This window comes from Xenopus laevis, chromosome 1L, assembly GCF_017654675.1.
Source record: "Xenopus laevis strain J_2021 chromosome 1L, Xenopus_laevis_v10.1, whole genome shotgun sequence".
NCBI classification, from domain to species: Eukaryota; Metazoa; Chordata; class Amphibia; order Anura; family Pipidae; genus Xenopus; species Xenopus laevis.
The window spans coordinates 49878085-50022263 of NC_054371.1; the positions used below are offsets into that span (position 1 = coordinate 49878085).

A 144179-nucleotide genomic window follows, 5' to 3' on the forward strand; every position below is an offset into this window, starting at 1 on the left:
TGCATTCTGGATAGCAGGTGCCATACCTGTATTTGGTTATCAAATTGCTGTGCAACCTAGTTCAAAAGTAATGATGTCTCTAACAAAGACTGATCCTTCTCGAACGGGAGTATACACAGCTTAATTGCAAGCAATTTTTGACCAATTAAAAAGCTTTGTTTGTAAATGTGGTTAGGGTTACACCTATTGATATAATCCAAAATAACAACATACAAATATTTTAAATATGGCATGGACTCATAGTATAGATCACAGTGAATATTTATTATCTTGCTTTCTACTACTGCACATTCTACTGAAATTCACAGACTGCTTTTCTGTTAGATTTGAATTCTAATGCAGGAGCACGATGCAGTGAAATATTATGCAACTAAGGTTACAAACAGCTGATACCAGTATCTATCACAATAGAGAGGAATGCCTTTGGAACTCTTTCACTATATGAATATGGAATGAAATAAACAACCTTGGGGCAGCTAATTTGGAAGTCGGTTTAGAATTTGTTTTGCTGATGTGACATTTTTTAAGAAAGTTTACATTTTATACCTCTAATTACCACTGAGTTTTGAGTTTTAAATAGAGGGCAATTACTGGATCATAAGTAGTTCAGATTTGCCAATATATTAGTCCCATTGTATGAAACTAATTCGGAAACAGATGGCAGTATACAGTTTTGATAGCCCTTAAGTTTCTTTATTGCAAATAAAATGTTAAGTAGGTTAAGAAAAAATATACCACATCTGTCTTGTTTTTTTTCTCCTTCATATTGAGATAACATTCATTGTTTTCAGAATCTAAATTCTGTAGCAAAATACATACATTAAAGTAACAGTTCATTTGTCATTCAAATTAAGTTAAAAGCATATGGGTTGGAAGAATTCTTTATTCAGAAGGTGAAGCTAAAAGGCAAATGACATGTAAACACATAATACTTAACCTTCACTTAAGTGTACCTTCCATTCATTGCAAATGACAATGAATTGAGCTAAACCCAAAAGAAGGAAAATACTATGTAAAGCAAATCACGATGTTGCCTGTTGCAAAACAATGAAAAACCCATGAGTGAAAATAGCATATAAAGTGCCCAGCCCCTAAACGCTCATATTTTCTGAAAACATTCATACATTTACTGATATACAGGTATGGGACCAATTATCCAGAATGCTAAGGACCTGGGGTTTTCCGGGATCTATCCATAACTTGGATCTTCACACCTGGGGGCGAAATGACAAACGCTAGCGAAAATTTGTCAGTGTGGCGTCATTTAGGCGCTTCGCAGATTTCCTAACGGGCACAGGCGTAACTTTGCTAGCAAAAAGAGACAGATGCTAGCGAGAATTCGCACTCTATCTCCAGGCGAATTTTCTATCTGGCGAATGGACGTAACTCCACAAATTCACTAAAATGCAGATTTTACTGAATGTTACCTCTTTCGGTAGACTTGCCTTCGCCACCTCCGACTACTGGAGTGCAATTTTTAGTGCAAAATTTTTGCACTAAAAAAAGTCCCCAAAAACCCTGGCGTATTTTCCTTTTTTCAGAGTGGCCTGCAAAGTTCCGTAAATTTTTTTTTTTGGGTAACAGGGTTTCCCACTCCATTTTCTAACATATGGAACATAAACTATACACTGGGCTCATGTGTAGGGCATTATAACAACTCTATTTCATTTATTAAGGTTCCCTGGACTTGTGTAATGTAATGTATTTGCTGCAACATATACGTCCATGTAACTTTATCATTTCCTGCAGTATGCAAATTAGTCAACGCTAGCACATCTTCGCTTTGGTTGCCAAAGTACCGCTAGTGAAAATTCACCGGTGTTCGGCACCCTGGACACAACTTCGCATTTGAATTAGGGTTGTCCTGGCGAAGTGTTTCGATGGCTGCGAAGCTGCCGATGTTGAATTTTTGCCGGTTAGGGGATTTGCCCCCTTAAGTCTACTAGAAAGTCATGTAAATATTAAATAAACCCAATAATCTGATTTTGCTTCCAATAAGGATTAATTATATCTTAGTTTGGATCATGTACAAGGTACTGTTTTATTATCACAGAAAAAAAGAATATATATATATTTTAAAAATTTGGATTATTTTATTATAATGGAGTCTACAGGAGATGGCCTTTCCATAATTTGGAGCTTTCTGGATAATGGTTTTCCAGATAACCAATCCCATACCTGTATTAACTTGAAATCAAAGTGACAAATACAGCAGTGTGACATTTCTTGTGCAAAAAGTTGCTTTCTTATAGCCAAACCTGTTCAACTATGTGATGCCAAGTGCATTTCTAAAAAAAAACAACTACAAATGCTGGCAAGGTGGGCTTTGGTGTGCTTTAAGGCCACTCGGAGTGCTATTACATATGCTAACAGTGGGAACTTGTGTAAACTTTGAAACACTCTACAGAACTCAGTTTAGGAAGCATGTGTCACATCAATGATCTTCATAGTAGCTAAGAGAACAGCACTTACCAAATAGTGGTATGCAGGTCAAATATTTTTCAACCTCTACCCTACCCTGACCTGCAGTGCCCCATCCCGTCTTTGGCCCACCTCTTGCCAGCCACCCGCCTTCAGGGTCAGTTGGGTTTAGGCCAACCCAGGCATCATTATTCTTAGCTGCCTTTACATCCCCATCTATGGGGCAAATTCACTAACCTCCGAAAATTCGCCAGCGACGGCTTCACTCACAGTGCAACACTTCGCCAGGAGTAGATTCACCAGGACAACGCTAATTCACTTAAATCCACAGGTGCGTCCAGGGCGCTGAACGCTGGCAAAGTTGCGCTAGTGTTACTGTGCCAAGCGAATTGAAGTACTAGCGTTGCCTAATTTGCATACGGTGGGAAGTTAAAGTACAATCGACGTATATGTTGCAGCAAATACATTACACTACACAAGCCTGGGAAACCTTAATAAAAGAAAATATAGTTTTTATAAAGCCCTACACATGAGCCCAGTGTATAGTTTATGTGCCATATGTTAGGAAATGTAGGGGGGAAGCCGGTTACCCCCAAAAAAAATGTACGCTCTTTTGCAGCCTATCATCCTGAAAAAAGACGCCAGCATTTTTGGGACTTAGAAAACATTTCATGATTATTTTAGGAACTCCTATCTATTCTATTGCACTTTACCTGGTCTGAGGTGGCGAAGGCAAGTCTGGCGCAAGAGGTAACGTTCAGTAAAATCTTAGTGAATTTGCGTAGTTACGTCCATTCGCCAGAGCGCAAATTTGCCTGGTGTTAGGGAGTGTAGTACCACTAGAGTCTATCTCCTTCGCTAGCGAAGTTACGCCAGTGACCATTAGTAAATCGGCGAAGTTCCAAAATGACGTCACGCTGGCGAATTTTTGCCAGCGTTAGCCACTTTGCCCTTAAGTAAATTTGCCCCTAAAAGGGAAGGGAGTCATCCCTCATGCTAGTAGGTTTAAATACCAAAATCAACTCTGATATTTATATAAACATTTTTGGGCACAGTCAGGTATTAAAGGGGCAGTTCAACATAAAATTAACTTTAATTTCAAAGCAGACAACTGGTATTGATTTTTGCTTATTGTAATATTTTAACAACTTTGAAGTTTTTGCCTCTTACGAGTCTAAATTAAAATAATCTCTTGCTGCTGGATTTTTACTGGTACTTGTTTCTTTTTATCACTGATTTCCCTTATATCCATACCAGTTCCTGTTCATTCTCCAGTTTGCTTTTCAAACTATTAAAACTTGGAGAGCAGCAGAACAAAATGTTTAATAATTTGAAAACCACAAACAATAGAAAATAAAGACTACATATTGGGGCAAATGTATTAAATTTCAAGTTCACCTTTTTTGCCATGTGATGAAAAAACTGCTATATCTGGTTTAAAACGCGAAATATTTGAAATTTTTGAAAAATTGCTCAGTGATTTTTTTTTCACTTTAATTATTTATTCAGTTCAAGGTCTCAAGATTGAAAACAATGTATTGTTTGCCATCTGAGGATCCTTGAGCTAAGTGTAGTGGTGGAAAATCACCATCCAAAGATCTTGCCAAAATGCTAGAAACATAGTAATTCCATGAAAAAACAAAAAAATATGAAATTGCGAAAGTTAATCGGTAAGCTTCAGCAATTACAATTAACGCAAATCTGGGTGCTATAGTTTAAACTGTATTGAATACAAGTCATACCTGACTTGTACATTTCCTCACAGTGAACCTGTTCACAACCTGTATCCACTGCCAAAGACACCTATCACATTAAAACTTTTAGTTGTTAGCTCTTTGATCTATGCTGTGTGTTTTCAAGCAAACAAATGTATGTCAAATGCAGGCCACAAGGTCACCCATTCTGATTAGAAGAAAAGAGGTTCCGCCTAAATATTCAGAAGGGGTTTTTTACAGTGAGAGCTGTGAAGATGTGGAATTCTCTCCCGGAATCAGTCAGGCTGATACATTAGATAGCTTTAAGAAGGGGTTGGATGGCTTTTTAGCAAGTGAGGGAAAACAGGGTTATGGGAGATAGCTCATAGTACAAGTTGATCCAGGGATTAGTCCGATTGCCATTTTCGAGTCAGGAAATAATTTTTTTCCCCCTCTGAGGCAAATTGGAGAGGCTTCAGATGGGTTTTTTTTGCCTTCCTCTAGATCAACTAGCAGGTAGGCAGGTTAAAAAATAAAAATAAAAATTGGAGAGGCTTCAGATGGGTTTTTTGCCTTCCTCTGGATCAACTAGCAGGTAGGCAGTTTAAAAAATAAAAATTGGAGAGGCTTCAGATGGGTTTTTTGCCTTCCTCTGGATCAACTGTCAGTTAGGCAGGTTAAAAAATAATAAAAAAGAATTTAAAAAAAACGGTTGAATTTGATGGACGTGGGTCTTTTTTCAACCTTACTTACTAAGTTACTATGTCACTACATGTAATAGCACTTAAAGGGTTAACTGTCTCTTCTTTGAAATATATGTTATGTTATATAGTCCTAATGTGCTGATGGTAGGGTTTATGATAGTTATACTGCAGCGCTTTATTGAATATGCAGTTCTGCCTCAAAAAGTTTTCCCCAAACAATTTCCTTCACATTCATTTAAAATTTATATATATATATTGAAAACCTCCAAACACCAACATAAACTAATACTGTGCACCTAGTGCATTATAAAAAATTATTTAAGCTTCATTGTGGTGTTTTTTTAATAATAACCCATAATCTTGTTTATACTGATTACCTGTAAGTTGTCAGAAAAACTACACATATTCTCTTTTAAAATAAATAAAAAGGTACTCGGAGATAACCAAATTAATTGCAATAACAAAGTGCAGACCTGGCATTATGCTCCTTGTAATGTGTGCCATCAGGCTTTGATCTACATTTAAAATTAATCTTCACTGTATTTCAGAAAAATTACAGTGTAATACCATTACATATACAGATAGTAAAGCCATTAATATGACACTCTGTAATGCGGCACAGTTGTAGAAACAGACAATATAGTATTTCTAAATTAAGCTGATGGTGATATATTTCTGGATGGATTTCATTTTAACTTCATTTTCAGCAATTGGCACTGTTCAACCTACAGATGGAGCAACAACAGAGAAAATTATAAACAGCTGCATATATCTGGAACTGATCTAACATTAGTGAATTCACAGAGGAGTATATAAAAAGCAGTTAAGCCTTATGATATGAAAATGTAACATTTATCTTAACCTATGTCACTCAGTATTCACAGAAATGCACCTTCCATTTCTATCTGCAAACACATTATCTGTTCTTCTAACTGTTGAGTAACCATATTGCTCTCTGCCTCTGTTGTCTTTTTTTTGTATTCTTCTGATTTTTTTAAACTCATACTGTAAATTCAAAAAAACTTGATCATAATGAAAAATGCATTGCTTCGTTAATCTTTACAAATTTGACTGCTCAAAAAAACCCCTCAAAAAATAGCTTGAATTTTAAAACCATATCCCACTTCCACAAACTGAAACGCAGCCACACCCTTTGAAAACGTAGCTATCGCAGATTTCCCCAGGGGGCCCCCTTGACTTGGATGAATTCAGTTCTCCAACTAGCCTTGGTCACCAATACCCTGGCCTTGAGAACAGAGCCAACTTCTTGGCTGTAAGAGCATTTCTTTCTTTTTCTGTGATATCTCTATGCTCTCCCACCACTAACTCCCTTTTATTCCTGTAAGTTCTATTGTTGTACGTTCCCAAGTGTATAAAACTCTGTGATTCCTTTGTTAGGGGTTCTGACTGTTTATCAGTTCAGAATCCAAGGATCTCATGTCAAATAAACTTTTGTCTTGTACCTCAAGTGATCTCTGGCCTTCTGCCAAAAAGGCTTGTCTTTGAAATCTATAAAATCCTTACTAAGCCCACAAATGGCACAGGCTGTTGACTAAATGGGACAGGCTGTTGTAGCATCCCTTATCTTCTGCTTACAGGACATTTGAAAAATACTAGGAAAATAGTTACATGAATAACACAAAAAAAGAACATACTTCTCAAATATTGATGTTCTGATATTATACCCCTGACTGACTCCATAAGATCTAACTAGACCACTCTCCGTTATGTTGGAGAAACTGCAGAATGTCAAAATCATTACTGCATATTTTTTGGGACTGCCCAATTCTTCAATCACTTTGGACTGAGATAAGTAATCTTCTAGATCAGATGCTAGCACTTCATGTCCCAAAGGCCATCTTTACCATCTTACTGGTTAAACCAGATATTGACGTCACATGCCTATGGATAATAGACAAAAGCCTCTCAACTAGAACCTTCTAATTTTCAAGACTATGTTTAACAGGCACCTGCTTTCTCTTTGTTTTCTTTCTATTCTTCCTATTCTTTCTTGTTTATGTGTTGTGTGTAGGCCTCTTATGCTACTGCACAAGATCTAGCATGCATTTTCTTGCATGTGGCGCAACAGGAGTCCTGTGCCTCTGATATATGGGAGAGCAGGTACATTATAAAATGGCATGCCTCCACCCAAGGTTAGGACAAACTGAGCTGTAAAAATGCCCTGGGAAACGTCTTTTGATCTACAATCACACACAGAGGAAAGATTGAAAGGTTTATTTGCAGAACATTGTAACTTTAAATAACTTCCAGACATGGATTTTATCATTTCTCTTAGGTGGGTGTTGTTTGTAGTTACACAAATGATTACCAATTTCTTCCAACAGTCATCCAGTATATACTCACAACTCTCAGAGTTATTGTTCCCAGCACACCAGAGGTAGAATTGCCTGCATTTGGAGCACAATCCCCACTGAAGGCGAATTTCTCTGGGGTCCCATGCTCCAAGGATCTCTCTATCCCTGAGACTAACCACTTGAGTCCCTACCCTAACCCTGTTCTCTGGGGTCCCATGCTCCAAGGATCTCTCTATCCCTGAGCCTAACCACTTGAGTCCCTACCCTAACCCTGTTCTCCTTGTCCAAGCCTCTGACTGCTCTATAAATAACTCCTGATCCTGTCTTTCATTCCTAGAGTGACTATAACAGAACTGCCCTTGCACTTATTTCACCTATTCTGGAACCTTCCTTTGTCCCAAGTCCTATGCAGCACCACTGTGCTTTACCCAACAATGGTGCAGCCCAAAGAGACTGAGCACATGGGATCTTCCCCTTTTATAAAATATAATAGTGACATCTACGTGCCAGTCACTAAACTGCCAGCACAATACTTTCACACAGGAATAGGAAACAGCTCCCCTTCTATACTGAGGACCCAATCTAGCTGACTAAGTTATGCCCAGGGAACTACATTTTTTTATGTTTCCATCAAAGTTTGGAAACCTCGAATTCAAAAACAAGTTGTGCTTTTTCACCACACTTTTTCTTAAATCAGAAAAATGTGATCTCAAATTTTAATAAATAGGCCCCTTAAATTTATAAAATAAACAGTTTCACTATGCTCTGTATATTAATTTATAGTGCATTTATAGTGCAGAAGTGCAGAAACCTAACATATCTTTATTGAAGCTTGTGTAGTAAAATAAATAATGTGTTCCCTACTTTAAAGTATGAGGACTCTTGATGGCATACAATATCCTAATATTTTACAATGGAGGAGTATATAATTATATTACTATTAAAATAGCTACATATATAACAACAATCTGAGTAGGTTTCTTGTTAACCCATGAGCTTACACTTTTCCAAAGAGCTATGTTTTTGTTATGAGAATACTGGTATGATATAAAACTTCTTTTTCTGTGATCTGTGATTGCTATATATATTTATCTCAAGTCATCCCAAGTATTTTAACCTGCTTGTACTCTCCTACCTGTGCATGTGTTCTACTTCTCTCTCACTTCTTTCATTCATGTGTCTGCAAATTGTATAGGGAGCTGTAGGGCACAGAAATTATTCCTGGCTTTACTTTCAAATACACTTCCGCAGAAAATAAATAAAGTTCTCCAAATACTGCTGTTGGCAATATTGTAATGTGTAGCATACATTAGTGCAGGGTGTCCTTAAATTAAATTAAAAAAGACAATTTTGTCTTCAAGCCCTTGTGCAAAGTTGCCTGCACCAATGGGGATACTATTACAGTATATATTATATATATACTTTAAAAGATCTGCAGGACAAGATCATTGTTCCGTGTATTTTTCACCAGTGTTGAACTGGTTAAACTGGTACACAGTTAACTCTAAAGAAAATGTCTGGTGTTGCAGCAAGCTTGGCGGCGTTTGTTTTCTGGCTTAGATGGGTTCCTGGAGTGAATGGAGGAGAGCAGGGTGGGCCCTCCATTCTGTACTCCATTTAATGTTTTCAGCTGCCCAGCTATAGGTAGCTGCCTGATTAGGCTGCAGATGAGCAGCAAATAAAAGAGGAATGGGATTACACATCAGAGCTCTCTGAACACTTCCTTATGTTGGAGGTAGTTGTAGTGCTGTCAGAAGGTGAGTAAGGCCAGAGGCTGGTGAGCTGGCATCCCTGGAGGAGAGAATCAGCCAAACGAGCGGATCTTTCCCCGATATGCCACTAAACTGCGTGGCTATATTGGGGGTAATTCGAGCGTTCGGCCGTACGGCCGAACGATCGAATTACAATGCGCCAAGCGGCTCCGACGGGTCGGTCGGGTAAAAATCCAACCTTCCCGATCGATATCGTGGCCAGATATCGATCGGGATGACCCGTTGGAAGCCCTCATACAAGGGCAGATAATCTGTCAAATCGGTCCAAACGACCGATATCGGCAGCTTTATCTACCTGTGTATGGCCACCTTTAGTGAGAAGCCTAGACTGTTCCAGAGTGTAGAAGTCACTCTGAATGATCCTACACTTACCTGCGTACCATAGCTAATTTGGGTGTGGGTCGACAAGTTGGATCTGGTAAAATATAAAACCTATGCAAATAGTAAATGTCCCAGAAACTAATCTCAATGGATTTATTTCTGTGCATATTAAAATTAATATAATATGAAAGTAAAATGCTCATCCATACAATGTTTGTGACACCTGCATATAGCATCCCAAAAGACTCAGAGGTCACTGTATACAGTATTCTAGGAACCTTCCTAAAAAGTTTGTGTTTGCTGGTGTGGCTTAAAATTAACATAGTGGTTTCCAAACTGTGGGGCTGGCCCCCCGTGGGGGGGGGTAGGCTTAGAAAATGTGCAGGTGGACGATGGCCATTTGCTCTCCTTCATACACTTGAAAGTCAGATAGGATCGAATTTGGGGGAAATATGTATTTTATGATCCCAGATATATAGATATTTTCTTATATCACTACCCATTTTATGAACCCAGTGGGGCCCTGACCAAGGCCTGGACCTGGACAACCACTGCTCTAACACATAATTAAGCTACTGTTATCAATGTAATAATTACACTTAAAATTATAATAAAATTATAATAACCAGCCAGAAATAAAATATACCTTACAACTGAGCTCAGTTTCTGATTGAGGTGTTTCTGTGTGAATCTTAGAAAAGAAATAAAGAAGAAACAGTTCTTTACTGCATACTGGTAGTATTCACCTATATTATTTTCTTCCTTTGTTTGCACAGGTTCTCTCCTTTGATGTTTGGAAGTACCTCTTGCTAGGCAGTATATGGAAGGAAATATGCATTTCTACATGATATTTAAAACAGGTTTTGCTGTTAAGGGTTATTGCAAATCCTTGAGCATTGCAGAAAAGTACTATGGAGATCCAGCGTTTGGTGCACCTTTGGCTTCAGCGCAGCACTGTCTATCTGTATGTTTGTACCAGTCTGGCTTAAAAAATAAAATAATTACAACAATATTTTTTACAGCTTGACCTAATGTGAATACTATTGGGATTATGCTATTAAAACTAGAAGCAGTTCCCCATGCTGCTTATTTTTCCAGCATCCAATTCAGTTGACTGTTCATTATATACACATAGTGAAACCTTTAGGGAGTCATTTGCTACTATAAAATGCTGTAGAGCCTCAAGAGAGACCCATTTTGTCTTCCACTACTCTTTCAGCAAAAGCTTTCAATAGCAAGAAAAATGCTTCGTTTTCCACTGTTCTACTGAGAACAATATTACAATATTGCAATGTAAGAGAGAAAGATAAAACAGATAAGCATATGCACATTTTTTTTGTAATCCATGGTCTGCACCTATAATTCAAATATTCTCAGCATGAATCTGAATATGACAAAGAATACATTTGCAATGGATAATAAGCACAATATATAATATATTCATCTTAAGTAAAGTTACATTTTGGCTGTGCACAGTGTACACATATTCTTTATAGCTGATTAATATTTTATATCTAATTTAAACTGAAAATATATATCACGGTACATCTAATCAGCTTTCTTGAAGGGGATCTAACCCCAAAAAATTTAGAGTGCTCTTCTGTGAGCACCTTTATGATTTTCATAAATTTCCTATTTTAGTGGGTTAGTGGATATATTTGGCATTTTGAAAAACCAGCTCAGAAGCTTTCTTTCGGAGTCAGCGTGTCAGTGACCCTAACTTTGTGACATCTGGCGCTCTGCTTGTTGGCACTTTTGGGCAGATTTATCAAAATGTGAAATCACACCTCACTACTGTAAAGTGACATAATTCTGTTATCATGCCCATAGGATGTTTAGATGTGTGTTTATCAACTTTCACTCATTCATAAATAAGCCTCTAAAAATCCCATAGGATGAACTGTGTTGAGCTCTGATTTTAATCTTTAAATATGCTCTTTTGACTCCAAGACAAATAATGAGTATTGTGTTAAAATATAATTATAATTATTTATTTAATTAGCAAAATGAATGCCCATTGGGTTAATTGTGGTTTTTGTTTGTTTGTTTGTCAGCTCTAACATATAAATACATTTACCAAAAATGAATGAGCATATTCGCCCATGACATGCCAGTAAGATCACTTCAGAAATGGTCACATTAACCCCAGACATGTCACTACAGACAATGGATAACAGGCAAGTTAACTCCTGGCATGCCAGTAAGATCACTGCATAAAATAAATAATGAGCCCTCAATTAACGCCAGGCATATCATCAAGATCACCACAGAGTGGTGTCAAGAGAAGATATTAAAGGGATACTGTCATGGGAAAAAATTTTTTTTCAAAACGCATCAGTTAATAATGCTGCTCCAGCAGAATTCTGCACTGAAATCCATTTCTCAAAAGAGCAAACAGATTTTTTTATATTCAATTTTGAAATTTGACATGGGTCTAGACATATTGTCAATTTCCCAGCTGCCCCAAGTCATGTGACTTGTGCTCTGATAAACTTCAATCACTCTTTACTGCTGTACTGCAAGTTGGAGTGATATCACCCCCCTCCCTCCCCCCCAGAAGCCAAACAAAAGAACAATGGGAAGGTAACCTAAGAACAGCACTTAATAGTAAAAACCCATGTCCCACTGAGACACATTCAGTTATATTGAGAAGGAAAAACAGCAGCCTGCCAGAAAGCATTTCTCTCCTAAAGTGCAGGCACAAGTCACATGACTGGAGGCAGCTGGGAAATTGACAAAATGTCTAGCCCCATGTCAGATTACAAAATTGAATATAAATTGAATAAGAAAATCTGTTTTCTCTTTTGAGAAATGGATTTCAGTGCAGAATTCTGCTGGAACAGCACTATTAACTGATTTATTTTGAAAAAAATGTTTCTTCCCATGACAGTATCCCTTTAAGCATATTAGTCACAGACATGTAGCCCTTTAACATGTCTCAATGTTAAGGTGGCTTTTGATACCTTTTAACATTTAGTATGGTATACACAGTGACACTCTAATGGGCATGCAGTTGGGCAGTTGGTTCCTTTCTTCATATGATTGTAGAATTATTGTCATTTCTGTTTTGCAATGTTATAATTAATAGGAACATAGAATGAAGCCTACCCCCTGAATCTACAAATTTTTATAAAGGTCCTCCAACATGTATGAATCATGAATTACTCGCTTCTGCATGCCAGGTCCCTCAGCCATGACTGCAGTCGCAGGGTCTCTATAGGTATGATACTTATCTTGAATATTATCTGAATTTTCCTTTAGATGACTGCAGCATAGAGCCAGCTATAAGCAGGGACAAAAATATATATTTGCCCAAGAAGAGTACACAATCCATTTAAACTTTAAAATGCAAAAATACATTTCAAAATATTGAAACAAGACAGGGAAATAACACTGTCTTAAGTATATAACGTGGGGTCATCGGAATACAACTCCCATAATGCATCAAGCCACCACTGCACCTGTTTCTGCCCACTGAGAGTAGTTTGTGCTTGACTGAATGTGATGACTGTACCTCAGCTGCTGCATTATTGTAAAGTGGTGCACAACAGGCTCACAATAACATTCTGCTCAACAGAAAGTTAGTATGCAGGTTTTTATTGCTGGTAAACGGGTGACCGTTAAAGGAACAGTAACATAAAAAAATGAAAGTGTTTTAAAGTAATAAAAATATAATGCAGTGTTGCCCTACACTGGTAAAACTGTTGTGTTTGCTTCAGAAACACTACTATTGTTTATTTGTGAAGATTCTCATTCGTCCAGGTCTTGGTATATCTGTAGAAAAAAATCAAATCAGCTGGACTTGCTCTTTCTGAATAGAGATATCCGGTTGGATGACTGGTGAAATGTCTACAAAGAAAAAACACAGCAAGTCCAGTTGATTTGACTTATTTCTACAGATATACTATTGTTTTATAAAATAGCTGCTCTGTAGCAATGGGGCAGCCATTCAAAGGAGAAAGGCTCAGGTTACACAGCAGATAAGCTCTGTAGAACATAATGGTGTTATCTGTTATTCACTATTTAACCTGTGCCATATAGCTTTTTTTTGATTTCCGCCATTGCTACACACCAGCTTGTTTATATGAACTATAGTAGTGTTTCTGAAGCAAACACACCTGTTTTACCAGTGCAGGGCAACACTACATTATATTTTCATTACTTTAAAACACTTTTGGTGTTACTGTTCCTTTAAATTCTACTTGCTCATTGGTTGCTATGGGTTATTAAACCAGGTTAATAACCTGGTTATAGAGCCTTATTTATAAACTAGATACAAAATGATCTTTGATGCTATTCAGTAAGTTTCTTGACTCATAAATACTCTTTTAAACTTGTGGCTCTTTTAAATATGTCATTTCTAGTCTGGCAGTCCTACACTCACTTTCAAGTTGCAGTTAAAACTTAGTCCCTATAGAAATGCCTAAAGAAACACTAGAATTCTTAATGAATCAGATGAAAGTGTAGAACTGGGCAATTTTGTCGCACTTAGTCAGTTTTAATATATTTGTTTTGTTTAAAGGGGAAGGCAATTTTGCAGCTTTATGCAAGAAAAGAATCTTTGGGGGTTATTTATTTAGGGGTTGAGTTGTGTTTTTCAGAAAAATGTCAAGGGTTTTTCATGGGTAGTTTCACGATAAAAAAAAACTTTTTTTTGAGATTTATTATGCCCCTAAGCTGCAAAATGCCAAAAACTGAGAATATTCTAGCTAAAACCTATCAAGGTCATATAGAAGTCAATGGCAGAGGTCCCTTGAACCATCTGAAGATGTTTTTAGCCTTCATGGTTTCCGGGTTTATTTTCAGTGGTTTGCACTTGAAAAACTCAATCAATTTGAGATATTTAAGTTTTTTTTCGCTGACAACTCAATCAATTAGGGCAGGACTCCACAGACGATTCCGGCGCGATCCGACACTCTGCGCAAAAATGCAGACATCATGAAATAAGGTAAGTAATTCTAAGGTCGGATCATGTCACAGCATTGATGCGATGTGACACGACTGTTGGATGCAGGCGCTGCACGCTGCGTTTATGCGAAGCACGTCGGAATCGTCTGTGGAGTCCTGCCCTTAGAGTTTTTCAGTTTCCCCCCCCCAGATTGTATTCAATTGAGTTTTTTATATTAACTTTCGAGTTGTAATTTTATTTGAGGTAGAAAAAACCTCACAAACTCGACCTCTGATAAATAACCCCCTAAATGCCCTGAATATAGGTGAGTGCAGAGGATATCACCTGTATGCATTTTTTGGTCAGCACTTAATGCTATTAAATGGTTTAGTGGGGAGCATGACTTTTCCAATTGCTATAGTTCAACAGCAAATAAGACCTGTCTATTAAACTGCAGGTGCTGTAAAGTTAACACTAGATTCTTATCTTTGATTCTTACAGACAACATGCTTATCTTAACTTGTATGGCAGCCATTGTGTAACACTGCAAATGTCACATTTAAAAAAATTGCACACATTCATCATTCTAATGTGTATGACTTGCCATTACCATCTATTAATGGCACCCCGTTGGTGCATTTACAGCACATGTGACACCTGTCCAAATGCAGAAGGCATGAAGATAATGCAAATGTATAAATGTGCAGCTGGTGCAAATTGTGTAGAAGAAGAATGAAGAAAGGGGCTTGATCATCCCAAATAGTCACTGAAATCAATGCTGACGATAATGTGGTTTCACAAAACGTAACACATGGTTTAACCCATTCATTGCACAAATCATCGACAGCCCCTCCATTCATTAGATTATTATTGAGGGGCAGGGTTTTGAAAATTATAACTTGGTAATGACTGTGAATACCCAGCATTTTAAATGGTATTACATTTGTAACATTTTTTTTTTAAAATGATTACAATGTTCCAGTTCATAAGAAGTTAAAGCGATACTGACACAAAAAATTGTTTCAAAATATTAATCTACATCAAAAGTTAACTATAGGTCATGTTGATCTTTTTTCACTGATAGTTCTGCTTTTGTAAGTAATTATCACTTGAAGTTCCTAAACCTGACTGTTTTGCCAACCTGACTGTCCCTTCTCAACCTGTCAGTTAGAGTTTCTAGTGCTAACGGACTCCTGCTGCACAAATATGGCTGCCCCCTCATACAGGAACATGGGGGTAAGAAAGGTAATGTAAAAGCAACAGACAAATACTTTTATGGCAAAATTATAAATAGCATTCAAAGACAATGTTATGATAGATCTCTTTAATCAACTGCTTTAAAGGAAAACTAAAGCCTAACTAGAGAAGTAGGGTAGAAGTGTTGATCATTATGTTTTGGGCCTTTAGCTGGGAAGATATGTGCCTTCAAAAATGCCCCAGTTGCTCCACATCTTCACTTCTCTTGATTCAGTGAGCATACTCTGTGCTGCTGTCACTTACTGAACTTAAGGAATGACACACAATATACAAATCTTTATAATATAAAAAGTTACAATATAAAGCTGATTAGTAAATTATTCAGATTATTGGTACATGGCAGCACAGAAACCAGCACAATTTGCTTCAGAAAGTAATAATCAGCCTTGTAGCATCAGCTTATAATATAGGCCAACCTCATTTTCTGATTGATAATTTGTCACAACCCCTAAGTTAAGCTTCTCAACAGCTGCTCAGAGCCCACTGAGCATGTGAGTGTCACAGACACTTCCCAAGATGGTGACCCCCTGTGACAAGTTTAAAGTCCTGGATCATTGCTGCTATTGAAAAGCTGAAACTTTAGGCAAGTGCAATACATTCAGTATATAAAATATGGCATTTTTAACAACATTCATTGTTAGGGTTTAATTCTCCTTTAAACAGTCAATTCAACTCTTTCCTGTGGTGTGTTACAGTTCAGCACTGGACAATAAAAGCCCAATGAATTCAAAGATTGGCAGAAAAACAAGCACTGTGTTTACTTCTTGCTTCTAATTCAGTAGACTTTGTTTTCCTACTATTTCAGTTGGAAATAAGGTGGAAAAGATGTTCATACATTTTAATTGTTTACCGCTGCGTAAATGTAAGTATGAACCACTAACGGTGCCATGTCTTCCATTAGAAAACAGGAGAAGCTGAAACAGAATCTACCAAATTAACACAAATTAAAAAAGAATATTGAACAGTAAATAAAGCATGCATATGTTAAACGAATAAAAAACAGAGAAAAAAATATGTATCTTTCTGAAATGTCTCTGTGGATTATGGGAAATAAAACAGCATCACTATAGTGCAATGATTCTGGTGGATCTTGCAAATGAATACAAGCAGGATAATATATCAATGAGCATGTGTGGCTGCTACAAAGCTCTACTTTTTTCTTTTTCACCATTGATACTAGGTGCAGTTTTAGAAAAGCATATTGTCTCTGTACATGTTGCAGCCCTTGACCTTGAGCTTTATGGATAAGGCTGATGCCACCCTCCCCTGTGCCATTCCATCCCCAGTACAGGAAAATGATTGGGAAAAATATGGAGTCCTGGAAAAAGCATAGCATGCAGTAGTACATGATTTATCATCCAGTGTTGCTGCTGACAGAACACATAACCACCAGCTGGATAAACCCCAATAAAAACATAGAAATGCAATTACCGTTCATGGACGCATTATTTATTGGAATTACAATACTATATTTTCATTTGAACCTTAAAAAGAACGACAACTGGGTATTTTATCATTTGCTCCATGAAAATGTTTAATCTGTATTCCACATTCTCATCGAAGGGATGCATCACTGATGTATCAAACAAATGCATTAACTAAAATCATCACCGAAAAAAAAAAAGACATGCAGAAGAATATTTAGTAATTCAGATATTCTAATGTCATTTTGGAGAACATCGGTTAGAGGAAATCAGCATGTTCAAATGAGATTTGGAAAAGGTCATCAGAAATGCAGTGGTGGAATTGTAAACTTCATTTTAATTTAGTGAAATCAATTCCAATTGATTTTGTCCAACATGGTAGCTTTTAAGCTATAATTCTAAAAAAAAAAAGAAAAAAAAAAAGATGTTTTTAATGCTATTAAATGTGTGGTTTTCTTAGCTTGTGAATTTATTTTCATATGATTCTGCTGAAGTTCACAGCTCCGGCGCCTATTAAGTATCTACATTTCATGACCTTTTGTTGATAACCTGAGTAAATTTAAAATAGTTAAAATGTATTTGATAAAATGGTGATACAAAAAGTTAAACCCAGCAAAGGGTTTCATTAAAATTAAAAGGGGTCATTTACAAACACATGAAATGGATGAAATGAAGAGCTTTTATTAACACAAGGTACCTGTACTTGTGTCTAACAAACTCCTGCAATTTTATATAGTTCTTCTGTGCCTACTACTGATGCTTGGGAACCTTACAGATAATGCCACTGAGGACCTGGCAGTAGCTTTAGGATTCCCACAGTGGGTTTTAAATGTCATTTTGAATGAACGCACAAGAAATAACACAGACTCTGCTCTGAAATCATGGGTCCAACTTGGAGAGTAACTTACATAACCCTTAAAGGAGAATTCAACCCTTACTGAAAAAAAAACCCTACCCTCCTTCCCTACGTTAGACCCCCTCCCTCCCCCCCCCAGCCCAGCTGCCCCTCGGTGAAGCTTCAGGGATCACAGTTCACGGCAGCCATCTTCCGGGTCTTCGTGTATTCTTTCAGCGCTTCTGCACCAACTGGGAATTGCTCCCACTGCGCATGCACCGTTTCGCAGGTCTCAGTCGAAGATTACCAAAGACCCAGAAATTGGCTGCTGGGAACTACGATCCCTGAATCTGCACTGAGGGGAAAGTAAAAAGTTAGGGGCATTTACCGGGGGGGGGCAGCTAGGCTGGGGGGGAGAAGGGAGGGGGGGTCTACGTAGGGTAGGGGAGTAGGATTTTTTTCAGTAAGGGTTGAATTCTCCTTTAAACTGTTAGGAGAAATCTCCATTACAGGTTAAAAAACATGGCAAATTGCTTTCGAAATTGTACTTTGAACTCTGCTCTTATAAATGATCCCTCAATTCTTGTGTTATAACTTGGGAATGTAGGGTTTTCTTATTGCATTTTCACTACATCTGTAAATATAAAAGCAAAAACCAGTTAAAGGTACATGTATGGGAAAGCTCTGAAATTACAGAAAGGCCGACTCCCATAGACTCCATTCTGTCCAAATAATCGAAATTTTTTAAATTGATTTCCCCTTTCTCTGTAATGATAAAACTGTAGCTTATACTTGATCCAAACTGAGATTAATCCTTATTGGAAGCAAAACCAGCCTATTGGGTTTATTTAATGTTTACATGATGTTCTATTAGACTCAAAGGAGAAAAACCCTTTACCAAAAAACCCTACCTCCTACCCCACGTAGAACCCCCTCCCTCCTCCCCCACAGCCTAGTTGCCCCTCCCCCTAACTTTTTACTTACCCGTTGGAGTCACAGCATCAACGTTCACCACAGCCATCTTCTGGGTCTTTGTGTCTTCTTCCGGTGCTCCGGCAATTTCCATCCATTTCAGCGCGTTCGCCGTTGTCGCAAGCCGGAAAATTGCTCCAACTGCTTATGCGCCTATTCGCAGGTCTCAACTTACTGAAGCCCAGGAAGACGGCTGTGGTGAACTCCAATGTTGTGACTCTGCTACGAGGGGTAAGTAAAAAGTTAAGGGCATTTCCCCGGGGGCAGCTAGGTTGGGGGGGAGGAGGGAAGGGGGGTCTACGTGGGGTGGGAGGTAGGGTTTTTTTGGTAAAGGGTTTATTTCTCGTTTAAGGTGTGAAGAGACAAATTAAGGAAAGAGATGTTACCGGGAAAGCCCCAGGTCCTGTGCATTCTGGAAAACAGGTTCCATACCTGTATACTGTATTCCCAGTGGATGAATATAAAGGTTTAAAAGGTGAGTGGCCAGTTATGTGGCTTAATGTGAGCATTGAGTTAATATGACTTAATTAACATGTACTCATTACGCAAATACAATTCATAAACTATAACATATTTACCTTAGAACCTTTACGTTGGGTGTATTTACATTTTAAGCCACTTATGTAAAGTGTAATAGTTCTGAACCAAACTGAGGCTTGTTTTATTTCCAACTGTAGAAACTAAGAAAAAAATGGCAATTATAGACCATATGTGAATTTTAGATGTTTTCTCTCTGCTTACATACAATACGCCTGTAACTGCAATAGGCCATTTATAGCCAAACTCCCTACCAATACAAACGAATGAAATATCTCAGACTGGCACAAAGAAAGGCTCTGACTGCCAGCACACAGCGCCTGCTATTCACAATGGAATAAGTTAATTTTCATAAAATGTTCAGAAAGGAACTAAAACTGCCAGGGGCAGAAACAGCATATGTAATCATTTTGTTGCTGAGCTAACATACTTGTGGACTTCAATGATATCTGACAAGTACTTTAAAAGTAATAATTATAACAGTGACTCTAACAGTATATTAAGATCCATTTAAAAGTTAGTCGTAAGTTGGGGATGGGAGGGGGATAAAGTATCCTTGTTCATTTATAACACACTCTTCAGAGATTAAATTTAATTTTCATAAACTGGTTTAATAGATTCAAAACAACTGTTTCATTTCAAGTACAAGGGCTACTAAGTTTAAACATTAGTGTCATTACTGGACCAACTGATTGAATGTGCCTCCTAATCAAAGTGGATACTCTGTGGCTACATTAATCATAAAGGAAACAGTAAATGAATGCAAACTGTCGCCAGTGGATATAAAAATCAGAATAAATGCCAAGCCTTTTGCTGGCTTTCTTCCTCATTAAGCTGTTAAAGTTTTATTGTTGTTGGAAACACATTTGTATTTGCGATTCCATTTCAATATTTGAAGAACAGGGGGTGGCAAAGAATAAAGATGAAAAATCCTGACTGGACTCGAAATCCCCAAATTAATATTCGGTTTCTGTGACCTATGACTAGCTTTCTCCATAAATATCAGTATTATGCATACTAGAAGGTATTTAGAAGCTTAAATAAAGAGCAGTCAGCAAAACTGACGTGATAAAACCTATGTCATATTTAGGATTAATAACAGCATTGCAAATTATATATCTTCTCCAAAACAATCATCTGTCTGTACGCTAAAATATATCCGTTAATGAAACAAGAATTGTTTTATAAATGTGAAGTGGTGAAAACCTGCTGCAGATGTGCTGAGTTCATTTAAAGAATTATTTAATACATTATAAATGGCATCTTGAATAATGAATTGCCCTATGATATCTGCAGTTTTATAACGGACAACCATTGTTGTCCTCCTCTATCAGTGTCCATACGACATTATAATTTGAAGTAATGAAAGCTCTGACTAATGTATAAAATAAAATTATATATATATATATATATATATATATATATATATATATATATATATATATATATATATATATATATATATATATATATATATATTATCAGAGTACTAAATAGATTATAGAGGTCATTTACAAAGGCAGATGGCAAGTTCCCCTTTAGTTATATACTGTATGCAAGTTCTCCATTGCAAAAATGCATTTTCTCCACATTTCCGCACAAATACCCAGGATCATATAGTGTTTTACACCATTTCAGTGGGCACCCAGTCACCAGTGGGAGAGGAGATTTTCAGTGGACCGTCATCCCCCTAAGATAGGTTAGACCTTTGTTTTGCTCCCTAGCAAACAAAATGTAAGCGTTACATTATCTTCTAAACTTTTTAGATAATTCATCATGGTTTAGATTATCCTGTCACAGGCTCAGTTGTCCCTTGAATAGGAAAATCAGCAATCAAGTACAAAGCTCAAGTGTCTAAAGCATATAGAAATGAATGTGACGGGGGACCAAACCAAGAACACCCCTGCAAGATGGAAGCTGCCAAGAGAAGGATTCGTAACGATCATAAACCCTCTGCATTTTGGAATAAATCTGCACCCATACAAAGGATAAAGGCACTGAGGCTAAATTAGAATTCTTGTACTGTGCATATACTGTACATTTATATTTAGAAATTAGATCAGAATATAATGTTGACTTGTTTTTATCTAATTGTGGTTAATGTGCTAAGGCTCATTGAGAAATTCCCAAAATGTACATCTGACAAACCTAAATGATATGCCTCATTACCAAATAGTATATATTGTTCCCAAAAGCATTACATTAAACAGCTTTGGCCAGAAACACTGCATGGACAACCAAACGTAATGCATAATTATTAGCTAAATATAAAAAGATGATTAAATGAAGAATGCTTTTATTAAGCACTAGTGAGAACTTCTCTACCTCATTGATAAGAACTATATGGGTACATGGATTATTTTGCAGTGGTTTACAAACTGTGGGGCTCAAAAGGGGGGGGGCATCATGAAAGTTTATTAGAGTAAAATGTGAAGCAGAATAGTCCCGCATAACACTGAAACTACAGAGTGACCATTAATACCATTCTTTCATATGTATGTAATTTTGTTACATATGTATATACAGGTATGGGACCTTTTCTCCAATATCCTTGGGGCCTGGGGTTTTCCAGATAACAGATCTTCCTGTGATTTGGATCTTCATACCTTAAGTCTACTAGAAAATCATTTAAACATTAAATAAACCGGATAGGCTGGTTTTGCTGCCAATAAGGATTCGTTATAGCTTAGTTTGGATCAAGTACAATGTACTGTTTTATTACAGAGAAAAGGGAAATCATTTTTTAAAATTTGGATTATTTGGATAAAATAAAATAGATTCTATGGGAGATTCTATGGGCATTCTGTAATTCAGAGCTTTCTGGATAATGGGTTCTGGATCCCATACCTGTATATTTATGTATATATTTATGTGATTCTGTTAACCAGGGCCCGATAAAATGTCACCCTGGACATGAGCCCACCCTAAAACAAACGTGGCATGAGTTTCCAATTGTTAAAAAAAGTGTAAATAGCATATATATGCTTGAACATTCATTAATCGGCCCATTGAAGTATGGCGATCTAAACTACATAAAAATCTCTTATCCATTAAACCCCAGGTCCTGGGCATTCTGGATAACAGGTCCCATCCCAGGTTTTTTTGTTGTACAAAGCATATGGAGGATTTGCATGTGAATCAATCCATGTTATGGTGGACAAAACTGTTCCACCATGGATTGTAAGTGCAGGTATGCGACCTGTTATCTAGAATGTTAGGGACCTGGGATTTCCAGATAATGGATCTTTCCATAATTTGGAATGTAATACCTTAAGTGAAGTCTACTAGAAAATAATTTAAATATTAAATAAACCCAATAGGCTGGTTTTGCCTCCAATAAGGATTAATTATATCGTAGCTTGGATTAATTACAAGCTACGGTTTTATAATTACAGAGAAAAAGGAAATAATTTTTAAAGATTTAAATTATTTGGATAAAAGGGAGTCTATGTGAGTCTTCCAGTAATTCAGAGCTTTGTGGATAACGGGTTTCCCTATCATGGATCCCATACCTGTACATGACTGTGCCACTTTTAATAAACACAGTGCTAACTGTAATCATTAATGCATCCACACAAAGCCATGTAACCAATTCAAGGATTGACCTGTTCCAGCAGAATGGATGCAGATGGATGCTTGAACTTTATGCAAAAGGTTCAGAGCAGCTGTACAAGCCAATTACCCCTTCAAAACTCCAGCAAGGAACTTGGTTCTGTCCAATATGTCCACATACTCATTCCACTGTGTACCTGCTGAGAGATAAAATGCCAATTTCAATAGGATTACAAGCCGGGTACTCAGTGCTCAGCTTGTATGTCGGGCCAATATTGGAATAAATAAGTGGTAAGAATAGGTGGATTAAAAAGCTTCTTTTGCATTTGTTTAATTAGTGATTACTGAAAATACTAGGTATATTTTGTTTTGCATAATGATGCCCTTTGGTATTTGTTAGGTAATTAAATATACTGAATCAATGAATGTGACTGATTATATTCAAGAAAGATCTTGTTAGAACAGATGATATTTTACATTTAATAAAACAGAGATCTTGATTATAATCTCTTTCCACAAAATCGTTTTTTTTTGCTGAGATGCATTTAATATAAAAATGACATTTTGGTGTAGATTACACATTATAATAAACACACCAAATTAGTTTTTTGTCTGCTTTACCATTGCAGACTGATATAGTTTGATAAAAGAGCATAAGCTGAGCTAAAGTGACTTTTGGCAGCGATATCAAAAAGCTTCAGGTCCTTCTCTTTCCAACTGGTTCTGCAGACATTCCAAAGCTATAAATTCCTTGCATATGCAGCAGAAATATATCCTAGTTCGGAAATCATTTGAGATATATTTGAAATCGCTCACCATTTTCCTTTTCTTATTTGTTTTAATCTTGCAGGAAATCTTTGTATTAATCACAAATGAGGAACTATTTCAAATGCACTGCAAATGTACACACTGCCACCATGTGGAATCCTTAATATATTAACTTGGTATACACGTCCTGTTCAAAACGTTAAAAGCAGGTTAAATGTCATTTTCAATAAGTCTGTTTGTAGAAGAATATGAATAAAATTAGAGTTATAAAGTACAGTGGAAGCATCGCACTTTAACACTGAGCTTGTAACCACATCACTTATTTATGCAAGTCATGCAGCACCTGTAGTTGATGCACATTTTATTGGATGCCACAAATTCCATAAAGGGTGTGAAATAATATCTATCAATTCCAAAACCAATTAGCTGATTACTAGTGACCAAGGTTGCTCCAACAAAACTAAGTCGATTAGGTGGGAATAGAATTATTCATATACAAGATATAGTGAAATAAATAATATCTATCACTCAAGGAGCTACTCAGTACATTCTACAATTATCTCAAATAATAAAAAAAAATGTCATGTTACTGGTAAAGCAGCATTTTTATAAACCTGAGGCCTACTTAGTAAGATAAAATAGAAAAATAGGTTATTTCAATTAAAATGACTTTTTTCTATTTCAACAACAAATAAGCTTTAGCTAAATATTTAGCTGACATGCACCTTAAGGCTTTATTGCAGGCAAAAAAAAAAGTGCTCACCTGCATGCAGATGGAATTAACTGGTTCCACTCTTGCAGCATTAAGAAAACGTTAGCTTTTAACAGACTGCACTCAATTAAAAGGATCAAATGTATTATATATAAAATACATGTATAGGATCTATTATCCAGAATGCTCAAGACCTGGGTTTTTCCTGATAAGATATCGTTCCATAATTTGGATCACCATTAGTGATGGGCGCATCTGAACAGTTTCGCTTTGCCAAAAATTTGCAAAATGGCAAAAATTCACCAAAATGCATTGAAGTCTATGGTTGACAACTAGTGATGTGCGTGTAGAGAATTTCTCGACCCACACCCAACCCCACCCAATCCGCACCCAGCCCAGGCCTGCTGCTGCCCTCTATTTATAGACCCGCAACAGCCCCGGCCTGCAGTGACGTCACAAAAGGGGCGGGGACCAGAAGTCTATAAATTCCATGACCCGAACCCGGAAGGCGGAACTGCCGGATTTTGTGTAGGAGTCAGCCCGAACCCGCCCGACCTGCGGGCTCTGCGAGTTTCGGGCTGGCCCGCACATCATTAGTGACAACATTTTTTTAATGTGCAACAATTTTTTTCTGTCCTTGTAGTAAATGGGCATAATTTTTGAAGTGAAACTTGGTGAAAAATGTGCTCATCACTAATCACCATATCTGAGGGTAGAACGCCGCAAGCGTTTTTCGTCACATCGACGCCCACCAACAAAACGCACGTGACAAGTCGAGTGGAGATGCAGGCGTCAAGATTCTAATTGGACTGAATGAAAAGTCACAGGTAAAAACTACATTTGTCGGATATGGACACAGAAAGCAGCGTCTTCATCAGACAGTTGGACCGTGTAGCTGTTACATCCGACTTTTCATTCAGTCCAATTATATCTTGACGCGTGCGACTCCATCTGACTTGTCGCATGCGTTTTGTCAGCGGGTGTTGATGCGACAAAAAACACTTGTGGAGTTCTACCCTTAAGTCTACTAAAAATCATTTAGACTTAAAACCAATAGGATTGTTTTGCCACCAGTATGGATTCAAGCTTAAAATCGAGTACAAGGTACTATTTTATTATTCCAAAGAAAAAGGAAATTACTTTGAAAAATTTAAATTACTTGCTTGGACTCTAAGGGGCAAATTTACTTACCTTCCAAGTTGCGCCAGCGTTGGCTTCATCACACTTTGCCAGGGCTCACTAAAATCCGAAGTTGTTCTCAGGGAGGCGAAAGGTAGCGAAGTTGCGCTTGCGTTAATTCGTCAAGCAAAGCGAAGTTACGCTAGCGATGCCTAATTTGCAAGTTAAAGTACAATGGAGGTATATGTAGCAGCAAATACGTTACTATCTATTTATCTATTGCACTTCGCCTGGTCTGAGGTGGCGAAGGCAAGTCTGGCGCAAGGTGGCGAAGGCAAGTCTGGCGCAAGGTGGCGAAGGCAAGTCTGGCTCAAGATGTAACCTTCAGTAAAATGTGCAAGTTAGTGAATTAGCTTAGTTATGTCCCTTCACCATAGCGCAACTTCGCCTGGCGTAAGGGTTCAAAGTAGTGCTAGAGTAGCTCCACTTCGCTAGCGAATTTACGCCAGCACCTGTTAGTAAATCTGCAAAGTAACGAAATTACATCACGCTGGCGAATTTTCTGATTAAGTGATCCCACACCAGTATTTTTCATTTTAGCAAAGTTGAAAAACAAATATAGCAGTGCTTGATATATTTTGCAAACACTGGGTTACATCAATTAGGTGACATCACATGAAACGGGACATGTAATGTTACATACTGTATATAAAAGGTACAAATAAATGTACAATCACCTAAGAGGTATAATTCTCTCTGGGATGGTTTATTTAGTGGGTGTTTCTGCTTAGGCCCTGACATGTTAAGAAGTGCATGCAGTTATTTATTAAACTTTCATTCTGCAAGGAAGCAACGTATGTACAAATAATTAAATCACAATATATTGTTTCAGAAGAACAATACAGCAGCTCAATCAGGTTGATGAGCTGTCCCCAAGGAAAGCTGTACAAACCCTCCTATCCCTGCTCTGTATGTTTGCTAATAAAAACTATTGCGTGGAGGTGGAATACTCCCGGGGGCCCGACACTGGCACCATGGAAGACCTCATCCGTCAATATACAAATTGACATTCATGAGCAGAGGCTGTCCAAAAAAAATGTGAAAAGATCTGGGGTCCACAGGTGGACGGTGATTGAGGGTCTCCCATACCTCCTTCTCACACACCCCCATCCCACACACCCCCATCCCACACTAGGCGTTAAAGTATTTAATATAACCATAGTTCCCTATGTCGTAAACTACACAATGCACACTGTACAACTCAGGTACTCTATGTTTATTTTCCTGTTTTTGGATTTTGTTTCACTATGCATATACCCAAAACATATAATAATAATGTTCAGCTATACTGTATTTGAGATTTCTTTAATAAAATAATTATTTAAAAAAAGAGTTCTTAGGAGCTTTTGGTAAATCAATTCATTAAAATCTCTTATACTGAAAATATATTTCCATTATCAAAATTGGTCTGTGAATAAAAATGGAATATGTGCGGTATTTCTTAACTCTGTCATAAAATATGCAAATAGAATGTAATGTCACAGATGGAAGAAATCTCATAAGCTAGCATGGTACTTTGACCACAAAAGCAGAGCATCCATGGTGACTTGGTACAATATATGATACTTGGGGAGAGCATTGTGAGAGGATAAAAAAGTTGCAGTTAACAGCTGTGCTTGAGACAATGGCTGCTTACATGATATAACTAACTGCTGAGTCTGAGACTCCTTCGAAGTATCGTTAGAAAAAAAAACAAGATTAAAAAATTAAAAAAGTGAAATGCAAATATAGTAGTACTTTAAGGGCTTGCAATACAGAAATATGCATTCCAGGAAAAATAAGCTATGGAATAAATGTTTAATGTTATTCCACAGTTAACTATAAAGGAAGGCATTTTGTGCAACAGAATCTGTGAGTCAGTGATGGAAGGTGGAAAAAATACTGATAGGCCGTAAAAAGTAAAAGAGTTCAAATGGGGAGACAAGAGGGATAAATATATTTACATTTTTTTAAAGATTTTGTTCAATGCAGTTGGAATGATATTCAAATATGAACTGGACTAATTTGGACTAGTTTGTAAAGAATGTGTAGTATATTAATTACATTAAATAATATGGTGACTATTCCATTTTGCATTACAATTGTATTGCAAAATCTCCATTATAAATTGAGGTGCTGGCAGGTCTAAAATGGTTTATAAAGAAAATGTGAAACATATGCAGTAAGTAAGGATAGCAGCATAGTGCAGAGACAAGGCTGGAAGTAATGATTTGGTATAAAATCTTTTAATTACCAAACCAATTTTCCAATGTATCTGGGTACGAGGATATTTGATTCTCATAGTTAAATTTAAAGTGGACCTGTCACCCAGACACAAAAATCTGTATAATAAAAGTCCTTTTCAAATTAAACATGAAATCCAATTTCTATTTTTTATTAAAGCATTCATAGCTGTTGTAAGCTCATTTAAAAATCTCAGATGTCAATCAAATATTGTCTGCCCCTCCTCTATGCCATGGGCATAGAGGCGGGGCAGACAATTACTTTCACTTTCCATTTAGCACTTCCTACATGTCACTGCTCTCCCCACATTCTCCCGTTCTTTTTACCATTTAATTGTGTAGCCAGGGCATGGGAATGGACATCGGGTCCCCCATTCTGGTGCACAAACAAGATTCTGAGATGATGCAAGGCTTTCCTTAAAAACAGTATCCACAAAATGGCTGCTGCCTGCTTGCTATCATTTTAAATTCCCAGACTGAAGGAAACAAGATTCAAATAATTTAAACAGTGTAATTAAAGTTCATTTTGCTGTAATAATGTGATAAAATAGGATTTTGAATATTTTTTTTGGGTGACGGGTCCCCTTTAAGTGGGATAAAATATTCCTAGACTATGATGAAAAAGAAAAAAAGGGAGGCTTACTGTATTTATAGAAATTCGAAATTTGCAAGTTTCTGTTTCCTTTTGAAATAAAAGCTTACCAAACTGAAATGTGTGCTTATTTAAGAAAAAACTTAAAAATAAAAATCTTGATCAAATAAAAATGTGAAAAACTGTAATGCAGCAAATTCATATTCAACTCATCATTTTCAATGGGTCTCCCAACTCAAAAATTCAATGTAAAGTTGCTTAAATTGCTTACATTTTGCCTAAGACAGCTCCTATTGACTTCTACGTGAATTTGCCAGCTTTTACATGCCAATATTTTACATTCACTACATCCACATGCACTACTATGTACTAAATCAATTCTAGTTTGAGAAATATGTGCTCATGTTTTCTCTACTACAAGGCATACATACTAAACTACTGAGCATGCTGGTAAGTAACTACATATGACAGACGTTTCCATTTAATTTATGGTACAATCATTACACTATTCCAAATTTGGAATTTATTTAGTTTATTCTCCCTTTAAGGGCACCTGAAATAAGTGCAGGGCTGGAGGTATCAGCAGTCCCAGAAGCACCCCTGGCCCTTGCAGTATATATAACTGCTAAGCAGATTTTGGAATCAATAATAGGTTAATAGTTAAAGTATGTACAGAGATTGTTATATTGAGTTAGGTAACTAATTCTAATTATCTACTTATTTTTTTAACATGCATTTATACAAAAATGCATTATTTGTGCATAAAAATAACTAATGACACAACTAAAAGGAATTGTTCAGTATAAAAATAAAAACTGGATAAATAGACTGTGCAAAATAAAAAATGTTTCTAATATAGTTAGTTAGCCAAAATGTAATGTATAAAGGCTGGAGTGACTGGATGTGTAACATAATAGCCAGAACACTACTTCCTGCTTTGCAGCTCTCTTGGTTTCTTACCAGATAGTAACCAATCAACAACTTGAGGGTCATAATTGTTGGACATGGGTCATAACTGTTTGCTTTTGAATCTGAGCTGCATGCTAAGGATCAATTGCAAACTCACTGACCAGTTATGTCCCATGTGCCCCCCCCCCTTAAAGTCGCTGACTAACTCAGAGTTAGAGAGCTGAAAACAGAAAGTTTAGTTCTGGCTATTATATTAGACATCTGCTCACTCCAGCCTTTATACATTACATTTTTGACTAACTATATCAGAAACATTTTTTATTTTGTTCTGTTTACAGCTTTTATTTTTACACTGAACTGTTCCTTTAAGCTTTAGTAAGAAAAAACATCTTTATCTTAACCAAAACTGGGGATAGATATGGATCACAGAAACCTCTTAGGCTAAGGCCACACTAGGCGATAGCGCCGCGATTTGACTCGCAGCGACTTTTCGCCGCGACTTTTAAGCCGCAATCGCTGGGGAAACTTTTGCGCTGGCGTCTATGGGGAATCGCGTAAAATCGCCAGCGTAAAAACACACGCGGCGATCTTTTTTCTATTGTCGCTCGAAATCGCCTAGCGAGGCGACTTCGAGCGACAATAGAAAAAAGATCGCCGCGTGTGTTTTTACGCTGGCGATTCCCCATAGACGCCAGCGCAAAAGTTTCCACAGCGATTGCGGCTTAAAAGTCGCGGCGAAAAGTCGCCGCGAGTCAAATCGCCGCGCTATCGCCTAGTGTGGCCTTAGCCTTAAGATTGTTTCCTACTGCATTTTCTAAGTTGAGATAATCAAATATCTAACTATTCCTGAGTCCAGTCAACATTATAAGATAAGTTCCAGGAATACATAAACTTTTTATCCTTGAATTTTGAACTCAGTCTACCCAGAAGTGGTCAAGATATACCTTTTGTTTCAATATCAATGTCATCTTTCAACAGTGATGGATGGTTTGGAAAAACACAATCTGATTACTTAATGCCAGGTGAGATATGATGGATAGCTGCATTTAATGGAAACTACTATGATACTTTGTCATAAAGTTGGTGCATCAGCTGTCTGGTGGAGGATTTTTCAATTGCCATGTGGACTTTCAGAAAACAAGGACTGTGATATCACAATCATGTGTTTGCCTTTGCAGGCTGTTCCTCCTTCTGAAATACAAATTCTGACTTGTACTATAGAATAGGTCTATTCTGGAAGGAGTTAAAATACATGGCAGTAATATATTTTCATCAGCTTGTGTCAGTTAATACCTTCAACATCATGTTTCATCTTCAAAAAACATAAAATGCAATGCTCTGTTACTCAGGATGCAATAGTCTTCCATCATTAACTAGACACACAGAGGAGTAATAGAAAATCACAACAAACAGCATAAAACTGAATGGTACTAGTTTAATTACAAAGCCAAGTTAATAAAAGCATTATCCTTGCATGTTTATAAACTGTGATATCTAATACCGCTGATTTGTTTTTACCACATAAAATATAAGGTTTCATGTTACATTTTTCTCATTTTACTGACACGTGAAACCGTCTAATTTAAGGTGAAACACATAAGAGCTCAAAATATATTTTCTGCTATTGAATTTGCATTTATAATGAACCGTTTTTTTCTGTTTTTTTGGAGCTCCAAATTGGAGACAGCTGGGAAAGAGCATTTAGAATAGCTCAACTGTAAACAGTTATCTTTCTGCATTCTTTTCAATGCAGTATAAGAAAAAAAAAATGATTGATAGCAAAACATACGGATTGTTATACCTGGGTTATCAGATTCCCAAAAGAAAATCAAATTGTACAAACTAAAAAAGAAATAAATGTGTAAACAAATGTTCTTTTCTTTCTTTGTAGTAATGAGAACAGGACTCTTACATTTAAGCAGTCTAGATTTCTAAAGCTGTCGCTGTATATGGGAAATTTCTCTAGAATGTTGAATGGATGTGGCACAAGCCAATATGTTTCATCTATTAGTATATTTTATATCTAGCAAACTTTTAGCATTATTTCCCTTTTCTTTGTTTTAATAAAGCAGTACCTTGTTCTTGATGGCAACTAAGCTACATAAACCCATGTTGATATTAGGTTTTTTATAGGGATGCCCCGAATCCAGGATTCGGTTTGGGATTCGGCCAGGATTTACAAGAAAGTAAAAAATGTTTTCCCCTTCGAACCACTAATTTGCATAGGCAAATTTGGATTTGGTTCGGTATTCTGCCGAATCTTTTGCGAAGGATTCCAAAAGATTCGGTGCATCCCTAGTTTTTCAATGTTTATTTTTTTTAATAGTCTTAAGGTATGGTGCTCCAAAACTACAGAAAGATTTGGAAAATCCCATGCCCCAAGCATTCCAGATAATAGCTGTATGAAAGCTGGTACTTTTCCTACATTTTAGTATTTTTCACCATACTTGGGCACCTATTTTGGCTATAATAAAAGATAAGCTTTGTATCTGTCCATGAAAACAAAATATTGTATTACTGGTAGGTTTTGGGGCAAAAGGGTACACATTGACTATTTGCTGTTGCTCTTCTGCTCTTGTATAGGTTCAGTAGCTGTAATCAACTGTGTGAATGAAGTGGGCTAGCAAATATTTTGAGAAAAATTTAAAACCTAACATGGTAACCAGTTCGAATTTCCAGCTAATAAGTGATGAACTTTGTTTTACTAAAAGCATTTTGGTACAGGTATGGGGCCTGTTATACAGAATGCTCGGGACCTGGGGTTTTCCGGATAATGGATCTTTCTGTAATTTGGATCTTCATACCTTAAGTCTACTACAAAACCGTGTAATCATTAAATAAACCCAATAGGCTGTTTTTGCCTCCAATAAGGATTAATTATATCTTAGTTTGGGTCAAGTACAAGCTAATATTTTATAATTACAGAGAAAAAGGAAAACATTTTAAAAAAATTGGATTATTTTATTATAATGGAGTCTATGGGCGACAGCCTTTCCGTAATTTGGAGATTTCTGGATAATGGGTTTTTTAGATAACGGATATGCCTGTATAATCAGAAGGACTTTACCATTAAAGTCTGCATAAAGGTTTAATTTCTTTAATTTAATTTAATTATTTTAGATATAAAAAAAAGCTTGAAACAATCCTTGTACCCTAAAATAATAAGTGCATTTGAGATGATTGCAATAGTCTTACAATATATATTACTTTAGGGAACAGATCCTTGCAATGAATATGTATTTATTATAGATTTTCAAAGGTTATTATTTCAGTAAGAACATAATTGCACTTTCTTGAGCAAATTTAGTAGCAATTGCTGAATTGCTTATCAAAAAGAAAAGTATTATGTGACCATCAAAATACAATACTGTGTTGTCACAAGTAACAAGTTCATACTGTTAAGCTACTGGAAAAATAACTGGGACACGCTCTGTAAATTTACAAAAAAATATATATAAATGATATAATCAGAATTTTTCAATACAGCACCAAAAATCTAAAAATCAGCAGTCAATCTTGTTGGAAACATGTTTTGAACTAATGATGCTTTGTCGCATCTTATAAAAGGCATATACTCTTGTTAGCTTTACAAAATGTCAGTATTTTGTTAGAAGCAAGACGTTCCAATTCGTTTTTCTAAATATAGTGAAACTACTTGGAAACTTACTTGGAAACAGTGAGATAGGGTTCATAGTTATAAAGATTCTTGGGACATGGACACATTTCCTGCATTTAAGACTATAAGGGCTTGTGCCTCTATTGAGTGACAGGAATAAATATTTAGGGGCAACTATACTAAGAGTAGAATTTCAAAGTGAAAAAAATTTGTAGTAATTGTAGTAGTTCGATATTCGAAGTCAAAGTTTTTTTTGATCTAATATGGCCATATTAGATCGAAGTAAAATCATTTGATCGATTAAATCCTTTGATTCGAACGATTTATTCGATCAATCGAACGTTTTTGAAAAAAAAAACTTTGACTTCTAAAAACTTAGCCAAATGTTGGCTATAGGTTCTAGGAGGTCCCCATAGGCTAACATAGAGATGCAGTATATAGTTATATGAATGGTGGTCCAAGGGAATTGGTTAAAGGACCAGTAACATAAAAAAATTCGTTAGTCTACATCGAAAAAAAAACATCAAGACAAATTAGACTTTAAAATCGCAAAGTCTTTCTTAATAAAGACTTTGAGATTTAAAGTTTAATTTGTCTTGGTGTTTTTTTTACCCGATGTATACTAACAAATCTTTAAAAATAAATTTTTTGTTACTGGTCCTTTAAGCCAGTTTCATCCAGGAACAAAGAAAAAGTAGTATGACATCAGACAAAAAAGAAAGTTGTACCCTCCATACAAGGGGCCACCAACCTATTTTACCCTTGACCCACATTCCAATTTAAAAAGATTTGGAGAGCAACACAAGCATGAAAGAAATTTCTTGGGGTGCCAAATAAGGGCTGTGATTGGCTATTTGGTAGACTATTGGCAGACTACAGGAGGCTCTGCTTAGCAGTTCATTGGGTATTTATGCAAAAAAACTTGCCTCCAAGTTAGGATTTTAAAAATAAGCACCTGCTTTGAGGCCACTGGGAGCAACATCCAAGAGGTAGGTGAGCAAAATATTAATTGTGAGCCACTGGTTGGGAATCACTGCTCTATTGAATTTACAGGGTCAAAAATTAAAGCAAGTTTGATATGGCAATGTCTTTAGCAGACACATTAAAGAGATACTGTCATGAAAAAACATTTTTTTTTTCAAAATGCATCAGTTAATAGTGCTGCTCCAGTAGACTTCTGCACTGAAATCCTTTTTTCAAAAGAGCAATGGATTTTTCAATATTGAATTTTGAAATTTGACACAGGGCTAGACATATTGCTTCTTTCCCAGGTGCCCCCAGTCATGTGACATGTGCCCTAATAAACTTCATTCACTCTTTACTGCTGCACTGCAAGTTGGAGTGATATCAACCCCTTCACCACCCCAGCAGCCCATAAGCAGAACAGTAGGAAGATAACCTCATAATAGCTCACTGATAGATATCAGAACAGCACTCAATAGTAAAAATCCAATCCCACTGTGACTCATTCAGTTACATTGAGTAGGAGAAGCAATAGACTGTCAGAAAGCAGTCCCATAGTGCAGCACTGGCTCATTCTAAAAGCACATGACTAGGCAAAATGACCTGAAATAATTGCCATCACACCAATATTACAGCTAAAAAAATACACTTGGGTTAGACATCATGGGGCAGATTTATCAAGGGTCGAATTTTGAGGGTTAAAAAACCCTCGAAATCCATCCCTCAAAGTAAAATCCTTCTAATTCGAATATCGAATTCGAAGGATTTTAGCTCAAAAGGTTCGATTGAATGATCGAATAAAAATCTATGAATTCGATCGAACAATTTGAATTATTTTAAGCGATCGATCGAATGATTTTTATTCGATCATAAAAAGTGCCCAAAACCTACCTGCAATTTCCCCATAGGCTAACATTCAACTCGGTAGCTTTTATTTGGCAAAGTATTGAGTCGAAGGATTTTTTAAAGAGACAGTACTTCGATTATCGAATGGTTGAACGATTTTTACTTTGAATTGTTCGAATCATTGATTCGATCGAATTCGATCGAATTTGACCAATTCGATGGTCGAAGTCCCCATAAAAATACTTTTTGCATCAGAACTATTCACTCGAGCTTAGTAAATCTGCCCCTAAATGTTACATGGTAGAGTGAATTATTTAAATATATCAGGTTGTATCCAAGGACAAGCTTTGGTTTCCCCACAGTTCAGCACTTGCAGGTCCTCCTCCACCTGTTTGAGACGATCTCCAAGTACAGAAAATAAAGTGCTAAATTCCTCAAAAATTCATTGAGGAGGGGGATTTAACAGAAAGAATAAAATATAGTATAGTATTTTTTTAAAGATTTTTGTTTTTTTTATATAAAATTATTAACACCCACCGTGATTATTGACAGTGATAATAGTGTTCTTTTATTTAACTTAGAAGAAGAGAGCCCAAAAAGTGAAGTTGTGAAATTTGAAAATATAAATAAAAAATAAAAAATAAAGAAATAATAAAAAAAATTGAAAAAGTGAAAAAAAGTGAATTATTCGGTGAATTAATAAATGCAAACGATTTATCTCCAAGTGATAGTGAATGTAGTATTATTCATTACTTAAACACATTGAATTATTTGCAGTTTAAACCGTGTAATTTAGAAATAGAAACTGCATCAAAAAATCATGACAGAATCCCTTTAAAGACTTCATTTTTGGTTGAATATAAATGTTTAAAGTTATAAAACTATTTTTTTGTGGCAGTGAAGGTATGAGTGCTCAAGTGAGAACACATGTTAAAAAAAACAACATTTACGCATACTTTTCTATTTGCTGCAATAAATTAAAAATCTCAGATTTAAGACTGTACAGAGCAAACCATTGCTAGATATATATATATATAGATATAGATAGCTAAGTACTTAACTTTGTCTGTTGGCATGTTAAAACATTGAACAAAATGATTGCTGAATACAATTAAAACTATTATTGTCAAAAAATCTAAATTTGACCAGAATTTAATAGAAAACCATTGAAGAATGTAAACCCAATTATTTTACAGAATGTTTACTTATAACTAAACCAATCAGACTAAATTGCTTTTCCAATTAAACAAAATTAAATAGAATAAGTGTGTTAAACTTTTTCTGCTATTTAGCATAGTTTTGCTTAGCTTTAATTTTCTTATTTTTCTGATAATGGGTTATGACTCATAATCCAATTATTGCACTACAACGCATGAACAATGATTTTTTTGGCTGCCGTCAAGCTTTCCAAACACATTGTTTAAAGAGAGATATTTATGACCTATTTTAAGTAGTGTGAACGAGTGAATGTGTCTGCACGTGTGAGCCATTTATAACAAAAATGTCTTTAGAATTGAGTCTCTTGCGCTTAACCTGATCATTCAAACTGTTATATATGATAAGGCAGCAGAAAAAAAAAGCTACAACCAGTCAAACTAGATGCTCTCACATCTTTTCACTTTTGAATTACGATAATATTGGGCCCAGTTTTGTTCTGTCTAATCAAATCAAATCAATAAATGACAGTTTCAACAAATATTGGGACTTAATAAAGACAAGTGCTTTACTGAACATGCAATGACTCTGAAATGCAGAGCTGAAGTGCTGCTATCACTTTTAATTTAAAGGGAAAATCTGCAATATCTATGCCAGCACTTGGTTTTCTGGAGAGTGTACTATAGCAAAGGTAGAAGTGGAAGTGTGCTGCCCACTTCTCCAGATACGTAGAAGGATCACCGGCACACAGGAGTTTAGTTAAGCAGGGCAAGCCCTTGCAATTTTATTAAATGCGGTGCATTTAATAAAATTGCAAGGGCTTGCCCTGCTTAACTAAACTCCTGTGTGCCAGTGATCCTTCTACGTACCTTGGCTGGGCGGTTGCCGATTCCCCCACCACTGAGCACCAGGAAACTCTGCTTGCGTTTGTGAGGTGTGCGGTTTCTCCAAATTGGCTTGGCACTTCTCCAGATACACAAAGCAGAATGACTTTCCAATCCCAACTGCTTTTTCTGGAAAAAAATCCCATCCTGTTCGCTCACAACCTCACTTTCTGCCTCACTGCATCACAATCATATCTTCACTTCACCAAGCTACACACAATCAGCTTTGTTTTATTCATTTTCAATGAGATTATCAAATCTCTAATATTCTAATAAACTCAAAAAAACTTAAATTGGCATGAACTCTTGAGAGACACTTTCCACAGACTTTTAAAGAATCCCGGCAGCTTTCAGTTTTTGTTCTTAAATGAACCATGACTATTCAAATTTTCAAAAATTATACAAGTGTATATTTTTTGCTGTTTTTTTTTTTATTGCAGGAAAGCGAGATCTCAAATGTAATAAATTAGAAACGAGATATTGCAGAAACGCTGCATTATAGTAATAAAGTAAAAGGACCGTGAATAGTAAGTTACATTACTTTATTAACTCGTGGTAGAGCTGCATAAACAGCATAACTTTTTTAGCATGTTCTTTTTGACAGAAGAGAGTATGGGAGGTTAACTATTAATTGTTGCATCCCCACCTTTAATGAACATATACGGATTACCTACAAATTTATGAATGTTATCTGTGATCAAGACATTATGGGATGGATCCATGACCAAGTATTGTTATTATGTTAATTGCTTGTTGTCGAAGATAATTAAATCAAAGTGTTAAATAGTAGTTACCTCCAAACTTTAATCAGCTGTCTAAATACAATCAGCCAAAACTCATGTTAGCAAAGGAAAAATTCTGACATATGCCATGCTCAAAGAAAAATTCTGAAGGCCTCCACTGAAAGGTTTCTGAAACCTACCAGACTAGTCACAGAGTCACTTCTAAGGTTCTGGTTTAGGTTCTCAATCAAACCACACTCATCTACTGTATAAAGTTTGGAATACTATACTATACCAGTCTCATACAGCCAAAATATCTCCATGAACAAGCCATAGAATCATTAATGAACTCAAAAAGGATGATGTTGCAGCAGGTAGTTTCTATTGTGCCTAAACCATAACAGCAACTGTGATTTAGGCACAAGATGCTAAGCCCTGTGTTATTGGTGCAAGGGAACCCTGGATCTGTTCTAGACCCCCTTGTATATACAGAGTTCTCTTTGTACTGTTCGATAGCAAGCCAAATTGTACTGATTTGCAAATTTACAAATGTTCACACATTTTGCACCATTAATTGCTTATGGCTTGGTACATGTTCTTTGTAAGACATGTACCAAATGAATAGAATTTCCAGTTAAAGTGGGATGGCGGCTGGCATTTTAAAACACTTGCCTCTCAATCAAACTGCAAATCAACTATTCCGAGATACACAGATAAAGACAGATTATTTATGTTTAATTATAGTACTGTACAGAATTAAAAAGGAATTAAAGCATTACAGCATAATTCCCTACTAGCAGATGCATAAATAATCTAATTACTTTGTTCTCTTCGTTGATGGCTGCTGGAATCCTAATTGGCCTATTTAATCCGTTGAATATTACTGTTTCACCCAATGCACCATGTGGTTCTTTGTTCTCCAAAACCATCAACAATCAAGAATTTTCACCTACTGGTTGTAATTTGCCAGCGAGGTTGGTGGAACTAGTAGGAGATCAGAATTACTGTTTCAGATCAGTGGTTGACAGCAAAAAAAAAACACTCTGATTACTCTTAACAGGTTAATTATGTCTTCTTTGGAAGCTCTTCAAAGAGAGAGAGAAAACGGTATGATTTTCTACCAATCAAAGGTGAGGTAGGGGTAATTTTAATAAAAAAAATAAAACAGTTATGTTAAATTCATGAAATATAGTGATAATGTTAATGTAATCCATTTTGGCAAGATTTCATTCAATAAATATTTACTGTGAAAAACTGTGAAAACATGACTCAATCTTTTTTATACTAACACAGACTTGTATCCTCTTCAGGAAATGCTTGTGGTTTCTGAAGGTCCATATTGGGGTGTGTGTGTGTGTGTTTATCAGAATCTGAGAAATCTGAAATAATGTATTTTTGCTCATAACTAAAATACTCTCTTTGGTTTTCTATGCCCTAAGAAAGGGCACTCTTTGATATGTTCAGTCGTAAAAAGTGCCCCCTTTATTAAAAATAAAAACAAAAAAACAAGAATTTACATTCCAGGCTTATATGGGAAACTTTCAAGGCTGCAGAGTACTTCAGTTAGACTACATTTAGCTTGAACTTTGGTGTATTGCTGACGTTTCCGTAGTAGGAAAGTTTATTAATTATGCTCATTATTTGGATAGCCAGTTTTTCAAGGGGAATGCTTATTATAGTACAGGTATAAGGATAATGGCATATGTGGGGGTAGGTTAAAATGGTAGTTGGGGTAGAAGGTTGTTTGAAAAGGAATATCAATCTCTCACCTCCAACAGTCTTTTTAAATTAAACTTTTAGTGGCAATCTCAACACCTCAAATATCTGAATAATCTGAATAAATCAGAATAACCACACACCTGCGAGATCTTTACAAAACCAACTACCCCCCCTTTTGGCAACTAATTACAGAAATATTAGAGACATGGTCCAAATACGAAATATCATGGATAGGCCACATTCAATTCTACCTAAGATTCTCTATTATTTTACAATGCTGCCAATCCATGTATCCAGAACACATATTGAAAACGTACAATGACAAGTTATGAATTTTAAATGGAAAGCTGCGCCTCCTAGGGTCTCCAAGGCAACAATGACAGCATCTAGACTAAGGGGAGATTTGGGAGTACCAGACTTTGTTAAATATTTACAAGCCCCTGTAGGGACCCATAGGATTAATATGCCCCTATGGCTCTAAATCCCTAAACTTCCTGATTTCCCTAGTTGCTGGGCAGATGCCCATGTAGCTAGATGTAATTTGCATATCCAAGTTATTGGCCAGAAGGCACTGTGACCACACCCTGTCACACTTTGGTATAGTGAGAGAGAAGGGGTGGATCTTCCTCTTTGGCTTCTGGTTGCTGACCCAGCTGGATGTTCCAGGGAGCAATAGAGGGAGCAGTACCTTTAGAGAGATAAGTCGGGGCCCCCGTGAATGAGGCCAGCTAGAGACAGGATACTACCTGTAATAGTAATCTCTAGGAGAGTAAGATAGGTAGGTTAAGTAGCAAGAGCAACTTGGCTCCAACTAGGAGAGATAGCAAGGAGGTAGATCTCCCCTCAAGCAAGACTGGCCTGTAGTATAGGGACAAAGCCTAATAGGGAATTAGGGCTAGTGAGTTCCCTTATCCAACGTGTGGGATCCATGTCACAGTGCTGAGATCCTAAGGGTGTATCTATCCTGGTGTGACGCTATCGCCTCAGGGAGTTCCAATGTGCTATCTCTGAGGGACATGTAGTAACCATGTCATGATTGTCTGCTGAGCTTTTGTGGCTTTGTAAGTACAACCCCGTGGATCATTTGTTTTTGACAAATAAAAGTTTTATTCTGTTTGACTGCAAGAACCTCCTGGCGCCCATTCTTTCCCTATTTTATTGCACAGTAGCCTGTGGGAGTTGTAGCTACACTACACTACACACACCTTTAAGATTACATTTAGCCAAGGCCCTAGCCTGAATGTTAGAGTCATGTGTAACCATGCTCTAGTGCACTAGCTGGTGATTAACCCCGTTGGTCTGTATAGCCCAAAATAGTGTTACACCCCCAATTAACAAATATTCCTTTTTTATTTGTCAATCCACCTCCATAATGGGTAACTATCATTGACCCAACCAGTTAAACTAGCTGCAGTCCCATGGATTTCATACCTCACCAGACTTGAGAACTCTAAACAGGCTCTAAACGTCTGGGACAAAATAAAGTATAAAACAAAATTACTATCTCAGCACACCCCAGCAGCTCTTATCTTAGGCAAACCAGATTTCCTCCCAGGCTTAGAAGGGAATGCCTTCCAATGGTGGGAATCTAGAGGCCTCATGGCACTGAAACACTTTTATGGCTTATCAGGCCCACTACAATGGAATAGAATCCAGCAGCTCCACTCCCCTCCACTAGGGGAATTATTTCAATTCCTACAGATACTTCTAAATCGAAATCTAAATACAGTGGAACAGGTACACCCTCTTCATCATACCTAGAAACTATATGTACTACTTATTCATACTCTAGAGGGTTACTATCCCACTTAAACCAAATTTTGAAAGAAGCCTACTCCACACAAATGCTACCATATGTTTGAGCCTGGTAAGGAGACCTGGGCAGACCCCTGGATGAGAAAGAATAGCTCAAAATATGGGATTCAGCAGCTCACAGCTCAATCAACGCTTCTTTACTCAAAGTGGGTGACAAGGTCTTATTATACTGGTACCTGGTTCCAAGCAGGCTACAAAAAATAAATAACTACTATGATCCCCAATACTTCAGAGGCTGTAGAGCGGAGGGCATGGTGTACCACATATGGTGGCAATGTCCCAAAGTGCAAAGAGTGCAAAAAACAAGGATGTGTGTTTAGCCCATGTGACAGATCACTTCAACTGGCACTAGGGACTTGACAACAATATTAGTTGTGATAAGGCAAGCAAGTAAGATGTAGACATAAATACCTGTATTTTTGTTGATGTTCTTACTGGAACTGGGAGCTTGCCCTATCTACATTTGCATGAGTGAAAATTATAATGAATGCTTTAAAGCTCTGAATTTTAGCTCTACCCAATGCAAAACTGAAACACAGAAAAATGTAATCCAATACTACAATTATTTATTCTTTATCAATCATACAGCACGACAATCCCTCTTCAAAATGCTGACCTCCACATCTTAAGCATCCACAATGCATTTTATTCTAAACATATTTTTTGGAAATCTAATTTGAATGAAATAATTATTTATTTGATTTTGTGTTTTTTTTCATGTTAGAAAATAACATCTCAACTGTGGACTGAAGAATGACCTTTGAACAGTTTCTTCTGTAAAGTGTAAAAATGTTTAATTCATTAGACTCTATTAAAGATAGGTTTTCTGCTGTTAAAATGAGTTTGTTTAATGCTTCACAGTTTGAATTTTGTCTGCTTGGGAAGCTCAACAAGTTGCTCTACAGGCTTCTCTTAGGAGGGCTAAATAGAATGGATTGATCTATGTTTTATTCTGAGTTTCTCAGCATAATTGACACAGAGGATTTATGGTGCATTTGGTAACTCCCTAACTCACACAGTAACTTTTCTACAGAATAATATCAGAACACTCTGTCCTTGAAAACTTAAAATTTTATCTTAATATAGAATAGCAATGGCAATTTAAAGCCTCCCAGGTAAAATCTTCAAAGACCAAGTTGTTGCTGATAAAAATGGATAAAAGTCGATAGTTTAGACCACTCAATTGCTTTTAAGATTTCCATCAAATACATCTCAGCAGTTGAAACTGACTAGAGAGGCTTCCCAACAGAGTTAAAAATCATAAAACATTGACAAAAGTGCCTTTGTTTCTTTTCAGCAAACAGATTATGGACAAGCCTAGAAAATAAGGGCTGTATATTATTTTTACTTAAAGTGTGCAAAATTATATATAATATGATCTTATATACATGTATTTAATATGGGTTAAATAAAAAGAATTACATTTATTTTGTTAAATGGTATAGTAAGTATTTACTTTTTTTTATTTCAATACATTTTTATTGATTGCAGCAAAAAATTTGTACAGAACATTATTTTCAATAAACATCTTAAACATACATATGTTGATATAACATATCATAAGTAACAAATGTCATTACAGTCGGTGTTGAGATATTACCATGATAACAACAGCATTTTAATGTACCGTAATATACACAATAATGTACATATGTTAAAATAATAATAGAAACACTGACTCTAAATAAGAAACAGAATGTAATTATAGCGCAAAAAGGGATGCTAGGGACACCAGACCCATATCTATACTCAATCCAGGGACTCCAAGTTTTCTGATGAGTGTCTAATAAAATGCTGGTCATCTTCTCTTGGGACATAATCCAATCAATTCTGAATTGTACAGGATCAAATGGGATGCGCTTTTGTTTGCAAGCATGTGCTAGGGTCTTTTTAGCAGCGGATATGACAAATTTGAACAGTCGGAATTGGGCATGGTTTAATCCCTCAGGTTTAACACCTAATAAAACTAGTGCAGGGTCCCTAGGCAGAGAGACATCAAATATAGAGTAAACCATGTTGAAAACTCTGATCCAAAATCTACTCCACCAAGTGTGGTAAATTGTGCCTATTTCACCGCAACCCCTGAAGCAACCCGAGTCAGCTGAAGGAGAAAATTTAGGTATCCGTGCTGGGACAAGATACCAGTGAAAAATAGCTTTATAATTGGACTCCTGCAAGGACACATTATTCGATGATTAAGTCCATGCTCGGCCGCATTCTTTCAGATCTAATTCTCTCGAGAGATCCTTATGCCAAGCTAACATATATGGCAACATCAGGGGCTGCGGGGAATCAAAAAATAAATTGTGTATATACAAAACTACGTAATCTAGGAGACGATTGCACCAGTTCTCCAAGGCTGTTACTGATACTCATAACTTTAGACCATTGGGAGTGAACAAAATGGAGAATTTGTTGAAGCCTAAACCTTTCCCCCTGAGGGATAGAGAACTTATCTATCAACTGTTGAAGGGAAAAAGGACCTGAGGAAGTACCAAACTGACCCAATGCCCAAGTATTTACTTTTTATATGCTAATACTGTTAACATTTTTAATGAATTATTTGTTATAAACAAACCTTATCCTTATACCTTTGATGTAAAATACAAAATCAGTGAAGCACCATTTTAATATGCCTTAATATTCCAAATCAACAAGGCACTGGATATACAGGTATTGGATCTGACATCTGGAAACCCATTATTCAGAAAGCTACAAATTACATGAAAGTCATCTCCCACAGACTCCTCTTAATCAAATAATGTTTAAAATTTTGTAAAAATTATTTCCCTTTTCCCTGTAATAAGAAAACTTGTATTTGAGCCAAACTATGATATAATTAATCCTTATTGGAAGAAAAACAATCCTATTGGGTTTAATTAATGTTTAAATCCTTTTTTAGTTGTCATAGTGGCCCAATTATTAAACCTCGATTTTTTCTGGTGGAGGTTTTTAGGGGAAAAACTTTTTAGGGATTTATAATACACCAAAGCTGCTAAAAATCCGAAAATACTACATCTCATGTAGAAGTCTATGGCAGATATCCCTGAGGTTGTTTCTTGACATCGTGATCTGGATGGTTTTCGTCTGATAATCTAAAAAAGTAGAGTTTTCACGAAGAAAATTCGATAAAACCGAGTTTTCAGAGCGTCAATTGTACAATATGAATTACCGCTCGATTTTGTCACGCTGTTTTGTCACTATGATTTTTTGGAGAGAAATTATTCAATTTGTGGCAGGGAGTTTGGTCATCTTTGTTTTCATACAAAAATTGATTAATCAAATTTTAGTAAATAATCCACATAATGTATGGAGATCCAAATTACAAAAATACCCCTTATCTGGAAAACCCTAGGTCCCGAGCATTCTGGAAAACAGGTCCCATACTTGTATTTACAAAACCACTTTACTACTGTATACTCAGGGTCGGACTGGGGGGGGGCAGGGGCCCACCAGGACTGCTGTCCAGGGCCCCCCGCCCCCTACTCCGATGCGCTGCTTGCGCGCACGCATGGAGGCGCTTATGTGCGCACATCACCATACACATGTGCAGACGGTGCCGCTTGGCGCATATGAGCTGACAGCGCTGCACAGCACAGAGAGGGGTCATCCGGAGAAGGGGTCTGGCCCGGCGGGGGACAATGAAGGTCAGGCCCACCAGGTTTTTCACCGTGTCCCATGGGGCCAGTCCGACACTGTGTATACTTAACATTCTATTTTGCTACCTGGGCTATTTTGGAAGAACTGAATGAATGATATAATAAGTTGGTCTCTTCACAGAGTAATACGTTGGCCAGAATCAGAATGGCTGCGGCATTCCAAAATCCTCATGTGCTTTGAGATGAACACCAGTCAGTTTATTGATGAACTATGAGTACTTAAAATAAGTAAACCAACTAGGATGGTACAGGTTCAGTAGAGACTTAGGGGCAGATCTATCATATCATAAAAAAAAAAATTCAAATTCAGTGAATGGGATCTAGCCACAAACTCAAATTGAATTCAAATCTATTTGGATTTGAGTTTTTTCATCAAAAAAACCTTGACTCAACAACTCCAAATTGATTCCAGGACGTCCCCCATAGGCTAAAACAGCTATTCGGCAGGTTTAAGGTGGCGAATAGTCAAATTTGAATTCTTAAAGGGCCAGTACATGATAAATTTCAAAATTCCAATTCAATTTTTTTTTAAAAAAACTCTTCTAATCTAATTTTAACTTTTCCCTAGTTGAATTACACTAAAATAAACTCAAAAATTCTAATTTTTAAATCTGCCCCTTTATATATAGTAGACACAAGATCAACAGGTTTCAGGTAGGCTTTGTTTAGGGGTGTTGGAAAAATGGGGTTGGAAGGGGAAAAAAAACTTTGTGTAACTAGCATGGGTCACATAAACCACTATATATATATATAAATGGAGTTTTGATAATCTAATCAACAATGCTATGTTAATATTTTCAGGGGGAAAAAAGAATTCTGAATAAAATTCCAGTGGGGCCACTCCAGCTGAATATTATGCACCCATCCATTCCAACTGCGACTACTTGATAGGATTTCAAATACCCTAAAGGAGTTTAACAACATGGAACCAGCCACCATATGGTCATTTGCGCTACAGTCCTACAGCTGGGGCCCACACTGCACAGCTGGCCTCGCTGTCTGAATGATAATAATCTAGTTGCAACTATGTCATATGGAGAAATATGTGTGCACAGTGGGTAATGAAGACTTCACCAAGCAATCCTTTACAGTTACTGCACACAACATACACCGCTGATTCATAGTCTTAATATTTTTTCCAGGCAATTGATCTTGGCTGGCTTCGGTACTATACATAGTAAAACCAATGCCATGTAAATCTGACATCTCTCTGGGCTAATGGTCCTTCTGGGTAATTATCGTTGTCGGCTTGCTTTTCAAACAGAAAAATACAGTACACTTGAGCGTCTGTTTTGGAGCTTGATCATTTTTTAATTGGTCGTTATGAATACGTTTCAAACAAGGAAGGCAAGCTTGAAAAAAGTAATTTGATATAAAAGTTACAATTTAAAAAATTAAATGCGGTCATTTTGGATTTTTTTTTTTTTTAAAAAACTTCAAATAACACATTTTAAAGAAACAGTTCCGCTTTAGAGGTTCAGTAACGGGTTTCAGCACCTGATTCAAAATTCGAGAACATTTTGCATTTACAATAATGACTAGATGTATCACTAGCCAGTAAGCCCATCTAAAGATGGATCTAAAGGGAGTTATAAAGGAGGATAAGCATTATTGCATTCGGTAGATTACGGAATTGGGTTTATGGATGAATAAAATTAAAAGTGTATATCATTCCAAAATAAGTGGTTTCATTATTGTTGTAATTTTATTTATTTTTATATTTATTTATTTATGTGTGAATTTATTTGTTGGAGGGGGTGCTGTTGTAGTATGGAATAACAACTGAAAATGCAAAGTTTTCGCTTAATTTTATGTACACCTATTAACAGGTCTCATTGTTTGTTGGATGGTCAGTGACTTATCCCAATTCATGTAACAATGTAGCAATAAAAAACAGAAACCGCTCTGTGCAGTACTAATATTTTATTGATGGCCCTGGCAAAAACTGACTAGCTGCTGATTATTAGGCTGAAATGATTCCATTGGTTTTTGTATAGGCCCTGACCTATCAAAAACAAAGACATATATTTTGCTTGTTTCATGTAGTCAGCTGCAGGTCAATCACTGGTATAGAGCTAAATAGGGGACACATTTTTACTATAGGCTACAATGGAAACTTGGCAGGTGGTTAAAGTAATTAAATGGTAACTTTACAAATTCGAATTCAAATACAATACAGGTATGGGACCTGTAATTCAGAATGCTTGGGACCTGAGGTTTTCCATATAAGGGATCTTTCTGTAATTTGGAGCTCCCTACTTTAAGTCTACTAAAAAAGGATTGTTTTGCCTCCAACATGGATTACTTTTATCTTAGTTGGGATTAAGTACAGGCTACTGTTGTGTTATTACAGAAAAAAAAGAAAATATGTTATAACAAATTTAATTATTTGATTAAAATTGAGTCTATAGGAAATGATCTTCCCGTAATTCAAAACTTTCTAGATTACAGGTTTCCGGGTAATGGATCTCACAACTGTACAAATCAAATGCTGAATTCTGAAACAGTGCTGATTTACTGTAGCTAATATATGCATTGCATGGTACACAGAAACCAGTGTAATTAACCCACATTAGTAATAAATCTCTATACCTTTTGGCAAAAAATATGCTGGTGACACAAGTTGGGGGTGAAAGGGGAAGAGTGATCACGCAAAAGAGTAAGCCTGTTACTAATTGGGAGGAAATGTGGTGATTACTTGGGAGATGCAGGAGCAGCAAAGATGAAGGTGGGCTGGAATTGGGATTGAAACGGGGGAGGAACAACAGGTAATTTGACATTTACAATCAAATACATTGGCATTCATTTTGTAATACCAGTCCCAAGCTTGGCTGGTGTTTTACTGGCTAGGTGGGTCAAATAATGGTCAGGTACCAACCCTAAATGAGTCATATGTTACCGTGGGTGACACTGTGCCATATAAGTGCCAGTTCCCAATTCAGGTGTTATCCAGGTGCTCCCAGAGGTAGTCTTTGAGTTTAGTTCTGAAAACATTGAAGGAGGATTCTCCCAGAGAGATTCGGGAATGGTAAACCAAATATAAGGAGCCGCAAGCATGTCCGGATTGAGAATTAAAATATGCCCTGGCATTTCAGGTACACAGAGGCCCAATCAGCCCACACATAGGCACAAACAGCCCCCAACCAGCCCACTAAATACTGACTTTCTATGGCACCTTATAGCAGCCCCTCTGGCATTTGCCAGAACCCACAGATTGCCAGTCCGGGCCTGGCTGCAAGACAGGAGGGTTTGATGCGGGGAAACAGCAGTAGAAGTGAGGGCAGTGTCGGACTGGGACACCAAGGGCCCACCAACAAATCCGGCCCTGGGCGGAAATATGATTAGTTCAGTTTTTGTTAGATTGAGTTTGAGGTGGCACTGGTTCATCCAATTTGAGATAGCAAGGAGGCAGTTAGAGATTTGAGCCTCTGTTTCAGCTGTTATTGAAGGGGTGGATAAATATATTTGGGTATCATCAGCATATAGATGATAATTAAAGCCAAATGATCGAATGAGATCTCCCAAAGACAGAGTGTACATGGAGAACAACAACAGGGAGAAGTACAGAGCCTTGTGGCACCCCTACATTAAGTGGAACTGGAGATGAGGTCTCGTTAGCATAGGAGACAGTGAATGATCCGTTAGAAAGGTAAGAAGAAACCCAAGATGCAGCCTGGTTAAGACTTATTTGAATTAAAAGTTATATTTGAAGCATGTATATTTTGTTCTGTATATTTCGAGTTGCTCCCTAAGTTTAGCTGAATGAGTGTAGCCGAGAGTAAAGTGACTTTGCATCATGTTGTAGAATGTCTAGCTATTGGGGCATCTACAGAGACATGAAAACGATTGGTTAGCCAATAAGATCGTTCACAGGGTAGAGATAAACGCTGCCCGTGGCCAGCTTAAATCTGAAAGGAGACACATTTTGTGAAAAGGAAGAATGTGAATGTGCATTATACTCTTAGAAGGAATGCACTTTAAAAAGTTGTATTTCGGGTTGATTTATTGAAAATGTCTGCAAAAACCCTACTAGTCTTGCCCATCTATTCCACTTTCTGCTTCCTCCTTTCCCAGGTTTATGATTGGTTATCTTATATGTGTATTCGTTAATAAATGTCTGATGGATATTGCAGTGTCCAAGCATATGCGGAAGCAAACTGTACAACTGTCATTATAGTCGCCTTCCTTCAGGATTTAATACAGTGGGTGCGCGTGACATCGTTAGCTCCTCCCTCTTCACGCGGGTGCGCGCTTGCTGCAACTTCCTGAATGAGGGGAGTATGGAGAGCGCCGCTGGCAGCTGCCTGGTACTTTGCGTTTTGACGCTTGTTTGCGCTGCCGAGTTCAACTCTGAGCTGCCTCTGGTCATCAATACGTGGTCTTTTCGGAACGCGACCGAAGCAGGTGACAAGGCCGGCCATGACGTCAGGGGATAAGGGCAGAGAACACACACTGCTTCCCCATAACAATTCCTCCGATGACATAGAAAGTTGTTTTTGGCTGCAGGGCTGTCGTAGCGTTTAAAACGCAGGTTTCACGTGCGACATAAGTCATGTGCCAGTGTGTTCCCTCTATGGGGGATCCTTATAAAAGTGTGACAGCAGTGTAATGTATAGAGGAGGGTCGCAGGGTCTTGCCATGTCTCTCTATCTTAAATGATTCTTATAGTTAAAGGGATACTGTCATGGGAAAAAAAAAAAATCCAAAATGAATCAGTTAATAGTGCTGCTCCAGCAGAATTCTGCATTGAAATTCATTTCTCAAAAGAGCAAACAGATTTTTTATATTCAATTTTGAAATCTGACATGGGGCTAGGCATATTGTCAATTTCCCTGCTGCCCCGGTCATGTGACTTGTGCCTGCACTTTAGGAGAGAAATGCTTTCTGGCAGGCTGTTGTTTCCCCTACTCAACGTAACTGAATGTGTCTCAGTGGGACATGGGTTTTTACTATTGAGTGTTGTTCTTAGATCTGCCAGGCAGCTGTTATCATGTGTTAGGGAGCTGCTATCTGGTTACCTTCCCATTGGTCTTTTGTTTGGCTGCTGGGGGGGGGGAGGAAGGGGGTGATATCACTCCAACTTGCAGTACAGCAGTAAAGAGTTATTGAAGTTTATCAGAGCACAAGTCACATGACTTGGGGCAGCTGAGAAATTGACAATATGTCTAGCCCCATGTCAGATTTCAAAATTGAATATAAAAAAATCTGTTTGCTCTTTTGAGAAATGGATTTCAGGGCAGAATTCTGCTGGAGCAGCACTATTAACTGATTCATTTTGAAAAATTTTTTTTTCCCATGACAGTATCCCTTTAATTTATCCTCTAAAGTGCTTGAAGGCTTTGGAAATTGATCACCTCTTTTTACTTCTTTTTACTTCTACAGGCTACTGTCTCCTGCTAGCGTTAAAGGAACCGTCATACCAAAATATCAAAGTGTTTTAAAGGAGAAGGAAAGTCGTCTTGCACTTGCCGGTGCCAAATGTTAGGCACCCCAAGTGATTGTATTTACTAGGGATGCACCGAACCCACTTTTTTTTTGTATTCGGCCGAACCAGCGAATCCTTCGTGTAAGATTCGGCCGAATACTGAACCGAATCCGAACCCTGATTTGCATATGCAAATCAAGGGTGAGGGAAAAATAGTGGTGCGCAGCAAAGCCGGGCCAAGTTGGCCAGGCGCCCAAGGCAACCCGGCCGACTACATCGCCCCCTCCTGATGCGCATGTGTGCAAGCGCACCGTCACGAATAGAAGCCGAGCGTGCGTGTGCATGTATGTACAGTAGATTGCGCACATCCCACGGACAGGCACAAAAACCATGCGCAGAAGATTGCGCACGTCACGGAAGAAGAGATTGCAGCCACAGGTGGGGAAACAAGGTTCTGAACTAGATGCACCGAATCCAGGATTCAGTTCGGGATCTGGCCTTTTTCAGCAGGATTCGGCCAAATCATTCTGCCCGGTCGAAACAAATCGAATTTGAATCTTAATTTGCATGTAGAAATTAGGGGCAGAGAGGGAAATCACGTGATTTTTTGTCACAAAACAAGGAAGTAAAAAAGGTTTTCCCATTCCCACCGATAATTTGCATATGCAAATTAGGATTCAGTTCTGTGTTCAGCCAAATCTTTCACAAAGGATTCGGGGGTTCGGCCGAATCCAAAATAGTGGATTCAGTGCATCCCTAGTTTATATAAACAAACTGCCAATGGGGGCAGCCATTCAAGCACAGGATACACAGTAGATAACAGGGTCTGAAAAATACTGTAGAGCTGATCTGTTATCAGTTGTGTATCCTGTTTCTTTCAACTTTTAGCAGCTTTAAATGGCTGCCTCCATGGCTACACAGCAGCTTGTTCAAATAAACTATTTTAGCATCACACCAGTTTTATCAGTGCAGCACAACAATTCCAGTGCTTTATAATTTCCTAATACATAGTCACAGCTGTTGCTGTAAATATTTCTAGTATATTTCCCATTCTGGAAATTCTAACAAAATATCTGACTTCATTTTTGTTTTCACCCTATTCACCATTCATTCCATAACAGAAAATCAGTCTTCCTAGAGGCAGTTAAACAAAAGGGTAAACGTAACCCATCCATCCAGAGAACTAAAACCTTGTCAAAGGCATTTTCCAAGAGCGGCACCTCAAATTCAGTAATATTTACAGCCCTATACTTGTGCCCATGCATAAAAGTTGTTCTATTAGAACAGACAACAAATTGTAGTTACATGAGAGCCCGCAACATAATTGTTGAGAACACAAAATATGCAACATATGGAACAGAAGATCTGTATTGCAAGGGGATACTGTACAGTCTATATTAAGCACAAAAAGACTTTAAATTGTAATGTTGTTTTGTTGCCTTAAATAATCCTTCAAAAAGTATAAATGGTATTGTGTGTTCTGCCGATTTATATATTTCATGCAGCATGGAGAGTGCTGGAAGCAGGCGGTTCTGTTTTGGATGCAGTTGAGAAGGGAAGTGCTCAGTGTGAAATTGATCAGTGTGATGGCAGTGTTGGATACGGTGGAAGCCCTGATGAAAACGGAGAAACAACTTTAGATGCTATGATTATGAATGGGTATGTAAATCTCAAACTGAACTACATTCTGTGTTACCTTTGCAGCCGTATGTTATAGAAAGTAAACAAGTTAAAGCAAATTCACTAGGTGGAGGAAAATGTGTTAGGCACCCACCAGTGAATTAAATCTTTAAAGTGGACCTGTCACCCAGACACAAAAATCTGTATAATAAAAGTCCTTTTCAAATTAAACATGAAATCCAATTTCTATTTTTTATTCAAGCATTCATAGCAGTTGTAAGCTCATTTAAAAATCTCAGCTGTCACTCAAATATTGTCTGCCCCTCATCCATGCCTTAGGCCATAACCTGCTTGCTATAATTATGAATTCCCAGACCCAAGGAAACAAGATTCAAACAATTTATATTGTGTAATTAAAGTTAATTTTGCTTGACTAATGTGATAAAATAGGATTTTGAAATATTGTTTTTGGGAGACGGGTCCCCTTTAAAGGGGACCTGTCACCCTAAGAAGTAGTTCCAAATATAATTTTATGATGATAGCCAAGCAAAATAATCACCTACTCTATATTAATTATTTAAATATTGTTTCTTTCGGTCCTTGAATTCACAATAACATCCAGCGGGCAGGAGCTATTTTGTGGACGTTGTTATTAAGGCAAGCTTTGTACCATGCCAAAATCTTGTTTATTCCCCAGAATTGGGGCATCTGATGAGCATGCCCATGCACTGGCTACTAGGGATGAGCAAAAGTTTTGCTGCAAAAATGACGCCCATAGATTCCAATTGGTGAAAAAAATTGTTGTGCGTCAAAAAAAATTCGATGTACCGCATCGCTCAACTAAAAAAAATGAATGCCCATAGACTTCAATGCATTTTGGATAATTTCCGGCATTTTGCGAATTTTTGGCGAATTGAAACAGGTCCGATTCGGCCGTTGCGACTGGCTATACAATTAGATGGTCAGGAGGGAGGGGGACTGTGAGGAGTGCATTGACATCTAGGAATAGAAAGTGAAAGTATTTGCCTGTCCCGTCTCTATGGGGTATATTTATCAAAAAGTGAAGTTAGAGATCGCCACAGTCCTCTAGATTGAAATTCTGCCACTCTCCATTCATTTCTATGAGTATTTATCAATGGTTGAAAGTGAAAGTTCATCCTTTGATAAATACGCCATTCAAATTAACATAGAAATGAATGGAGAGTGGCGGAATTTCACTCTAGCAGACTGTGGCGATCTCTAACTTCACTCTATGATAAATATACCCCTGTGTCTTCTCAAATTAGACATGAAACATTTATTAAAACTAGGGAGGCACCGAATCCAGGATTCGGTTCGGGATTCGGCCAGGATTTTGCCTTTTTCAGCAGGATTCGGTCGAATCCTTCTGCCCAGCTGAACCGAATCCTAATTTGCATATGCAAATTAGGGGCGGAGAGGGAAGTCGCGTGACTTTTTGTCAGAAAACCAGGAAGTCAAAAATGTTTTCCCCTTCCCACCCCTAATTTGCATATGCAAATTAGGATTCGGTTCAGTATTCGGCCGAATACTTGCCAAGAGAGGAACATACTGCTTACTACAAGAAATTAGAGGGATGTTGAGATCACTGAACTTTTAGGAAGACAGAAATAATAACGCTGGAAAACAGAAATTAACTTCCACTGTTAGAACTGGTGGAAGACGTGGTAGAGTATTGTCCAGGTCAAGATCTTACTAACAAAATTAATTTGTTTACTGTTGACATGAAAGGAACTGTGACTCACAAAGCATATGAGTATTAAATCAGTCAACTAATAATAATAATAGTGGCACAGGGACCCACTTGGACCCCTGACAATAGTATCTGTAATATAATGCCAGCTCTAATATTTCTGTAACATGCTTCATCCCAGGTGATCTATAACATGTCAGGGCGTTTAACAGAACACCATTAAGAGTGTTATGTCTGCAATGTAAATATATGTTTAGAAATACTGATATTTACGTATTTTCCAGTAATACAATGGAAGTTGGAGCAGTTGCTCAACTGAGAAGAATCAAAAATGCTATTGGTGTGGCCAGAGCAGTTATGGAGCATACCAAACACACATTTTTAGTTGGAGAATCTGGTAAGTATGACAAGGGATTTAAATAGTTTCAACCAAATTATATTCCCTTTTGAATTATTTAGTACAGCAATTACAACCCAGTAGAATAATTAGTATAGGTATGGCACCTGTTATCCAGAATGCTCAGGGGGTTTCTGGATAAGGGATCTTTTTTTAATTTGGATCACCATGCCTTAAGTCTACGAGAAAATCATTTAAACATTAAATAAACCCAGTGTGATTGTTTTGCCTCCATGTTAAATAGGCTTGACACTGGGTTATAGGTTTCTATAAACACATTTACAGAGAGCAGTCATAATATAGAGTTGGCAATGTTTGGCAAGAGAGGAACAAACTGCTTAATACTGGGGGATGTTGAGAAAGCTGAACTTTTAGGAAGACAGAAATAACAATGCTGGGCTAACAGAAATGAACTTCACTGTTAGAACTGGTGAAATAAGTGGTAGAGTATTGTCCAGGTCAAGGTCTTACTAACAAAAATGTATACAGTTATAGAGCCTGTTATTAAGAAAGCTGGGGAAGGCAAGTATGGAGATCCAAATTTTGGAAAGATTCCTTATCTGGAAAACCCTAGGTCCCAAGCATTCTGTATAATAGGTCCCATACCTGTATAAAAATCTTGTCCCTGCATTTTTAGTTACCTGTCCCCTTAATATATATTTTACCCCTTAATGAGTACTCGTTGTTTACTAAGATAGTATTGGAAATAGTTTTCTTTATATGTCTTCAATATAAGTAAAACTGTTATACAGTAGTAGGTATTAAACAGATTTGTATATTACAAGACATGTACTGAATTTTCCACATTTTAGCTTCATTGTTTGCTGAGAGTATGGGCTTTATGCGTGAAGACTTAACAACCAACCGTTCACGGTCCATTCATTCTAAGTGGCTTGATCAAAGCTGCCAACCAAATTACTGGAAGGTATGTTATACATGAAATTCTGTATACATAATTGCTTATTAGATTCATTGCCAGAAGTGGATTTTTTGTTTGCTTAAGACACCACTGCTTATCTAGGTATTTTTAAAGGCATAAAAGCAATGCAGCATGTAGTGAAATTAGTAACAAATAAAAAGCAGACACAAAGCAAAATTGTAATGTATTAGTACCTGACACCTTGTTCAAATATCCCCATAAGGTTTAAAAATAATTACGCTTAATTAATTTCTGTAAAGTGCTTGTAACCAGGCCTGGATTTGTGGAGAGGCCAAAAAGTCCTGGGCCTAGGACAGCAAAATTTTAAAGGCGGCATGCTGCATCCTAACAAGCACTGCGTGCTCCTGTACATGAGAGTGCGCAAGTGGGTTTTGCATTAAGAACAGGCGCTAGGATCTTGCGGCCACGGGAGGCGGTGCGAGCGCATGCAAATCGTCCGGCACTGGCCTCGGGGAGCCGCTTTAGCAAATCCGGTCCTGCTTGTAACACACACAACATTGGTAGCATTAGGCACTAATGTTCCTTTAAAATGCTCTGTTCATTTTGTATTTATAAATGTTCTTCTGCGTAACAGTGTATTGTACGTTAGGTCTGAATGATTGCTAAAAAAAAGATATCTTACTTATTTGAAAACAATAATGCTTCATCGTATAGAGTTTCAGGGACATCTGCCATTGACTTCGACATGACCTTGACAGGATTGAGATGGAGTATTTTCGGATTTTTTGCAGCTTTGGACAAATCTCAAAAAATTTGAATTTTTAAAAATTCCATGAAAAATGTCTGTTTTCCGCCTAAAAACCTCAACCATAAAAAAATTCAGGTTTAATAAGTGGGCCCCTATGTGTACGATATACTAAAGGGCTAATTTACTGACAATTGCATTTCTATTTTTTACACAAATCTCTAAATATTTGTGGGTTACCTATTTATTTCTGTTTTTTTTAAGTTCTAAAAATTTGAGATATATTAAAGGAAAACTATACCCTACAAACAATGTAGGTCTCTATAAAAAGATATTGCATAAAACAGCTCATTTGTAAAACCCTGCTTCATGTAAATAAACCATTTTCATAATAATAAACTTTTCTAGTAGTATGTGCCATTGGGTAATCATAAATAGAAAATTGCCATTTTAAAAAATAAGGGCCGTCCCCTGAGATCGTACGATTCATTGTGCACACAAACAAACTATACTTCTTGAGCCAATTAACAGACAGAGTTGTGTCTTTTGCTTCCACACTTCTCCCTGTTACAGTTAGAGTTGTAGTGAAAATCTCTAATACAAAACTTCACCAAGTAAACCTATTAAATGTATAAAAAACTTTTTTTCAGATTGTTTAGTGATTTTCCATTCGTATTTTTTTTTTTTATTCGCATCTTTTAATTCATTTCATGACGTTTGTGGTTTTAGAGAAACTAAGTTTATTTGAGTTTGCAAAAACCAGTAAAATTCAACCTTTAATAAAGAGGACACCATACTGTTAGGAGCATTAGTGATGTAGTACATGCATAATAGTGTTGTATTTATAAAAGTATGTAAAATGGTTTACAACTAAAGGGATAATCAATTACAAAAAATGGTATAATTTATGAAGGTGTGTATTTTGAGTTACTCCAGAAATGTATTCTTTCAAAAACATATGGTTTCTTGGGCCAACTTAGTGTTTAGGGGCTTTTCTAGCACCTAAAATAAAAACAGTATGGTGTGCATGTATTTTGTGGTCTTTACATGCCATGTATTTTGGTGATTCTATACGTAGTGGTCAATTTTACTGTTCAGAAGGCTTCTGACCTTCAAATGTAATGTATTTTTATATTCAAGAACATGTAGGAGATACAGTGTTGTAAAGTGAACGTTTTTAGTTAATTTACATTTTTTTCTAAAATCTACTAACTTTAGTGTTTAATATTACAATTACACAACAATTCAGACAGACTTCAGGAGGCCCATTCATTAAGTTCGAGTGAAGGAATAGAAGAAAAAAAACTTCGAATTTCGAAGTGTTTTTTTGGCTACTTCGACCATCGAATGGGCTACTTCGACCTTCAACTACGACTTCGAATTGAAGGATTCGAACTAAAAATCGTTCGACCATTCGATAGTCGAAGTACTGTCTCTTTAAGAAAAAACTTCGACCCCCTAGTTCGCCACCTAAAAGCTACCGAGCTCAATGTTAGCCTATGGGAAAGGTCCCCATAGACTTGCCTAACTTTTTTTGGTCGAAGGATAATCCTTCGATCGTTGGATTAAAACCCTTCGAAACGTTCGATTTAATTCCTTAGAATTAAGATTATTCCTTAGATCGTTCGATCGCAGTATTTGCGCAAAATCCTTCGACTTCGATATTCGAAGGATTTTCATTCCCCAGTCGAATATCGAGGGTTAATTAACCCTCGATATTCAACCCTTGATGAATTTGCCCCTAAAAGTTCAGGTTGTCCTGAAAATGATTCCAAACTGAATAACTGAAAATAACCCCAGGAAATTTTCCTAAGGGAAGCGCACTAGTCCAAGTCACAGATTTTTGTTCTCTTAACCAGTGTTTGACAAATAGTATCTATTTTTATGTCTTACAGAATGTTGTTCCAGATGCTTCAAAATCGTGTGGTCCTTATCATCCAATGAAAGGAGTAATAAATGGAAAGCAGTCTCATCTTCAGCAGAAAAAAATCAATGTGCATAACCATGACACAATAGGTACATGCAATGCTATTCTGTACATTTGTTTTAACAGAATCTAAGTTTTTCATTGCAGTGTGTTTGGCATTACCTCTGTTTCTCTCTTTTTTAAAAATTTGTCAGAGCTCAATCGGTGTAACATCGATTGTGGTATAAAAATAATTCCATAAATTCAAGCATAACGTATGTGTAATACAGAACTCAGCAGGTTTATTATTGTTTGATACATTTTTTACCAAATTTTTTTTTTTTTTTTTGGGGTGTGTAAAATAAAATTTTTTGATTATAGATATGTTGCAAATTTTAAAATTTGGTTTGTCTTCTCTCGTGGTGTTTCTTGCCCTTTAGTACCCATTTAAGCACACCTGTATTTACATTTTTATTCAGCCAATCATTAGATTGCACCTGTGCAAAATTTATTTTTAGTTAGTTAGTTCTTGCAAAGTCACTGGATTTTATTTCCTTCCTATTAGGGATGATTGCCATCGATAAAGCAGGAAACGTTGCAGCAGGAACCTCTACAAATGGCGCAACTCATAAAATTCCAGGGTTAGTGTTCAAGTGTAACTAGTTCATTTTGATATATTCCCTGCTAACCAATTATGTTGTTAAACCGTGGTGTTTATTATTATCTTGTAAATATTTTACCTATTAACTACCCCTGGCAGATGATGAGGGCATTTCTAGGTATGTTTATTTTTAGCAAATCAATCTAGTCGCAAGTCCTTTTTTTCCCTTTTCTTTTTAAATAAAAGATATTCGAACAAAGTGCATCAGTCTTTCAGATGGAATAGTAAAATGATGCGATAAAGGGTTTGTCTGCTTACTTTTCTGCTATCATTACATATTTCACACAGTTAAACAAAATGTTAAATTTGACAAAGGTAAAATGAGTAAACATGGAACATTGTTTTTAAAATTATTACTGGGGGGGGGTTCTCAGCCCCCCCTTGGTCCCCCCAGTTCTGACGTGCATGCATATTACCCATGTGAAAAAGTAATTAAAGGATAAGGAAAGCCCAATTCATTAGGGTGCCAGTATGTTAATAGTGTATGTTAGTGCCTATAGTTTTGTTTTGGAGTAATGTTGGTAGGCTGACAACTACTGGGAAAATTTACCACTCTTTATCCAACTTTTTTTTTCCTCCTAATAGAATTTCACACAGAAATATATACCTAGATGAAGAAATTATACCCCATCTAGGTATACTGTTCAACCAGGAATCAAACATAAATTGGATATCCCCTTTGTGTAATAAAGTTGGTTGCTCAATCACACGGTGGTGGGGTTCGCCAGGTCCACATAAACTTCAGGATACAAATAATGATTCCACTGGAGAGCTGGTTACAATTCAGTGTAGTGTTTTTATTGAAGATGCATAAGGTGCTTATGCATCTTCAATAAAAACACTACACTGAATTGTAACCAGCTCTCCAGTGGAATCATTATTTGTATACTGTTCAACCATGATATTTAAAATCAATAGAAAATTTCAGAATTTCTATTTGAGGTCACATAATATTATCAGTGTCACTAATCGCCAAACTATGGTTACGGAATGTGAAGTCCATAATTTTAAGCCTTACAGAGTCTTTTGTGTTTTTTTGAGTCACTTAGCTTTTCATTCAGCAGCTCTCTGGTTATTTCAGCAGTCTGGTTGCTAGGGTCCAAATGATCCAAGCAACCATGCATTGATTTAAATAAGAAACTGGAGTATGAATAGGAGAGGGCCTGAATAGAAATATGAGTAAGGATAAGTAGCATAAACATAAAAAAATTAATTTGTAGCCTTACAGAGAACTTGTTTTTTTAGATGGAGTAAGTGTCCCCCATTTGAAAGCTGGATAGAGTCTGAACAAGAAGGCAAATTCAAAAACTGTAAAAAAAAAAAAAAAAAAAAAAAAAAAAAGGTGTCCAGTTAAAACGTTGCTTAGAATTGGCCATTCTATAACATACTAAAAGTTAACCTAAAGGTTAACCATCCCTTTAATGAAGCTAAATATATAATTAAAGGGATTGTTTACAGTTCAGTTGTTTCATATAGTTCATCTGAAATGAATAATTTTTTAAAACACTTACTTTCTATTTGTGGTTGTTTTTCTCATGTTGAAGGTTATAAAATTACATTTTTCACCTTCTTGTGTTTTTACAACATTCTTTAGAACTGTTCTAAATAGATACATTTAGTTGATGCATTTCTTATATTTGTCCCTGCTGAGCAGAATCCCTGAGTTTATTAAAGGCAGCTGTTACAATAGTTGCTAATATTCCACAGATGCTGCCAAAAAATCTATCAACTAATGTAGCAAATTGTAACAGTTCAGAATCTGCACCTGACTGAGCTGCCAGACTGAAACACCAGAGACAGGAACATTAAACTTCAGTTATGGAATAACGGACAAAAATAAAACATGAAAAGCAACTGAAAAAAACGAAAACTACTGAACCACTGTTTGGAAGGTGAATAACCCCTTTAAAACAATACTTGGTGGTGCTTCAGTAGTACAGTATAACCACTGAGTTTTTATGGAAAAGATTCCAGTTGTTTTGTCATTTTTAGAAAATCTTTCATAAACATGTAATTTTTTAAAATATTTCAGCCGTGTGGGTGATTCACCAATCGCGGGTGCTGGAGCATATGCGGATAGCTCAGTGGGAGCTGCTTCAGCCACAGGAGATGGAGACATTATGATGCGTTTTTTGCCAAGGTACACTGCTTGCTCCCACTGCTGTCAGAGTTTGTATTAAGCTTTTTATATATGTGACCTCCCTGCATCTTGTAGAGAGGTTGAATTCTCCTTGTTTGAGTTTTTTTCCACCAAAATTCGAGTTTTTGAGTTGATTTTTTTTTGGTCAAAACTCACATTTTTGGGTTAAAAAAAACTTGAATTTTTTGAGATTTATTATACCCCGACCCTGGAAATAGCTTGAATCCAAAAACACACCATCTAAAACCTGTCAAAGTCATGTAGGAGTCAATGGCAGAGGTCCCTTGAACAATTTTAAGATGTTCATAGGGTTTTGTCCAAAATTTTGAGCTATTCGAATTTTCGGGTTTCACAACTCAAACTCGCAGAATCAAGTATTTTCCATTCCAATTTTTTCTTAAATAAGATACCATTCGAGTTCTGAGTTCATTCGAGGTGTAAAAAACTCTAAACATTCGAACTTTGACTTTAAAAAAAAGCCCAAATGTGAACCATTATACATAGCAGTAAGAACTGGCAATTGCCATAGATTATGGAAAAAGATCACTTTCATGTTTTGATTGTGCACATACTATATATATATATATGACTATTGTGTAAATTTTATACTTATAAATGCTGCTTAGTAATGTTATCAGTTATCTGTGCTTTGTGATGTGGTTTGTGTCACACGACTCATTAAAACTCATAACAAATAATGTACCACATGTTGAGAAATATAAGGATATTAGAACTTCCCCTCAGAGTTTTATGACCTGATATGTTCCAAGTGTATGATCAATGGCAGGGATAATCACAAAGTTTCCCTTTGCTTGCTGTTATAACTCTGTATTGGGCTATGGAGGGATGGAGCAGTGTCTTTGATTTCAGATAGAGTACTGTGATGCTGTCAGTGTTATCTCCCCCACCCTGCCTGTATCATGTTCTAGTCAGATTACACAGTAAAATTGAAGGAACAGTCATTCCGGGGGTTCCGAGGATGCTATAGCACTATACTGGGTTCCACAACTTCAGAGCCCTTCAGAACACAGATGGGATGTGATTGGAGAATTTTGCATAGAGAATTAATTAATAAATGTTGCAATGATTTTCAGATTGGTGGTCAAGACGCTTAAAATCAATTATTAATATAATTATCAGTAAATCAGGAGAGCACTTTGTGTTTATTTACTTTTATTCTTACATTGCTGTGCCCTTTTTATTCATGTTGGCTATTCATGATTGCATCCTAATTTGTAAAGCTGGTCCTGCTAAATGTTCCTTTTAGCTACCAAGCAGTGGAATACATGAGGATGGGAAGTGATCCTACTGCAGCATGCCAGAAAGCCATCGTTAGGATCCAAAAGTATTTCCCAAATTTCTTTGGAGCTGTTATTTGTGCCAATTCAACCGGAAGCTACGGTATGTGTCTTCTATATTTATTTGCAAAAACTAATGGTATACCTACTCTTTCCTAAGTGCACTTTCAGACTGTATTTCTCTTGTTTCTGCATTAATCCGAGACACTAGGGTGGTTAGGTTATACGTTTCATACACCAGGGAACTGAAGTGCAACTCACAACTGCTAATAAGACACAGGCAGTCACACAGCTCATTATAAATTGTGTCATAATAAGGATCATAAAGGGAATAACCTTTGTTGTGATAGAATCACAAAGTACAGAAACAGAGGGAGTTTTAGAAGGGTACATATGCCAACTCCCTGTTCTGGTGTTTCTCCCCATCTTTCCAGACTTTCTTGGATAGTAGAAGTTCAGTCCTGCTTTAAAGCGGACCTGTCACCTATACTTAAAAAGCAGTATAATAAAAGTCTTTTGCAAATTAAACATGGAACCTAAATTCTTTTTTTCATTAAAACATCCATCCCCGTTATAAAGGTGTTAAATGTCTGAACTGTCAATCATATATTGCCTGTCCCGCCTTTATGCCTGAGGCATAGAGGCGGGGCAGTCAATTACTTTCACTTTCCATTCAGCACTTCCTAGATGTTACTGCACTCCCCACATTCCCCCTCCCTCCTAACACTCTATAATTGTGTAGGCCATTGTCTATGGGCATTAGGTCCCCCGTTCTGGTGCATACACAATATTTTGGGGTGCTACACAACAGTGTCCACAAAATGGCTACTGCCTGCATGCTGTGATTGTGTAATTCCTAGACCAAAGGAAACAAAATGTAAATAATAATTGTATTGTAAGTACATTTTATTTTGCTCAACTAACATAATAGAAAATAATTTGGAATTATTTCTTAGGGTGACAGGTCCCCTTTAATGCCATTATTTAAAGAGATACTGACACCAGGAATTAAACTTTTTTTTACATCTATCTTAATATTGCCTTTGAAAGCTACTTATAACTTTGCCATAAAGCATTTGCACAATGCTTTTACATTACATGTCTGTTGCCCCATGTTCCTGTATGAGGGGGCTGCCATATTTGTGCAGCAGGAGTCCATTAGTATTAGAAACTGTAACTGACAGGCTGAGATGGGACAGTCAGGTTGGCAAAACAGTCAGGTTTAGGAACTTCAACTAACAATAACTTACATAAACAGACCTCTCAGCAAAAAATGATCAGCATGACCTATAGGTAACTTTTAATGTACATTCATATTTTAAAAAGTAGTTTTTTAGTGTCAGTATCACTTTAAGCAGGACTGAACTTCCTATATCCTCAAGAAAGTCTGAAAAGATGAAATGCATTGGGATCACATCCCCTGTGAGGAAGACACCAGTACAAGGAGTTGGTATATGTACTCCAGGCTGTGCAGCATTTGTAGAGGGCAGTGCCAAGAGAGCCATCTCCTTCAGTGGGTTAGAGACACTACAGAGAGACTCTAACTTTTTGTATTTCACATATAAATATATCAAAATGGAGCACCCACCAAGAATGGGAAAAATGATTTGTAAATGAACGCAATATCTCTCTAACTTTCTATTCTCTGCTCAGCTAGTCCTCACTTGTGAAGCCATGTAGCAGAAGCCTGCTCTCTTGCAAGACAAGACTCCAGTTCCCACAATACCCTGCATGTTTTGTCATAGGTCTTTATTCACAGACAAGGAAGGCATTGTGGGAAGTGGTCGCTGGAGTTCCCCTTTAAATAGATAGTGCCATGAGTGATTGTGTGTATCTATATCTTCACAGGCTGTAATTCAACCTTTTATTCCTTTAATAAGTGTCACATGAGCACTGACACTATATTTTTTATTAACCTCATAGAACCGGTTTAGCAAATACCTTGAGCAAAGCCTTGAGAAATCCATACTACAAATTGTTCACAAGAACCGCACATAATGATGGAACATATCATTTAATTCTGGCCAAAATTTGCAGAAATCTACAGAAAGCTCTTTAGATGACTCCATCAGCACTTCAAAGCAGTCCGAGATCAGTCATTGTGCAGGGGGCTCATTAGTGCGGTTTAGTTCAGCAGCGAGTACAATTTACCGATCAATAAGACTTATTAGATTAGACTGCTTATTTCATGCTTTGATCTTTCGCTTCCCACAGTTTTGTGCATGGATGCTGCGCCAGAGCAACTCATTACTCTTTAATCATCATTAAGATGCACTTTTCATAAGTTACATGGACAGTTACGGAGTTGCATATCCCTGGTTCTAAATGTGCTACATTCAGATCAAGAGGGCATTTGATGGTTTTTTTTTTTCATGCTTGATTGGTGTTTACAAGTTATCACGCAATACAGCCGTTTAACTCCGTAGATCATAAAATATACTTTATAAAACATGGCCCTGTCTAGATTTTACAATTCTGGGTTACAGGCTAATCAGTATGGTACAGCACTCTAAAAGTTTGCAAATTATTAAAGAAACAAAAACACACAAAAAATGTATTTGACCTAAAACTATATTTGTCTTGTGAAAGTGTCCAAACGAAGCCCAAAAAACTCGTTCTGGCAGTTCACTGGTGAATGGGATCTAAAGGCAAAAGATTATAATCTATGTGTTACCATAATATGGACCCATTTTGTAATCTAAACTTACTAAAAACTCTATACCATTTGCAAGAAGGAAGCATTGAAATTTAGCTTGCCAGGCAAATCCACTCTGCACTTTAGCATCCCCACTAAACATAAAGAGCCTTGAGTCATCTCTGTCTCCCTCTATTCCCATCCACTAATAAGAATAGAATAGGCATGTTTGTTTATATGTACGGCTTCACAAAGTACCTAGGTTCAGATGCGCCTGCGCCATTCTTATTGGAGGATGTGATGGCAACCACCTCCGATGTTAATTTATATTTAGTATGTGCCCATATTAACTAAATGTTATCCCTTTGTTCTTGCAAATGGTACAGAGTTTTAAAGGACATGTAAGCCCCCCACCCCCTGCCTTACAAAAATGTAATCAGTGAACAGATTCTTTGAAATCTTTAGATACCTGCCACTCTGGTTGTTAAAAGGTCAAAAGTAAGGCTGGAGCATCCCCATAATCACTTAGAAATCATTCTCCTCCTCTAACCCACTTGGCCCCCTCCCTCAGGAATTTACTTTGGCTGTTGGCTCATGAGCATGCTCAGTTCTTCTCAGCTCAGATTATTCCAGTCTAAAAGCCAGTAAATGCTGCTTCCCATAGAAACTGTAGCTGTCTGGTCCTATTTTTTCTCCTGCCCACCTCTCCAGTGTTCAGCTTAACCATTACAGTGCTCAACCCCAGCAGAACTTTTTATCAAAGCATGTTGTGCCTGTGTAAACCTGCATTCTGCATTGCATGAACCTTACAGCATACATGTCCCAATGTCACTGATGATGTGTCAGAGGGAAAATGGCCGCCGGGTGAAAGCTATTTGTTTTAGGAAAATGTGATGGCGCTGGCAAATGGAGTGGGTATATGCAATACAAATGATGTGGCTTGGGTGGGGAAGATATGCCCAACTTATATACATGGTAGGAAAATACAGGCTTTATGTGTCCTTCAATAAGTCTTTATTGCAGAATGGGTTCATATGCTGTAGGGAACACAGCGGGCAATTATCTTTTGCCTTTTGGCCAGGTAACAAGGTTTAATTTATAGTGCCGTACAGAAAATGAGCCAGACCTCCACCTAAAATTAGCCCTGTGTGTCATAGTCTTTAGGTCATTTTTATTACCTGCTGGTTTGTCCTTTAAACTGGCTACCCATATAGTGAAACGTGTGGCCAACCACCACCCCGTTTATGGGCTATTTTTTGACTGATGGCTTCTGGTGGGATGTTTAAGAGGTCATCAAAACATGCTGACTTTACACTTGCCCTCTTCCTAAGTCTAATATTTTACCAACCAGGCTGATCACTAAAAATTTACCATCATTCTCCAAAATGAGGACATAAAAATGTCAAAAACTGGTCTCCACTGCTGCTACTATAGGTAGTCTTTGTCTAGTGAAATCAAGCTAAGCAGCCATGAAGTTTATTTTGCTGCTCTGGCACTTCATTCTATTTGGAGTTCTCACGTTGGTATGAAAGTACAAGTGCATGATAGACTTGATATAAGATTACTTTTTATATACAATGCCTATTCGCCTTAATGTTACCCTACATCATCCCCAACCTTCTTTTTTTTCAACCCGTGAACCACACTGAGTTGGTTGAACAAGTTCATGGGTGACAAACCAGGGCTGTGATTGGCTATTTATTAGTACCCCCCATGTGGACTGGCAGTCTGAAGGAAGGCAGTACATCTGATTTTACACCAAAACTTGCCTGGAATTCAAAAATAAGCACCTGCTTTGAGGCCATTGGGAACAACAGCCAAGTGGTTGGTGAGCATCATGTTGCTCCATTGCCACTGGTTGAGAATCACTGCTCTATAGCACATGCAATGGGTGTACTTTAGTGAGAGCAGACTTTTATTTAACGTTTAATTTTGATTATCCTGTGAATAATGCTGTTTATAATTAGCAGTGCTCTCTAAGATTAATGCTTATTAAAATAGACCTTTGAACCCTAATATTTTCCCTTATCCTTCTAGGTGCTGCATGCAGCAAGACTCCAGGTTTCACTGAGTTTCACTTTACAGTCTTTAGATTGGGACTTTCACAACCCCTAGATGAAGCAGTGATTTGCATGTAGTATGAAGCCACACTAGTCAATCAGTGCATTTGGTGAGCGGAGGGAAGTATTGAAAGATCCTGATCATGCAATCAGCAGGGAGCATCTTTATCACTGAGATGCACTGCAAAACCAACAGGAAGCTGGCAAACACCTTGGCACGGGAAGGCGAATGATCAAAAGCCTAGAACAGAACCAACGCTTACCTGAAAGGCTAATGATTATGAACCTACCAAGCAAAGCTCAGGAGGAGATGTAGGGTTTAACATTGGTTTGGATATACACGTCAAAGGAAAACTATAACCCCCAAACAATGTATGTCTCTATTAAAAGATATTGCATAAAACAGCTCATGTGTAAAAGCCTGCTTCATGTAAATAAACCATTTTCATAATAATATACTTTTTTTAGTAGTATGTGCCATTGGTTAATCATAAATAGAAAATTGCCATTTGCCATTTTAAAAAATAAGGGCCGCCCCCGGGGATCATAGGATTCACTGTACTCACAAACATACCAACAAACCATACATGTTAGGTCACATGAGCCAATTAACAGACAGTGTTGTGTCTTTTGCTTCCACACTTCTTCCTGTTACAGTTAGAGTTGTAGTATTTCTGGTCAGGTGATCTCTGAGGCAGCACACAGACCATCACAAAATGGTGGCTCAATGCAAGAGATGTAAAAGGGCAAGATTTACTTAATTATATAGATCAGTTTGGTAAGAATCTTTAACGTCACTTAATATGATATAAACTATCTGTAAGTGTTCATTTTGGGGGTATAGTTTTCCTTTAATGTAACAATGGGAATGTATAAGAGAATATAACTACCTATAGGTTTTGTGAAGTCTATTAAATTGCTTTTTTTTTTTTTGTATATATGTATATATATATATATATATATATATATATACACACACACACACATTAGCTAACTACTAATCTTGCATACAAAAAAAAAAGCGCTCAGGGTTTGTCTATCATTCTGTAGATAACCACTGCTATCCCTCAGCTTACTGATACGGTTGTTAAAAGTTATTAAATGGTTCCTGATAATGGTATGTGACGTGGCAATTAAAATCTTTTCATCTTTGTTATATGAAATGGGCCAAGAGTAAATATAATGGTATGTTATGGCTAATGGAAGACAGGCGTTGTATTACAGAAAGAGGATTTTGGAAGAGAATATACTGTAGGCAAACCAGAGTTGGAAGCCCTTTTGACGTAGGACAATCCCAGTATCAGGAATAACAATTTATTTCCACAACTTCGCAATTAGCAATTTAACAATCCTGGGACAAATATGAACATTGCAGGAACTCGGATGAAGCAGCGCACACTCCTCTCCTCACAGTTTGATAGTTTGAGCCCGGTGCACAGTGTAGAGGGCACGGCAACCCTCAGGAATACGTACTAGACAAACAAAATCACTGGCACACGTGGCAATTCAGGTGCCGGGTTACCCCGTGCTCTTTATTGTGCGGACGTGCAACGTTTCGGGGTGACAAAGGGGTTGACACCCCGAAACGTTGCACAATAAAGAGCACGGGGTAACCCGGCACCTGAATTGCCACGTGTGCCAGTGATTTTGTTTGTCTAGTACAAATATGAACATTCCATTTCGATTGTTGTAGACGTTTGATCTGGTTTAATTTATTAGGATCGTGTTCTTGCCTCAATAGCATTGTTGCTGGGTTGCCGTGCTTGATGAGAGCAAATGTCTGCGAGTAACAGAAGATAATGCCAGTAATGCTCATTAGTGTTTTTCTTCTCAGCAGCTGTAATGTTTTTATGCTATAGGAGCGCCCTCCACCTGCCTACATCTTGTCAGAGGAGGGCACCTTCAGTTGCGCTGAAATGTTACAGTATAAAATGGCTAGAATATAACATTATTAGTCATAAGTTAATGTTTTAATGAGTACATAATTTAGCACATACAGTACTAGGCAGATGGGTGCAGATTTAAGTTGCTGCTGAGTCTAGACAGAAAACTTTAAGGTAGGGTCACAAGGAGCAGCAATGTAACAATAAAGGAGTTCTTCTAGTAAAAGAAAAGATCGCGGTCAGGGCCAATCGTGTTTGACTGACAAAGATTAAAAAAAAAAAACCACATACATGATTGCAACATTCAGCGCTATTTGATATTTATTAGAAGACCATTAAGATATAGTAAATCCAGACATTTGAAATTTCACTTTATTAAATTGCATGTGCACATTTGAACATTGTTTAGACCAGTCTTTTTGCAACAGGAAAAATCTGTCTCCATCTCAAGCCAGGAAAACATTTCTTCAGTTATTCGAGTCAACTGCTGTTTTCATAGAGATGCAGGTTGCAGGGCTGCATTGATTGAATTTACATTAAATTGCTGGATTTCCTAGATTTGGAACCCCTACGTTATTAGCACCCATCCATGGGTTGAGTATGGCAAGTGTCCAGTCAAGATAATGGTGGTATAAAGGTGATGGCTTTAATGGCTAACTAAGAAATCATAGCAAGCTTTCAGAACATTTTAGTTCCATTTTCAAGATGAAATAAAGGAACTAAAATGTTCTGAAAGCTTGCTATGATTATATTAGTTAGCCAATAAATGTATCACCTTTGTTATTATTTTTTCCTGTGACTGGCACAACAACTTTGTACAATGGTGCTTAATTTATTGCTGGAGCTATTGTAGTTATCGTGACAATTTTAGCTAGCTCCGTCAGACTAAAATGATTCATAGTTTTGACTATCAATTATTAAATAAAGGTTTTATCATTGCAGGAGACACAGTAAACAGTTACTGCTTTTAAAGAGACCCTGCCACCAACCTGGGCTACGGTAGCTGATGAAAAAAAAAATACATAATCATTCAAAAAAAAAAAAGGTCAAAATGATCAGTGTATTCAGAATTATAGGCTGCTGAATCTGACAAACCCCAAGGTTTTCCCTCCAAGTTCACACCCATAATTATGGCCAACAGACACACTCAGGAGTAAATGGGCTGAGCCAAGGCTTTAAGTTTGGTGACTGGGTCAACTCCTGAAACAATGTTGCATATTGGCTGATTACTAAACCTGGAGGAGACCTGACTTCCACGTTATTGTTTTAAGAGCCAGACTAAGAAAACAGAAGGGGGACATACTACAGAACGCATTTTAGGACATCTTCCAGGGAAATCCCGGTCCTCCATGCGATGTCCTATGGCTTAGGAATGCCACATCGGGTGTTTTTACGGTCAGTCATCCTCAAATGCTGCAGTCACACCTCTGTCCTCTACCCTCCCTTCTCAGTTTTCAGCCACACAAACTCCCTCCTCAGCTCTCCACTGTGGAGGGAGAAACTAGGACCCAGGACGCATGTCGGATGGCTGAGGAGGGAGGAGCGAGGACCCATGTCAGATGGCTGAGGGAGGAGTGAGGACACAGGTCGGATGACTCAGGAGCTGACAGCTGAGGAGGGAGGAGCGAGGTGTGACGTCAGCTTTGAGGGTGAGGTGAGTTGAAAAGCAGGCAATGTTGCATTCCTCTAGCATAGGAGATTGCATACAGGACAGGGATTTCCTCGGAGGATGTCCTAAAATGCATTCCATAACATACACAGCTTTCAACTGCAATTATAAATAATATGCGTATTACAGGCCCTTACAAACAGGTAGCTCAAATATTATATTTAGGTAAAGCGCTAGGTTTATGCAGCACTTTGATGTAAAACAGGTTTAATGCATGCTGCTTCAGGCAACATCAGAACCCAATCTGAGACTGACATACAAGGATTAAAAACATGGATATTATGATTGCTTCTATTGAAACAGAAAAGGAAAGCGTTACAATACAGTATATCTGTTTCACGTCTACTCTGTTTTTGCCCATTCAAAGAAGTTACACTGTTTATCTTTCCCCATCGGGCAGACGTAAAAATTCTTTCCGTTGTTTGGGCCAATCTTCAGCACTGTTCTAACAATACACCGTTTCCCATGGTTGCAGAATGGGAAATGCAAGTCTGCCCACTGTAAAACAAAAATTCCATTAGGATAGATGTATTCATGGTTTTGTTCTGGTATTTAAATATCTTATTGTTACGGTTTCAATTCCCCAAAGAGAATAAACTATTGGGTTTTAAAATTTCCATAAAATGACACAAATTAGCTTACTTCAAAATATTGACAACGGCGTTCTCTGGGTAGCGAACAGGTATAAAACGATCTCCCCTTGTTTTCTCCCTCCTTTCTCACAACCTGGAGAGCACATGGAACATTGTGTGCACTGCACTGTGGGTTACCAGTTTTGGCAGCAGCGTCTCCGGTCATTTTGCTCTGAGGAGAACTGCAATACAAGTTACAAAACTAGTTCTGCATCTTGTCAGAAAGGCATGGGATTATACAGAAAGCTTCAGACTGGTGGTTTTCTGGATAAGTGGGTAAAGTGGAGCAGCACACCATAAAGCTATTATAAACCAGACAGAAGGCTAAAGAGATGCCAAATTTATATGTGCCATAAGCCATAATTAATGGGCCATTTCATAGAGGGCCATTACAATATTAAAGTGTAAAAATAAAAACTGGAGTGACTGGATGTCAAACATAATAGCCAGAACACTACTTCCTGCTTTTCACCGATTGGTTACTGCCTGGTAACCAATCAGTGACTTGAAGAGGGCCACTTGGGTCATATCTGTTGCTTTTGAATCTGAGCTGAATGCTGAGGATCAATTGCAAACTCACTGAACATTTATGTCCTATGTGGTCCCCCTTCAAGTCGCTGACTAACTAAAAAGTTGCAAAGCAGGAAGTAGTGTTCTGGCTTTTATGTTAGACATCCAGTCACTCCAGTCTTTCTAATTTAGCCAAAACTGTAATGTATAAACATTTTTTATTTTGCACAGCCTATTTACCCAGTATTTTTACACTGTTCCTTTAAATTTGCCTGCAAATTGTGCCTATTATAGTGGGATAACTACATATTTATGTTAATCTACGTAGTTCTTTTTGCTGGGTAAATGACAGCCCTGTTAGGATGACTATACTAGTAAAGGAATAATGTGGCTATGGACTGCAACACCATATCACCCATCTGCATCTTGCAATAGGACAAGCTGTCATGGAGCTTACTTATTAAATCTTGTATTACACTATAACATTCAAAATAATCAGATTCATGATGGGATATGTATTCATAATGTTTTATCTTTGTATGCTAGAGCAGGGTTACCAAACTATTTATATAAACTTGGGACAGTTGGTGACTAGACATACACTTCATACAGTTAGGTCCATAAATATTTGGACAGACAACTTTTTTTTTCTAATTTTGGTTCTGTACATTACCACAATGGATTTAGAATGGCAAACTTTCAGCTTTAATTCAGTGGGTTGAACAATAAGATTGCATAAAAATGTGAGGAACTGAAGCTTTTTTTTCATTTCAGGGGCTGAAAAGTAATTAAACCATGGAGTCCAATGCTATTTCATGGGCAGGTGTGGGCAATTCCTTAGTTATGTCATTATCAATGAAGCAGATAAAAGCCCTGGAGTTGATTTGAGGGGGGGGGGGGGTAGGTGCTTGTATGTTAGTGATGTGCTGGTCGAGAATTTCTCCACCCGCACCCAACCCTAACCCGCCTGCTCCCTACCCGCATTCGAGCCGGGCCCGCTGCTCCCCTTTAATTATAGACCCGGCCCGCAGTGACGTCACAAAAGGGGCAGGGCAGGCAGAAGTCTATAAATTCCGGCTCCGGAAGCCGGCAGTACTAGGCGACCCGTGCATTTTGTCCATGGGTCGGCCTGAACATCACTATTGTATGTGGAAGATTTTGCTGTGAACAGACAAAGGAGCTCTCCATGCAGGTGAAACTAGCCATCCTTAAGCTGCAAAAACAGAAAAAACCTATCCAAGAAATTGCTACAATATTAGGAGTGGCAAAATCTACAGTTGGTACATCCTGAGAAAGAAAGCACTGGTGAACTCAACAACACAAAAAGACCTGGACGTCCACAAAGACAACAGTGGTGGGTAGTCCATGGTGAAGAGAAACCCCTTCACAACAGCCAAACAAGTGAACAACACTCTCCAGGAGGTAGGTGTATTGATATCCAAGTCTACCATAAAGAGAAGACTGCATGAAAGTAAATACAGAGGGTGCACTGCAAGGTGAAAGCCACTCATAAGCATCAAGAATAGAAAGGCAAGATTGGACTTTGCTAAAAAAAACATTAAAAAAGCCAGCACAGTTCTGGAAAATCATTCTTTGGACAGATGAAATAAAGATCAACCTCCACCAGAATGATGGCAAGAAAATATTATGGAGAAGGTGTGGAACAGCTCATGATCAAAAGCATACCACATCATCTGTAAAACATGGCGGAGGCAGTGTGATGGCTTGGGTGTGCGTGGCTGCCAGTGGCACTGGGACACTAGTGTTTATCCATGATGTGACACAGGACAGGAGCAGCCGAATGAATTATGAGATGTTCAGAGACATAATGTCTGCTCAAATCCAGCAACTGAAAGCCGCTGCAGTAAAGGCCTGGCAGAGCATTAAAATGGAAGAAACCCAGAATCTGGTGAAGTCCAAGAGTTCAAGACTTCAGGCTGTTATTGTCAGCAAAGGGTTTTCAACCAAATATTAGAAATTAACATTTTCCAGTTTTTTAATTTGTCCAATTACTTTTGAGCCCCTGAAATGAAGTGATTGCATAAAAATGTGAGGAACTAAAGCCTTTTTTTTTTTTTTTTTTTTAAAACAATCTTTTTGTTGAACTCACTGAATTAAAGCTGAAAGTCTGCAGTTCATCTGCATTGGAGTTGTTTCATTGAAAAGTCATTGTGGTAATGTACAGAACCAAAATTTGAAGGAAAAAAAAAAAGTTGTCTTTCCAAATATTTATGGACCTAACTATTTGTGGGCCAGGTTATGTAGATATCTTCCAAAGACATCAATGGAGTTCTTGGGCAGTCTGCAAGCTAAAATCATCTCTGGGAAGAGCTAGCAGAATTAAAAGTTGTGCTTTGCAGCATCTTATCTGGCAACTAATTAGAAAGCCACATTTACCCATTGTATAATCTTCATAATGTATTCTTTTCAAAAACACATGCAACTTTTTAAAGGATCAGAGATACTGAAATCAACTCCCCACATTTAAACTTGAGACTACATATTCATGGGCAATGGATCTATCATCCAGAATGCTTGGTACTTGGGTTTTCTGCCTCTCCATAATGGGTTCTTAATAATAGATCCCATACATTCTATAAAAATTGTAAAATAGTTGTAATAATTATTATACAATTTAACCATTTCCATTATGACCCAGTTTCTCAAAGTTTACCTTATTGTGGAACTGAGATGGATTGTGTTTGATGTGGTGTGTCCCGTCTTAAGTTTCTTTTGTGGATGATTAAAAACATTGTTGCTTGCTGCTGAATGTCCATTCACTGCATTCAGAGTGTTTGTCCAGTGTTCATTCTCATTACTTCTCTTATTAGAAGGGGTTTTTGTGTGGTAGTATTTATTGTTCAATGGTACGTCAAAAGTAGAACGGTTCAAGATATTCTGCTGACTGTTTTTATCGGCAAGACCTTCTTTTGCACCAAAATCTGTCAGCACCAAGGTCGTATTACCAAACGCTGTTCTTCTGTTTAATTTTAGTTCAGGAAGAACTTTTGCAAAATTATTACATGGGTATTTCACAAGGTCAGTGTTGAGTTCTGCTGCTTCATCACTAACTGCAAGAGACGAGACTGGAAAATGGAGGAAGAGCGATTACAAACTTGCAGTAAATTATGGCCTCTTGTCATTTCATGCTCTATCAATAAGACCAGCCCTCGCCGACTTTCATGTAAATTGAAGTTGCAGAGCTTGAAATGTACAACTGAATCTTGCATTCTAAATATTAAGACAGTTCTCAAGTGGAATGGGATTTCTAAAATAGGGGGGGGGGGTCAATACATGATACGAGTGCCCTAATGTCAGGGTGCTGTATTCTCCTCAAGAGTAAAAAATTAAAGTGTAACAAGCACTATGCTTTCGTGATTTTAAAAAAAGAACTGCAGAGGAGGTATGCATTTAAAGGGGAACTATTGCAAAAATGAAAAATAAGCTTCCTCATATTGAAGTTAGAAACTTTCTAAATACAATAAATTTGCATAATTTCTGAAATAATCAAGTTTACCTTCACTGTCCCTCTCTCAGCATCTGTTTCTCTTCATTCTGTATTCTTGCAGCAATTGGGCGTCAGATCCAATCCCCCATATGCAATAAAAAGCACTACGTTTGCCCAGGAGCAGTTACCCATAGCAACCAATAGGATCTTTGCATTTAAGCAGGTGACTAGTAAGTGTTACCTTCGTATTGGTTGCTATGGGTGACTGCCGCATGGGCAAACAGTGTCTTTTATTACATAACCCACAATATATCTTATGGGGGGGCTTCCTTTACTAGCTCAAATAACAGATTCCAGTACAAACAAAATTTTTCTATTTACCATAATTTCTATTTCCAAGTCACTCTAATGGCAGCATTCACCAACAAGGGTAATCCCTCCCCTTTAGGTCATTGGACAGGAAAAAACACAACATCACATAAAGCCCCCTCCTCCTATACCTCCCTCAGTCTTAGTAACAAGCACTTGAAGGGTGGGAGGTTGGTGAATGCTGCCATTAGAGTGACTTGGAAATAGAAATTACGGTAAATAGAAAAAAATTCTACCTTTCCCAAGTCACCAACATGGGAACTCCCGAAGCAAGAAAGAAGGGCGGGACTACAACACTGCTGCAATAATTATTTTAATCACACTCATTTAGTGAACAACCGACTGAAGAACCTTCCTCCCAATTCTGGCTTCTTGCGAACTCAGTACGTCCAACTTATAATGGCTTACAAAGGTTGTCGCTGATGACCGTCTGGCTGCTCTGCAGATCGCCTCTGGCGGGGCCCTAGCTTCCGCCGCCCAGGGCCAATGGGAAATTACTGCTATCACCAGTGCTCCCTCTTGGTCTATTTTCCTCAGTACCCTCCAGATCATGGGAAATGGAGGAAAGACATAGAACATCATGCTCCAATCCTGAAGTACAGCATCCATTGCCATGGCCAAAGGACACTGGTTTCTGGAAAAAACTTGGCATTTCCAATTCAGATATGTTGCCATTAAGTAGACTTCCGGAACCCTGAACTTCTGGGTTATCTGCCAGAAGACTAAGGAGCCGAGACTCCATTCTCCTGGGACCAATGTATTGTGGCTCAGATAGTCTGCAAATTCTGAACTCCCAGCACATGGAAGGCTACTAATCCTGCCAGATTTCGTTCTGCCCAATTCATAATGGGATCCAACTCCTTCATCAAACTGGAACTTCTTGTTCCTCCTTGTTTGTGAATATAAGCCACTGCAGTGGCATTGTCGGAGCGTATCTTTACCCACCTGTGGGACACTTCCTTTGAAAGGGTGAACAGTGCTTGACCTATTGCCCTTAACCCCAAGACATTGGATGGCAGAGCAAGCAGATTCCAACTCCCCTGCACCGTTCTGCCGGGCACGACAGCGCCCCAACCTGACTCTGAGGCGTCTGTTGTAAAGCTTACCCACTGGGGTTCGAATAGAAGCATGCCTCTGGCCAGATTTTGTGGTTCCATCCACCACCTTAAACTGGAGCGCACCACTTCCGACAACCAGAGTTCTTGGTGAAGCCGCAGAGGATTCAGCGCACCTGACTTGATCAGGAATTGCTGCAGGGGTCTCACCTTGCCCATATCACCATCTGAATGGTTGACGTCATTAAGCCCAGTAGCGACACGCAGTCCTTGACTGAGACCTTTACTTGTCCTACAAAGGACAACACTCCTGTATTCGCTCGATTTTTTCTTGAGGAAGACTTATCAGATCTCTGACTATCGATTTGGGCCCCCAGGAATATTAGACTTTGGGTCGGAACAAGGCAACTCTTCTGACAATTTTGAACCCAACCAAAATCCTGCAACATCTGAACAGCCTTGTCTCTGTTTTTTGCGGCTTCTTCTGCTGAGCCAGCTACTAACAGTATATCGTCTAGGTAGTGATATGTCGGGATTCCTTCTTCCCTCAAAACTTAAATCATTAACACCTCCGAAAAAGTTCTCGTGATGTTGAAAGGCCAAAGGGAAGACATGTAAACTGGAACACAGCAGATTACATAAATTTGAACAGCGTAAATTTGAACAGCTGAAGCGACGTGAGATAGCATGGGCATTACATTCAGCATCGCTATCAGAATATGCCAAAGCTCACCGCATTCCTCGAGGATTAAGGATCAGGCTGCAACCAGCGTTATTTAAGGACAACGCAGAGTTCCTACAGAAATGGAGAGGAATTTTGAATCGCTGCAGCTTAGATTTAATTACCCTGACCGTGCAACAATTACAGACGGGAACACGGGAGTTAAAGCAGCAAGTACACGTGGCGGAGGAGGAGTGCAAGTTGAAGTTGGACACCGACAACACGTTGCTAAAGGAGCTCGAGATGAAAATGGAAAAGTTGCAACAGGAAATCCTACAGGTGAAGCTCCAAAAGTTTACCCGAGACACCAGGGATTACGAGAGGGGCGAAGTCTACACCTGGCAGGACACGAGAAGGAGAACCCGACAATACTGACGCAAGGAAGTCTCTTCGCCCGATACATCCTCAGGTGGATCCACGGATGGGGGTCACGAGTCAGCGGCTTCCTCACAGCATTCTGCGGTTCCTTTTTTAGCGGGAAGCCAGGCAAAACACAGCGGAAAGTCCGGAGGGGCCAAAGGAAACCAAAGCAGCAATTATCGGGACAAACACAAAAGACAGTACCGCAGGTAACGTCGGTGTTTAATTTATCTAAACATGAACTTAATCTAAGCGAGTTGACTGTATTGGAAAAAGGGTTGGGTTTTGTTGCTACTTTCACCACTCCTGCTTTTGCTGCTTCTGTCGATCTGTTTAAGTTTGTACGCTCCTTAAAACTTAAGGTGTTTTTTTCAGATAAAGAGAGTAAGCACGAAGGTGAAACCAATTTGCTGGCATTGAAAAGAAAGCTGGGGGTAAAAAGTAATTTTATCAGAGGCAACACAACCTTCCAAAAAAACATAGAAATAATATGTCCGTGAACGAAAAGGCTGCATTGGGTTCATTACAACATAATCAAAGTATTACCATTATGAAAGCAGATAAGGGTGGAGGCACTGTTTTACTTGACACCAGTGATTATCTAGCTGAAGCTAAACGCCAATTGGGTAATAATAATCATTATAAATTGTTAAATTCGGACCCCACGTTTAAGTTTAGAAATGAATTGAACATTTTTTTGCACTCTATGGTAATGGAAGGTGTAATACCTGATGAAGTTTATGATTTATTGGTCACTGCCAATCCCGAGGTACCGACCATTTATTTTCTTCCCAAGATCCATAAACATCCCACTAAACCACCAGGCCGACCCATAGTATCGAATGTGGGATCAATTTGGCAGCCGATTGCCATATACATTGATACATTTTTACAGGATGTTTTAAACACCTTACAACCCTGTCTACGCGAAACCACAGATTTTTTGAACAGATTGGAGAGTATTAAGTTACCTGCAGGGGAATTTTTGTTATGTTCCTTAGATGTAAAAGACCTTTATACATCAATTCCGCACCAAGAAGGGATAGAAAGTATCCGTACATATTTGACAAAAGGGTCTTTGCCGAATCACATGATAAGTTTCATTTGCAATTTATTGGAATGCATTTATTAAAAACTATTTTCAATTTGAAAAGGATTAGGCTGTGCCATGGGTGCCAACATGGCACCAGCATATGCAAATATATTCATGGACCAGTTCGAGCAGTCCTTCATTTTTTCTAATACGTTTTTTTCCCAATACATTCAGGCCTACATGCGCTATGTCGATGACACGTTTTTCTTGTGGACTGGGTCTAGAGAAGCCTTGGAGGAGTTCCTCCTATATTTGAATGGCATTCATTCAACCATCAAATTCACGATGGAGATGAATGCTACTGAAATACATTTCTTGGACGTAAAGGTTTTGCATATTGATGGTAAATTTGTAACCACGATCTATACTAAACCGACTGATCGAAACAACCTGTTGAAACCCACATCCCATCATCCACCAGGGCTCATTAAGGGTTTGCCCAAAAGTCAATTTTTATGGGTTAAACGCATTACATCGAATGATGAGCTTTACGAAGCCGAGTCCAGTAAAATGTTAAGTAAATTTGTGGAAAAAGGCTATGAAAGGGTTAACCTGGAAGCACATAGAGAAGAGGTTAAAAAGATGCCCAGAGAACAGTTACTTTCCAAAAAAAGCATATCTCCCAGTAAATCAACGAGATTGCCATATATCTCGACTTATGATAGTAATGCCAAGATATATCGGAAGATAATCTTAAAATATTGGGGCATTTTGAGTTCGGACGTTAAATATGGACATTTATTCCGACAACCTCCCTTGTTTTCTTATAATCGTGGAAGGAATATTGGGGACCTGATTAAGTCACGCAGTCAGGAAGTACAACGGGGAAATGTTCCCGTTAGGTCGAATCTGAATGGCACTTTTCCATGTAGAAATTGCGGGCATTGCAATAGCATAATACAAGGGAATTCTGTTACACACCCACAAAAAGGTTCTAAACATACGATAAAGGGCTGCTTCTCATGTGACAGTTGTGATGTAATTTATTGTTTAAAATGCCCTTGCGGCCTTGCATATGTTGGACAAACAACTAGACCCATAAAAATTTGGTTAAATGAACACAAATGCATGATTCGCAATTATAAACCGTTGACCCCACAATCCCCAGGGAAGAAAAACAAGGAGAAAGACACAATAAAAATGAAAAAGGAAACTTTAATGGCAAAGCACTTTTTTGAACATGGCCATCGTGTGGCACAATTAAGATGGCAGATTTTGGAGAAAGTGGCTACCAGTCAAGGGCAGGACAAGAAACGTATGTTGCTCCAAAGAGAATGCTACTGGATCTGGTTACTCCAATCCAGAAGCCCAAAGGGGTTAAATGAGGAATACAATCTGTCCTGTTATTTATAAAGTTTACTTGGTTTAATGCTGGTCTATTCTATCGGGTAATATGATTAGTGCTAATGATTCTTTCCTGCTTCTTTTCAGATGAGGAAAAACTTGTAGACGCCAGGGACAGGTAATGATAAAATAATTTTCATCAAAGTCCTTTTTGGTTTTTAGTAGGGGAAGAGTGTGACTAGAATTGGTTACATTTTAACTTTTGTAAGTTTTTTTATCTGGCATTTTGTAACTATATATTGTTTGTTTATGTTTTTATCTTATTTCCAGCAAACCAGTTTGGCTGTATTAAGCCTGAATGTTAATGAATTTTTTTCACATAGTGGGACACATTCACCGATTACGACAGAGCATTTTTCTACGAATAATTTTTCTATTGGACTTTAAGATCGTGATTGATTTTTAACTTGTAAAGATTACCATAGCTGGTTGGGATTGGATCACTCAGTGGATGGGATGGTTGGAGGGTGTTGCTCTCTATTTTGTATGTTAATTATCTTAATCGTTTCCATTTTATATTGTATGCACCTGGTCACTTTTGTATGCTTGAGAAAGGGGCTCGCCCCGAAACGTCGCACGTCCGCACAAATAAACTGCAAGGGGTCACCCTGCACTGCAATTTACCTTGTGTGCCAGTGTATCTTTCCTGGAAGACATGTAAACTGCACATGTTGATCCCTCACCACCAACCGAAGGACCTTCCTGTGTGCTCTACAATTTGGCACGTGAAAATATGCGTCTTTTGGATTGAGCTTGATAAGCCACGACTCTGGAGGAATTGCCATAGTAATAAAAGCCTCCATCTTGAATCTTCTGCACAAGATGAACTGATTGAGGGTTCTCAGATCTAGAACTGGCCTGAAAGCTCCTGATGCTTTCTTCACTAAAAATAGCTTTGAATAAAAGCCCAACCGATGTTGCGAGGATGGTACTGACTCCATTGCTCCCGACATCCTGATCTGTTGGAGGTAATCTTTGGAATAGTTGACACGCGGAAAACATTGTATCTCTGAATCTTTCAAAATTCCAGTTGATAACCCTCCTGGATTATATTCAAGACCCAAGAATCCTTGATCTTTGAGATTTTCTATCACGAAAGGAATTGCTACTAGGGGGAAGATGGCCTGGACCTCTGTCGCTTAAATCTTCTTTCCTGTGGAAGGAACACACTCTTCCCACCGGCTGACAATCGAACCTCTCACCGTCGTCCTCTTAACAGTCTTCTTTCCATTTAGGCAGAAGGCCAGAACAAAATGCAAAAGTTAGCGATCTGTTGGTGTGCGATGCATGTCTAAAGTTATGTCTGACCAGAGAGCATAATTAGTGCAATGTTTTGACTGGCTAAGATATACAAGATCTAACTCATGGTTTATTGCTATCAGGAAAATATAATCTCTTAGTAGAGGCTGGGCTGTTATGGGGAGGTAGTTGAATAGAGAGGGCAGTGTAGATGAGTTGAAACTCGGCATATGAGCAGTCTGAGGGTGTCAAGTAGGCTACAGTGCGGTAGTAAGCGTGTGTTTGGTGTGTGGGATTATAAAAATGTTCTTTTGGGTTAGCGCTATATTCTTTGAGGCATCCTATAAGTGGACTGTTAAATTTGTTATTTATACGCAATAGAAGCAAACAATATATTTAAGGGAGGTGCACAATAATAATTTGTTTAGATACATAACAAGATGAGGGAGGTTCAAGAGAATTAGATATTAGCCCCACTATAAAAAAAAAATGGCCTTCTAATATGGCAGCTAAGCTGCAAATCTGGGCTGTCATGAGCTCCGTGGCTAAAAATAGTTTCAATTAGATAAGCAATGCTAAGGGAAGGCTATACCCACCAGAGTCGTTATATTTTTGGAGGCCTCAAATTGCTTCGAATTCCAGGCTTTTTCCTCACCGGAAGTAACAAATGAGGGTCCCAAACATATGTAAACTCTCAGGAAAATGGCCAATGGGGTAAAATTACACAGAGGGGAATTCAAACTTTTGGATGCCAACATTCCGGGCCATCGCATTGAGATGGATTTCAAAAGCAGCTGAGCTCTCTGCTCTTGAGGCAAATTCACCAAAAGCGTCATCTTCGTATTTTTGCCAAACCTAATTTTTCAAATAAGAGTTTTGCACATGATAGCGGAAGAATTTTCTCTTTTGTTACACTATTCTCTAGGTTTATTCTATTTCGCACACTTTTTTTCTGAATTGATTTTTTACTCATGTTCAATTCATATTTCCTAATTGACTCATGTACAGGAAATGTGGAAGCCTTCATCTTCTGCTGAAGAACCCTTTGGGATTTCCTCAGTTAGTGTCAATGCCTTCCTGACTGCTTTGAACAGATTGTCTACTGCCGCTGCATCAAGAGTAGTTTCTTCCTCCAAAACTAATTCTCCTTCCTCAGACACACTGTCTCCAGGATCATACTGCCTGTTTTATAAGTGACAAAAGGGCATCCAACTGGGGCATTCCAGCAGCTTGCTGTTGTCCAGTAAGGGTATGACCTTCTGATGGCTGTTTGGAACCTGCAGCATCCTTATGGGGCTCACTGCAAACAAACAAATCCATCAGCCAACTACATAATTCCCGCTCTTTTTTTTCCCCCCAAACTTGAATGCTTACCCAGGACCTTTACAATGTGTTGACTTCCCAGAGCTAGTATCCATGATTAACAGAACTGTGGAAAGAAAACACTGAAATCTCCAGTCCTATCAATTTTCCAACCGTAGTAGAATAAGAGCATACAGAACAATTCTTGCTTGTAGTGTACTTGCTTCCACTTTCAATGGTATCAGGCACGTGTGAATCCGCCAGCGTTTGTGTTTAAAGGTGCTCTTTGATGATGTCAAATCGTCAGTGTAAACACTGCCTGGGTAAGCTTCAACACTCCATCCAACGACCATGGGACAGGAAAAAAAAGACTGAGGGAGGTATAGGAGGAGGGGGCTTTATGTGATGTTTTTTCCTGTCCAATGACCTAAAGGGGAGGGATTACCCATGTTGGTGAATTGCTGCCATGGTGACTTGGGAAATAACTGCCTTTTGCACAAATTCTGCATGTAGAGAGACAGGATATCTGGTGATTTTAATAATACATCTTCTAGGCAAAAGAAGCCCCCTTATAAGATATAGTGGATCTAACTGTCAATGAATATCCGACACCCAACTGCTGCAACAATACAGAATGAAGAGAAACAGATGCTGAGAGAGGAATAGTGAAGATGAATTTGATTATTTCAGAAATTGTACAGAATTTTTAATTGATTGTATTTAGGTTTCTTATTTTAGTATGATGCAGCTTACATTATATTTTCGCAATTGTTAAGTTGTGTGTACATTGCTTTCATTGAAGGTTTAATTATAATTGTGCAGACTGTACACACCCAGTGCTCTTCATTACTTGAAGTGTAAACTATACAATATAATGACAGTGAAACACTTTTGTCAACAATGGATTAGTGCAAGGTTGTACGGACTGGGTTTTATTTTAACCTTGGCTATACTGTTAGTATTGCCCCACAGTTTAGGAACTGCATCTTAAAAACAAACCCTCCACTCCCCCAACTTTTTACCAGTAACACAAGCACCACATCAACTGGGCTCCCACAACTTTTACTCCTGGTCACCAAGTGTCCAGGTTCCTTAGTAGTGATTGATGATCAGGTTTATGGGCTCTTGACAACCTGTCTATCAATTCTTCAGTGTTTTGAAAACTGTATAAGCAAGCTATTTTTATTCATGGAAATGCCAAAAATTAAGATGGACCATCTACTTGGGAATACATTTGACAAGCTATTGTTGTACACAAAATAGATAAGAGATTTATGGCTCAGTTGAAATTACATTCTAAGAACGTATGATCGCCACATTCTTAAAAGGAAAATTAAGCCAATTTAGCAGCAGGTGAGAGATTAAAAATAGTAACTATACTACAATAAAGACGCACTTCTTGACAAAGGGGCGTTTGACCCGTCCGGCAACCACCGTGTTGCATCGGAGACACACATATGCAATTTTAAAACACCAATTATGACAAAGGGGTTTTCTGGGCTTTATATTTTTTATACAAAATAGGGCGCGAGCGCAGGGTGGGTATATAAACAAAGGGATGCGGTATCGCTTGCCGCTGCTCTAAATACACTAGTTAATTGTGACGTTGAAAATTAGTTATTATTTTTTCGACATAACTCCGCTAACTAGCGAAATCTGTAGAGAGAGGCAGGCTTATAAGAAGATAGAGAAAAATTTCTTTCTTAAACGTTCTTTGCAGAAAATATAATGTACATAATAAAGTTGACCTGTAAATGTCATGTTGAATGCATTTTTTCGAACCTGGTGGTAGGGCTTGTTGTTGGGTAGTTTGGGTAAAGCAATGGGTTACCGCTGAAACTTGGGGGAGATATTCGGCTCCCCTACTGCCAGGACCTGGTCAGAGATTCTAATGCTAACGGACTACTGCTGCACAAATATGGCAGCCCCCTCCCTCAGAGGAACATGGGGATCGGAGATATAATGTAAAAGTAACAGGAAGTACTTTGATGGCAATATTATAAAGCTTGTGCAAAAACGTTATGATAGAGTTAAAAGCAGTTTAATTTCATGTGCCAGTATCGCTCATTTTTTATAGACTTGGGTATAAAAATATAACCCAGAGATAAATGAACCAACATGTATGTATCTCACGCATGCATTTCTGATATTTTTCACTTAGTATCTCTGGAATAATAGATAGTAAACGTTGAAAGAGTGAAAGCAAGAGATTCTGATATACATTTATAGACCACAACTTACTCTATAGCCATTGCAAATACAATATTTCTAGATGGCAATCTTGTCTTTATATAAGCAATAGGTTTATACAGCCATTACTGACTTTGATCTTTTCTTATTAACAAAGTTCCAAAATCATTGGGGTTGATTTGACAACACTGGAAAATTTTGCACCCGGTGAATAGCTAGTTAAAAATTCTAATGTTAATTGCAGGGTTTTTTTTTGTAAACAATACCTTCTGGTCTCAGAGTAAGACAGGCATCACATTGCTTGTCGGAAGGCTTATTTATGAGCGTACAGACTGCACATGCCCAGTGCTCTTCTTTACTTGTTGCTACATGTTCATTTGCATTTGATGCTGTCCTCTGTACCCATCCAATAAGGCTATTTCTTGTTGGCAATTTACTTTTGGAAGAAAAACAGTTTAACGCCAATACAGTATAAAAAAAAAAAAAAGATTAGTTAAGAAAGTGATGTGTTATAAACTTACATCAGTAAAAATAGTAGCAAAGAAGTTGTTTGACTTAGATCAGTAAAATTAAGTTGGCTAGCGAATAGCAATAACCAACACTGTAACACAAAAAATTTAACCATCTACCACAGTAGTAAAAGTTAAAGTTGCATCAAAAGCATTTATGCTTGTGGCAAAATAAAAGCTTTATATGAACAGCAAGAAATATTATTAATCTTAAATGGGTTTGATTTGCCAGTGAGTATTTGAGCAGAGGTCTGGCTTGTCACCACTATATCTGCTTCAGACACTTCAGACTAAGTTGGCAGCTTATCAATCCGTTTATAGGACCAAATATTATATATCAATTTGTGTTTAAGATGACTGTGTAATAATAGTTAATAAACAGGGCAATCTGACCAAAGTTGTATGCTCTAGTGTGGGCCAAGTAGAACATGTTGGGACTGAAATGATCGGGAAAATACCAAGGCATACCTTACATCAACATGCTGAGGTTTATCCTTTTGGCACTTGGGACAAAAATAGGTCATCCTGTTGTGCTCACCAAGACGACACACAGTGATCTTTGTACCACACTGGCCACAATTAGGTCTTTTGTAAACCTTGTAGTGTTTATAGAGAGCAGAACCAGACTTTCGACACTGGGGGAATAATACAGAAAATAAACAAGAACTTTAGAACCTAGCACTCACACATACATATACATATACACATATACATATATACATATACATATATATATACATATACATACATATACATCATATACATATATTATATATATATATATATATATATATATATATATATATATATATATATATATATATATATATATATATACATACATAATAATTTCTTGGAGTGCCCGCACCTCTGACAGTAGTTGATTGGAGGTGCTTGATCAATATTTGTGATATAAGTGATGAAGGATCCGCACTCTCATTTTCAAAGTATAACAACTTTTATTTATCGCATTACAATCGGACGTTTCGGTCCCTCCTGGGGACCTTTCTCAATATATATATATATATATATATGTGTATATATATATATATATGTATATATATATATATATGTGTATATATATATATATGTGTATATATATATATATGTGTATATATATATATATGTGTATATATATATATATGTGTATATATGTGTGTGTGTGTGTGTGTGTGTGTGTGTGTGTGTGTGTGTGTGTGTGTGTGTGGTGTGTGTGTGTGTGTGTGTGTGTGTGTGTGTATATATATATGGTAACATCACACTAAGGATATATACCTACAGTCAGTTATTGCTGGTTTAATAGTTTGCCTTCTTTTGCCAGGTATAACATTTGGGGTCTGTACTTTTAAAGGAGATTTCAGTATGCAGTAGCTCTAACAGGTTGCCTACTGCTGACAGATTTTAAGGCACATTAATGGAGATGTGGAAAAATCTGTTCTAGTAGACTCATAGGGAAGTACCATACAAGGAACATAAGTACCCCCCCCCAACCTGAAATACTCCTGGCAAAGTGTTGCATCAATAAGCAGTGCCACGTTATAAGGCAATGCAAGCAAAGTCACAGTTTCAAATATTCATAAAAGCAGCTCAATTTACCTTATAAAAAAGCAGAGTGAAATCACGGGTCATTTTCACAAGGTGACTCACTTGCTCATCTGTAAGTAGACCAGCCTATTAAAAACAAGGGGTTAGTTTATTTAGTAGGCCTCAATTTTAAGAGTCCCATGTGTTCACCCATTGCTGCTCTTTAACATAGAGGTTCTTAACCTTTTTCTCATATGACCCTGAGGAAGTGTGCATACCTGGACTCCAGGGTGTAGACCACTGTCAAATAAGGCTTCATTTTTAATAATGTTCCCAACCCCAGGTAGAATCATCTGATCAAGCAGAATGTCGCATAGCATGCGAGTACGTTGCTTCTTGATCTCACATTCTGCTCTAGGAAAACTAAACTTAGAAGAGCAGACATCAAGTTCCTCAAAGAATCTTATCTTTTCTTGACATTCTGATGCATTTCTGAAAAAAAAAATGCTTTATTGTTAGTCTGTTTTCTTTTCCACAGCTGAGAGTAAAAACATTACATTTGATTGGTTTCAATAGCAGATGACAAAAGGCAACACCAAAGGCCAGAGTCGAGAGCTATAAATCTTATAAATGATATCATGCTAACATCTTTTATGTTCCTCCACCTAGAAGGGGATCTTTTTGAGTGAATTTTCTTTAAATTAAGATACCTTACCTCACATCTACAGTGGACTCATAAAAGCAAATTAAGTCTTTTGTAAGTTGCACTTCTAAAACCGCTATAGGTATGGGTCTACCGTTTTCTTGGCCCTTTTTCATTGGTTGATTAATGCGCATTGATCCATTCATTCCAAAATGTACACTAAAATAAAAGACATAAGAAAAAGTTAAGCAAAAATTCAATATAAATAACAGTAAATAAGTGGACAGAGCATTTCAACAATACACTTTTTAAGATAAGATTTGAAAGAAAGAAAGTTAAAGGAGCATTTAAAATCCAGTTTCAACCTATTATAATATCAGAAGCTGTGCACCAAACAAGAGTGCTGGTGTTTTTGTTTATTCAACGGTCTCTGAATAATTTAGAGTTGATTTATCTAGTACTGTTGACATTTTAAAATATGTATACAAGGTCATTTTAAGAATGGTACATCTTAAAGAGTCTTTAATGCCACTGCTTATTTTACAACATATGCACTGTATATGAATCGAATAATAGAAATGCACATATATTGGAGTCACCAGCAATGTCTTCATAAAGGCATTTCTGCTCAGATTCTTGAAGCAAAATCTAAACATGTCCATACTTACATAACCATAAACAATTTAAAGGTGGCCATAAACGCACAGATAATATTGTACGAAACAAATTTTCGTCCGATATTCGTTGCGTGTATGGTGGAAAAAAAGCCGACCGATATCGGCAGAAGACTTGGATATCGGTCGGCTCGTCGATCGGGCTGGACGGAAAATTTTGATCGGGTGCCTTTGAAGGGACCCAAACATCGGCCATTGTTAGTGCTGAATCGTCAGATACAGGTAGAATTCTATTGTTTCTTCCCGTATATCTACCTGTATATCTGACGATTCAGCTCTACACGTGTGTATTGAAACGAACGATCTCTCTTGGAAAGATCTTTTCCAAGCAAGATCGTAATTGTTACGTCTATGGCCACCTTAACTGGTACTGGCTTTCCTTTATAAACACTGGTGCAACTATGGGTTTCAAAACATGGGAGGTTTATGGAAAAGCCCATGGGTTAGAAACTCGGCTGATTTCTCTACAGCCATGCTCACTCTGCCCAGAAAAAGTAGTGACATGTTGGTTCAGCATTAAGGGAGAAGAAAGCCTGCTTAAAGGGGTGGTCCATCTTTAAGTTACATTTTAGTGCGTTATTGAATGGCCAGTTCTAAACGTTACAATTGGTCTTTATTATTTATATATAGTCTTTGCATTATTTGCCTTCTTCTTCTGACTCTTTCCAGCTTCCAAAAGGGGGTCACTGACAATACAAATGCTCTGTAAGGCTACAAATCAAGCTTCTCCTATTCATATTCCAGCCTCTTGTTCAAAGCATGGGTATTTTTGGACCCTAGCAACCAGATTGCTTCTATTGCAAATTGGAGAGCTACTGAATAAAAAGCTAAATAAAGATCAAAAAAAATGAAATCAATTGAAAATTATCTCTGAATATCACTCTATACATCATACTTGAAGTTAATTTAACGGAGCAACCCCTTTAATACATTGGTGCACTTTAGAGCCTTCCCAAACTGCACCACTAAGTAACATCTTAAAGGAAAAATATACCCCCAAAATAAACACTTAAGCAACGGATAGTTTATATTATATTAAGTGAAATATTAAAGAATCTTAACAAACTGATCTATATATTTAAGTAAATCTTGCCCTTTTACATCTCTTGCCTTGAATCGCCATTTTGTGATGGTCTCTGTGCTGCCTCATAGATCACCTGACCAGAAATACTACAGCTCTAACTGTAACAGGAAGAAGTGTTGAAGCAAAAGTCAGAACTCTGTCTATTAATTGGCTCTAAGTGACCTAAGAAGTATAGTTTGTTTGATTTGTTTGTGTGCAATGTGAATCCTACGATCCCAGGGGGCGGCCCCTTTTTTTTAAAATGGCAATTTTCTATTTATGATTACCCAATGGCACATACTACTAAAAAGTATATTATGAAAATGGTTTATTTACACGAAGCAGGGTTTTACATATGAGCTGTTTTATGCAATATCTTTTCATAGAGCCGTACATTGTTTGGGGGGGTATAGTTTTCCTTTAACTGCCCTGCTTGCTCTGCCTAGTTATTAATGCAGCAAGGAAGGTGGGTGCCATCGTGTGCCACTCTTCTCTGTTAACGCCAACCCAGAGCACGCCAGGCCTAGATCAGCTTTCACTGATCTAGGAAAAATCAACTGATCTAGAAAATCATAGAAAAGAGGATATAAAGTGGAGCAGGCTGGCACCTGTTGTACCACTTCTCTATGGCAAACTAGGCAGACTCCAATAGTGTGGTTTTGGGAGGGCATTGAGCAAGCTTACATTCTCCATTAAGTGAGTTTCATATCCTGTGGTGGCAACCGAGTGCAGAGATGTGCTACCAGATTTTTGTTAAGTGATAATCTACAAGGCTTTTTCAGAGGCACATGTGAAAGAACGCTTTTGAGACTATGGTTATTTCAATCTAGCATGTAAGAGTGGAAGAGTCCCTGGCCAAAAAAAAAAAAAAAAAAAGGTACCGCATTGCTTTCAGTCCAAAATATATAAAAAGCTCCTTTCCCAGCGTTTCCACTCCAGCGTAGCTGCATCCAGTAAGTGATGATAGGTCATTATGGGAGGAAGCAGGGGCCTTAATGTGGGAAGAGAAATTAAAACACTTTGTCAACATAAAAACAGCTGTTAAACTGTATTAACACAAATCTGTCTCATACAGTATAAAACTGATCTAAATCTGTAGCCTTTTGCATTAAACCTACCAGTGTAAATAAACACTTATAGAATGGCCAATTCTTAGCAACTTTTAGATTGGTCTCTTTGAAACTTTTAAATAAGGGTCATCAACCCTAGCAGCTAAACAACTATTGCTAGTTTTATTGTTACTTTTTTGCCTTATTTATGATACCCGTCTATTCATTTTCCAGTTGAATATTCACACCACTGCCTGAAAAAATTATAGCTGCTGAAATTCCAAACTGGAGAGTTGCTGAACAAAAAGATTAAGAATTCAAAAACCACAAATACAGTAATAAAAAAAAAAATGAAGACCAACTGCAAATGATCTCAGAAAACCTCTCTCTCTCTCTCTCTACATTATACCAAAAATTAATGTATAGGTAAAGCTGCAGCTTAGTTCTGTGGTGCCCATTTTTCCACATTTACTTGTTTTGCAATACATATTTTTTTCCATGCCTTAAATGAGTTTTGAATTTTACGAATACTGCAGTTAATAAGTAAGGGCAATAACATGGGCAAATTAATCTTATTGTTGCATAAGTGGTTTCCAGCTTGGCGGGCGGGGGCAGACACCCCCATTCATTCCTATAGTAATTGGCTGAACTTGTGGATTAGGCGATTATTGCTCAAAAATTTGAACCGAGTGCACCCATGGGTGCAGGTGATTACCATAAGAAAGAATGGGACCGGGGGGGGGTATTCCAAATGGTTTATTACCTGCCATGTAAATCTCAAACCAAAGCAGAATATGCCCTAAAGTACTTCTTAATATTATGGATTTGTACAGCACATAATGTTGATGAGGACAGGTCCTTTAATACACGCAATTGATAGCATAAGACGGCTTGTCCAAAATAAGTCTACACAGGTATGGGACCATTATATCCGAATTACAGAAAGACCCTCTCCCATAGAAACCATTTTATCCAAATAATTAGGGATGCACCAAATCCAGGATTTGGTTCGGGATTCGGCCAGGATTCAGCCTTTTACAGCAGGATTCGGCCGAATCCTTGTGAGTGCCCGAACCGAATCCTAATTTGCATATGTAAATTAGGGGCGGGTAGGGAAATCTTGTGACTTTTCATCACCAAAGAAGAATTTTTTCCCACTTTTTCATTTCCTGCCGCTAATTTGCATACGCAAATTAGGATTCAGATTCGGCCGAGGATTCGGGTTTTTGGCCGAATCCCAAATAGTGGATTCGGTGCATCCCTACAAATAATCCAAATTTTTAAAAATGATTTCCCTTTTCTCTGTAATAATAAAACAGTACCTTGTACTTGGTCCAAATGGAGATATAATTAATCTTTATTGGAAGCAAAACCAGCCTATCGGATTAAATGATAAAACTATTTTCTGGTTAATGAAGGTATGAAGATCCAAATTACAGAAAGATCTGTTATCCGGAAAAAACCCTGGTCCTGAGCATTCTGATAACAGGCCCCGTACCTGTATTTGGTTTTAGGGTTTAGTCTTAAGTAACACAGTTCATATGGAAAGAGCTCATTTTATATTTGTAGTTACCGTATATACTCGAGTATAAGCCGAGTTTTTCAGCATCCAAAATGTGCTGAAAAAGTCTACCTCGGCTTATACTCGAGTCATTACCCAAACCGCATCAATTTGTGCCCATGAAAGTTCCTCCTGTGGCCCACACAGCTGCCTCGTTCCTGGCTGTATGCATTAGCTCAGCCGGAAGCCATTTTCAATGCATTACCGTAATTATTGTTGCTGCAGGGGCGTACAGCACCTGCTGTAAATTGGCATGCGATCCAGTGGGCTTTAGGACCTGGGGCTGCAGAGCCTTCATGGAAGAAAAGATCACATGGCCCCTTCCGCATCTTCCGGTGCTGAGTTCATTGTGCCGGTTTTCAGGTTCTCGGTGCCTGCTGTATATTGACATGCAATCCAGGGGCTTTAGGACCTGGGGCGGCAGAGCTTCCATGGAAGAAAAGATCACATGGCCCCTTCCGCATATTCCGGTGCCGACGCAGGTTGATTGTGCCGGTTTTCAGCTGCTGTAAATTACCGGTAACATGCGATCCAGTCTCTCTCGCTCTCCCTCCCCCTGGCTGCTCTAAAGGAAATGGAGAATACAGCACTACTTTCTGTGAGTAGAGGCAGCTCCCACACAAGTCACCGTCAGCTCATTTCACTGCTCTCTCCCCTACACATACCAGGCACAACTTCATGTGGCCCCTATACCTCCTGAAGAGAGACATCAATGCTACATATATATATACATATATAATAAAGCAATAGAAGGATTAGTTGGGATGTTTTTCATTTATTTGAATGGTCACGAATAAACAGCATTTCCCTTTAAAGGTAAGATTTGGGAGATTTGTAGCCTCAGTCACACATTGATGAGAGAATTTGGAAAAAATGCTGTTTGTTTGTCACCATTCAAGTAAATGAAAAACATCCCAACTGATCCTTCTATTGCTTTATTAATATTATATATTATATATATACTCACACATACTATACATGTGTTAGTGTGGATTCAATCTTGCCCTAATTTAGCAACCATAATATAAATCTCTCTCTCTCTCATCCTAGCAGTGACACTAAGTACTACTGGTTCAGAAACTACCCATTAACACTCAGGGGTTGCTATTTATTATGGAAAATTTTGCACACCTCTCTCTTTAACATGTAATTGTTGGGTGTGACAGTATACAGTTTGGACACCCCTAAATACTTGACTTCAACTTGCTGAACCTACTTAATGGATCTACTGGAGAGTTGTGTAGAAATGTAGTGAGGCATTTTTTTGTGGCCAAATTTAGGAAAACTTACCAGCACCCTAGGCTTATACTCGAGTCAACAAGGTTTCCCAGTTTATGTAGGGAAAATTAGGTACCTCGGCTTATACACGGGTCGGCTTATACACGAGTATATACGGTAAATGCGATCTGTGTCAAATCAATTGAACAGTAAAAGAAAAGAAAAACGCAAACAGGTCACCCTGTAACTGTTCCAAACACTAGTAATACATTGAGAGAAAATGTAGTGCTGCTAAGCAACATTATTGCATAGGCTAACAAGGTCCCAAACTTCTCCCTTGGGTCCATATATTGACATTAAAGGAAACCCAATGGGTATCAGAGGAAAATCTGTTAACATTACTTCCCACTGTACCTGTCATTCCTCCTTCACTTACCTTGTCATTTCTCAACAATGTAAACTAGTCACCGATATCCCCCATGTCATTTCTTTGGAAAGCGTCTCAAACTGAAATGATCCTGTTGCGCTACAGCCATTACCCAAAGCAGCATTGCCAGAATATTTGTTTAAATAATTGAAATGCAGAGAAATGACTTACAATTCACCACCTGCAGCCCATCCAAGTGCTAAGCGCTCCTTACCATGCCCAGGAGGCATACAGCAGAGTCGACATGCAGGTCGAATTTATGAAATTCCACTGAAGTTCAAAATGAAATACAACTTTTAAAAAACATTGGAATAAGAAAATAGCCAACCTTCTCTCTTGCCTGCGTTATTTCTTGCTTTCTCCGATTACAAAGTGTGTTATTGGCATATCATCTATAACCAAGCACGCACAATTACCTCCTCTTGTCCACAATAATAATAATAATGCTGAAATCACATTCAGTTTTACGTTTGTATTTAAAAAGTAGAATATCCAAATATGAAAACAGGTTGTACTAATTCAAATATAAGAAGGGCAGCAGCTATAGAATATCAGAACTGAGAGAGATGGAATACTTCCACGGCCCTGCACTAAAAACTAGGGATGCACCGAATCCAGGATTCGGTTCGGGATTCTGCCTTTTTCAGCAGGATTCGGCCGAATCCTTCTGCCTGGCCGAACCAAATCCTAATTTGCATATGCAAATGAGAGGTGGGGAGGGAAATCACGTGACATTGTCACAAAACAAGTAAAAAAGGTTTCCCCCTTCCCACCACTAATTTGCATATGCAAATTAGGATTTGGTTCGGTATTTGGCCAAATCTTTCGCAAAGGATTCGGGGTTCAGGCTGAATAGGCTGCATTCGAATAGTTTGAATCGAAGTTTTAACACATTCAATCAAATTTGAAACAAAGTATTTGCCTCAAAAAAGTCCACTAATTGACTCCAAATAGGTTCAAGAAGGTCCCCCATAGGCTAAAACAGCAATTCAGCAGGTTCTGCTGGCGAATGTTCGAAGTCTTAAAGAGACAGTACATGATAAATTTCGATATTCGAATAGTTGAATCTTTTTCAAATTCGAATTTGGTCTATTCGATAGTTTAAGTACACAAAAGTAGCTCGAAACTTTAATCTTTTTACTTTTCGCTTCGACCCTTGATAAATCTGCCCTGCCCTCTAGGTACAAAGGGAGCCCAATTAAAAAAAAAACTCATAGTAAGCCACTTCCAGACTGACCTAGCCATGCTTTGTTCAAAGCAAATAGGACTATACCCCACTTAATAGCCGAATAAGCCCTTCTTAATAAATCTATGAAGTTGGCCAGGCAGAGGGCTACAATTGAAATCTCGCGAGATTTTAAAACTCGACAGAGCGGGGAAATCGGAGAGTAGTGACTGTAGTTAATGACAGCGGGATAACACACTGGAGGAATTATTGGCGCTCACCTTAGCGCTCACAGCGCTTCCCCGAAGCTCCACGACACACTGACCCTTCTGCACCCGCGCTCGGATCTTCTCCCCATTCAGCGTGCAGCCCGGACCCTCCACCATAATTGCCCCTCGCGCTGTGACACTTTCAAAATAGTAATTAAAAGAGAATTACATCATCATACGGAAACCGCATTAGCATTGCTTCCCGCCACACGAACTTAAAAATGCGCTGGAAAAACCTCCTGACGCGGATTGGCTAGACCAGCCACCGTCCTTATTGGTTTAGATTTTCTCTACCCTGATTGGAGCAGCAGAGGGGTTGGAAAAGCGCCCGCACCTATGGTTGGCCAAGGCTGTGTGACCATGTGATCCTGTCGTCGTGAGATTGCGTAACAGATGTTTGGGACTTTCAGTATAGTGTTCTGCCCTCTAAAGGATGGGTTGTTTGTGGAGCTCATGTGCAAGTGTGCTGTATTTATATAGGCCAACCACTTCACTTTATTTACATTCACTCTGTTTATATGTAACAGTTTTAATGGCGTCCCTTCTACCAATATACTTTGTCCATTAGAAACTGCACTTCTGAAGGGATACGTCACGTGGGTACTGTCAGTGTAACCAGATGGGCCCACAGCAAGTTCAGTTTGTCTCCTCTGCCACTGCAGGGTCTGATTCCTTTGTAGTCAATCCTTGGTTACTATTAGCTGTCAGCTAATAGTAATAATATTGCCATTTGAGCAGGGCTGGAGTGGACTGGCATTAAAAATAAGCCCTGACATTTAATATACACAGAGGCCTGAACATCAGCCCAATAAATAGTAACTGTCTATGACAATCTTGCAATCAGCCCCTCTGGCATTTGCCAGAACTCGAGATTTCCAGTCCTGACCTGACTTTGAGTGCTGTTGTGTTTAAATCAGGGGCGTAACAAGAACGCATCAGGGCTCCCCCACCACCCCACATTTTCAGAGGCCCCTGCGCAGAGAGGCGCTCCTGCTCACGCCTCTCTCCAAGGAGGATTTGACTGCTACAGAGGAAACAGACCCCGTGGTCCAGGCTCCCTCCACAACGCAGGCTTTGTTTCCTCTATAGTTGTTCCACTTGTAGGAACTTCACACAAAAACAAAACTGCCATGCCATTAGTCATTGTGTAAAAATTACCCCCCCCATCACAAACATTTAGGGGCACATTTACTAAGCTCGAGAGAAGGATTCGAATATAAAAAACTTCGAATTTCGAAGTTTTTTTTTGGGTACTTCGACTTCGATTCGAACAATTCAAAGTAAAAATCGTTCGACTATTCGACCATTCGATAGTCGAAGTACTGTCTCTTTAAAAAAAACTTTGACTACATACTTCGCCACTTTAAACCTACCGAGCTACAATGTAAGCCTATGGGGACCTTGCCCATAAGTTTTCTAAGCTATTTGTGATCGAAGAAAAATCGTTCGATCGATGGATTAAAATCCTTCGAATTGTTCGATTCGAAGGATTTAAACATTTTTACTTCGATTTTTACTTCGATCGATCGATCGCAGTATTTGCGGTAAATCCTTCGACTTCGATATTCGAAGTCGAAGGATTTTACTTTGATGGTCGAATATCGAGGGTTAATTAACCCTCGATATTCGACCCTTAGTAAATGTGCCCCTGAATCTACTACATTCATTCTATAGAGAATCCCTTAGGAAAAAAAAAACTGAATACATGGTGAAGTGAGGGCTGGGTGGACTGATAGGAAAAAGGGTCAGTGAAAAGAACAGAAGAGAATGGCATATGGGGAGCATGTGAAACAAGTGAAGAGGAATGTAGATGGTACAATGCCTGGGGTTTTGCCACCTGGGAGTTGAATCGTTTTTGTGGACTGCTGACACAATTACTTTAATCATTCCTTATTAATTTCATTGGCAGTTGCGGGGGACTAATGACACAAATATCACTCGGAAACTCCACTGTTCAGAAAGCTTAGCAGAACCCAAGGTTTTAGCACATCTGTAGTAGACTGCATACAGAAATACTGACTAGCACCAAACTTGAAATGACACAGTCAACAATTTTTCATTCTGACCCGCACTAATCACTAATGTAAAGCCTACATTTTCCTATTATTTTCCTACCATGTAGATGTAGAGACCCTGAGGTTTAGAGACAAAGAATCAGGCAGTCCGTCCCCGTCCCCCCCCCGCTTAGTTTCAGCCACCTAAAAGTCCTGTAAATGTCCCTGGGTCCTTAGTGATTTTGCTGCCAATATATGGCAGTGTGTGATTAGTTAAAAGGGGAAGGACAGGTGCTAGGGGCCTGTTTCTGGATCCCACCCTGTGGGCAGGAGGGCCAGGACTGAGTCTGAGTGTTATCAGGCCCCAAGTTAGGGAAAGTGTATAGATAGCACAGAAGTGGTGTTATAGTTGCTCTAGGAGCTAAGAACAGAGCAGGATAGTTATTGAGCAGCACTTGGCTCCAACAAGGAGATAAGTCTGGTTAGTACCCTTGCAGTGTCTAAACCACCAGGGACACGAGTGGGTGAGCTCAGATGTCAGGGCAAGATACTGTACCATCGTGAGATCCCTAGTGCTAGAGAAGTCACCGAGATAGGCTGTCCTACCCACTGAGAGGGATTATTCTCCCATGTCAAGGTGTGAAGTTGATGTTGTCTGATGATGTGAACTGCTATCCTCTACTGTTAAATCCACTAAAGTGCTATGATTGATGTTGCCTGATGACCTAAAAACTGCTTATCCCTTCTTGTTCAATAAACCTGTTATTTGTTAATAACATAGCATAACCCTCTGGATTTGCTATTCCTTTCAAGCTCCCTCACTGGCACCAGGAGGGATCCAGAAGCTACTGGATGGTAAGGTGTTAACAGAAGGGCACCACAACTGCAGCCTAGTCCTGTACACATAGTCACTAATCCTCACATAAAAGCACACAGGGTGGGTGGGCTACATATATAATTTGGGCATATTTTCCCCACCCAAGCTACATAATTTGTATTGCATAAATCCCCCCATTTGCCAGCGCCATCACATTTTCCTAAAACAAATAGCAGCTTTCCCTCTGACACATCAGTAACATTGAAATCTACAAACAGGACATGTATGCTGTAAAGTTCATGCAATGCAGAATACAGGTTTACACAGGCACAACATACATTAATAAAAAGTTCTGATGGGGTTGAGCACTGTAATAGTTAAGATGAGCTCAGGAGAGGTGTTTAGGAGAAAAAAATAGGATCAGACATCTAGAGCAGAGTTTCTATGGGAGCCAGTATTGCTATCTCTTCATTGGTTTAGTAATCTGAGCTGAAAAGAACTGAGCATGCTCATAAATCCACAGCCAAAGTAAATTCCTGAGAAATGGGGCAGTGGATTAGAGGAGGAGAAGGATTAAGGGGATGCTGCAGCCTTAATGTTAACCTTTTAACAACCAGAATGACAGGTATCTAAAGATTTCTAAGAGGCTGTTCACTGATTACATTTTTGTGGAGGGGTTTTACATGTCCTTTAATGAACAAACTGGCAAAACGTGAAAGTCTAGGAAAGCGATTCCTGTTATTGTATAGGCAGAGAACAGCAGAGTTAGACTGTGGGAATCATATGACTGCTGTATTGCCTACAATTATCAGAACAAACATGTCCTTACCTACTACTACAAATTAAAATGATTATTATTTTATTATCCTGGCAGAGGTCTGGCAGCCTTCTGACTTCTACAAATTGCTATGTATACCAAGTAAATATGGTAAATTATTAAAACATATGGCCAGTATTATCCCTTCTGATCAGACTGGCTTAATGCCTGGATACTCCTCAATGACAATTATATGCCATCTGCATGCTAATCCTAAAATAAATAAACAAAGTTGAAGTAGCTAATTTTCTTTAAAATCCCTTTCCAGCATTCAGTAGAAAAGTTGACTCAAGATCAGCCGCATCAAGTTAACAATTATCCTCCAGTACTACAGGTGTATTCCCATAAATATATATCATAATCCTATGATATAAATAACCTTATATTTTGGGTTTATTATCACCTTTGTGGGTTACAATTTGTTCCGGCCAGCCCCTTCTTTGCCCATCCATGTATGGAGATAGGTTTTTGAACCAGTCAGTTGCAGGAAATATCCTGTTTATTAATGATACTTGAATCGAAAGGAGCTGCTTGCACTGCTATATACAGTAAAACCTCAATTATACATCCCCTGGTTTTAAGTTTCCCCACATTTTGTTTTTTGTTGGTCCCACCAATATATTATGTATAATACATTTCCCTGATTTTTGTGGTCCCACCAATATATTATGTATTATACATTTCCCTGATTTTACAATTTCACAGATTTTTCACCATTAATTTTCTGGTGCCCCTTCCAAATGGAGATGGCTAGGGTCCCTAGATCGGCCTGTGTTAATTGGCACAGCGCACACGTCACTACCCCTTTACTAATAAAATTGCATAAAAAAAGAAAACATAATTCTAAGCAACTTTCCAGTATGCATTTATTGAAAGTTTTCAGTGCTTTTAAAGTTATTTGTAAAACACGATTGCTATGGAAAACAAAATTTGCTCAACTCCTGGTTGTTACCTTTTAAACAATGTTGCAAAAGTCTTAGCTCCCCAAGAAATACAGGTCTGCCTTGTCTTACATTGTATCAACAGTCTGAGCCATCAGGGCAGGGAATAGAAAGGGTCAAACTCTGCTTTCAATATCAATACATATATAAAAACTTTAAAAAAAACATCGAAAATTTGCAATGAATGTATATTGCAAATTTAGTTAGATTTATGTTTTTTTAATTAGACAAATTTGTGTTTTTTTGGGTTGACATTCCCTTAAAATCCCCAATTGTTTTCATTTAAAATGTTAAATATGTGATTCCATGGTACCTAATGGGTAATTACAATTGTGGGGTTTTCCAGCGCACTGCCACAATAAAAACAAAAATAGAAGTGGTTCAGTGATCATAAAGGTATACCGATATCCTGATGTGTATCTGTCAGAGCATGAGATTGAGGCGAGCACTCATAAAGCAGAATGTCTGCTGTGATTATGATTTATTGTAGACGACGTTACACTACGGGGCACATTTACTATTGGTCGAATATAGAGGATTAATTAACCCTCGATATTTGACCGTCGAAGTAAAATCCTTCGACATCGAAGACGAAGGATTTCCCGCAATTCCTGCGATCTAATCTAACGATTCGAAGGATTTTATTCCATCGATCGAACAATTTTCCTTCGATCCCAAATTGGTAGGAAAGCAAATCGGTAGGACCTTCCCCATAGGCTAACATTGGTGCTCGGTAGGTTTTAGGTGGCTAAGTAGGTGGTCAAAGTTTTTTTTAAAGAGACAGTATTTCGACTATCGAATGGTTGAATAGTTGAACGATTTTTAGTTCAAATCGTTCGATTCGTAGTCGAAGGTCGAAGTAGCCAATTCGATGGTCGAAGTAGCCAAAAAAATACTTCAAAATTCGAAGTATTTTTTATTCTAATCCTTCACTCGAGCTAAGTAAATGTGCCCCTACATGTTTCCCTTGAGAATGGGCACACAAGGCATGAAACATGTAATGTAAAGTAGTTTACAATAAAGCATAGTAGAGATTCTGCTTTATGAGTGCTCTCCTCAATCTCATGCTCTGATGGACCTAACAGGTAATCTTATTGAATTATGTGTGCTTGCTCCAGATTTGCAGTATTCTTCACTAGGAAAAAGGCACTTCCGCATCTAGATTTGTGGCAATTGCATGTGATTTGTTTTGTGAGCCCATGGTGTGACACCTGGTTTTGATTCACCTTAAGGGTGAAGTCACACATGTAGTTTATAGGTTTTAAAAACGCACGGTTGAGCGTTAATACGCCAATGAAAACACACACACATGATAATACGCGGGTTTCAGCCTGTAGTTTTCTTTTCCCAACATGCATTTCTGTTTTTTTTGTTCCCCACAATTCAACTCAGAATAATTTTAGTAAGCTTTTGTGAAAAAAAGCCAAGCAGAAAAGCAATTTACATGCAAAATGTAGCCGTACTGGTCAATATGCAAAATAATCAAGTCACCAGCATAAAACGCCTGCCATATTGAAAATACGCAGCATATATCAGCGAAGTGTATTTCCAAACCCGAGGATCCCTTAGAGTTCAATAATATGGCATTTTCTTGGCATATTGGCGTTTCTGTCGAAAAATGCATTGCGTGGCGATGTTGGCTTGCAAGCGCCCCGAGCTATTGTACATATTATACTGGTATTCAAACAATAATACAAAGGCAGATAGCAAGCAAACCCCATTGCTATTATTAGAATTAGGCAAAAAGCAATTAAGTGCACCTAGACATATGGCAATGTTACCTACCCTTTTGCCTCTTGTGCATAGGATGCAGTGGCCAGAAAATAACAAGAATTTTGTGGATTGTTGTTGTTGGGAAATAAATGTGAGCAGTATTTAAAGGAACAGTTCAGTGTAAAAATAAAAACTATATAAATACACTATGTGCAAAATAAAAATGGTTCTAATATAGTTGGTTAGCCAAAAATGTCATCTATAAAAGCTGGAGTGACTGGATGCCTAACATAATAGCCAAAATACTACTTCCTGCTTTTCAGCTCTCTAACTCTGAGTTAGTCAGCGACTTGAAGGGGGGGCCACACGGGACATAACTGTTCAGTGAGTTTGCAATTCAGCCTCAGCATTCAGCTCAGATTCAAAAGCAAACAGTTATGACCCATGTGCCACCCCATCAAGTCTCTGATTGGTTAATGCCTGGGAACCAATCAGTGGAAACCAAGAGAGCTGCAAAGTAGTGTTCTGTCTATTACGTTAGACATCCAGTCACTCCAGCCTTTATACATTACATTTTCAGCTAACAAACTATATTAGAAACATTATTTATTTTGCACAGCCTATCTATTTACCCAGTTTTATTTTTATACTGAACAAGAGCTGCGTTTAAATGCCATTCAGTCTTTAATGCTCTATATCCCACGCTATGCTTTATGCCTATCTCTGCCACGAATTTATTACCTTTTGCCTTGAAATATACCTTCTTGCACAAAAAGAAGTTTTACGAACACTATATGCCATCCACACAGACAGATCCGCAGATGAACGATAGTAAAGCACAGTGTTAATTCACTAATGAAAGTCATTCCACCTACTCAACATATGTCTCAGCTTTCAGGAGACAAAACCAGGAATGCATTTGGCAATTTGTGAAGCTGCTAGTTAGAATAAGCTTGTTAGGTTTCTATATGACAACCTTTGGCATATTAAATTCAGTAATATATCAAATTATCTTTCAGACAATGACATTTTTTGCATCCCTGAGAGACAGAAACGCTAAATAAGTTACTTTCCATTCCACTGAATATGTGTTATAGAGCCTGAGAATCGGCATTCATTAAATTTGATAAGTGGGCTACTATACACTCACAGGGGATTATTGTTATTATCTTTTTCAGCAACAACTTTTCAAAATAGTGTGGATATATGCCTTTCTTCTGAGCTTTTTCACAGGTACAGCGGGTATATTAGATGTGCTGCTTTCAATATAGCTTTAAATCATCCAGAAAAATACATAGACTCTTTGCGGCGATAACTGATTATTATTACAGTATGTCCCAATACATATCCAGGTGATAAAACGCATACCTGTATATTATACAAGATGTATTACATTTTTTTAAAGGCATATTTGGTGTCCATATGATATAACAAAGGTATGTATTTTAACATGTTCTCTTACACACCAATATTATGTATACATTTATAATTATTATTCTTAAAGAAGCTGTTCACCTCAAAAACATTTTTTATGTAGGCAGCAGTATTGTAAATCAGTCAGGCAGTTGCTTTCATTGTTATTGTTTCAGTTTTTTAAAGAGGTGGTTAAGTTTTAGTATGTGATAGAATGGCTAATTCTAAACAACTTTTCAATTGGTCTTCATTTTTTTTATAGTTTTTAAATGATTTGCCTTCTTCTTCTTTCCAGCTTTCAAATGGGGGTCACTGACCTCATCTAAAGAAGCAAATGCTCTGCAAGGATGCAAATGTATTGGTATTGCTACTTTTTATTACTTTCCATACAGGACCTCTCCTATTCATATTCCAGTCTCTTATTTAAATCAGTAAGGTAATTTGGACCCTAGCAACCAAATTGCTGAAATTGCAAACTGGAGAACTGCTGAATAAAAAGCTAAATAACTCAAAAAACATAAATAATAAAAAATGATATCACGCTCTACATCACACTAAAATTAATTTAAAGGTTAACAACCCATTTATTGTTTCACTTTTTGTTCTGCAGTTCTCCAGAATGGAATTCCAATGGCAATCTGTTAGGGGTTCTACTTACCCTAACAACAAGGCAGTGCTTTGGAAGTCAGAATCAAAGAAAAATGGGGGAGGGCCCCTATATGATGATACAATTTCACCATACAGAGCATCTGTTTTGTAGTTGCTGCGGTCAGGGACCTCATCAGTCTGACATTTAAAAGAACTAGGAAACGTTACAAACTTTCATTTTACCCCATATTAGTCCACCTTGCCCCATGCTAACTACTAGGTTTATTTTGCAGGAAAAAGCCTTATTTTTCCATTAATGTTTTTCCATTGCAGCTTGCGGCCGATCCTCCAGTTTCATCCACTTCTCACAAATACAAAATGAAGATCAATTGAAATGTTGCTAATTATAATAATGTACTGAAAGTTGTAAAATTGAACTTCTCCCATAGAACCCAGAGTAAACCGATTCGAAATGAATCAGTTCATAGTGCTGCTCCAGCAGAATTCTGCACTGAAATTCATTTCTCAAAAGAGCAAACAGATTTTTTTATATTCAATTTTGAAATCTGACATGGGGCTAGACATTTTGTCAATTTCCCAGCTGCCCCAAGTCATGTGACTTGTGCTCTGATAAACTTCACCTCTTTACTGCTGTACTGCAAGTTGGAGTGATATCAGCCCCTCCCTTTTTACCCCCAGCAGCCAAACAAAAGAACAATGGGAAGGTAACCAGATAACAGCTCCCTAACACAAGATAACAGCTGCCTGGTAGATCTAAGAACAACACTCAATAGTAAAAACCCATGTCTCACTGAGACACATACAGTTACATTGAGAAGGAAAAACAGCCGCCTGCCAGAAAGCATTTCTCTCCTAAACTGCAGGCACAAGTCGCATGACCAGGGGCAGCTGGGAAATTGACAAAATGTCTAGCCCCATGTCAGATTTCAAAATTGAATATAAAAAAATCTGTTTGCTCTTTTGAGAAATGGATTTCAGTGCAGAAGTCTGCTGGAGCAGCACTATTAACTGATGTGTTTTGAAAAAAACATGTTTTCTGATGACAGTATCCCTTTAAAGGTGAACCACCCCTATAATAAAGAGAACATTGTGCTGTGCGTCAGGATTGGTCTTTTATGGCCCCTTAACCGTCATAGTTCTAAAAATAAATTGTGAAAAACATAGAAACTAGTGAAAAATTTCTGCAGCTCGTACAATAAGAAAAGTTACCCTTTGTCCACGAAGTCTGTTTGTAAAGGCGCTGCTGTGTCTATTTAAAAATTATAACTGAATTTAAACAATTACTGTATAGCTCAGTGGACAACAAAGTCCAGTGAAGTGAACGCAAGCAAAAAGCTGAACTTAAAAAACAGGTAGAAAGGGAGTGAAAGTCAAAGTGCAAGCAATTATTATTGAAGGGTTTTCCCAAAACTCGTTAGGCGTCCATTTCACAGCGGCCATCTGTTTTTTAATGCTACAATAATCAGTGTTTTTTACTTTGTGAGGCAGTGTGCCTTCAATTTTTTGGTTTGTAAAGTGCAGGCAACACACGTTTCCTCACAGTGCCAGTTTTCTATGTAAGGCTATTCTAGCATATCTGGTAGGGATGCACCGAATCCACTATTTTGGATTAGGCCGAGTAATATTAGTAATAAATGTAGCAATCTTCACAAAAGATTAGGCCGAATAACGAACGGAATCCTAATTTGCATGTGGAAGTGGAAAACATCTTTTACTTCCTTGTTTTGTGACAAAAGTCACACAATTTCCCTCCCAGCCCCTAATTTGCATATGCAAACTAGGATTTGGTTCGGCAGGGCAGAAGGATACGTCCGAATCCTGCTAAAAAAGACGGAATCCTGGCCGAATCCCGAACCGAATCCTAGATTCAGTGCATCCCTAATATCTGGGCTTCATTACTGCTGGATTGCACACAGTGTAACACAACAGGAAATTATGTTTCTGCTTTACATTTTGCATCTCGTTTATAAATATCAGTCTGTGGCTGATTTACTAACATAGGTGCTAAATTGCAAAAGTGCAGTTGCAATAGCAATCGGTTTGGATACATCTACTACAGTTTAGTAAAAAAAAAACATCTGAGTGATTGGTATTGGCAAATTTAGCACCTGTGATAGTAAATGGTCCTAAATATGTTTTGTAAAAGGAAGTTTTATAATGCTATGGCCTATTGCACATTGGGTATTTTAAATGCTAATGTACTGTATGGCCTGTTATACAGACGTGTGCTGCCTGCCCAGACATCTTGCCTGCTTTATGGACTTGTTTGCCTGCTGCCTGCCTCAACCACTGGCCAGATATTAGGACTTTCTGTTTGCACTTTTTACTGGACTTCTGTCATTGTTCAGTGTTTTATTGAATGTTCTGATTACTTTATACAGTTATAGGACCTGTTAACCAGAATGCTCTGGACCTGGGGTTTTCTGGAAAATTGATCTTTCTGCAGTTCATGTAAATATTAAATAAACCCAAAGGCTGGTTTTGCTCCCAATAAGGATTAATTATATGTCAATTTGGATCAAGTACAAGGTACTGTTTTATTATTACAGAGAAAAAGGAAACCATAAAAAATTTAAATTATTTGGATAAAATGGAGTCTATGGGAGATGGCCTTTCCATAATTCGGAGCTTTCTGGATAGTGGGTTTCCAGATAAAAGGTCCCATAACTCAGAGTTTCTGGGTTGTTCATCGAAGAAAACAGAATAAAAATGTTGAATCGCAGAAACATCTCGATCTGCATTGGAAAAGCAAGCAACTAGTGACTTCTCAGACTTTAATAAATCTGCCCCTAAAATGAAGTCCAGGAATACATTTTTCTCATCCGATTAAATATAACCCTTTATCCCAGCTGTGGTCTGTGATCAGGAGGACCCTGCTGTGATATAAGCTGTTCAGTGCAGAGTTGAAAGCAGATACAGAATCATATATTTCTTGTGTTTTTTTTTTTTGTGCTGGTTCATTTAAAGGTACCTTAATCTACAGATTTCTGATGCGCTGATGGAGATAGAGCATAGCAAGCCAGTATATGAGCGCATGCCATACACACAGCCTTGTTTTAATTAGCCTGAAGATTCTTATTTCAGATTGCATAATGGGGGTCCCTAATTATCTTCACAAGGCAATAATTGTCACAAAATGTGAGTAGCAATTAAGGCAGCAGGTAGTTGGATGCCAGTGTTCAGTCACTTAGTTATGAGCTGAAGTTGCTAGATAAGTGCAATAGATAATAAGACTGCCGACTAAGTACTAGAATGTTTATGCTGAATGGCTGTTTAACAAGGTAATCCTTGCAGTTTCATTTATATGTGCAAGGTAAGAAAGACAATATATTTCACCAATTAAACATTTTCGGCTTGACATTAACATAGTCTGCTCTGTCCCGATTTAAAAAAAAACAATACACTTGATTCAATTATGCCTAAACAGAATTAAAAAATGTAACGGACAAACTGTTATTCCATTCCATTCTCCAAGCTTTACCTGTCTCAGATAAAACTCATTTGTTTGCTAGAGCAATTTGCTGCTCGGTGATTCAGTTCATTCCAAGACAACAACAAAAATTACTGAGGGTCTCTAAGGAACCCATATTCACATCTTGTGCCATGGTTGGAAAATAGGGATATACAGTAGAGTTACCAGCCTAGAACGCAGGTGTTATGGGAAAGAAATACTGTATTTATTGAGGTGTACATAGGGTTGCCACCTTTTCTGGAAAAAATTACCAGCCTTCCTATATATTAATCTTTTTTCCCTATTAATAACATTTGTATCAACCATCATATTTACCGGCCAGGCTGGTAAAATACCGGGCAGGTGGCAATCCTAGGTGTACAGCTGTTGTATTGTTAAAATCCAATTATCAGTAAGTTACAGTAATGGTGCTACCCACCTTCATAAAATTCCAAATTTATTGCATTACAGACTGTTCCTTTAGGTCCCACATATTTTGTACCCCATGTATTCAACTTTATTTATAAAGCTCCTTAGCCTGGTTCTACAGTGTGTTCTACAGTGTGTTCTACAGTGTGCACCAGAGCCTTGTGCAAAATCCCTGTAGAGCAGTACCGGCAGCATTCCATAACACTTAGAAGCACAAAAGAAAAGGGTCACCCTGATACTATTTTTGCAGACAACTGAGAAAAGTAATATGTATTGATTTTGTGTTATATTTAAGGTTTCTCCAAAGATAAAAAAAAGGAACAAAATAACAGAAAATAAAATTCTAAGCCTGTCCAGCTCTACCTAATACTGAGGTGGCTTCCCTGTCTATCATGGGGAGAGGGCCTATTGCCCAAGACCTACAAGAACCCCACAAGGCTTGGGAATGGGAAAATTAAAGAGGTGGTTCACCTTTAAATTAACTTTTAGTATGTTATAGAATGGCCAATTCTAAACAACTTTTTAATTGGCTGTTATTCATTTTATTTTATAGTTTTTCTAATTTTTTGCCTTCTTCTGACTCTTTCAAATGGGGGGTCACTGGCCCCATCTGAAAAACAAATGCTCTGTACGGCTGAACATTGTTATTGCTATTTTTTATTAATCATCTTTCTATTCAGGCCCTCTCCTATTCATATTCCAGTCTCTTATTCAAATCAATGCATGGTTGGTAGGGTAATGTGGACTCTAGCAACAGTTTGCAAACTGGAGAGCTGCCGGTTAAAAAGCTAAATAACCCAAAAAACCCAAAAAATAAAAACCAATTGCAAATTGTCTCGGAATATCACTTTCTACATCATACTTAAAGTTAACTCAAGTTGAACAACACCTTTAACACCTTTTATTATTGTGTATAAGCCAAACACCTTGGGAGTTGTGGTTTCTGTGTGCCTGAAAGATGGATATCCATGACAATAATTGTTAAATTACGTTTTAATCATTATGATATCATGTCATCTGTTATATTATTGGCTACCTGGCAAGTGCTAACTCTGCCATTCCCTGGTACTATTACCACCTCACCCATTTAATATGGCCACATATTGAAAGCACATCTTGCATGGTTAGCAATCACGTTAGATGCATACAGCATGGTTGCACACTTATCAGCTCAGTTTTCAGCATGAATCTAAATTAACTGCTAATTTGCCTCTCAGAATGATGACTCATTATGTGACCAGTATTAAAGGGGTTAGGTGACAACGCCATTCCCTGGTGAATGCACTGTGAACCTCTAAAAAGAGTAGCTAAATTGGAAACTGTATTCAGTGACCCGATACTGCTAATGGATTTGAGTAGTTATGCAGAAGTAAAGGGTTAAATTTAAAAATTCTTGACTAAAACAGATGCTCTCATTGTAAAAATAATAGCACAAAGCTAGGGAAATAAGGTAACTATAGTAACACCAAAAAATAATTACTTGGGATATGTCAGGTGCGTGTTTATTATTTTGACATACTATGTTTGCATACAAAATAGAGAACCTATGAACCCGGTAAAATTACACATCACTTTATGATTAAAACACGTTTCAGAATTCCTCCTATAGGGCAGATCCCATATAAGCAAAGTAGAATTTGATTTACAGATCATTATATAAGCCTGGGGTGCAGTCGCTGCTTATCAAGGTCCTTGTCTGCTTCTTCTTTGTGCTGTTATGCAGTATTGATATATTGTATATAAAAATACACCTGGGACTTCAGCTAATTATTTTCTGGTGCCACCATATATTTGTTTATTTTTCTTTCCCAAGTTGTTCATTTATTGCGTTCCAGTTAAAGGGACAATATCCCTGTACATGCTGTCTGTGCAAATGAAGAATATGCATGGTAGAAGAAGGGATTGGAAAAGCACTTTTCTGGAGTCATTTAGAAGGACACGGTTATATGCAGCATACCAATGATGTTCAGTGCATAGAAATCTGTTTCTGGAGCAGTATACATCTATGTAATACTTTGTCAGCACAATGCATAGGACTTTTTGCCTATTTTTTATTTAAAAACCCTTCATATTTTACTATTTGTGCAATTATAAATAATTAATCGAAACTTGTGCTAACCCTCTCCTTCCTGAATTTGTTCAGATGCAGATAATGATTTCTTTTTAAACAAACAAAATGTATCCCCAGATAGAGCCTTTGCTAGGCTTTGAGATACGAAGCAGCACACTCCAGAGGCTCAGCTAAAAGAGGATATTTAGGTAAACTGGCCATACAGAGCCCAATAAAAGTTGCAACCCTGGTCCCTCCAGACCAAGACAGCAGCTTGTCTGCCGTGCCATAGGCCCATTGGCCAAGAATTTGGCTTTGTTTGGCACATGGTATGGGTGGCAGAGGTCCAATTGTTTGTAGGTCTCACCAAATAAGTGGCTCTTACCTGTATTGCCAAAGTTGCTTCCAGTTCCTTAATTCCTTTTCAAATTATTGGTGGTGGTAGACCCTTACACTCCAAAAGAATTTAGAGGTTCTCACAGATGTTGGGGTCATGCAGATAGATGGTCTCCCCTGTGGTCCATCCAATTGCAGCACATCTGGTGGATCACATCACTTAATTTTATTAACATTCTTCATTATACTATGTATGGGTAGAGCTTTACTTTACTAGAACTGCATGTGATACGGACACTTCGTTCGAGTCAGCCTATGCCATGGTTGTAGCCACCATGCTTTTAAATGGACCTAACTCCCTAGGTTTCCTAAAAACATGTTTATCAATACTGTGTGTATGGAACAGTGAGAAATATACTGTAGTCTATCAAATGGTTTTTACAGAGTTATTTATTCTCAGATTTGAATATTTAGCACAGATATAATATGTGATCTTTTTTTTCAAAGCATGATGGATGGTAATATCCCCCAATATTTATATATAAACATGCCGTCTAGTGTCTAGGTTTGCACTTTTAAATCCACATGGTACAAAAGCCAAATACGTTTATAATGAGAACTTATTGTAATGTTTGTGATACGGTATTACCCTCTAGTGGAACTGTCAGTTATTGCAAAATAGCAAAATCTCAAAGACTATCAGGAAATAGATTCCTGAGTTGGCATTCCACCTAATTGGCTTTTCCCCACTATTACTATAAAGCTTAAATGACCTATTATTTGAAGAATAGGCAGAGATATTAAGTAGTGGTATTTTACAGCGTCGGCTCCTACATTTCGTGTTATTATAGGCAATGATAATAAAATAATGAAATTGAACATACTTATAAAACAATTGAAAGAACAATTTGAGAAACCTAAAAAAATGTATTCATCTTACGCTGGGCTGCACTGATGCTTTCAAACTAAAGGGATTCAGTGCTTCCCTTCTGGCTAGATTTCTTGCAAGCCTTCCATATTATACAGTAGAACATCACTATTATGTTTTTTGGGACAGGTTTAATATATTGTAAACTGTAGGAAAATGTAAAATAAAAAGCAAATTGCATGTAGAGGTGTGGGCTCAGTTATCCAGAAACCCATTATCGAGAAAACTCCTAATTACGGGAAGGCCATTTCCCATAGACCTAATTTTAATCAAAGAATTCACATTTATAAAAAAAAAAATTTTTTATTAGTAATAATAAAACAGTATCTTGTACTTGATCCAAACTAAAATATAATTAAACAATCATATATGATTTATTTAATGTTTAAATTAATTTTTAGTAAACTTATATGAAGAGCCAAATATGAAGAGCCAAATGATGCAAAAAATCCCTTATCTGGAAAACCCCAGATCCTGATCTTTATAGATAACAGCTCTCATCCCTGTACTTGCCAGGATAACAGACCATTGGTGCTGCAATTGCAATTAAGACTCATTAGGGGTCCTTTAACTTTGATCCCAAATACAATGATACATTTTCAGGGGGTCTATATAGCAAGTTTTGGAAAAGGGCAAACAAATACACCGCACATGGCTGTCTTTTTTTTTCAAAATGCATCCGTTAATAGTGCTGCTCCAGCAGAATTCTGCACTGAAATCCATTTCTCAAAAGAGCAAACAGATATTTTTATATTTAATTTTGAAATCTGACATGGGGCTAGACATATTGTCAATTTCCCAGCTGCCTCAAGTCATGTGACTTGTGCTCTGATAAACTTCAATCACTCTTTACTGCTGTACTGCAATATGGAGTGATACCACCCCTCCTCCCTTTCCCCCCCAGCAGCCAAACAATAGAACAATGGGAAGGTAACCAGATAACAGCTCCCTAACACAAGATAACAGCTGCCTGGTAAATCTAAGAACAACACTCAATAGTAAAAACCCATGTCTCACTGAGACACATTCAGTTACATTGAGAAAGAAAAACAGCAGCCTGCCAGAAAGCATTTCTCTCCTAAAGTGCAGACACAAGTCACATGACCAGGGGCAGCTGGGAAATTGACAAAATGTCTAGCCCCATGTAATATTCCAGTGCCGAAAGCTTAGGTATTGCTTTAAGTCTGCAAACAGTTTCTTTTTAATGGACAATTTCAGGGATTGTGTTGGATGGTGTAGAAATTATGCATAAGGAGAAATACACAGCTTTAATAATATGCCGTTTTTATACACTTCTTTTTTCTTTGGTTTCCCTGTGCAAATCGTTTTAAACAGCTTGATAAACAGACTCCTTCATCTATTCTGCATTTTGTTGGAAACGAAAATAAAACCAGTCAAAACTTTACAATCATTATAGGATCACATTTATACTGTCTTTCTGTCAAATTCACTATGGTATGCCCAGGGGAATGAATTATCTGCAACAAAATATATTATTGTTACAGCCAGATATCATTAAGCAGGAGATAACCACAAAGCTTTCTAAAAATCTGTATAGGTTTGAGTGGATCATCAGTTGGTTGTTTTCCCATTGTCAGAAATAATAATGCTTATGGGTTTATTCCTGCTGAGACACTGCAATGTCATTTAGTCTAGTAAATAGTTGAAGTAGTGTTCTGGCTCATAAAATACAAGGAAAAGAAAACATTTATAAATATAGGTATAGGTTACTATGTGCAATCTGCCATGTTTTTGGCACTTTGCACCCAGCCCTGCAGGTCACTGCACTCTTACATTCTTTAACAGAGACCTGTAATTAAGAACCTTGCACCCACTGGCAGTCTAGGGCACACTTTTGCACTGCAGTAAATGTAAATGACCCTTAACATGAGTCTATTTAAAAGGATTAAAAACAATTGTACAGAATAGATGCAATTAAATATTATCTGTTTTATGCTGATTAGGTATTATTGTAGGGTTCAGTCACTTAGATAGGAGTCTCCCTCTAGAAGTTTCTGGAAGCAGGAGGGACGGGGTTGCCTTGGGGAGTCTCTAAAAGGGAGTGAGTACTGTACCCAGGTCTCTTAAGCTGATGAAATGGGAGAACTGTTGAAACAAGGACTTGAGGGACATTTTTTTACTGAAAAAACAGGTTCTCCTTACTCCTGCCTCCTGGCTAGAAGGTCCACAGTGGCAATAATTCAGGCCCATCTTTATCTAGGGACTAGGGCGGGTTTATTTATCCTCAATCTCCTCTGTTAGAAGGCCTGCAGGAGACAAAGATCTTCATACTCCGTTCTTTTCACAGAAGGCTGGGGGGTCTCTTTGCCCCTCACTCTCCAGCCAGTAGGCCTATACGTGTCGGGAGGTCTTCATAACCACAAATACAAATGCACCCTTGGCAGGGATGGATTCAGGGGGCACCCTACCCTAGATTCATACAGACCCATAAAGCCTGTTGGACCAGATCCATAAGAATACAAAAACAAAATTGCACAGGAGTGGGAATATTTAAATAAATAAGATAAAGCTGATAAAGAGAGTGGCTGTGTGAAGCCTCTGACTGTCAGTTGGATCATTAAAAATGTGGCCATATCTTTTCTGCACTTATAATAACCTTTCTCATCTGAAAATCATACTGTTAAATACTATTAATTGAGCTTCCCCTTAGGTTTTTACAGGTACTAATTGAATGTTTCAGCTATATTCCACTCTATTGTTAGATATTGGATGCATTTTATTTTTCACACAGTTGTAATTCTGCAACGGGTGATTCTTATAAGCCAGTCAAAATTATAATGCCGTATTTTAATGTATGACCAATGATATGTGTTTATTTACAATATGTTAATGATGTGCATCATGTGGTATAACATTGTATGCAGTGATCCAGGCAAGACATAATTGTCCTGGAGCTGCACAATGATATAGTATTTCTATGCTTGTTACCCCAACCTTATAAATTCCTTTTCTGACTGAGCATTAAATGGGGTTCTAAGTGTGGTCATTCCAAAGAAAGACACCCCGACTTTGCAGTACCCACTGGGGGGTGGACCAGTAAAGAATCACAAGCAGACTGCATTTGAACACAGTGTGATAAAGGAAATGCAGTTTAAAAGCAATTTAATCCAATGTCAAATACAATGTCCAATAATTGATGAATTAGCAATTAAAGGCCTTAATATAAAGATATGAAGGTATTGAACCTGTTATCCAGAATGCTCGGGACCTGGGGTTTTCTGGATAATGAATCTTTCCGTAATTGGGATCTTCATACCTTAAGACTACTAGAAAATCGTGTAAACATTAAATAAACCCAATAGGCTGGTTTTACTTCAATAAGGATTAATTATATCTTAGTTTGGATCAAGTACAAGGTACTGTTTTATTATTACAGAGAAGAAGGAAATCATTTTTAAAAACTTGGTTTATTTTATTATAATGGCGTCTATGGGAGACGGCCTTTCCGTAATTCAGAGCTTTCTGGATAATGAGTTTCCGGATAATGGATTTCATACCGGTAGTAACGTCACACAATAAAATTATTGCCTCAGGGAGCAATAGATTTTTGGCTTCTGGGATCAGTTACCCCCCCTTTCCATTTTAAATCTGGAAAAAGGCTGAAGAAAGCAAATACAACAATACTAAATTAAAAATGAAGACCAATTAAAAAGTTGCTAATAATAATGTCACCCTGTTCTGTTCTCCAGCATACGTACCTTTATATTTTTCTAATAAAAGCACTCCAGTAATTTTTAGTGCGATTGCATTCAGTTTGGAAAAAAATGTGCAATTGCACTTGTTTTAACACATTGGACGCAATTGAGCCAAGTGCAAATCGACATACAGTCACAATTATTGAAATAGTGGGTAAGATTAAGAGTAGATTTTGAGATTACTGTGGTACTGGATATTATGATTGCTTGAGAAGTCACCCAAGTCTAAAAGCGATAATAATACTGTATCTGCCATCATATCATCACCTGGCCGGGCCTTCCACAACCTCACTGTCCTCACCAGCAACAGTATACCACTTCTGCAAAGATTGTTGTAAATGTAAATATTAATACAGTAGGACCCAATTTTACATTTCCTAGGGGACCACAGCACCTAGGAAATTCCAGAAATTTGTTAAATCCGTGAAAGAAAAAATGCAGCTTTCACAAATTGGACTGCAACAAAACATTTTCAATTTTAACAAAATGTAAAACCAGGCTATGTAGAATCGGGGTTCTACTGTATATTCCACTTTCCTTCTATATCCCAAATTCATACTGAAAAGCCCCACTGACTGTTTATGAGTTCAGCTGGTCTCCTTGCCCAAGGTATTTTGGGTCAAGTACAATGTACTGTCTTAGTATAACAGAGAAGAAGGAAATCAATTTTAAAAACGTGGTTTATTTTATTATAATGGAATCTATGGGAGACAGCCTTTCCTTAATTCAGAGCTTTCTGTATAATGGGTTTCCAGATAACGGATCCCATACCTGTAGTAACGATACACAATAAAATTTAAGACTCAGGGAGCACCCCCCTTTTCCATTTTAAATCTGGAAAAAGGCTGAAGAAAGCAAATACGATACCAAATTAAAAATGAAGACCAATTAAAAAGTTGCTAATAATAATAAGTCCAGCATACATACCTTTATATTTTACTAATAGAAGCACTCCAGCGATTTTAAGTGCAATTTTATCCAGTTTGAAAAAAAAATTGCACTTGTTTTAACTCATCGGACAAATTGAGCCAAGTGCCAATCTACACACAGTCACAATAATTGAAATAATTATTGTAGTACTGGATATTATGATTGCCTGAGAAGTAACCCAAGTCTAAAGGCTATAATAATACTGTATCTGCCATCACATCATCACCTGGCCTGGCCTTCCACAACAGTATACCACTTCTGCAAAGATTGTTGTAAATGTAAATATTAATACAGTATGACCCCAATTTTATATTTCCTAGGGGACCACAGCCCCTAGGAAATTCCAGAAATCTGTTAAATAGAAAAATGCAGCTTTTCCGAATGGGATTGCGACAAAACAGTGTCAGTTTTAACAAAATGGAAAATCAGGGTATGTAGAACCGGGGTTCTACTGTATAGTCCACTTTCTTATATCCCAAATTCATACTGAAAAGCCCCACTGACTGATCAGCTGAACTGATGAGTTCAGCTGATCTCATTGCCCAAGGTTGGTCACACTGCCTGAGGAAGTTCCTGCTTGAACTACTGTTATTCATCCTGATTTCTGTCATTAATCCTTTCTATATGTTAGTTATGCGCTCACTTATTCTAGCTATTAATGTTCTATTATCTCTCCCCACATATTGTAGGGGCATTGCAACAAATAGTGTTTTTAGTGATACATGTGATAGTCTTTTTATATTGTATCTATCTTTTGTTACATTAGAAACAAAATGAGTGATTTTCTTTTCCTGTCCTTTACATGTTTCACATGCCTTACACTTGTGGCATTTGTAAAATTCTCTCATTTCCTTTAGTTGGGGAAAAAAAATCCCCCATGCTGCTCCTGGATTCCTGCTGGAAGAAAACTTGATGCTAATTCTGGTCACTTAAATATTTTTGTAAATCCTTATCCATTTTCGCTATGTGTCTGCTTAAAGTGTTTTCTATGTTTGTTCTAGAGCTATTATATGGAATAGTTCCTTAGTGTATCCCTTTTCCTAAAATTGTTTAGTTAATACCTGGTTCTTGTAGTATATTGACCCCCACAATGCCTAAAATCTGTTTAAACAAACTATTAATAATTGTATATCATTTTCAGATACACCAACATTAACCGTATAAGACTGCCGCAATAAAGACTGGGAAATATATTTAACAAATGTATTTAATATACAAATTATAGTATCTGATTTGATTTCTTTGCATTTTTCCAACCATGAGTGCAATATAGTGTCTCACCAGAAGATGTCGCTAAGCCCATTAAAACTGGTTCCATGCACAGGCACAAGAAGTACTATACCTTTGTAAATGCAATATATAACATTTTATATGTAAAACAAAAAACAAAAGTATAACACAGATTTTATAAATGTATGCACCATAATAATGCTCAGCCCAGATGTCCAAGCAAATTTCCAGAATGGGACAATAACACCAAAATTGAGTGATAGAGTAAGATTTATTCTGGGAACTGCTTTTTTTGATATCTCTTAAACCAAAAGCACTCCTATAAATAAGCATTTTTGCATTTTTTGACCATTATGGCTTTTGTGCCTTTCCCAATCCTTCTCTGAGCAGAATATAGTGAATATCATTTTTTTCTAGATTGTTCTGAAGAAAACGATATATTGCTATCTTCATATTAACCAACAGTTTGTTTTGTGTAGGGGGAAGCAATGTGATCGACTGCATCCAGGCCTGTCCCCAAGAAGGGTTCCGCCAGAGTCACTGTGTGCACGCACCGAAGTCTAAAAGTAAATACAAAGCAAAGGATCTTCCAGCAGGGGCCCAGGTTTAGTTCTTACAGAGGGGCCCGTGGTCCCCTAGTTACACCACTGGTGTACAAATTGCTGCAAATCTCCTTGAAGTGTTGTGCCTTGCCCTGTCTATTGACAGACATGCAGTTTTGTTATTATCATACAGTAAGAAGAAGCAGCTAAAATTTTACCTTTTCTCAATATTTTTCTTTTTGTTGCTGTTGCTTTGAAATGACAACCCTTGAGCAGATCACAAATGTTTATGTTGTTCCACGTTCATTTTAAAGTGCCTCTCTCCATATAAAGAAGTGATACTAAAGGGAACATGGCGTTGTGTTAAGTACCGCACATGTTTTATAATAACATTGATAAGAAAAGTAGAATACCAAGTAGGGCACCATGCCACATTTGTCTCAGCCTAAAAGAATTTTATAGTTCTAAAAATTCCTTGATAAACAGAGTGGTTAACAAAGTTAGGCTTACGTAAGTGGTATCCAGTGGAGAGGGCAGAGTACTAGATAGACTGAGGCAGCATCTGATGTTGCTTTTGCTGTTCCTGTGCATTTTCAGGAATCAGCTGCCCCTGATAGGATCATTCTGCCCAGGAGTTTCACAATGTTTACTTTGTCTTTGAATGGGCTGTATTTTACCCTTTTTTTAAAAAAAAATATTTCTCTTCTGTGAAAATTTGTCTCAGAAGAACTTTTACTTTTCTCCCAAAAAAATTAAAAGCTTTCATTTTCAAACTAGATATTTCATAAATTACCCTAAAGTTTATAATGTTTCATAAATTACCCTATTTCAACATGAGAAAAATAAAATGAAACATAAAAATCAAAAACTGTAAATGGAAAATGTACAGTTAGGTCCAGAAATATTTGGACAGACAATTTTTTTTCTAATTTTGGTTCTGTACATTACCACAATGAATTTATATGAAACAACTCAGATGCAGTTGAACTGCAGACTTTCAGCTTTAGTTCAGTGGGTTGAACAAAAAGATTGCATAAAAATGTAAGGAACTGAAGCCTTTTTTTAACACAATCACTTATTTCAGGTGCTCAAAAGTAATTGGACAAGTTAAAAAACTGAAAATAAAATGTTTATTTCTAATACTTGGTTGAAAACCCTTTTGCTGGCAACGACAGCCTGAAGTCTTGAACTCATGGACATCACCAGATTCTGCCAGGCCTTTACTGCAGCGGCTTTCAGTTGCTGTTTGTTTGTGGGCCTTTCTGTCCAAAGTTTAGTCTTCAACAAGTGAAGTGCAGCTCAATTGGGTTCAAAACAGGTGACTGACTTGGCCATTCAAGAATATTCCACTTCTTTGCTTTAATAAACTCCTGGGTTGCTTTGGCTGGATGTTTTCGGTCATTGTCTATCAGGCTTACCGGAGTCTGGAACCAATAGGCTGGAGGAAGGCTGCTCTTACAGTACCTCACACGGTGTGTCCTCCAAGTATGAACAGAGGAGAAACTGGTAGGGGAAAATATGAGAGTACAGCAGTAAGGGAGATCAGCAAGCATAGTCAAGACGAGTTCCAAAATCAATACACGAATAGAGTTCTAAAAGTTTTAGGTAGAGTAGCTAAGACGATGTCTGAGCAAAGTTCTGACCTTGAAAGAAGGTTTAAATAGGCTCCAGCGTCAATAGCGACACATCATGATGCACATCATGTCGCCTGTGTCACGTCGCCTGTGCTGAAGGACAGTGCCAGTAACATGGGGATCCTAACATTGTCCATCTGTATTATGAAACGCCTTTCAATCAGTTTGACTGCATTTAGTTGGATTTGAGCAGACAGTGTCTCTGAACACCTCACAATTCATTTGGCTGCTTCTGTCCTGTGTCACATCATGGATAAACACTAGTGTCCCAGTGCCACTGGCAGCCATGCACACCCAAGCCATCACACTGCCTCCGCCATGTTTTACAGATGATGTGGTATGCTTTGGATCATGAGCTGTTCCACACCTTCTTCATACTTTTTTCTTGCCATCATTCTGGTAGAGGTTGATCTATAATTCATCTGTCCAAAGAATGTTTTTCCAGAACTTTTAGCAAAGTCCAATCTAGCCGTTATATTCTTGATGCTTATGAGTGGCTTGCACCTTCCAGTGCACCATCTTTATTTACATTCATGCAATCTTCTCTTTATGGTAGACCTGAATATCGATACGCCTACCTCCTGAAGAGTGTTGTTCACTTGTTTGGCTGTTGTTAAGGGGTTTCTCTTCACCATGTACCACCCACCACTGTTGTCTTTCGTGGACGTCCAGGTCTTCTTGTGTTGCTGAGTTCACCAGTGCTTTCTTTCTTTCTCAGGATGTACCAAACTGTAGATTTTGCCACTCCTAATATTGTAGCAATTTCTCGGATGGGTTTTTTCTGTTTTTGAAGCTTAAGGATGGCTGGTTTCACCTGCATGGAGAGCTCCTTTGACCTCTGAGTTTTATAAATATTTCTGCCAAAATATGTCGGACCTGTAAGACAAACTTTTTTTTTTGCCAAGAAGAGAAAAGGAGAAATCTGTACCATTGATAAATATGTCTTTCAAGAAACCAGATTCACCAAATAGGTTGTAATGTCTGCAGAAAGTGAACTTATCACCTGTTGAATGATAAATGAGTGCATGCTAATTATTTTGGAATTCATCACCATCTAGTTAAGCTCACCCTGGGAACAGGTGCATGCTTATTGCATAAGACAACGCATTTTCCCACAAATATGTGCATACTTTTCACTAAGAATCATATCTTTTACACGTCTTGCCTTTTTTTCTTAATAGATGGCTTAAAACTACAAACACCATCTGCAGATTTATCTTTTGCGATAGTAAGTGTGGATTGAGCATGCCATAACAACTGTCAATATGTAAAGTTTGTGAGACTGGACAGTAGGTGTTTATGGTAGGACTTGTTTATGGAAATGTAGAAGCGATTCCATCATGTGTGATGGTCAAAAAAAAGCTAATTGCTTTGGATATCACATTTATCTCCATAGAAAAACAGCTGTCACCGGAAAACCTTTTTCTTTTTTTCCCTACTTGAAACTTTCCTTTGTATGTTTCTGGTGCAGAATATTTAATTATTGGAATGATCGTGAGCTGTATATGGAATCAGCAACATCACTTAATTATTGGTTAACTGGATGCATGTCACAACTGATTAAATTTATTATGGCTGATCTATTAGAAATTCAGGGTCGAGATCAAGTCTATCAATAGGAATCTATGCAGACCCTATCCAGACCCTCTATTTATAAATCAGCCCCGGAGCATATGACCTAATAATGAAAAATTGTGATAGGAAATGGGTAAAACTCCAGAATTAATAAACAGAAAAATGTTGAAAGTCATAACAATAAATATATTAAGAAAATAATCATTCAGGAACTATTAGAGCGATACATTTTTGGATGCATTTTTGTACAGTACATTTTGTTTTTCAAGAAAGCTGATTGATTTAAACATGTGGTATCCAGAACAATCTAAGTGCCTCACATGAAAACATAGACCCTATTCTGTCACAGACACCCAGCAACAAATATGTATTTTTTTTACTGGGGTTGTTTAGAACTGATTCTGTTACCTCTTACAAAGGCATTAAAAGCTGAAAACCCTGAAAAATACAATTTGAAAAGTTTAGTTTTTGTTGAGAGTCTTAAATTATACATATGATTGTGCACTTTAATGGTATTATTAACGCTTGCCATGTATAATAATTGCAACCATTGCAGCAGCCCTTTGTAGCCTGTACTGGATATACATTTGCTTTGTCACAATACCTTGTTGTTTTTTTTGCAGCAGTTAGAGTAATAATTTGGGGGCAGTAGTAGTTATAAGCAGGTGCCAGAGGGGCAGAGGCAAGAACTCGTATTAAGAAAAAAATGTAAAGTGATACATTCTTATAAGAACAGGGGAGTGTCAGTCACGGTCACAGAACAGAAATGGTTGTCCTTTAAAATGATATTAAATCATTACTGTTCTCAATTTATTCCCTTAAGGACTAAATGTAGAAGCTCTAAGAATCATCCTGTGTGGCTTAATACAGAGGTAAAGAAGTTAATGGGAAAAAAGAGAAAGGCATTTAAAAACTACAAATCTGTAGGGACAGAAGCTGCATTTAATGAATATAAACACTGTAATAAATGTTGTAAATCAGCAATCCGGAAGGCTACGAAAAGAAATGAAGAGTTAATTGCGGTGGAGGTGAAAACTAACCCTAAAAAGTTTTTTAAATATATTAATAGTAAAAAGATGCAGGTTGAGAGTGTTGCTCCATTAAATAATGGTACCAGTATGGTTGTAACAGATACAGATAAGGCAAATGTGTTAAATCAGTTCTTTTCTTCAGTGTTACAATAGAGGAGTCTGGGTTCACAGGCTCACTTAATAACTGCACGAATGGTTCAGCTCAATCTAGTCAGTGGCTGACTCAGGTTATGATTCAAAAAGCTTTAATATAAATTAATGTAAACAAGGCTCCAGGGCCTGATGGCATACACCCCCGGGTTCTAAGAGAGCTTAGTTCAGTTTTAGACCAGCCCTTATTTCTGATTTTCTCAGATTCACTGTCATCTGGTATGGTGCCTATGGATTGGAGAAAAGCTGATGTTATTCCAATATTTAAAAAGGGATTACGATCTCAGCCTGGCAATTATAGGCCAGTAAGCTTGACATCTGTGGTGGGCAAATTATTTGAAGGCTTGTTAAGGGATCACATTCAAAATTTTGTCCTAATGAATGGCATTATGAGCAACAATCAGCATGGCTTTATGAAGGATAGCAAACAAGAAACGGATCCGCACACACGCTATTATCAGCAGTTGGGGGGACACCCCTCTTTATTATATCACCTCGTGATCAACGTTTCGGGGGGATAAACCTCCCTTCATCAGGCCCTGATGAAGGGAGGTTTATCCCCCCGAAACGTTGATCACGAGGTGATATAATAAAGAGGGGTGTCCCCCCAACTGCTGATAATAGCGTGTGTGCGGATCCGTTTCTTGTTTGCTGTTGCTAAGGGACCTGGCCGGGGTCAACGGAGAAACCAGCACCACCAACGCAGTGAGAGGAAAGGCGGGTGTGCGGTAGGAACATTTATTACAGAATCTGTTTATGAAGGATAGGTCATGTCAGACGAATTTGATTGCATTTTATGATGAGGTAAGTAAGATTCTGGATAGTGGGGGGGCAGTAGATGTGATCTATTTGGATTTTGCCAAAGCGTTTGATACTGTGCCCCACAAACGACTGCTTTCTAAACTAAGGTCTGTTGGGCTTAATGAAGTCGTTTGCACGTGGATAGGAAACTGGCTACAGGATCGGGTACAGAGGGTGGTTGTTAATGGGACATTCTCTACTTGGAGTAAGGTTCTTAGTGGGGTCCCCCAGGGCTCAGTATTGGGTCCACTTTTATTTAACTTGTTCATTAATGACTTAGGGGAGGGTGTTGTAAGTAATGTATCAGTGTTTGCAGATGACACAAAATTATCCAGCCCAATTAATTCCATCCAGGATGTGGCATCCTTGCAACATGATCTTGACAAACTGGCAATCTGGGCAGCTAAGTGGCAAATGAAATTCAATGTTGATAAATGTAAAGTCATGCACCTGGGATGTAAAAATATCCAAGCCACTTATACCCTTAATGGGACTGCACTAGGCAAATCCATTATGGAAAAGGACCTTGGAGTCCTTGTAGATGATAAACTTGGCTGTAGCAAGCAATGCCAGTCAGCAGCATCAAGGGCAAATAAGGTCTTGAGCTGTATTAAAAGGGGCATAGAGTCACGGGAGGAGGGGGTCATTCTTCCACTGTATAGAGCACTTGTAAGGCCCCATCTAGAATATGCCGTACAGTTTTGGTCTCCATCACTCAAACAGGACATTATTGTATTAGAGAGGGTACAGAGAAGGGCAACTAAGCTGGTAAAAGGTATTGAAAATCTTAGCTATGAGGAAAGACTGGCCAAATTGGAGATGTTCACGCTGGAGAAGAGGCGCTTAAGGGGTGATATGATGACTATGTATAAATATATAAGGGGATCATATAATAATCTCTCTAATGCTTTATTTACCAGTAGGTCTTTCCAGCTGACACAAGGTCACCCATTCCGATTAGAAGAAAAGAGGTTCCGCCTAAATATTCGGAAGGGGTTTTTTACAGTGAGAGCTGTGAAGATGTGGAATTCTCTCCCTGAATCAGTTGTACAGGCTGATACATTAGATAGCTTTAAGAAGGGGTTGGATGGCTTTTTAGCAAGTAAGGGAATACAGGGTTATGGGAAATAGCTCATAGTCCAAGTTGATCCAGGGACTAGTCCGATTGCCATTTTGGAGTCAGGAAGGAATTTTTCCCCCTCTAAGGCAAATTGGAGAGGCTTCAGATGGGTTTTTTTGCCTTCCTCTGGATCAACTGGCAGATAGGTAGTTAATAAAAAAAAAAAGGTTGAACTCGATGGACATGTGTCTTTTTTCAACCTTACTTACTATGTTACTATGTTACTATGTTACGGTCAGATCGAGATCTTAAAAATACAAATCTGCAAATGTTCAAATTTTAATCAGATCATTTAATCAAATAATTTACATTTTAAAAATAATTACTTTTCATTATAATATTAAAGCAGTACCTTGTACGTGATCCTAACGAACATGTAATTAATCTTTGCTGGGTTTATCTATATTTTAAATTGTTTTCAGCAGATTTAAGGTATGGAGATCCCTTATACACAAAACCCCAGTTCGCGAGTATTCTGGATAACAGGTCCCATACCTGTTAGGGATGTACCGAATTCGGGATTTGGGCAGGATTCAATTTTTTTCAGCAGGATTCGGATTCGGCCAAATCCTTCTGCCTGGCCGAACCAAAGGGAAATCTCGTGACTTTTTTGTCACAAAACAAGGAAGTAAAAAATGTTTCCCCTTCCCACCCCTAATTTGCATATGCAAATTAGGGTTCGGATTTGGTTCGGTATTCGGACGAATCTGTCGCGAAGGATTCTGGGGTTCGGCTGAATCCCAAATAGTGTCATATATACTGTAATTACATGGCTTGTGGGGGTTTATATTTCACATAAAAAAAAATAGCTGTAACTCCTAATATTACCACATTTTTAAGAACTGGGAATGCCCTGTGTAGCAATTGCTATTCAATTTCATCTTATTCGTTTTTGCTTTTTGCAACCTGATTTATCCCAACCTTTAGCTATTATCATATATAAAGTCCGTCACCATATTATACTATCACATAAACTTTCATGAGTTAGTCAGCAGAGGATTCACCATATTTGTACATAACATGAAAGAAATGCAGACAGCCTGGAACAAAGCTGTAACATTCGTGTGTTTCACAGATTGGCTGCTACTGTGTTTATTATGAAATGGTCTGACCTGTCTAGGTAGCAAATTGACCTCAGATGATAAGGAAGATTTGTTATCATTTTTATCTTTTCTTTGCTTTGACGAAGCAGGAAAATCATCCTCTTCTCCTTGGTATCCAAATATTTGCTTATTGAAGGATTTAGCATTGCTAAATCTAGTGCTCACAGGCAGAAGTGAATTTAAAATGTGCCTCTTACATTTCTGTGAAAGCATCCTATCATTCTACATATATAGTAAGCAGATCATTTTGCAAAATATCCTCTATCTAATGAGTTAGTTAGGGTCCTTAAATATCCCACAGCAATTAAGGCTGGGGCACACGGTAAGATTTTGGGGAGAATACTCGCGATTGGGCGACTAATCTGCCTTCCTGCGAACAAGAATGTGAATCGCCAGGATGGGATGGCATACGTATCGATTCGTTTTTCTGAAATCGACCTGAAGTTTCCTTGTGAGACGACTTCGGAAAAAGAAAAGCTACGTATGCCTTCCTGCCGGTGATTCACATGCTTGCCAGCAGGAAGGCATTTCGGGGAGATTAGTCACCCAAATAAGAGGAGATTTGTTGATGGGCAACCAGTGCCTCTGGTTAGAGGGGTGGAAGATTTAAATTATGAGGGTAGACTGTCAAGGTCGGGGTTGTTTTCTTTGAAGAAAAGGCACTGATTACACTTTACAAGTAGATTAGAAGACATTATAGACAGATGGTGGGGGATCTTTTTTCTATCACTTTTCTAAAAGATCAAGGAACCAGAGGCCACCCCTTTAGACTGAAGGAACAGAACTTTCATTTAAAGAAGCATAGGTGGTTTTTTACAGGGAGGACAGTGATGGGGAATGCCCTGCCGAGTGATGATGTGATGGCTGATTCTGTTAATGCCTTTAAGAGTGGCTTGGATGATTTCTTCAACAAGCAAAATATCTAAAGCTATCGTGATATTAAGATCTACAATTAGTATAGATATTGGTATATATAGTTTATGTGAGTGTATGGAGGGGTTGGTGTAAGAGTGTGTGTATATATGTTTTATTTGGAGTTGTTGAACTTGATGGACGTTGGCTTTTTTTCAAACCAAATGAACTGTGGATTATTTAGGAATTTGCAAACGTTGTGTACTTTTATGCCGGTGTAGCAATGTAATAGCATATAAAAACAAACTGACCAATGGACTAAAGGAAGCAAAATTCTAATTAGTCGATAGTGTTTCTTTTTCTGGAAACTCAATGACGTGAAGATAATTGCTGGTTGATTATTATTTCAGCTATGGGAACTGTTATCCAGAATGGGGGTTTCCATAATTTGGATCTTAATACAGTCTATTAAAAATAATTTAAACATGAATTAAAGCCAATAGGAGGGTTTTGCTTCCAATAAGGAATTCATTATATCTTAGTTTGGATCACGTAGAAGCTACAAGTAATCATTTTCAGGTTTACGAATAAGGGATCCCATACCTGCACTGCACATCATTTATCATTTTGCCTGCATCCTCTTACCCCAGCGGGTATTATTGCTTTGTACAGGGGAAGTCATTCCAATATCCTCTAAACAAAATGGAAAGTGGACGAGTTTACTGCTTTACAATACAGAACTTTTATTACTGAAATGGTTCCTTATATACCCCCTCATTACCAGCAAAAATCATTATCCGTCTCTGTAAGTATCCTGATGTAGCCTCATCAAGATGTTGACCATAGTCACGCACTAAACAATGCAAATTATGACATTTATCAAGTAACTTCATTTTTATCCAACACCTGGCTTTATGTTGGCAACAGCACCAGAGGGGATATCCATAAATCAACTAACACGATGTGATTTCTGACCCAACTGTATGCCATATATGTGTGGTCAATAATTGATTTGAAATTCTTACAGCAAATTCTTATTTCCAATGGGAATGTGATATAGAAACCATATGTGAAATGCTTAAAACAATAGTTTGGGTTTATGACAGCCTTCCTCAGCATTACAGCCTTACGTGCCTGACATGACAACATGCTTTGTTTTAAATAAACACTGATAGAGTTTAAAGGGAGCGCTAGTCTTAGACCTTTACGTTAAGCAACAAAAGCGACTGGCCAGATGTACTGTGATTATAACATTACTGGAATGCACGTGCAGTTCACATGATTTCATCCGATGGCATGATGACAAGAGAAATACCATGCTGTGCTCCTTTTAGATCTGAATTAGGTCTAGCACAGTGATCAACACTAATATATATATTAGTGTCATATGTAACCATTACAAAATCAGATGCTAAATGTCCTACATGTACAGTATTTTGTTGCTGCAAAAGTTTCTGTCTGTGAAGGACAGATGTGCATTTCCCCCTAGCTATTTCTGAACTATTTGCACTACGTTCCAGATTAAAGAACCAGTAACAACAGCAAATGAAAATTCCTGCAAAGCATTTAAGCATAGCTGCATATTTAAAACGCTTTGTAAAAACAACCTTGAAATACACCAAACATTGCCACACTAATGTCATAGTATACTGGCTAAAATCCTTTGTAATAATCAGGCCCGGATTTGTGGAAAGGCCACAAAGGCCTGGGCTAGGGCGGCATGCTACCCAACCACACCCAGGACCGCCATCAGAAATCGCAGGGCCCTATATGACAAAATTTCCTGGGCCCCCTGGGCAGCGCCCACCGCAAGCCCCACCTACAGGTCCGCCCTCCCAACCACACAGTAAAAAAACAAAAAAATATTGGTGGCTAGGGTTCCCACATGTTAATAAAAAATAAAAAGGTATTGGTGGTCAGAGCCCCCCATAAAAAACATTTGTGGCAAGGGCCCCCCCATTAAAAAATATTGGTGGCTAGGAGCCCACATGAGAAAAAAGAATTGGTGGCCAAAATTGGTGGCCAGGGCCCACCCCCACATTATAAGAAAATTGGTGGCCAGGGCCCCTTAAACGTCCATGCCTTCCCAAAGTCAGCAGCTCTCAGAAAGATGGGGGGCCCAGCTAATCAAGTAAGTGTGGCGTGGTCGGGCCCCCCTTACCCTCGGGCCCCCTACAACTCTCCCCCCCTGTCCCCCCCTGATGGCTGCCCTGACCACACCCACATGGGTTCAGAAGCACTGGGGTTTTGCAGGAGATACAATAGATTTTGAAATTTCCTGTCCACCAATCCCCAGTACTCTGAACCCAATGCTGAAAATTTGTGCATGTGCAAAAAGGAAGAGGAGGGGACAGGGGCTATGAATGGCAATGGGCCAAGGGTCCATCTGCTATGTAAATCCAGCCCTGTTTGTAATTACAAAGCTGTCTTTAATGATTTTATATTTACAAGTACAGGATCTATTATCCGGAAACCTGTTATTCACAAATTACTGAAAGGTCATCTCCCATAGACTCCATTTTATCCAAGTAATCCAGATATTTTAAAATGATCTCCTTTTTCTCTGTAATAATAAAACAGTAGCTTGTACTTTATCCAAACTAAGACATAATTAATCTTTATTGGAAGCAAAACCAGCCTATTGGGTTTATTTAATGTTTACATGATTTTCTAGTAGGCTTAAGGTATGAAGATCCAAATTACGAAAAGATCTGTTATTCGGAAAACCCCAGGTCCTGAGCATTCTGGATAACAGAACTGTATGTGTAACTGAGTGTACATTTCTAATGTAAAAACAAGAGTTAGCCTGAAAAAGCTCCTTAAAAACCAGTGCAATGGGCTGCTACTTTTTACACAAATTTTCACTCCACATTTCACTCCAGAATGATTTTCTAAAGATCTCCATGATTACTCCTTGGAAGGTAGATACTTAGATTACCAGTGCACAGATAATCCCCCTTCATAACAAAACAGTCACAGCAAAGGGTAAAGGGAGGGAGGTTGCATACTGGTAATCTCATTAATTACCAGACTGATCATGGGTAGCTTCAGTTTCCTTGATTGTAATGTTTATCTAAAAAAAAAAGAATAAACAATTAAACAATAGGCAAAAAATGTATGTTGAGCACAAGCCCTATCATTGAATTTATGTTGAACAATGGGGTATACTTCTCCTTTAAAAGGAATTGGTGGCTATTATTTGATGGTGGAATACTCTTTAGTTCATGCACAGACAAATATTGCACAAGGTTCTGTATGTGGTATGGTCACATCTGTATAGTTCTGTTCATTCAGACCAACATTCCAAATGATTACAACAGCAGAAAGAGGAGTAGCAGTCTTTTTTTACCTCCTCATCTGCTGATGCACCAAATATTGGGTGACAATTTTTAAACCTGTCTGATCAATAAACCGACCAATCTGAATGGTAAGTAGATATCTGTTGGGATTATCATACACAGCATACGCATACTGAAAAATTATACAATTCAAATTGGTATATGTGCTGTTCAGATTCCTAATTATTTGCTATGTATTTGCCAGCAGCCTCTCTTTCTATATATGATAGGAGCAAGAGTTCTTTGACCTTATGCACTGCTGGACCACATCAACCTTATGGCTCTGTTCAGTTTTGCTTTATGCCAGTTTGTTGCATTACATGAACATGCTTTACATGTATATTGAAGTGCACCATAGAAATCGATGTGCCCACCCAAAATCAGTAGGCAAGGAGAAGAAATACTTGATTCTACCTGGGTTAAATGTATTGACTAAACAACTTGAAGCAGATGGCAATGTGCTAGAAATGGTTGCTAGTGTACTCTCTATTTTATAATCTATAAAATATTAGGAAAATTAAAAGTAAGTACATTTTTGGAAACATGGCAGATATTGATGTCAGTGCATTGGCAGGAACTGAACATAATTAGACATATAGGTGTGTGTGTGAAGTTTCTGTTTTTGTTTAACCAAGAAGAAATAATATTTATTGTTTACACAATGTGGATTGAGTAATTTTACTGGGGCTTTAAAAGGAAATTAAAGTCTAAAATAGAATAATGCTATAAATGCTGTATTTCGTTTACTAGAACTTACTCCACCAGAAGCCTAATAAAACAAATGATTTATGTTTTCAAAGTGGGCCGCAGGGGGTCATCATCTTGTAACTTTGTTAAACATCTTTGCAAAGACCAAGAATGTGCACATGCTCAGTGTGGTCTGGGCTTCAGTTGGCAGGTTAAGCTTAGGGATTGTCATAAACTATTAAAACAGTACAAGTCAAATAATATCTGCCATAGAAGCCGATACGGCAAGACTGATTAATAATCAGAATATGCAGCCTGCACTGGGTCTGCGGATACAAATCTCTACACAGGCGCCGGCTGTTTTACAAGGAAACAAACAAAGCTGCTCGAGTTCTGGGAAGTAATGTGGGGGGGCTCTCCCTGCCGTTTCAAAGTATGATTGTTTCCCTGCAGAGTTTTTAGGGACTGTCTGAAGTGTCCTATCTGTCAGAGCAGGTAAAATGAAGGGGGAATTTCACGGCATACAGTCAGGTTTATTAAAAAAATGGTACACATTTTTTATTTAAAGTATATTGGAGATTTCTTTTTCATTACTGAAAGTAAAAATTGTATTTTATTTTTTTGCCTTTACATCCCCCTTTAAGATTCAGCGGGGTGTTTAACTGCTTAAAAAAGTTTAACACATTCCTACAAACTGTCATATTGATCCAAGCAGGAAATGCTTTTTATAAACTTGTCAGGATTCCCCGGTTCGAATTTAAATACATCTGCCCCTATGACTTTTTTCTACAGATTTAATACATCATCCCCAAAATGTGTGTTACCTTTTGTTTGTGTATTTCCACCATTCAGCAGATATACTTATAACAAAAATCTTCTTAAAGAAAAAACTATGGTTGGATACAATTATCCAACAAAACAAGGAGGGGGAAAGTTTGGATAGCATCAGCCACAGAGTTGTTCTTAGATGCAATCCCAGCTGCGGCAGAAGTAAATTGTGTAGTTTGTAAATATGCTAAATGTATCAATAGTTCTTATCTGCAGTCAAAGCTAATGTTCTGCATCATATTTAAGCTGCTATACATTTAAAGCATTCCACTGTATGGCTACAGCTACTGTAGTCTAAACAATTTTCCATTATACAGGATTAATTTGTATATACGGAATGAGTATCAGCTGTAGGGAAAGTGCTGTGCTGCACATTAGTTCTGTATTGACAAAGAGAAGGAAAAACTTAACAAGGAAAATCTCAGATACAGGAATTCTGGAGGTATTAACAAGCCAGCACATAGTTACTTTTGATTAGACCTCACACCAAAGGAAGGTGCATTAGGTAAGCAATGCATTTGTGGTACACGTAAATCAAACCTATAGTATAAAAAATATTATATTGTACAGTATATTTAGTAAGTTCACATTTTGATGCCTTATGAAGTCACACATTCAAGTGTGGATGGAAAGTAAACAGACTATGAGCCAAGCCAAAAGAGTAAAAAAAGACATACTGAACAGTATGTAGCAAATGAAAATGACCTTCCTCTCTAAATACCATATATGCTGTTAATGGGAAAATAACCTGTAACGCTCTGTTTCATGCATTGTTCCATAGCTCTCACTTCTTTGCTACATCTCCATTATGCACTTCTGCTCAGAACAGCATTTTTATGAGAGATAAAACTGATCCACGAAAGGAAGGTTTCATATATTGCGTTAATCCATGTGTCAGCTTCTTGTAGTCCTTGGCCGATGTCCATTATAGCAGGAATTTAGTTGCATATGTATTGATATATAAATACCCATTTATAATGCATTTGAAAAGCAATTTTCAGTGCTCACCTTGTAGTTTTCTGTTTAACTCTTTTTGCAGCCCACACAAGCAAATGTGAGTAGGGATATAGGAGCTGGAGATGGATAAGTCCTTATCATGACATTGGACAAAACCCAAGAAGCTAAAGTTAGGAGACCTGCTTATCATGACATCAGCCAAGATAGGAGACGTCTAGATTGACTTTGTATGGAACCTATTTTCCTTTCTCAAAACTTTCTCTCATTCCTGAAGAAAAATAAATAACCTTTGTATGTTTACCATGTATCTGTATTCATACTCAGAGACCTGTCATCACATTCACTGATTCTCACAAGAGATATACATTTATTTTGACAGTGGCCTTGTAGATAGGTTGTTAGTGTTGGCGTTTGCACAAAGAACACACATACTGATGAAAAAAATTCTACCAGTTACGTTCCTTCATCTGGACTTTCTATTATAATATTGGAATATTGGAACCGTTATTGGCTAAAACTGATATGACAGGAAGTCTTAAAGTGTTACGCTCTTCACCTCATGTACTCCCAACAATTCTAACATAGGAATTTTTTTATACAAATACTTTATAATTTTTCCTGCAATTACTGGCAGCTCCCATTGTTAGAACTACCGTACCAACATAGGAAGGTCTCGGCTATGCCCTGGTTTCTGTGTGGTCTCAATGGCTTATGCAAGATCTAAGGTTATGTAAAATAATGACCTAAATTACAATGTAAAATTCATCTGTCTAATTACTGAGGCTTTTTTTTTTATTATAGGTATTGTTAATCCCAGCGCAAAATTATGTTTAAGTAGAAATACACAGCTTTATAAATATGCAAATTATATAAAATAATTTATAATAGTCATTTTACCATGTTTCAGTCTTTACCAAATGCAGTTTTGTGTGCCAGAAATAAAAAACAGATTAAACCCAGAATAAACCAAGGCAATATTATGCACCCTGGCCTTTCCCAGCCCTTCCCCCTGTCTATAAAGGGGAAGGAACCTCCTTGGCGCTAACCCCCCACCCCCCCTCCCGTGTATTGCCCCCCCTCCCTCCTCCCCCCTGGCCTACCCCTCCCACTGGGCAAATGCCCCTAACTTGTTACTTACCCTTCTGCGCAGGTCCAGTCCAGGGAGTTCACAGGCGACATCTTCTTCCACGCGATCTTCTTCCTGCTTTGACCGGCGCATGCGCAGTAGGATCGTTTCGCCGGTACGATCTACTGCGCATGCGCGTGACTTTTGACGCATGCGCAGTAGATCCGTACCGGCAAAATGCTCCTACTGCGCATGCGCCAAAACGCCGGTCAAAGGAGGAAGAAGATCGCGTGGAAGAAGATGTTGCCTGTGAACTCCCTGGACTGGACCTGCGCAGAAGGGTAAGTAACAAGTTAGGGGCATTTGCCCAGCGGGAGGGGTAGGCCAGGGGGGAGGAGGGAGGGGGGGCAATACACGGGAGGGGGGAGGGGGGTTAGCGCCGACGAGGTTTCCTTCCCCTATAAGAAGCTCTTGCCATTTTTGGAAAAAAACTGATTATTGGGTTTATTTAATGTTTAATTGATTTTCTGAAAAAAATCCAGATATTAAGCATTCTGGATCATCATCATTTATTTATATAGCGCTGCCAAGATACGAAGTGCTTTACCTTAGTAAAGATGAAATATAGGGATGGGCTTCATTGTTAAGAGTCTTGAATTTGAGTGTTAGTAATTTGAATTTGATTCTAGAGGAAATTGGGAGCCAGTGAAGGGACGTATATGGGAGCAGCAGTGAGCAGTTGAGATTGAGATAGATGAGTCTAGCAGTCGCATTTAGAACAAATTAGAGTTGTGAAAGGCAACTTGTTGGTAGGTTGCAGTAATCAAGGCGGGAGATGATAAGAGACTGAATAAGCGTTTTGGTCATATTCGGGCAAGGTTGCGCAGTTGAATGCAAGTGTTTGGATGTGGGGTGAAAAAGACAGATGCGAGTCTAGTTTAACTCCTACGCAGTGAGTTTGGTTTTATCAGGTCATCAGCATAAAGGTGATACTGAAGTCCAAATGACTGAATACGTTTTTCTAGCGAAGTAGTATAGAGCGAGAACAGCAGGGGGCCTAGAACAGAGCCTTGAGGAACTCCAACAGAAAGTGGGAATGTACTAGAAGTAGAGTTAGAGAAGGAAACTTTAAAGGAACGGTCAGACAGATAAGGTGTAAACCATGAAAGAGCAGTGTCCCGAATGCCAGCTGAGTGTAGAATGTCTAGGAGGAGTGTGTGGTCAACTGTGTCAAAGGCTGCAGAGAGACCTAGAAGTATGAGAATGGAATATTGACCTTTAGACTTTGCCAGTAGAAGATCATTGGTTACTTTAGTGAGTGCAGAAGCCAGATTGCAGGGGGTAAAGAAGGGAGTTGTGAGTGAGATGCTGGATCAGGCATTTGTAAACAAGCCTTTCCAGTAATTTGGATGCGAATGGAAGAAGGGGAACCGGACGATAGTTAGCGGTATAGCTGGGATCAAGGGAAGTTTTTTTGAGGATAGGAGTGATTAGTGCTTGTTTGTATAAGGATGGAAAAGTGCCATAGAGAGTGAAAGGTGGGTAAGTGGTAAGTGCAGGAGAGAGTCTATCAGAGATTGGATATAGGAGGCGAGAGGGTATGGGGTCAAGGGAGCAGGTTGTGGGTTTTGAGCAAGCTAGAAGTTTAGTGTTGCGGGGGGTGAAGGAGAGCAAAGTGGGTGTGAGTGGACTGCACGTTAGTTTGAGATTGTTATCAGACAGTATGCTCACTCTAATGAGATAATTTTTTTCTTTAAAGAAATGAGCAAGAGCTTGGGCAGTTATATTAATGGGTGGAGGTGGTGGAGGCGGGCATAAGAGTAAGTCAAATGTTGCAAACAATCGTTTAGAGGACAGACTGGAGATTACAGAAGAGAAGTATTGTTTTTTAGCTATTAATAGAGCTCGACTGTCGCATGCGAGCATGAATTTGAAGTGGATGAAGTCAGGATCAGTTCATGACTTTCTCCACCGTCGTTCAGCTGATCTACTACATCTTCTGAGGTACCGAGTTACACTAGTGTGCCAGGGTTGGGGTTTAGCCGGTTGGCTGTGACGGGTAGTAGAACAAGCAAGGGAGTCGAGGGCTGTTGAAAGAGTATCGTTGTAGAGAGAAGCTGCCCTATTTGGTCAGGAAATTTTCTGAAAAAAACCCAGGTCCTGAGCATTCTGGATAACAGATCCCATACCTGTACACCATTTCTTGCACAAACAAGTTATAATTGTATAACTGAATGTTTACATGTGATATCAAGCACAATTAAACACAATTAAACATAGCAGACAAAGTAACAATACAATCCTATGAATTGGCATACCAGTTATTTCTATTCTGTACAGTGTACATGTAATATAACTTTATAAATTTCTGTTTTTGTAGCCATGTATATGCTATCAGTTTTGAGGTGTTCAGTATTTTTATATCCCATCCGTTCTAGTTACGGCTGATAGCTATTTATAGCTGGCCACATTTGCTAAATTTTTGAATGGACAGTCTAAGTGAACCATAACGGGGTAATATAATAAGCCATTAATAGAACACAAATGAGCAACATAGAACTAATTTGCACATTGTGCATGTTGCTCCTTAGAGAGTCATTACATTGCACCCTATGATTGTGCCAATTTTATACGGCTTGCTAGAAGGTATCAAGTTTTCTTTTTACAGAAAAAGGAATTTTGCATAACCCACATATACTGGCGCAAACTATAAAAAATTCAATTTTTCTTTTCCTATTGGGTTAAACACTACATTTTTTGTGTAAATGCATTAAAGGCATTTTCATTTCATAGTGCTAATTATGTGCATATTTCTTTAAAAATAACACATTTCCACTGTACTACAGATGTCTAGTCAATGATGCTAACAATGTTCCCAGTTAACTTAGTCATAAAAATTCCAGTAGGAAGCATGTTACCGTGCAATAATTGTATAATTCTAGCTTTCTATTTTGTGTTGACAATAGGATTATCCTATCCCTGTTTCCTGTCATTTTCTCTCAATTTGCATATCTGTGTGACAACTATGCGGTTATGTTTACATTACCATAATCCTATCTTTATGGGCAAAGGGATTTACATTCCATTTCTAAAAAGCTATGGAATGCTATAGCAAAACCTTTTTTCCCTATAATGCTGTAATGCTTAGAATAATATGGTATCAGGCAAAGAGTTTTTTTAATTTGACTGGAGTTTGCAGTCATAAAAACAATGTTATTTTTATGACATTAGAAGACAGTGGACACATTGAATTCAACAGATTATAACCCAGGCTGGTGGCTGCCTCCCCAAGTAAAGTTTGATATTCTGCTTTGTGGCCAATACTAGTTTATAGGGACTGGTATCTGTACAATGTACAGATTATTGAAGTGCTGGAAATCTTTTTTTAGCCAAAACATTTAACCACCATTCAAGATTTTTTTTTTTGCAAAAAGTTGTTTTCTCTGATTGCTTTTTAATCACATCTTCCACATGATTGTGTTAATGGTGAAATAGGTATTCAATCATAATACATCCTAGGCTCAAAGGAGAAAATAATATATTTTAAGTCAATATCCAGACTTAGGCCCCTCTAAGAATAACTGTCCAAAGTCAAAAATTCAGGTTGTTCCCAGATTTCTTTCTTGGAGTTTTCCCTCCAAATAAATCTATAGGTAGGCTTCTGTGTTAGGGTGGCTGCTAGTATTTTATCATTAGACTGGTCATAATAAATTCACTAGGGGTCTTTCTCCTTTTTTATACATGTATTTACATAGTTACATAGATAAAAAAAATACCAAAGTCCATCAAGTTTAAACCTCCAAATGATCCCCAGAGCACTGTCCAAAAATCCTCCAAGCCATTCTTAAAGTCATTAACTGAATCAGCATCACAACATCACCCGGCAGTGCATTCCCGACCTCACTGTCCTCACTGTGAAGAACCACTTATATTGCTTCAAATTAATGTTCTTTTCCTCTAGTCAAAAGGGGTGACCATTTTGGTGTTCTAAAGTTGTTTTGCTTTTTGGGTATTGTTTATTTTTTTTATTAAACTTGAAGGAACTACTTAGCTTAGATATTCTGTCATAGATGTATCAGGACCAGGCTGAGCCCAGAAGAGGACTGTGTCCACTCACCACTCAACATTTTGCAACTGCTAATTGAGATGAAATAAAGCTTATAAGTAATTTTAAATAATAGCTAAATGCATAAATATCTAAGGTGAAATAAGCTTATAAACGAATGCAGGGAACGCAACATAAATCTACTTGCGCAACACAAGAAAGAAGACTTTTGGACTTGATATATGTGCCCTTTTGAGCTGGGGGCTATATTCCAATGATTTTGGCCCTTTTTGACAGGCCTTTATAGACTGCAGCAGTTGGTCAGTAATTTTGGTTTTTGTTTTATATACAACTGATGCAATTGGTTTGAGAAATTGAAAAACAGTATGAGTATATTTTGTTTAAATAACACGGCTTTTAACTTCTAACAGAATTAATGCTATACATTTATATTTTAATTATTTAATATATTTAATTTACCCTAACAATTAATGCACAAAGCACCGAATTTCTAACTTGTTACAAAGTAACTGCCCCGTTCCTCTTGGCAACTCACCGGCCTCTCTAAAATATTTTATAGTAAGCTGGCTAAGTTGAAACCAATTTATATTATATTACAGCCAGCTGCATGTTTTCCTACAAAGGTAAGTATGTACAAATACATTAAAATGTATCTTTTGCAAAGGATCAAGCCTCAGAAACAGTGCTTATCCAAATTCTTACATTGCATTTAATCAGTACAATATTGTGTATTTTTGTATGGAATTGCAATTGCTATCCAGTTAACAGTTTGGAAGTCAGAATATATTGCCAATAAAGAAAGATAATGAGTGCTGTCTGTTAGCTACTTCCATTTTAGTAACACAAGTATTAGACTAAAGACAGACTATGGCCGGAAGTATATGAACACACCTTCTAAAATGATGCCTTCGGATGGAGCACAACTGCCATGTTTGCATTTCTTTGGATAACCTAAGACATTTTCGATCCATCTTTCCATTATATAAATGGTAACACATATATATATATATATATATATATATATATATATATATATATATATATATATATATATATATATATATATATATATATATACCCCACATTCACAGCACTCACGTTTAAAGATTCCTTGTTGGCCTGGGTGCGTGTATCCAATGTTGTATACAATCTTCCAAAGCAGAGACCGCACTCTCAGGGCTTACGAAAATATAAAGTTTTTTATTGAAGAAAGCTTTCTTCAATAAAAAACTTTATATTTTCGTAAGCCCTGAGAGTGCGGCCTCTGCTTTGGAAGATTATATATATATATATATATTGTGAAATCTGTAAATGTTCTAGCAGAGCTTTAAAGCTGATGCCTGTAATTACACGTAAAATAAAATATGGAGGTGTTTGTGTAGTATTGAAAATGAGAACTGCAAAAGAGCTTATAAATGGCCATACTGGTCTACGAAGTATATTATGGCAGGATCCTTGCATCATAGGTTCATTTTTTTAACTTATTTTTTGAAAAGTGATATGCAGAAGTGTATTGAATGAACAGATTATGTGAAGCCTCTTAAAAAATGTTGAACTTGCTATGTTCTCATAAATTTAAGATCAACATGAGAGGTATGTTTTTCTCAAGAAATAATTCTATAATGAGTAATTCTGTAAATGATGTGCCAAATAGTATTTTATAGCATGTATAAAAATAAGTGTGAATTATGGAATAGTGATTGTGTCCCTCAACAAAACTCTATATATATATATATATATATATATATATATATATATATATATATATATATATATATATATATATATATATAAAATATATACATAAAACATATTGTTTCACTTGGTTGGTTATTGTCTAGCAGCTGGATATTATCAAGTAGGGATGAGCAAAAATGTTGCATGTTTTGTCACTAAAAACGCCCATGTATGGTAAAAAAACGTTGTGCAGAATGTTGCGCAAAAAAAACAGCTCAATGACCTCAATAAATTTGGCGACTTTTTGCGAAGCTAAATGGGTCAGATTCTGCCATCACTAGTCACAAGGGTAATGGATAGTTGGCAGTTTGGGACATGTTTATATATATTCATATATTGTGGGAAGCATTTTAAATGGTAGGCAAACAAGTTTCTTATGCAGAGAAAAGATGGGGACATACAAATGCAGGAAAAATAGGTGTTTACCTTATCTTCCTATAGCATCAAACATATCTTTCTCAGAGAAGAACTTCTTAGGGCATCTCCCACACACTGGTCCACAACAAGGTTACTTAAAATGCAGAGATAACGTTTTTTTATAAGCCCAGCCACAAAGCCTACTTCCAAGTGCTGCAATTTCTTAAAACTGCTCCACTCCAGGCACATGCCCCTTGGTGTAAGGGACAGCTTTTGCAGTGTTAAAGTCTGGACGAAGGAGGAAACAGTTCCGCAGGCAGGCAAAAATAATTCAATATGGGGTACACAATGGGGTTAAGAAGCTCCAAGTCAATATCCAGGCAGAAGTCAATGCTGGCGGCAACCAGAGTAGGCAGAATTGGGGCAGAAGAATCAAACCAGTAAAAAGTAATTTAGGCGCACCTAGAAACTAAGTAAGACTAAGTAAGACCAATATGTGGGCATTAAACCCAGGTCCTCAGCATCTATTTATTTTGAATGATCGCATCATGATTACATCATGTGGTGGCACATCACTGCACAGCATGCTGACATGACATTACGGCCATGGGCCAAGCTCCACATACCATTTGTTTCTCGTTCAGGCTTCCTCTGACCCACTGGGAACAGCCATCCCAGGTATTGCACTCTCCTCTCAGTGGTTCGGCCAGGCACTAGGATCAGCCAAATCCGAACCCTGCTGAAAAAAGGCAGAATCCTGGCCAAATCCTGAACTGAATCCTGGATTCGGTGCATCCCTAATTTTAATATAGTCATATATCAATATGCCTATAAATATATACATGCACCATAATCAAGACACAGCAAGAACCTGGGTCCGGAGTTGTAGTACAACACAAACAGGAAAAAAAATAACACTCACAGGATTTTGAAAAAATAAATTTAATATAGGGCTGACATTTCTTAATAAAGGTCTGTGTTAAGACTGAAACATTGATCCTAAATTAATTATTTTTTCTGCCACTAAATGCTTTTACTGCAAGAGTGTACTAAACACACAGGAGTTTCTAAGATTTGACCCCTGCACACACTCACACACACATAAAATAGTTCAGGGGCACTTTGCTTCTAACCTTCTTCTTATTATCTCAATTGTATTGGCTCATTAGATCAAATCAAGGGGTTAGGCATCACTATAACACTGATACCCCAGTCCTAGCATCCATTCTTTGTGGTATTTACCATGATGGGCTGTGGGCATTGTAATGGAAGGACCTGAGATATGCATTGTACATTCATCCCTAACGTATACCAATAGCAATACATGGTCAACATGCAATATCAGGTGTCTTAGCAGAATTACATATAAGTGAAATAAATTGAACTGCAAGCTCAGGGGGATAAATGCAAAATGGCAATAGTTCTACACTAATGTCTAAAAAAAAAAAAAAAAACAAATACAAAAAGACGTTATAGTGGCCCTTCAAGATTGCTTTGTTGTGCAGTATAATGACCAACATAGCCGTTTTCGTTTTCTAGAAAATTGGACCAGATCTGACATGTACAATTTTTTAAAAAAACCCACAAATACAATAATGCACGTTTTTGGTAAGATTTAATACCATGATCTCAAGGTTTTGTGCACTATCCAAAACGCTCATCGGAGTTGTTCTCCTGAGAGAACGTATAATGCTTTTCTTTAATTGCAGGCTAGGTTTTTACTGTGTCAGCTTGGGTTGTGTAACGTCTTCAAATTAAAACTAATGATATAAACAAAGAATGTTATAAGCACAGATCTTAACATGAACACATCCAATTAAAACAGATAATAAACTTTTACTTTTAAACTGAGGGGGTGTGGTAGTAATAATAATAATCATCACACTGATTAGAAGAATTGTTAGAAGAATTCCTCAGAAATCACTGCTTGACTGTGCTTTCAGCAGCCGTTGACTTATCATGTTCCCTCTAATGCATTCTTAGCAAAAAAAGACTGACTGGTTAACTCCTTTACCTCGTTTTACCTCTCATCTTTCAAAGACCAGTGACCTTTTAATTGCCTACATCTGCATGGTGATTAATATGTCTGTGAGAAAATTCAAGTCATGTTTTATGTCAACAATGCCCCAGCAGGGCATAACAAGGCATCCTTATACAGAAAAAGCATTATGTGGGCTGAAGAATGACAATGGCAAAGACCAAGCTCAAACATATTTACAGAATTTCATGGAATAAAGTGAAAAATAAAACCACATAGTGGGCCAGATTCAATTTGATGAGAAAGGCTTATCTCCTAATTCAATCCCAGACTTTCCCATAGAACCACATGCAATTCAAGAAGTAAAACATCTCGTTGTTTATTACATAAAACCTCTATGGGAAAAAAATGGAACTAAATTAGGACATATGGTTTTTTCTTCTTAAACTGAATCTTGTCCAAACGTTTTCACGTGATAAATCATAAAATAACATTTTCTCGTGGAATTGAATCTGAACATATAAAACAAGTCAGTTTAACAAATATTATAAAAAGCAGAAAACATGCTCACAATAAACATCTTTCATAATACAGGTATGGGATCTGCTATCCGGAAACTCATTATCCAGGAAGTTCTGAATTATGGCAAGAACATCTCCCATAATCCAATTTTTTTTAAATTATTTCCTTTTTTCTGTAATAATAAAACAGAACCTTGTACATAACCCCAACTAAGATATAATCCTTATTTGAGGCAAAACAATTCTATTGGGTTTAATTAATGTTTAAATAATTTTTTAACCAACTTTTGGGGGCAAATTTACTTAAGGTCGAATATCGAGGGTTAATTAACCCTCGATATTCGACTGTGGACGTTAAATCCTTTGACTTCAAATATTGAAGTCGAAGGATTTAGCGATATACGTTCGATCGAACAATTAAATCCTTCAACTCGTTCTACGACCAAAAAAAGATAGCCAAGCCTATGGGGACCTTCCCCATAGGATAGCATTGACTTCGGTAGCTTTTAAATGGCAAACTAGGGGGGTCGAAGTTCTTTCTTAAAGAGACAGTACTTCGACTATCGAATGGTCAAATAGTCGAACGATTTTTAGTTTGAATCGTTCGATTCGAAGTCGTAGTCGAAGGTCGAAGTAGCACATTCAATGGTCGAAGTAGCCAAAAAAAACATTCAACGTTTTTTTTCCTCTATTCCTTCACTCGAGCCCCTAGGTATAGATTATGAAAATTTCCAGGTCTCGAGCATTCTGGATAACAGGTCCCACACCTGTAACTCATATATAATAGCCATAATGGTCTCTAATATATGCATGCAAAATGTGTACAGAATAAAATAAGAGAAAAATTCTATTCTTAGCAATTAAAGGGGCCTTCATATCTTCTTTAAATAAATGTCACAATGATAAAATGCAGGGGCCATGAAACATAGAAGCGTTTAGCTAATATTCTGGCAACTGGTTTAAAACGCTGCATTAAATACTGTAGATATGAAGTATCATATACTGTATCTTAGGGAATAATTCTGTATATGGGAGTGAACTCATGAAGACAGAAAATATATGTAGCCAAAGTTCTTTTTTACCCAAAATTCCCCTCTCCTCTACAAAGAAGTTGATATACTGTATATATATATATATATATATATATATATATTTTTTTTTTTTTAAATCATAAGCTTGCTTCATGTGCAATATGTGTATGGCTTGACAGGTGCATTGGCTCACACCTTGAACTAAGCAATCCTGCTGTTTTATCTAATTTATGCATATCCCTGACACTGTTGGTAATAAAAAGACCACCCTAGGGATAATGCTAATATTAACACAAGGATTACAAGCATGCTTTGTAAAGAGGACTTAGTAACAACATGGAACTGAATCAGTGCACTAAAAGACACTTGTTATTAACTGATTAAGCAGGGAGCAGAGATAGAACCCATTTCAGAGGCTTAAGTTATCACTTTTCTAAGTTAGAAGGCTTTGCACGACCTAACAACATCCAGATTTAAATGTTAAGCATTAATTACAATACCAAAGATAGCTTTAATATCTGCTACTTGCAGCACTGGCTGAGCATCTCATTTCTTTACTAAAGGCACATCAGGTTCACAGATAAACTATAACTTGTAATAGTGATTGGATTTCTTATATAAGTGAGAAGTATTTATCCCAGGTGATATTTTAAAGGTTTATCATTAAGGGGGGTTATTTACTAAAATCCGATTTTATCTCATTGTTTAAAAAAAAAAAAGCTTGACCAAACAAACGCCAATCCACAATTTTGCCTTATTTAGCATTAAAATAATTCAAAAAAATCAGATTGGAAAAAAACTTGATAAAATTGAGCGAAAACAAGAATCTTACTATTTTTTTGGACTTTTTTCTTAAATCGCTCGAATTTTTTGGATTATCAGACTAAACCAAGTGCAAACCATGATATTTTCAAATTGGGATAGGGACATCTGCCATTGACTTAAACAAGACCTCAACAGGATTTTCAGATTCTGGCTTTTTGCAGCATTGGGGTATAATAAATCTGAAACGATTCAAGCTTTCTTTTTTTTCACGAAGAGTTTTTTTTTTTTTGCCCCAAAAAGTCAGACCAGAAAAAAAACTGAGCTTTAATAAATAACCCCCATATTTTTCATTCCTCCTTGTTTTAATGCTTAGATCTTTTCAATCACCCCACTGGTCAATCACTTATTTGTTGCCCCCACCTTCTTTAGCTGCTGCTGTAAAAAAGGTTTATAAAAAATACCATCTTATCGAGACAGTCAAGCATTTTAACCTTCCCTTCTACTCTTAAAAAAACAAGTAATCTAAGGAGGAGTGCTTCTTCTTTAAAAAGTCAACCAGCCCAGAGTACTTTGCTACAGAGGAGTGCAGAGGCATATCTTTCCTTTGCTCTGAGATTTCTGTTGCACAGTATAGTATTTTTGGAAACCACAATGTATTGCTCATGTGACCAGCCATCCATATTTTCAAATAGTAGAGGCAAGACTTTCATTTCCAGTGTTTTACCAGGTTTTTTAATATTAAGAAGCCCTCTCGGTTGTCAATTATTTTGACATCTGGATGTAGTAGGTATAAAATAAGCCCCATTATGGAAACATCAAAAAATGTTTGCTAGCATTTCCCTTTATTTGGTAAAACCTATAAAATTGGACAATATATCAATTGTAACTCCAAAAACTTAACCTATCTTATTACATGTCTGAGATGCAAGACCCACTATGTAAGACAAACCACAAGAAAATTAAAAGAAAGGTCAGGGAACATTTATCTGATATTAACATACATAAAGACAAAAGGGCGCCGAATGCTTGCGAAGTTGTGCTAGTGTTACTGCGGCAAGCAAGTGAAGTTATGCTAGGGTTGGCTAATTTGCATATGGCGGAAAGAAAAAGTTAAATGGACGTATATGTTGCAGCCAATACATTACACTACACAAGCCCAGGGAACCTTAATAAAATAAAATAGAGTTGTTATATTGCCCTACACATGAGCCCAGTGTATAGTTTATGTGCCATATGTCAGGAAATGTAGGGGGGAAGCCGGGTACCTCCAAAAAAAAAAAAAAAATGCTCTTTTGCAGCCTATCACCCTGTAAAAAGTAAAAGACCCAGCGTTTTTTTCAACTATTTTTTGACCAAGTTCTATCTACTCTATTGCACTTTGCCAAGTCTGAGCTGGCTAAGGCAAGTCTGGCGCAAGAGGTAACATTCAGTAAAATCTCAATCTTAGTGAATTTGCGTAGTTATGTTCGTTCATCAGAGCGCAACTACGCCTGGCGTTAGGGTGCGAAGTACCACTAGAGTCTATCTCCTTCGCTAGCGAAATTACGCCATCGCCCGTTAGTAAATCTGCAAAGTTACGAAATGACGTCACGATAGTGAATTTTTGTCAGCGTTAGATTAACTTGTGAGCTATTTACTTTTTCATTCTGGAGTACAGTATAATATGTAGGAAAAACAATTCTGAGAATTCTCAGTGGCTAAGATAGCAACACAGCAACTGAATGTATCAATGTGATTATCTCATGCTCAAATATATATACTTAATAGTGGAAGAATGTATTAATAAAACATACCTCCCAAAATAAAAAGAGGGACAAAAACATTTGTGCATCTACATTTTTGACAACACCTATTTGTGTGGCCACACCCTCTAATTACCATTTCACTTTACAAAATTTGGCAGGTTATGAAAGTTTGAACATATTTCTAGGTTTTTTTTCAGTTATTACAGTTTTGCTACTGAAGCCTAATTGCCCTTTAAGTCTAACTTTTCCCAAGGGACCTCCTTATCTAAATTGTTACAATTACTTATTTGCTTATCTCAAAATTGTTACAAAGTATCTTAGTTGCACCTGGACTCTCTGCCAAAAGCCAATTAAGTTAGAAACTTTGTTTCTTTTTCTGGCTTAGAATGTTGGGACTTCAGTACAAATGCAGGACTGCAGGTTGAGCTGTCAAAAGCGGGACTGTCCCTCTCAAAACGGGACAGTTGGGAGGTATGGACTAAAATAAGTGCTACATGAAATCTTGCTTTTAAGCAAATACTGATTTTAGGTTATAAATGTTTAGACCAGAAGAAGTTTCTTATTCCCATGATAAACTAGAGTAAAGACCACACAATACCCTAGGCCAACACTTTCTCTGCTGTTTAATATGGGGCCTATTTACTAACATTTGGATTTATTTATTTTTTCACATCATATATTTTTTTTCTAAAAATGTGTGTTTTTTTACTTCTCTAAAACTCCAAAAATGCAAGATTTATTAAGTGTAAAAACCATGAAAATCTCCAATACAAAACGTCTCCAAGTAAAAGCAGTCCAGGTCCCATAGAAGGCAGTGGGAGCTTCACTGATCTTATTGGACCTTTTTGTAACCATTCAGATTTTTAGGGGTTTTTCAGGGATTTGTTTTGATTGTAATTTTCTGAAAAACTCTAATATTCAGAGGTTTCAGAGATTTTTTGTTTGGTCTTTTCGTACTTTTTTCCATTCATACTTTTTATATTGGAATATTTTAATAATGTTAATGGAATTGACATTTTTAGAGTTTAATTGTGGTTTCAAAAAGCTTTAATACCACTAAAATTTGACCTTTA

General features: G+C 37.7%; 2 protein-coding genes across 4 annotated transcripts; one reads left to right on the forward strand and one right to left on the reverse strand.

Moving 5' to 3' along the window:
• The first annotated feature begins 48717 nt into the window (after nt 1-48717).
• On the forward strand, nt 48718-66385 carry aga.L (aspartylglucosaminidase L homeolog). The gene is made up of 9 exons (NM_001095431.1): nt 48718-48857; nt 51384-51537; nt 53494-53606; nt 54419-54531; nt 57127-57247; nt 57703-57778; nt 59831-59938; nt 61206-61339; nt 65909-66385. The coding sequence occupies exons 1-9, from the start codon at nt 48734-48736 to the stop codon at nt 66007-66009; spliced, it is 1044 nt and encodes a 347-aa protein (NP_001088900.1). The 5' UTR covers nt 48718-48733; the 3' UTR covers nt 66010-66385.
• Nucleotides 66386-68117: 1732 nt separating this feature from the next.
• Nucleotides 68118-94104, reverse strand: neil3.L (nei-like DNA glycosylase 3 L homeolog). Of its 3 annotated transcripts, none has more exons than XM_018230718.2 (10): nt 93861-94104; nt 89041-89150; nt 86495-86641; nt 86058-86271; nt 85852-85926; nt 84724-84890; nt 84013-84182; nt 73300-73711; nt 70126-70297; nt 68118-69981 (listed from the first exon to the last, which is right to left on the reverse strand). In XM_018230718.2, the coding sequence occupies exons 1-10, from the start codon at nt 93963-93965 to the stop codon at nt 69826-69828; spliced, it is 1728 nt and encodes a 575-aa protein (XP_018086207.1). In that variant the 5' UTR covers nt 93966-94104; the 3' UTR covers nt 68118-69825. The 3 variants fall into 3 exon arrangements, with proteins under 3 accessions (XP_018086207.1, XP_041445063.1, XP_018086201.1); XM_041589129.1 differs by lacking the exon at nt 93861-94104 and adding an exon at nt 92586-92609; XM_018230712.2 differs by lacking the exon at nt 93861-94104 and adding an exon at nt 90975-91462.
• Between the last annotated feature and the right edge of the window lie 50075 nt (nt 94105-144179).

What these genes read in the sequence shown, in the direction of transcription:
- neil3.L (XM_018230712.2), bottom strand. Translation starts at nt 91,202, where the DNA reads ATGGAAGCTCTGCCGCCCCAGGTCCTAAAGCCCCTGGATTGCATGTCA. An exon ending in GAGTCCACTGTAGATGTGAG is followed by an intron (nt 86,272 to 86,494) that starts GTAAGGTATCTT and finishes TTTTTTTTTCAG; the next exon opens with AAATGCATCAGAATGTCAAG. An exon ending in GTCTACACCCTGGAGTCCAG is followed by an intron (nt 85,927 to 86,057) that starts GTATGCACACTT and finishes TGTTTTTAATAG; the next exon opens with GCTGGTCTACTTACAGATGA.
- aga.L (NM_001095431.1), top strand. Translation starts at nt 48,734, where the DNA reads ATGGAGAGCGCCGCTGGCAGCTGCCTGGTACTTTGCGTTTTGACGCTT. An exon ending in TCGGAACGCGACCGAAGCAG is followed by an intron (nt 48,858 to 51,383) that starts GTGACAAGGCCG and finishes TATTTCATGCAG; the next exon opens with CATGGAGAGTGCTGGAAGCA. An exon ending in CAATTCAACCGGAAGCTACG is followed by an intron (nt 61,340 to 65,908) that starts GTATGTGTCTTC and finishes TTATCCTTCTAG; the next exon opens with GTGCTGCATGCAGCAAGACT.